Genomic DNA, 144,179 nt, shown 5'->3' on the forward strand with positions numbered 1-144,179 from the left:
TCCTAAATCCCATTTCAAAGAGATTGCTTTCTAGGCTAAATGTCACTCTACAAGTTTGCTGAGTAGACATGATTTATTTTCCATTGGCAAGTTCCACAAGCAACCTAGACGTAGATATTGTGTCTATACCTAATTTCTTGGCACACTTTGGTGACATGAACGAGTGTGTGCTTCCATAGTCAATTAGAATTTTAAAGGACTTACCTTGATATTCTGTTGGTGTTTGAATAATCGAAAACTGGAGATTTGGGCCTTTCTTATAGAGGGTGGCATGAATTGATGTCTTCTCCATATCAGCTTCCATAGTTGGGTTTTCCTCTTATTTAGGCTCTTTAAGAATTACAATAGATGCTTTCCCTTTTGCAATTGAAGCTTGGTTCTGACCTTTGTAATGTCCTTGGCGAGGAATTTGGCCAAGCTTTGGGCATTATCTTTTAAAGTGGCCTGGCTCATCACAGTGGAAACACCTAGGTACTCCCGAATTACTTCTCGTAGGTATAAAGTTTATGACTATATTTGTTTTGGCCCTTTTTCCTTGACCAAGTGGATGATGACCTTGGGTTCACTTAACATAGCCCCATGAAGTCCCTTTGTTTTGATTCCAAAGCCTATTATTCCTTGGCTTTAACTGAATCTCCTGAACAAGGAGTGCTACATGAATCAAAGCATCTTGCAGATTAGTTGGGCATATAGATTAAAGGCGTATGTTTAGAGGAGCATTCAATCCGTGACAAAACTTAGACACCCTATTGAGCAATAATCATGGAAGGCACATATTTAAGCAATGAGATAAACTTTGAGTAATATGCCTCCAAGCCCATTCCCAACTGTCTTAAGTTAAAAAACTCATTCATTTTTAGCGTGCGATAAGCTAGTGGCAAATATCGACCACACACAGATTCTTTCAGCTTTTCCCAAGTAATAGCTGTCTCAGCAAGTCCTTGGTCTTTACACCACTGTTTCCACCATAGGCATGCCTCACCGATCAATTTCAACTTGGTGATCATAGCCTGATTAGCAGGAATAGCTCCTGCAGTAGTAAAGTAGTCCTCCATGGTCTCAATCAAATCTCCGTGCCTCAGCTTCAATGTCTTTGCCCTTGCCATCGAATTCCAATGGCTTAAGTTGCTTAAGGAGATACTTCTTCTCCTAAATTTCAGTCAGACTAGCGATAGCTATATTACTCGGGATTATCATAAATTTCACGAAATAGGTTAGCGCTTAAAGTTTTTAGCTTCTTTTCCACATTAACATATCTTACTAGTTTTGTAAAACAATGATGGGTCAAATAGCACAATATTTTTACAAAAAATCTAACCATTGTTATCTTTTATTATCAATAGCCATAAGCTATGATTTTTACAAGGGATATTTACAAATGGCAAATGTTTACAAGTAGAGATACATTAGCATTGATAGGTTAGGCTAGATAATATGTACAATTTTCAAAACAAGATATCATTATATCTTTCTTTTTCAGGGATGGATATCGGTTACATTCATAAAGAAGAAAGTAGGCCAATTGTTGTCTATGTCCAAAAACCTATACTGTGGAAACGACAGATTTAGAAAACCATGGATATGATAATCTCGATACTTGCAACATCCTTGGATTATAATCCTATCGGTTGGGATTACCTTCAATACCTTGTCATAGACATAATGATCTAGATGTATATGCCAACCACTGGTAATCATAAGTGGATTCCTTCTAAATATACAAAAGATAAAGGACTCAATTACTTTTAAATTTTCCATCCATTCAAGGTGTTTCAGATTATTCTGCATGCTGAAGAATCGATCAGCCTTGATGTAACAGTAATGCTCATCCCAGAACAATCTTCTTTCGCGATTCACATGGGATGGATCATATAGGCGATCGAGTATCCTCATCATTTCTCTTCTCCACTCATCATCTGTGGAGTTTAGTGTAGATGTGTACATTGCTCGAAAAACAAGAAACTGGTTCCAAGCTTCATTATTCTGCCAAAGTTTATCCCTTAACAATTAGCATGTTGATTATTACTTAGAACAGTCGGTCTTAAAAACCATAGATATTTTTAATTTCAATTATGCTCTAATACCACGTGTCACATGCCTGCCTAACAATTCCCTGGCAGCACGTTTTAGTGGTTTATCGAGGAACTATCCTAGATGCTTGGGTAAGTTACTCATGAATATATGTATGCATCACATGGGTTCAACATAAGGTATTTTTAAAATACCATTTTAATACATTTTTTACATACAAAAGGGCATAATATAATGGGATTATTTATAGATCAAATAGAAAAGGGTTATATTTTATTCAATAAAAATTCACAGATAAGGATATTTATAAATAGACCTTGAACATGTCAAGATTGTGGGAGAGAAGGAAGGAGTCTCACTTGTAGCTTTCTCACTTGCACAATGGCGGAATACACACAAAGCTGGAGGCTGAAAACAGTTTTCCTCTTCTTAGTTGTATAAGCAAAAAGAACTCAAGTACATAGAAATAGAAGAACCCTATATATGGGTCTCAAACCAAACTCAACTAACTAAGGTGGCATACTAACTGAGCCACAAACTAGAGTAGATAAGGATAGCTGTAATCTAGCTATTATTCATGGGCGGTGTACCAACCGCATCTGCAACTAACAAGTCGGTGACATAAATGCACAACGGTCACCCTGGCATATCACGAGTGGAGCTCGATATCTCAACACTCCCCCTCGAGCTCAATCTCAATTCCTGCACACCAAGTAGGTCTCTGAACTTGCGCAGCTTCTCTGTGCCCAATGCCTTCGTGAATATGTCAGCTACCTGATCCTCTGTGCTGACATAAACTAGATTAATAAGACCTAGTAAAACTCTCTCTCGCACATAGTGATAATGCACCTCAATGTGCTTTGTTCTAGCATGATAGACTGGGTTATTTGCTAAGTGTATACTACTCATGTTGTCACAATAAATGACAACTGGCCCATCTGTAGACTGATGCATATCATAAAATAGCTTATGCAACCAAGCTACCTCACATGCAGCCATTGCTGCACCCCTGTACTCAGCCTCTGTGCTCGACAAGGCAACTGTAGGTTGTTTCTTGCTCCTCCAAGTGACTGCAGCACTCCCAAAAGAACACACATCCACTGGTAGATCGTCTATCAGAAATATTACCAGCCCAATCAGCATCAGTGTATCCATGCAATTGTATCTGAACCCCAGTCTCATAAAATAGTCCATACTGCAATGTGGACTTCACATACCTGAATATGCATCTAGCGGCATCTAAATGCAGTTTCCTTGGATCTTGCATAAAGTGACTTACCAATCCAATAGCATAGCTCAAATTTGGCCTGGTAATAGTCATATAAATCAAACTTCCTACTATGTGTCTGTACATAGTAGGGTCTTCGAGAAGCTCACTTGCATCTGCGCGCTCAGCTTCACATTCTACTCCAAAGGAACTGAAATAGGCTTACAGCCTGTCATCCCATATTTGGACAGCATGTCCAATCCATACTGCCTCTGCAAGAGCCATATCCCACTTGGTGATCTAATCACCTCAATGCCCAAGAAATAACGCAGCTCTCCCAAATCCTTCATCTCAAACTTCTGCTTCAATAGCATTTTCACATGAAAGATATCTTCATCACTATCACCTGTGATAATCAAATCATCAACATAAATGACAAGTAACATAATACCTTTCTCTGTTTTTCTCACATAAAGTGAGAAATCTGCCTTAGAAATCTGAAAGCCAATAATGACAAGATACTATCCTATCTTGTCAGACCATGCTCTAGGTGCTTGCTTCAAGCCATACAATGCTTTCTTCAACCTGCAAACAAACTCAGGATGAACAACATGCACATAACCTGGTGGCTGCTCCATATAGACCTCTTCTTGCAAATCACCATGCAAGAAGGCATTCTTTACATCCATCTGATGTAAAGACCATCCCTTTGATGCAACCATAGCAATGACTGCTCTTATGGTTGCCATCCTTGCAACCGGACTGAATGTTTCTTCATAATCAATGCCATATGTTTGTGCATACCCCTTGACTACTAATCTTTCCTTGTATCTGTTCACAGAACCATCTGCATTGTGTTTCACCTTATAAACCCACTTATAACCAATTGCATTCTTATCTTTAGGCAAAGGTACCAATTCCCATGTAGCATTTTCTTCCAAAGCATCCATTTCTTCATCCATGGCTTTCTCCCATTTTTCTTTTCCCATGGCTTGCTCAAAAGAAGTGGGTTCTGGTTCCTATATCACTTTGACTATATATGCATAGTGAATGGCTGTAAATCCATCATGTTTCAGCCTATCCACAGGATACCTAGCTCTGGTAGACCTACGCAAAGTAGGCTCACTTCCAGATGCTCTCAAAACATCCCTGGTCTTCCTTACTCTTGGTGTAACAATAGATGGAATACGCAACTCATCATCAATGCTCGGTTCTGAGCCACTGGATTCACCATCCACATAAGAGTGACCTGCATTCACATCAAACATGGGCTGATCTACCTTCTCTTTTCCTTTTTGTGATACCTGCATACCACTATCTGCATTGCTTTGAGAAGATTCTCCTGATCTCAATCTGCCTGTCCATGGCGAAGAATGTGAACCACTGCTAGAGGACACTCTAGATCCACTAATATCTTGTGACTGCTGCTGTGAATTCTGTGCAGCATTACCATTTTGTGCATCTACATTATCAATCACATTTACTGGTTTATACCAGCTACTCATCTCATAAAAAACATCTCTGCTCACTGTAAACTTACGAGTAGAAGGGTTATAGCATCTATACCCTTTTTGCTGCAGAGAGTAACCAATAAAGATGCACTCCTCAGCTTTTGGATCCAACTTGGATCTCAACTCATCTGGCACATGAACATAGGCAATGCAACCAAAAATTTTCAAATGAGAAATATTTGGTTTCCTACCAGTATACCTCTCCTCTGGAGTCATGCCATGTATTGCTGCAGTGGGAGTCCTGTTCATTATGTAGACTGCTGTAGCAACTGCCTCAGCCCAGTAAAAATCTGGTAGGTCTTTTTCATTGAGCATGGCACGAGATACCTCTCTAATATGCCTGTTTTTTCTTTATGCAATTTCATTTTACTGTGGGGTATGACTACAAGAATATTGCTGCTTTATGCCATGCTCCTGCAAGAACCTTGCAAACTCATTTGAGAGGTACTCTCCCCCTCCATTTGACCTTAGGCATTTTATTTACAGGCCTGTTTCTTTTTCAACCATAGCTTTAAGAGTTTTGAAATGCCCAAACACTTCACTTTTCTTTTTCATAAAATACACCCAAACTTTTCTGCTATAGTTATCAATAAAAGTGACAAAATAATGACAGCCTCCAATAGATGCAGCTTTAGTAGTCCACACATCAAAGTGGATTAATTCCAATGGCTTCTTACTCTCTTGAACATGTCTAGGAAATGGTTTCCTTGCCTATTTTCCAAATTGACAGGCTTCACATACCTTATGCATTTCTGCAACCTTGAATTTGGGCAATCCTGGAACAATATTTTGGGCTTGCATTGATTTAAGTCGTTGTACATTAACATGACCAATGCGTTTATGCCAGATATCAATATCTGCAACTACACCGGTCCCATGTGCAAACATGCTGCACTCAATTCAGGCATGTCTGCATCCAACGTAAACATTCTGCCCTTTTTCTTTTCTTTTGCTATCAAGCGACCTTTATTTTTCACATCCTCAACAAAGCATCCATGAGGATTAAATCTGACCTGCAAGCCCTGCTCAACCATTTGACCAACAGAAACCAGATTCTTGGTGATATTCGGGACATGAAATACATCCGACAGGTATTTCTTTTTCCCATCCTGCATAGACAAATGAATTTTTCCAATCTGCACAATAGGATGTGCAGTATCATCACCAGTCTCCACAAATCCTAGTTTTTCCATTTTCCTTGCATCCTCCATCCATTCTGCATGACCTGTCATGTGGTTTGATGCACCTGAGTCAACATACCACACATCGTTGCTCTCTTCTGCACTTGTCACAGAATTGTTCATGTTGGTGCGCAGATCGGACGCTTTATGCTCGCGTAGTGAATGCCGAAAGGTCCCCAAGAACAATGAACTTTACTTTTTGCACAAGTTACAAGGTAAAAAGCATGAACGACAAGAGCAAGAGACCAATTGGGTGCAATCTCCCCCCATGCCTTGTGTGAGCGCTCCACAAAGCATGTATTTTATGTATTATTCATCTTCAAGCTCAAATAATAGCCCAAATTACAAAAAGCAAGCTTTTAGCTTTTGAGTTTGCTTTAACACAAAATAGGAATAAAGCTAATGGACGGTGCCCAAAGAATCTGGCACGCCCAATACAATGTCCAAATAGAAATAACATAATCGTGCGCCCATACACATACAAAATAATAATAAATAATCGATGCCTCAATAAATAGGCATGACAAAATATAGGCGTGACAAAATATAGGCGTGAAGCTTATCAGAATATAATCCATAGATCGAATACTCACTATCCTCCAATGCTTTCCTCCACCACTGCTACTATCTCTACACATCAACTGAAGCATTCACAATCGTTAGTAAAATAATACAATTAAACCGACAAAAGTGAATACCTAGCAGTCTTCAGCTACATAAATAAATCAACTGGTTAGAAATAAATCCTAACCTTAATTTATTACAAGTGCGCACTCAAAACTCATAAACGCTTATTAATTTAATATGCATTTTGTGGAATCTCCCGCTATGGAATCACCCATATACACACTAAATTAATGAAACGCCCGAAAAGGACAGGCGTCCCCATCAACTTCTCACACAGAGAGAATCCACTTTGTGTATGAGCCCCGGTCATCAAAGTTTACGAAATCCACCGTAAAACCTCACGGAATCCACCGTGGCACGGAATCCACCGTGTAATATGCCTCCTGGCATCATACCCCCGGGGTGGGATAGCAATTGACCTCAATTTCTATTAGCTCAATGTAGAGGTAACAGAGTGGGGAAAGCATTTAAGTCTCTAGCGTGCATCCATTGTACTTCCTCTACAGGATGGTTCTTAAATTTAACTAGATATCTAGAATATCTTCGGCTAGTTCTAGTGGTCAAAAAGTCAGTATCTATGATAGCTTCAGGTTCAAGTATTTCAGTCTCTTCCTCTAACAAAGGTGGGTTTTCATAAACAGGGTGTACAGGTAATTGGCCTCTAAATGGTCTCAATAAACTAATGTGAAATGTGTTGTGAATTTTCCAATGAGGTGGTAATTCTAACTTGAATGCATTATCATTAATTTTATGAATGATCCTAAATGGTCCATAGAATCTAGGGGCTAATTTGACAACTGGATGTCTATCTACACTTTGCAATCTACGTTTTTCTATTCTCAGCCAAACATAATCATCAACTTTGAAATTCATTGCTTGTCTTTTCTTATTGGCTTGTTTGGTATATGATTGCTGGGCTTTGGCAATCATATCTTTAACCTCATCAAAAATAGTGTTATGCATACTAGCAATATCATCAGCACTCTGAATTCTATTTGACAAAGATGCAACATGTGTAGATAATCTATATCCATAAATCACTTCAAACGGTGCTTTCTTTGTAGATGTGTGTGGTGTATTGTTATATGCAAACTGTAATAAATGCAAATGTGTGTCCCATGTCTGTGGTTTAGAGATAGTATATGCACGTAAAAGATCTAGAATTGTGCTGTTAGTGGCTTCTGTTTGGCCATTAGTTTCAGGATGAAATGCAGATGAGAAATCAATCTTTGTGCCTAGGTTAGCAAACAGAGTAATCCAAAAGTTGTTACAAAATCTAGAATCACGGTCAGAAATAATAACTTTTGGCAATCCATGGTTAGTGAAAACAGTTTTCAAAAACAATTGTGCTGCCTGTGATGCTGTTAAAGTTTTTTTACATGGAATGAAATATGCTTGTTTACTAAACCTATCTACTACTGTCCAAATCATATCATGGTTAGATTTAGTATTAGGTAAACCAGTAATGAAATCCATAGAAATTTGTTCCCAAGGTTTAGATGGAATAAACAAAGGCATAAGTAATCCATACTGTTTTCCATGATGTCTCTTAACTCTTTGACAAATCAAACATTCAGTAACAAAGTTAGATACATCAGTGTCCATATGCGGCCAATAAAAATCTTCAGTTAATGTACGTAAGGTAGATATGATACCTCTATGACCTTGGTATGGGGGACAATGAATTTCATTCAAAACAAAAGATCGGAATGGAATTGTAACACACAATCTCTTTTCATAAAACATAAATCCATCATTATATGACAATGAATCAATAGGAATCAAGTTATTTTGAAGTAATTTATTCCAATCAGCATGAAAAGTAATATCCTGATGATAAGTATCTTTCATAGCAATCAAAGAATCAAAAGATATAATAGAAATATTATGAATGGCAGGTCTTCTACTCAATGCATCAGCCACTACATTTTCTTTTTCGGGTTGGTATTGAATGATAGGATGAAAACTTTGAATAAAGGAGGCCCATTTGATATGACGGTCAGAGATTTGAGGTTGGCTAAGTAAATGTCTAATACTTTGCTGATCGGTCTTAATCATAAATTCTGAACCCATTAAGTAGTGTTTCCACTGTCTTAATGCTTGTACAACTGCTAATAGTTCTTTGCCATATGTGGAATATTTCAGTTCAGAGGGTTTCAACTTACAACTAAAATAGGCTATAGGATGATTGTCTTGCATAAGTACAGCTCCTATTCCTGATCCACTAGCATTGGTCACTACTAGAAAGAATGGTCTATTAAAGTCAGGCAACTGTAGAACAGGGGCATGGTTTAATGCATGTTTCAGTAAGTCAAAGGATTTCTGTTGATTTTGGGTCCAATGATAAACAATTCCTTTCTTTAGAAGTTTGGTTAATGGTAAAGCAAGTAATGAAAAATTACGTACAAACTTCCTATAGAAACTAGCAAGACCAAGGAATGAGCGTAACTCATGCACGTTTTTAGGTACAGGCCAATTCAATATTGCATCAATTTTCTTAGGATCAACTTTAATTCCATCAGATGATACAATATGACCTAAATACTCAATTTCTGTTTTAAAGAATTCACTCTTTTCAGGATTTGCATACAGTTGATTTTCTTTCAATAACTGAAAAACCAATGACAAATGCTCATAATGTTCTTTCTCATTTTGACTAAACACCAAAATATCATCAAAGAAGACAATTACACAATACTGATATTTCAAAAATATACAGTTCATCATTCTACTAAACGTAGCAGGTGCATTAGTCAATCCAAATGGCATGACTAAAAATTCGTAATGACCAAACTGTGTTCTAAATGCAGTCTTGAATATGTCAAACTTATCTAGTCTCACCTGATGATAACCAGACTCAAGGTCTATTTTACTAAATATAGCAGATCCTTGCAGTTTGTTCATAAGGTCATCAACTCTAGGAATAGGATACCTATTCTTTACAATGATCTTATTTAAAGCTCGATAGTCACTGCACATACGATAGGTATTATTCTTTTTCTTGACTAACAGAACAGGTGCACCGAATGGAGAACTGCTAGGTCGAATCAATCCTCTATTTAGTAATTCCTCAACTTGACTCTGGATTTCTTTTTGCTCTATCTGGTTATGCCTATATGGTGCTTTGCAAGGTGGTTGTGTGCCAGGGATCAAATCTATCTTATGGTCTTCTGGACGTGAAGGAGGTAAACCAGGTGGTAGGTCTTCGGCAAAACAGTCCTTAAAATATGCAAGAAATTCTTTATGACTAGGATGCATATGATTATCTTTTACTTGCAATTCATTCACCCAAATGAGATAGGATTTACTACTCTTGCGTAATGCACGTTTAGCTTGAGTATGCGAAAGCAATGGAAAAACATTAGATGCATGCATACCATATAATGTAATATATTTTCTTTGAAAATTAATATTCATTGTGTGTGTGGAATAATCTATATCTGGATTATGCTGGTGACGCCAAGGCATACCTAAAATAATGTCACTCGACTGTAATGGAACAACTAGAAAATTTCTTCTTTCAGTGTATTGACCAATTTGAATCTCTAAATCTTGCACAGCCTGTGTACCATTATACCTAGTGCCTAAGAATGCTGCTTTAATGCAATAATGCGTAGGTACAGTCTGTAACTTCAATTCTTTTACTAGCTTTGCTGAAATAAAATCATGAGTACTACCGTCATCATGCAAAATAATCTTTTCCTTTCCATGCACCAAACATTTCATAGTCAATAAAGAATGTGGAGTTGGCATACCTGGTAAAGTATCCGAAGGAGTAGTGATGTCGTCCTCACCTTCCGTGAAATCAGGCATATCTTCATGTTCGTCATCTTCCATTGCTCCAAGGTAGTTGATATGGGCAGGTGGCTTCTTTGAATGACAATTTGCTGCTAGATGTCCAGGCTGGTGGCATTTATAGCATACTATTGGCTTGGCTTTGGTTACATTGTTTGCAGTGGCGGGAAGTCTAGGGACATTAGGGTTTGGCTGTGGAATAGGCTTAGGGTTTTGATTGACATTGGATGGTAATGCATGTGGTTTTGCCCAATTCTTACGGAAAGATGATGAAGAGAAACGACCTGGATTAAATCTTCTAAAATTGGAATTGAATTGCTTAGATCCATAATTACCATTGGCTTGGAATTGCTGTGGACGTCTGTCTCTACCTCGCAGCTTGTCTTCAGTGTCGTGAGCTAGTGAAATGGCGTCTTCAAGAGTAGCAGGCTTGAACATGTTAACTTCAGCGTAGTAATGCCCAAGGAGTCCAGACATATACTTGCGCTTATGTGTCGCTTCAGGTATGTCTTCAAGCATGCGTAACTGGAGTAGTGCATTCCAAAAATGCTCTGTATATTGAGGTATAGGCTCATGATCCCATTGTTGGAGAAGATCCCATTGCTTAATAACTTTCTCATGAAATTGCGATGGAAGGAAATTCTGCATGAACTTCTTCTTGAAATCTTCCCAAGTAGCAGGACAATCTATGCTTTTGCGTACTACAGTCCACCAAAGAGATGCTCTGTCTACTAAATGATTAGTGACACACTTGATTTTATCTTTTTCTGCATAGGTTTCCTCATGGAAATAGTCATCAAACTGACTAATGAATGCTAGAATAGTTTTTCCTTCTCGTATGCCATTGAAAGTACAAAATTTGAAACTTCTTTTACTTATCTTTGATTCCTTGCGAATGGTTTGAGCTTCAAGAGTTGCGTCGATGGTACGTCGAATCAGATCTTCAGCTTGAGGTTCTTCTTTGTCGGTAGACGCTCTTTGCAAATTTGCCAGTTGAGCTTGCAATGCTTGCCTAGCCCTTCGTTCTTCTTCCAATTGCATCATGATTAAGTCCAGCTTTTGCTCCATCGTAAGCTCAGGTAAGTCATCTTCAGCCATAAGATCATCCATATGTGGTTTCGTCATCCTGTAAAACTCAAAAGACCTTTCTCACTCAAAATCTAGTTAGCGGGATGAGCGTAGCTCAAGTTCGGGAATACAAGGCTTATGTGTTTTTGGGTATAGCTTTCTCAATCTTCAGAAAATTTGCATTTTATCCTTCTTCGTATGCTGAAAATGCTTCAGAAAACGTGCGTATGGATAGAGTACCTTCCAATGAACAACTTTGCAGTTCGGAGTTTCTGCGCAGGAACAATTCTTCTAGGAGTTTTGAGCACAAGTCAATTCTGACTCCAGTTGACTTGTCTGACTTGCAGAGTTGCAGAGTTGCAGAACTTAGTCGATTTATGAAACTTGTAGAACTTGATCAGAAAATACTTGTTGAACTTGATTTTTGTGGTGTGGCCTGGAGTTTGTGACTTGCAGAGATGACTTGCCTTAGATGACTTAGCTTAATTGATTAAGCTTAGGGAGGCTTAATGAAGTGAAAACGGCGCAGATCGTGGGGGGGGCGTTTTTGATGGCGCGCATGATTTTTGGAGGTCCTCAGAGGCTTCATGATTAAATTCGAAACTTTATGCTTCTCCTAAGGTCTCTAAGCTTTAAAGCTTAAAGCTTGAAAGGTGGGAAATTGATGACTTATCTCTCTGTGTAGCCACGACTTGATGAAGGAGATGAAGGAGTGGTCCTCCGCCTCTGTAGCCCGGTCCTTCGCAATCTAATGACAGAAACAGGGGTTCTTGATCGCCAGAAGTCGACATGTCTGTATTGACGGTTCGCGACAAGATTAACCGTAGAGCCCGATTGTTCCAGGAGCTCCGCCTTCGCATGAGATGGGTAGCGATTGGAAGCTCTTGATCTCAGCTCCGTTCTGATACCACTGGTGTGGAAATCGGATGCTGTATGCTCGCGTAGTGAATGCCGAAAGGTCCCCAAGAACAATGAACTCTACTTTTTGCACAAGTTACAAGGTAAAAAGCATGAACGACAAGAGCAAGAGACCAATTGGGTGTAATCTCCCCCCATGCCTTGTGTGAGCGCTCCATAAAGCATGTATTTTATGTATTATTCATCTTCAAGCTCAAATAATAGCCCGAATTACAAAATAGCAAGCTTTTAGCTTTTGAGTTTGCTTTAACACAAAATAGGAATAAAGCTAATGGACAGTGCCCAAAGAATCTGGCACGCCCAATACAATGTCCAAATAGAAATAACATAACCATACGCCCATGCACATACAAAATAATAATAAATAATCGATGCCTCAATAAATAGGCATGACAAAATATAGGCGTGGCGCCTATCAGAATATAATCCATAGATCGAATACTCGCTATCCTCCAATGCTTTCCTCCGCCACTGCTGCTATCTCTACACATCAACTGAAGCATTCACAATCGTTAGTAAAATAATACAATTAAACCGACAAAAGTGAATACCTAGCAGTCTTCAGCTACATAAATAAATCAACTGGTTAGAAATAAATCCTAACCTTAATTTATTATGAGTGCGCACTCAAAACTCATAAACGTTTATTAATTTAATATGCATTTTGCGGAATCTCCCGCTATGGAATCACCCATAATACACACTAAATTAATGAAACGCTCGAAAAGGACAGGCGTCCCCATCAACTTCTCGCACAAAGAATCCACTTTGTGTATGAGCCCCGGTCATCAAAGTTTACGGAATCCACTGTAAAACCTCACGGAATCCACCGTGGCACGGAATCCACCATGTAATATGCCTCCTGGCATCACATGTGTTGGACCATAAACAAATGCTCATTTTTGTCATCACCATGTCTACTAGAAGATGCATAATTCCCTTGTTGCAATTTTCCATTCATGATGTCATTTTGCTTTTTATAGCAGTGTTTAGCCATATGACCCATTTTACCACAGTAGTAGCATTCAATATTGTTGTTTGCATTTTGCCCTCTTTGCCATCCACCACGACCTCTTTGACTCCCCCTGTATCTAGAGTTACCACATCCTCCTCCATAGGACTAGTTTTCTTGAGTTTGCTGCATATTCTGATTTCTACCACGGCCTCCAGATCGGCCTCCTCTACCTCTGCCTCTACCTCTTCCAACATTTGAGTAGAAGACAGTTTCTTTTGAAGTTCCTCCTGAAGAAGATGCACCACCATTTCTCTACTCCTTAGAAATTAGAAGAGCAATCAACTCCTCAAAATCAGAAAATCTTTCACGGATGGAAATGGATGTTCGGAACTGTGCATAATCCTTTCCTAGACCATTCAAGGTCATGGAAACTAAATCATCATCTTCCACTGGCGACCCAATGGAAGCAAGTGCATCTGCAATCTTCTTCACCTTCATGTGGTAGTCATTGATGCTCATACTTTCTCTTTGCACATTATGCAACTCTTACTTGAGCTGCATTTTCTTGGCTTGCGTATTTGTGCTATACATTTTTGACAAAGTATCCCATGCCTCCTTTGGCGTACTTGCATCCTGAATATGCACAATCATAGAGTCTGAAATACTGATAGACAGCCAGTACATAACTTTTCTGGCTCTCTCATGCCATCCTTTAAATGCCTACATTTGCTGTTGATTGGGAACATCAGGAAGAACCGGTTATTCTTCATTTCTTGCAAAAAATTCCCAATATCCTTTTCCCATAAGGAAATTCGTCATTCTAAACTTCCATGCTTGGAAGTTATTCTTGTCAAGCTTTTCAGTGACAATCTGTGAAAGAGAATCAGACGCCATTACAGAACACTGCAAAAAATTTTGTCACTGTAAAAACACAGCTTCAGCCTCATAAGGGCAAATTTACAAAACTGACGAAAGTGGTATTTGACCACACAGTCACTTCCTAGTGACGATTTTGCATCAACAGGCAACAAGGATGATTCTGTAACTCCCAATATCTCTGTGCACAGGCATACGATGCAATTTCTATAGTAACTTTTCACCGACATGTAGAATAGTGGTCGCACAGCAAAAAATAGGGCCTTTTCCTAAGTGCGTGCAGAAAACTTCCGCCTCCAAAACAGGCCCCGAAATGGCCTCAAATCAAGAAAATAGAGCAACCAAGGGCTAAAGTCCTTTCCCATAGCATATACTACCCTCTTGCTACACAACAAAGGGCGTCTCAATCTGAGACAATGCACTCTTGCACTTTCTGGCTGTGCTACCTGCAGAGACTTGCTCCCAACTAGAAAAATGAAAGCAACACTGGTCCTCTTACCAGAACACCGCGAAGTTGGTTTGCTTTCTTGAGCTCCTTACCATGAACAAGGCTCTGATACCATGTCAAGATTGTGGGAGAGAAGGAAGGAGTCTCACTTGTAGCTTTTTCACTTGCACAATGGGAGAATACACACAAAGGTGGAGGCTGAAAACAGTTTTCCTCTTCTTAGTTGTGTAAGCCAAAAAAAAAACACTAGTACATAGAAATAGAAGAACCCTATATATGGGTCTCAAACCAAACTCAACTAACTAAGGTGACATACTAACTGAGCCACAAACTAGAGTAGATAAGGATAGCTATCATCTAGCTATTATTCATGGGCAGTGTACCAACCGCATCTGCAACTAACAAGTCGGTGACATAAATGCATAACGGTCACCCTGGCATATCATGAGTGGAGCTCGATATCTCAACAGAACACACAAGATGTAGAGGATATACATATAATAACTTCCCCAATCCTAGATGACTTTGCCCGGTACTTGCAAGAATGCACGGGGTTTATCGTCTAGGTTTCCTAGAGTCCACCACCTTGTAATAATGGAAGGTATCGACCGTCCCCACGAGGATCGACCTGCAAACTCGAGGTCCTAATTTGATAACTGAGGTCTCGATACATCAGCTAGCTCCATCGGAGATGCCCCACAAGGGCTTCTCGTCCGACTAAAGCGATCGTAGTTACCCTTGGTTCATGGAGTGCAATGCCTTTCCCAATAAACTGGTTAGGATTCAAGGAACCTTAACTGAGTTCTCACACAACCGCTGCACCTTTCCCCTACGATAATTTTTTATCAAGGTTTTAAGACCTGACCCTAGGTAAGTCAACGCTTGGCTCTACCTAATTTTTCCTAATTAATGTTTCATTCAATCTCTTGAGCAACTGATCGGGACCACCTATGCGTAGAACAGATCCTCAGGGATCTCGCCCACCCACATCCCACAAATTATCTATCACACTAAGTTATGGCATATAAAAGCAACTTTGTTAAATAACCCGTTATCATAGGTTCCTTCACATAATTTTATGGCACAACACAAAGACTGAGAAAATATTCTTTTGGCAAAATATATTTATTTATTATTTTGTAAAGTTATTTACAATGATTTTTTCCTTTTGTCTACGTAGAAGATAAACCTCCACTCACCGAAAAATCCCATCTGTCTGCTTAGAAGAAAAGAAACCCTCCAAGATTTCCGTCCCTTCACTAGTACTAGGGACTCTAGGATCCCATCTTGATTCTTATGAGGGTCAGGCAGTTCCTAGGAGCGATCGAGAGATTTATGGCCAGAGCCCCCGTGACACTCCTGCCCCCTCCTGCCTAACGGATTCCTCATTGAATGGCCTCTCACCGTCGAGGCCAGTCCAAAGCTCCTCGCAGTGGTACAAAACAATCCCCCTTGGAGTAAGATTCCGCGTCTAGTGTGGGGGATGCATAGTGTGATCTTTCCTCTTATTATCTTGATTATATATTTACAATCAGATCTAACTGCTGCAAGCACAATCAATCTTCCATGTGCAACCATCAATGTGTGCACAAATAAAAAAGAAACAACAGCAAGTGTTTTTAGCATAGGAAGCAGTCCCACACAAATCCAGGGTTTCTCTTTTAAGGTCCCACCTTATTCTTAAGGTTTCACTTCCTACTTGCAACTCTTTTTTGGGATCAGCAAGTTATTTCGCGAATATGATTAAATATGAGAAGTCTATTCTATCCTTATAAAAAAAAATTTATTTCCGCCCTAAAAGATCATATGGCCATTTATGCCTATGGCAGGCAATTCATGCGGTGCCCTACCCTAACCTGCACTTAACAGGATTTCAAATGCTTTTCCAAGTCTGTTTAGACTTTAGAATTTGTATCGATAAATTTTTATCAATGTCCAATAAGTCCTACAGACTTTCGATATTTATTTAATTTTGTGATATTGATAGTTTTAGGGTTGCCGAGTATTTCATAGTTGTTTTCAGTTTAACATTCTCGATACTTTAGGTTAGGTTTTCTCGTTGATTCATATGTGTATCACCTCATGATATTGACGCTCTCGCTAATACAATCATTAATATTAACATTACGTGTGTTTTTAGCAAGAAAATAATTTTTATTTTATTCTACTCATATTCTATGGGTTAATCAACGATGTCTAACCATTTGTTTGCCGAACTTTCAACATTATCTAGAAAGATCAATTTTCATTTAGCTATATCCTACGTGTAATGCTGATTGTTTTTCTGAATTTCTTATTCCAGGCAATGCAAAAATCATAAGTGCAATTTTTCTTTAATCTTTTGGACATCGAATTATATTTTCACGTACCTAATTTATGCAAGTCTAGTATATATTTTCATATGTAAATTTTTGTTGATTTAATGCATTGATTATTTCATGATATTATCTAAATGATTTTGTATAAATTATTATAAAATTCATATATTTCTATTTATTATTAGCAAAATAAAATAGAGATAGTCATTTTTAGGGAAAAATTATAAAATATTCACTTTCCTAACAATGTCTACCATTTTTTTGTTATTATGATCACATGCACCATTAATGAAATAACAATAAATATCACAAAATAAACCATAATTAAGATTATTTTTTAATGATAAGCATATAATCCTTTTTCAAGTGAAATAGTATTTTCATTGAATAGCTAATTACTATATTTCTTAGGTTATTTTCCTAAGCGACAATTCATATTCATTTTCATTAGAATGTGTTTATAATCGTTTAAAGCCAAATAAAGCAATAAGCTTATAAAACATTAATTTTTTCCAAAGTGATGAGATGCTACCTCTCTTAGGTTTGTTGTAACGGGGGTCTCGCCAATTCCTACCGCATCATTTTCTCCATCAGTCACATTTTTTTCTTCCCTTGCTTCAAATGTGCTTTTTAAACTTCTACGATCTCACAAAGCCATGGATGTCAAGCGAAATTGAAGTGGTAGTTTAGGGAGAGTTAGTGGTCGTCCAGAAAAATTTCGCCAGTATTTCATTTAGCGGTATGGTTGTATGGAGCGAAGGCGTAACAAGGGATAGAGAAAATGAAAATGAGGTAGAAGGGGGGTATTTTTCTCTTTCAAGGCTCAAGCTTCAATAGATAAGAGAAGTAGAGAAAATTTTCCATTAATCAGGAGGTCTTTCTTCTTGCTTTGTTTGTGAAGGAGAGGGGGTGTATTAGGCATGAGGGAAAGTATGCAATTGACTGAATCTTTTGGCTACTTGTCAAGAGCCAATTGAGATTTATTAAATATTCATTTTGATTACTTACCTGTTAGATGGTGACATGGGGATGATTATTTAATGCTTTTCCTCTCTCCTAGCATAAAAAAGTCATGTTTTTTGGCCTATTTTTTCAAAAACGTAGTTTTCTTTTCAAAACGACTTCATCTAGTAGTTTTTGGCCTAGTTACTTCATGACTTATCTAGTATATAAAGTCATGTCATACTCTTTGATACTTAACTTACTCAATATAATGCTCGTTCTTGTGTGTTCTTCGTCTACCGATTGAGGCTTTTGCGATTTGTATTACCGTTATGAAATCAATGCGATCCTTGATGCATTAAATGGAATTGGGAATGCCAAATCAAATATAATGCAGGAAAAATTATATGATCAAGCCGTCGTAATATTATTTATGAGGCGTGTTTGCTTTTGTTGGCTGGGAACATTGAGACGTCTTCTCGTGTTAGATTGTGGAATTGATTTAATGTGAGACTTGATATTTAAAAAATTATGTGTGGTCACGTATGTGACAACTTGACAAGTAAATTTTAAAATGCCTTAAGCCTGAATTTGTTTCTTGGTATGAAGTGCTATGGTGGGAATATTACAAACCCCCTCTATGTAGCATGAAGCATCCTTTTCCCCCCACTTTTTGCAAGGTGACACCATGATGGAATGCTAAAGAGTATCAAAATCTCTCTCTATCTGTCTGTCTGTCTGTCTCAGTCTCTCTCTCTCTCTCTCTCTCTCTCTCTCTCTCTCTCTCTCTCTCTCTCTCTCAAACTTGCAAGTGTTAAGCTATCTCTTTAATCAATCACTTATACGTCCCTCCCACCCCCAAACTAAGACCTTCACACATTGAAGGTTAAAGCACTATTTGAGAAGGTCTACCAAAATTCATTAAAAAATCCTTGCATGCTAAAAAAATAATTAAAAATCAAAGGTTTTCCAAGTCTGAAATAATCAATAATAAAATCCAAACAAATACAAGACCTTAGATGCCTCAAAGTAAGAAAATATTAAAATAAGAATCATTGCTCACATATAAAACCTCATACAAACAAAACTACCTCTTATAGCTTAAAAATAGGACATATTATTAAATACTTTATGGCTTGGAGAGTTCATTCAAAAATATGTAAGCATATCAAGTGAGTTCAAATGAAGGTAATTTTTAAATACATTTTTAAATGTACAGACATTAGGGGAGTTTTGAGAGCTTGAAAATGCCTTTTAGGAGATAGAGAGAGAGTGCTCTTGACAAACATGAGCAACTCTGTAAGAAAAATTCCATTTAAAAAAAGATATATACATAATAATATTACGAATTTGTATGATCAATATCTATTTTTAACCTCTTATATTCGTGATCATGACATTCTTTGCATTAATGGCATATAGTCTTGACCACTTTTATTTAATGATATGTCTAGATTAATGATAATGAAAAATTCAATCTAAATTCAAATTAGTAAAAAGATTGGTACGTATTTTTTTTCCTCCTTTCTTTTATCCCTCTCATGTTTTTTCCTCCTTTGTGGTAGCCTAGTCCTATGTGTGTGTGTGTGTGCGCGCGCGCATGAGCATGTGTGTGCCATGGATATAGAAATTTGATGTAAGAAGTTGGGAAGAATAAGGATTTAAGGTGTAAATAATAGAGATGCCATGCCACATTGACATAGGTATAAAAGGAGGGGACATGTAATTTTTCTCATATTTTGACACATTAATACATTACTGTCCTTCTTCTCTTTACCTTGATCTCAGCTTCAATGGCTTCTGTCTCTTTCCTATCTTTCTCTCACCTATGCTAGTCTTTCTCTCTTCTCATCACTCTCTTTCTCTCACTTCTACACTTCTTCTCTCTCTTCTGCAGTCTTCGCACTCCTCTCTCTCTCTCTCTAGTTCACTTCCTGAGAAGTGGTATTAGATAATTGATCTTTGATCCACTTTTTTCTCTATTTCAGTTCAAAATTTCTCCATGAAAACCAAATTTAGACAAGTACTATAGGTACTTGACCTAGACAGTGAATAGCAGAGGTTTGCAAGTCATCTATAGTTAGAAGGAGACTATATCTAGAGATCTTCAAGGGCAGATATGGCGATGGAGGGCTAAAATAGCAAGTTGTCTCATCAAAATTTCATGCAATTTGGAGGTAACTAGGTCAAATGGGAGTTAACCAAGTTTAGTTGGGAAATAAACTCTGGTTAGTTTGTAAAGAGAGGGTTTGCCAAGATTGTCATGATGACAACCCATTTGCCACAAGAGAGATCACCCATGGAGCCAGAAATAGCCTCAAAAAATGCACCACATTTTTTGGGCTGATTCCATCGTGCTTCCTATTGCTCATGATGATTCTTCAACCTCTGGCACTTCTTGAGACCATTGACAAGTGGTATCACGGTTTTTGTGGAGAAAATTTGAGCTGAAATAGAGAAAAATGGATTAAGAGACCAATGCTCTAATACCACTTGTCAAGTAGTGAAATGGAGAGAGAGAAAGAGAAGTGAGAAGACTGCAAAAGAGAGAAGAAGAAGAAGTACAAAAGTGAGAGAAAGAGAGTGACAAGGAGAGAGAAATACTAGAATAGGTGAGAGAAAGACAAGAAAGAGAAAGAAGCTAGTGAAGTTGAGAGCAAGGTAAAGAGAAGAAGGACAATAATGTATTAATGTGTCAAAAGATTAGAAAAACTACATATCCCCTCCTTTTATACCTATGTTAGTGTGACATGGCATCTCTATTATTTACACCTTAAATCTTTATTCTTCCTAGCTTCTTACAATCCATCCCATCCCAAGGGTTTTTGCCCTCAAAAACAAACTTACAAAGATTTGGAAGAAGGATGGATAGAATAGAGTACTACTTTGTTTTCCGCTTTACAAATGGGAAAATGAATGAAGGATAAGAGACATATAGACTAAAATGAAGGAATGGAACTAGGCCTCACTTATATACATGATCAAGAATGCTTCAAAGGTACTTGGAGCCTTAAAGTCTTCAAGTGATGAGCTCAACATGAAGTAGACATCTTATTGTATAAACAGACCCTGTTGAACCAAATCTACCATAACTTTTGATAGAAGTGTCCAAATGAGGTGTGCCACATGTTAAAACGTAGCTCTTGAAGAGTACTTTGATCCTATGTACATGAAATAATTTTAAAAATTAGGTAGAATAAAAAATATTCTAAAGAAGTCTACTGTCAAGTCACTATTTGCACCATAACTAGCTCCATAGTCAGGAAGCTTCAGCCATATAACTAGCTCCATAGTCAGGAAGCTTCAGCCACCACCAATGTGTACCTAAGGAAAGGAAACTCATCTAATATGGAATTAGGCCTCCAAGAAGTTTTCTTAGGTGGTAAACCTCTCCATTTGATCAAATATTCAATGATGGAATGAGATCGAAGCTTCTTCTCACACTGACCTATGACAACCTCTAGGATGTACTGAATAAGACCTTCTTCATCAATAGGTGGCAGCTCATCAACTATATCAACAGGATCACCATAGAAAGGTTTGAGCTGACTAACATAGAATACATTATGAATCTTAGTGGAAGAGGGTAGCTCCAATCTATATGCCAAGTCTCTAATGTGCTTCAGGATCCGATAGGGGCCATAAAATCTGTGAGCAAGCTTGTTATTGGATCCATCTTTCAAAGTAGAGTACCGAGACTTGGGCACCTTCAACAAAACCAATCCTCCTTCTTGGAACTCTGAAGGTTGCCTCTTCTTATATGCATACATCTTCATTTGGTCTTGAGCTTTCCTAAGATTCATCCTATACTGTTGAAGAAGGGTTTGCATTCTTTCCAATTCTTCTTTCCCATGAGGATTGATTCTTTCATTAAAGATGATTGTGGGTAAGGGCACCTTATAGCCATACATAGCCATAAAGGGAAAAACTCCAATGCTAGCATGAGTGGAGTTATTGTAGGTAAACTCAGCCAAGTGTAACCAAGAGTCCCATGAATTTTGGACATCATAACAAAAATGGTGAAGATAAGTCTACAACCACTTATTTACCCTTTCTGTCTATCCATTAGTTTATGGATGGTAGGCCGTAGAGGGAGCTTATTTAGTATTCGAGGATGTGAATACCGCTTGCCAAATTTTATTCATGAACTTTGAATCTCTGTCATGAACAATTACCTGCAGTAATCCATGTAGTCTAAAAATTTGCTCCATGAACTGAGTGGCCACTTGAGAAGCAGTAAGCTAGGTCTTGGTTGGAATGAAATGGGCTTCCTTGGTGAGTTTATCCACCACCACATATATGCTATTCGATCCCTTTTTGGTAGTAGGCAAGTTAGTAATGAAGTCCATGGTAATATGTGTCCATTTTCCTATAGGAATGGGTAATGGTAGCAACAAACCACCTGGCTTATGGGTGCTATCCTTATTCTGCTGATAAGGCATGCACTTCATGACGAAGTCTTTGCCATATTTTCATAGACCTTTCCAATAAAAGCTTTTGCTGATCCTATCACAGATTTTGAAAACTCCAAGGTGTCCAGCTAAAGGCGAAGAATGCAACTCCTCCATAAATTTTGGTATAAAAAGAGTAGAGGAAATGCCAATCTTGCAATTTAACCAAATGATGAAGCTGATAATGTGAGTTATCTTCCATGAGACCTTGCTATAATTTTTGAAAAATATGGCTGAGCTCTTCATCCAAAAGATAATCCTCCTTTAGTTCTTCAATCTAGACACTATGTAGCTCAATCATTTTGCTGAAACTTTGCAAGTCCACATACAAGAAAGAGAATTAGCCAGTACATTGTCTTTGCCCCTCATATGAGTGATGTCAAAATCACAATTTTGTAGAGTAGCTACCCACCTACGCTGCTTAGGAGTAAGATTGGATTGAGTGAGAAAATACCTAAGGACCCTGTGATCACTTTGAACTCTGAAGCAGCTACCATACAAATAATGGTGTCATTTCTTTATTGCATGCAAGATAGCCAACATCTCTTGGTCATAAATATTCATAGCTATTTCCTTATCTGTAAGCTTACAGCTTTCAAAGGAAATCACTCCATGATCCTATAACAAAATAGTCCCAATGCCTCGGCCACTGGCATCACACTGTATGGTAAACTCCTTTGAAAAATCTAGGGCATACTGGAATAGGAGCAAAAGTAAGGAGTTCCTTTAACTAGTTGAAGCTACAATATATAAGAGCATCCCAAAAGAAAGCTTCCTTCTTCAATCTTTTAGTCAAAGGAGCTACAATAGCTACATAATATTTGATGAATCGGGGATAAAATGAAGATAGACCAAGAAATACTCTAAGTGAAGTAGTGGTAGTAGGTGTTGGCCAATCCTTAATGCACTGCACCTTCTTGGGGTCAACCTAGATCCCTTTTTCATTGATAATATGTCCCAAGTATTCCACTTTAGTCTGCATAAAAGAGAATTTCTTCTCCTTAGCAAAGAGTATGTGATGCCTCAATATATCAAAAATCTTCCTCATGTTTGATAGATGGTTCTAAATGGTCTTACTGTAAATCAGAATGTCATCAAAGAAGACTAAGATAAACTGAAAGAGGAAAGGCTACAACATCTTATTCATTAGATTTTGGAAGGTAGCTGGAGCATTTGTAAGTGCAAATGGCATCACTAGGAAATAATAGAGCCCTCGATTAGTCCTAAAAGTAGTCTTGATTTCATCACCCTCTCGCATATGGATTTGATGATACCCTGACCTCAAGTCACTCTTTATAAAGAATCTAGTCCCCCTTGAGCTCATCAAGAAAATCATCAATCCTGGGTATTGGATACATGTTCTTCACTGTGATCTTGTTAAGATCTCATCTTGAAAGATCCATCTTTCTTTTTGACTAACAAGACCAGAGATGCATAGGGTGAAGAGCTAGGTTTAATAAATCCCATTTCAAGAAGCTCCTTGATTTGCTTCGCTACTTCTTCCCGCTCACACTATGAAAATATGTAGGGTGGCTTATTGATTGGCTTTGAGTTGGGCTCCAAATCAATGGGGCGATCTACTACTCTCTTGGGAGGTAATGAAGTAGGCACCTCAAACAAATCCCTGTGCTCCTCAAGAAGAGCTTTTAAGGTTGGGTGACTTACTGAATTTGTGAATTGATATTCAATCTCTTTATTAAATGCAAAACAACTATCTGTGAGCGCCTCTTGTACTCCTTTTTTAGTTGTTGAAGGTGATAAGCTGAAAATCTTATCTACTAGGAATTCCTTGTAAATGAATGAGCTGTCCATCATAGATGAACTCCATATATAGATGTGAGAAATCCATAGTGATTTTTCCTAATGTCATCAACTAATCACAACTGAGTACAATATCTATAGGCCCCATATCCAAGGTAATTAGGTTTACTTTTGTTTCATAATTTTTGGCCAACTATAAAAAAACCTGTGGGCATATTTGGGTGTTGATTTCTTCTTCACCATTGGCCACCTAAACACTTATGGGTTGCTATAAGTCAGCGGGAAGACAATTCAGCTTGTCCATAATGGACTTATTCAAAAAATTGTGTGTACTGTCACAATCTATCAAAATGAACACAGTATTTTCATGAATGTTACTCTTCATATGAAGTGTATTAGGGTTCTTAGAACTTATCCAAGTATCCACGGAAATGGAACAACTAGTGGCAGCAAGTGGCTCATCATAAGTCCCACCTGGGTCGAAAGGAACACTCCCACCTGGATCAAAAGGAAAAGAGTCATCCTGATCATAAAAGTACCCTCGCCCAACTTCTTTCTCAAGATCATCATTTTCAGTAGTAGATACAATTGCATTAGCCTCATCAATGTCATCTTCAGAATCCTCAAAAACTAACATACTATGAACCTTGACTTTTGCATTTTTGTATACCCACTTTGTGGCATGATTAGGTGTATAATTTTCTCCACATTTGAAGCATAAGCCTTTTTCCTTTCTTTCTTTGTAGAGGTCCATAGGAATAGACTTGGGATTCATATTGACTAAAATAGGTTTAGACTTGTTGTCCCCTTGTTTGAAATCAACTCTAGGACTATTTGATGTCCTAAAATTGCTTTGAGTCTTGAAGCATTGAATGGTGGATAAATCGGCACTCTTAAACCCCCACTTGGTGCATGATTCTTACCATAAACATTGCCAACTTGTCCCTGTTTGAAAACAGTCCTTGGCTGTCCATAACCAAGCTAAAATGAAGACTCCCTTCTATATTTCCTTCCATAACACTCCTCATACTCAATAGCTTTGAAAAGAGTGGTACGGTTTTGCGCCATGATATTAGCTGATAAGGATGGCTCTAAACCATACATGTACTTGTCGAGTTTAGCTTCATCACTAATGCTCTCTACATACATGGTAAGATTGAGGAATTAGTTGGTATAATCCCTTACACTTAAGTCTCTTTGCTCTAAACCATACCATCTCCGTGCCAATTTCTCTTTTTTAAGAGGAGAGACAAAGACCTCAGCCATAAGTGTTTTGAATGCTTCCCAATTCTCTACAAGTATGTTCTCCTTCTTAATGTACCTCCACCAAGTATGCACAGATACCTCCAAATGCAAGGAAGAAAAATGAATCTTCATATCATCAGTTCTAGGAAATATATCAAAGTAAGATTCCAATTTGAAAATCCATTCCTCTAGATCAGATGGTTAAGATGATTGACCATTGTACTTGGCCAAGATGATCTTATCTTTCAGCTCTCTTTTGTGGAAGGATTGTTATCCCAAAATAGACTCTACTCATGAGTATTAGGAATTGAACCCCCAAAAGAAGATGCAACTCTCCCAATAGGTGGCTGAGAACTAGTATGAAACCTTCCCATTGTGGTAAAGGCCCTCTAGAAAGTTGGATATTTAGCCCAAAAGCTTGGGAATTAGCACCATTCAAACTACCCAAATAGTCATCATGTCTTTGTGAAGTCTCACCTACTTCATATTGGCTATTTGGGATACCCCTTCACCCAATGATTCCATGACCTTGACCATTTTGGTTAGGTGGCTGAAGCGGGACTGAGGGTTCACTATTTAAATGAGCTTTCTCCTTTGCTTCTTTGGATCCCATTTGTATTTGCATCCATTGGGAGAATTGAGCCATTATTTGAGCATTAGATTCTACTAACTTGTAAATGGAAGCCTTTGTTTGGGTAGTGGAGTCCACTAACTTCTCAATGGAAGACTTCATTTGACTAGTAGACAATACCATATGCTCCACTCTTGATAGTAGCTCCATATGATGTTGGGCATGCCTATTCTCATGTTCACACATGGTATTGTTGAGTGCACTAATTTCTCCATGCAGTTGGGGCTCTTCAGGGCTCTCTTGGGATATATTATCTAGCATAGAATCTCTCATTTATTGTGCATACTCATCTTGGACCTTATTTTTGCATTTATGCCCTACCATAGTAGTGAGTCGTGCAGCAGAATGCAGGCTTGGATAGTTCATGGGAAGAATAAGGATTTAAGGTATAAATAATAGAGATACCATGTCACACTGACATAGGTATAAAAGAAGGAGACATGTAATTTTTCTCATCTTTTGACATATTAATACATTACTTTCCTATCTTTCTCTCTTGTAATGTGCCCGCCTCTCAAATTGCGGGACACGTCTTAGCAGTCCATCGAGAGATCAATCTAGAAGACGCCGCCCGGCACTCCCAAGGAATGACACGGGGTTTGCTAACTAGGGTCTCTCGAGTCTACCTCGCAACGGAACTTATCTGGCCGTTCCCACTAGGATCGACCTGAAGTCCATATTCCTAGTAGTCGAGTCTTCCTAACAGCCTTCTAGCATCGGTCAACAGCCGTGTTGAGATATCGAGCTCCACTCATGATATGTCAGGGTGACCGTTGTGCATTTATGTCACCGACTTGTTAGCTGTAGATGCGGTTGGTACACCGCCCATGAATAATAGCTAGATGACAGCTATCCTTATCGACTCTAGTTCGTGGCTCAGTTAGTATGGCACCTTAGTTAGTTGAGTTTGGTTTGAGACCCATATATAGGGTTCTTCTATTTCTTTGTACTAGAGTTCTTTTTGGCTTACACAACTAAGAAGAGGAAAACTGTTTTTCAGCCTCCACCTGTGTGTGTATTCCCCCATTGTGCAAGCAAGAAAGCTACAAGTGAGACTCCTTCCTTCTCTCCCACAATCTTGACATGGTATCAGAGCCTTGTTCGTGGTAAGGAGCTCAAGAAAGCAAGCCAAGTTCGCGGTGTTCTAGTAAGAGGACTAGTGTTGCTTTCATTTTTCTATTTTGGGAGCAAGTCTCTGGAGGTAGCACAGCCGGAAAGTGCAAGAGTACATTGTCTCAGATTGAGACGCCCTTCGCGGTGTAGGAAGAGGGCAGTATATGCTGCAGGCAAGGGCTTTAGCCCTTAGTTGCTCAGTTTTTTTGATTTGAGGCCATTTTGGGGCCTGTTTTGGAGGCGAAAGTTTTCTGCACGCACTCAGGAAAAGGCCCTATTTTATGCTGTGCGACCACCGTTCTACAGGTCGGTGAAAAGTTACCGTAGAAATTGTATCGTATGCCTGTGTGCAGAGACATTGGGAGTTACAGAATCGTCCCTGTTGCCTGTTGATGCAAAATCGTCACTAGGAAGTGACTGTGTGGTCAAATACCACTTTCATCAGTTTTGCAGATTTGCCCTTGTGAGGCTGAAGCTGTGTTTTTTACAGTGACATAATTTTTTGCAGTGTTCTGTAATGGCGTCTGATTCTCTTTCACAGATTGTCACTGAAAAGCTTGACAAGAACAACTTCCAAGCATGGAAGTTTAGAATGACGAATTTCCTTATGGGAAAAGGATATTGGGAATTTGTTGCAGGAAATGAAGAAGAACCAGTTCTTCCTGATGTTCCCAATCAACAGCAAATGTAGGCATTTAAAGGATAGCATGAGAGAGCCAGAAAAGTTATGTACTGGCTGTCTATCAATATTTCAGACTCTATGATTGTGCATATTCAGGATGCAAGTACGCCAAAGGAGGCATGGGATACTTTGTCAAAAATGTATAGCACAAATATGCAAGCCAGGAAAATGCAGCTCAAGCAAGAGTTGCACAATGTGCAAAGAGAAAGTATGAGCATCAATGACTACCACATGAAGGTGAAGAAGATTGCAGATGCACTTGCTTCCATTGGGTCGCCAGTGGAAGATGATGATTTATTTTCTGTGACCTTGAATGGTCTAGGAAAGGATTATGCACAGTTTCGAACATCCATTTTCGTCCATGAAAGATTTCTTGATTTTGAGGAGTTCATTGACCATAAGCATGAAATATCTTATGATTATTACAACTATTGTAACTAGATTCATGTCTAGGTTCTTTACCTAACATGCACAATTTCTAAGATTGTAAAAGGGACATCATTATGATTAAGAATTCTAATGTCTTAAGCAATGAAGCTTATTTTCTTAGGTATGATCATATCCTTTCTTACTGTATTCCCCATCATGCAAATTCACTATTTTCCTCCCATGTTCTAATGCATTTAAAGTATATTTATGAACTTATAATTTACCATAAAACCTAGGTCTTAGGAAAACCTGATTTTGATCCGCAGCTGTTTGAGACATTAACAGTTCCCCCTTTTGCAGCTCCCACACGCATACTTCGATCGCGTCGACCGAGCTCTCGTTCTCCTTCCTCAAGGTGCGAACCTTGCAAGGAACTCCACAGCCCTTAGAAGGTTCTAGAACCTTCCCTTTCTCTCTCGTTCTCCCTCTGCCTGGGGAGCATGTGATGGTGGTGTTGACTGTATCCGTGAGAGTGAGCCCCTTCTTTGAGAGCTTCTCTTCTCCTTCTCTCTCTCTCTTCTTCCTCTTCTTCTCTCTCTCTCCTCTTCTCCTTCCCTCTCTTCTTCTCTCTCTTCTCTCTTCTTCTCTTCTTCACCTTCTCTCTCTTCTCTCCCTCTTTTCTCTCCTCTTCTTCTTCTCTTCTTCCTCTCCTTCTCTTTCTCCTCTCCTTCTTCCTCTTCTTCTCCTTCTCTCTCTCCCTTCCTCTTCTTCTTCTTCTTCTACCCTCCTTCTCCTTCTCCTTCTCTCCCTTCTTCTCTTCTTCTCTCTCTTCTCTCTTCTCCTCCTTCTCTCCCTCCTCCTCCTCCTTCTTCTTCTCCTTCTCTTCTCCCTCCTCCCCTCCTTCTCTTCTTCTCTCCCTACTTCTCTCCTTCTCTCTCTCTCTCTCTCTTCTTCTCCCTCTTCTCCTTCCCTCTCTCCCTCTTCCTCTCCCTCTCTTCACACTGTTCACGGGGGGGATGCAACTGTCAAATGAGCGAGGAGGGGGGGTACTACTATGTCGAGACGGAGGGGGGGGAAGCTTCTGCAAAACCCAAGGGGGGTGCTCAGCCTGCGGACGCTGGAGGGGGGCTGCTACTTGTCATCGAGGGGGGAGGGGGAGGTTTATAAGGTGGAGGGGGTGGTGGTAAGGCGGTGCCTCCCGCCACCTGGGGGGGCTGCATGCCCCCTTATTATTAACTTCACTCCCTCTCTCTCTTTCTCTCTCCCCACCATGCACATGGCAGGGGGAGAGAGAGGGAGAGATAAAAATTAAAGGGGGGGAAGTTCCTATGGGCGGGAGGCACGGGGGTCACGGGGGGAATGTTACATCTCTCCTCGTCATTCTCTTTCTCTCACCTCTGTACCTCTTCTTCTCTCTCTTCTATAGTCTTCTCACTCCTATTTTTCTCTCTCTAGTTCACTTCTTGACATTCGACCTTCAATAAGGCATCCAAGCTTCCAAATCACATTCACATTAGTATTTAACTCATTCCAAATAGATGGAAGATGGATTCCTACTATCATTAGCAAAGGCAGTTGGATCACTAATGTAGCAGGCAAAATGTGAGAAAAGACAAAGACATGAGAGCTCTTTCATTTCTACTTAGAAGGCTAGAATTCGAGATTTCAAGCTTGGAGTAAATAAGAATAGCATAAAAGAGGTAGTAGTGCAATATGTGTTTATGCATAGGGAGCTATATTTGGAACTTGAAACTTTAAATCTTCCAATGCATAGACCAAATTGTAAGAATTTGATTCTTAAAGTCTTTCTTTTCTTGAACTTGGTTTAAGGTTTTCCATTATAACATTTGTTTGTCTTGTAGATATCTACCCCTCTACTCTTGAGGAACAGCAATCGGTCAAGTTTATTGTTGATGTTATTGATGTTATGCATGGTTTGATTGGAGAAGAAATATACAAAGGTAGAAAGAAGACATAATTTGCAGAGAATGGTATATTCTTTTATGACCATTCTTATATTGTCTCCATGTAGTAGTGCGGCCAATGGGGATCAATATCCCCCCTTTCTTCCTAGATTTTTCAAGCTTTGAGTGCCCTTTACCAAGTCTAGCTACTAGTGAGGGCTATAGATGTAAAATGTTTTTTTGAGATACAAAGAAGATTAAAACCTAATATCTCAAGTAAGCTAAGCAAAGTCACTTTGTTTATACCTATTGATATATTTTGTTGATTTCTTTTCTAATGTTGAGATAAGAAGATCAAAGGCCATGCTTTCAGTGAAGAGACTAATATACAATCATGTCATACAATTTTTTGATGAAGGATGGGATACTAGGACAAAATGAAAAATTATATGTAAGATAGATCCAGACTCTATAGCTTGTAAATATATGGTTGCTACTCAAAATTTCATCCTTAGTTTTTATTATAGTAGATGCCATTAAAATGTAGACTATATCAAGTGAGCATGGATTTATAGAATAAAGATATTGAACTTCCATGCTCATTTGTGTTCTAGCTTAATAACAAATGAGTAAGTTTTTATATCATATTATATCCATTTAGGTGTACATCTTATTAACAAACATTTGTAACATATTTTTTGCAGATATCAATGTGAGGAGAGAGAAGAATATACAATGTAAAGATATTGAAAAAAAGGCCTTTTTACAATTAATATAAAATACATGTACAAATTTTGTGGAAATTTTTTGTCAGTCATCTCCATGCCTTATATACACACAAGGGCTTAATATAAGCAATGAGGAAAAGTTACTTCTTTTTTTGAGGAATTTTCTTAGGAAAAGAGACATTCTTTTTAAGGAGTCATTTTTCCTTTCTTTGATGCTTTTGGTTGCCTTAGGTGTTTAAGGCATAGCTTAACCTGCTGCAATTACGTGCATCTCCTCTCCATTGTCCAAGACCCCACTGTTGTTCATTCTTGGTTGCATACAATCGACCATTATGCACTTCACGACCTTTGCTCTTACATACCAAACACGCTCACTTGTATAGCAATCCCTTGAAAACTGTCATACATTTGTAAGAAAATATTTTTAGTTCATTGTTATTTTTTACAATTGACTATATTACTATCATTAATCGACTATTTTGCAATAAACCTCTATCTTAAAGTTTAGTATCTTGCATATTACCTTTACAAGTTTATCATCATTGAGATAAATAAACTTAACCAATCTTCAGGCATTTGCAAGTACTCTTGAGCCATAAGAGTGAGTATCATCTTGATGAGGATATTGCAACCAACAATATAAAATAAAACTATGAAACTTGTTTATGGTAGCTTATAGAATAAATTTTCTTATTATGTTTCAATCATATTAATCAAGACCTTACCAAACTTGTCTATATTGCATTGTTACAAGTAAATTAGAAGAAATGGGAGGCTTTTTCTCTATCATTTCAATCAATCTTTTTACAACTTCATACCAAAAAGATAATACAATCTAGAGTAATTGTAAAAAAAGATCAAAATATTTAGAGTACTTACCAAAAAATAAACAAAATATCAATGAGAACTTAGATTATATAACTTACAACTTAGCATTTCCATAGTTTCTTTCAAAGAATTGATGAGAAAACATTGCTTTTCCACACAATCTATTCTAATAAGGCTTCAATGAGAACTGAAAATAATCATACTTTAATAATTTAGCAAAAAAAAAACTCATAAAATCTAACAGAATATCAAACTACTTACTTTTCATTATATAGAAATAGAAGAAGCTCCAAAGTTTCAAAGTCAGTTGGATTGAATCAATCATCAAATGCACTTGCATCAGGCCCACTCCTCATATAGTATAGGATAGATGGATTAAGAACCTCAATTTTTTGTTGTACATCAAAGGAGAGCTCATGCATTACACACCTAGTAAAGGAATGGAGATAGTGAGCATAAACATGAAAGCCTATTGCTAGAAAAGTATAGTAACCAAAAACAAATTTAGGTATATTATACCTCATCCCAGCAAGAAGAATAGGGTCATTTAATTCTCTTGTTTTATTCTTGAGGATCTAAACATAGTCAGAGTAAAAAAATATCATATCAAATCTTTTGTTAATATCACTAAGGAAAAAGCAATAGACATTGAATCCCTTAGGATAAGCCCTTTCCAGAAAGGTAGATAGCTCTTTTCAAAAAGACGATAGCTGCTTTGCTTATTTTTCTTCTGCCTTCTTCCTTCTATACTCCCTCTATTTATTTGTTTACTCTTCTGTGGCCTTTTCCTCTTTCTCATGTAGTCTTGTGTCTTTTTCATGGGTGACATCTTCAACTTAGAACATGGACCACCTTTCTTTTTTCTATATGGAGGCACATTTAAAATATTGAAAGTCTTCTCATTAGTAAGGGGGACTGGCTCAAGGACCTTTTAAAATTTGTATCTCAACCTCGTGAATTATCATGTCTTTGTCCATAAGTGTAAGCCTATGTGCATGAGCAGCATAGATATAGGAATCTTGAAAAAAAATCAATAAAAAAATCTTATGTAGCCTCCTGGATACAATTGAGACGTGTCCTTATCCATCTAAAACTATCAAGACTATGCTTGTCACAAATTTATCTGACAAGCCTTTGAAAGGGCAATTTTGAAATTACATTATCCAAAGCCTTCATTGCACTTCTAATCTCCTTCAAGCATCTAAGATGTTGTGAAAACTTTCTCCTTGGCTTTGATTGGATTGGAAGTGCAATGAAGGATCAACTTTTTGCTTTCTTGCAATAGCCTTAGTTCTAGCCATCTAAAATCTCAAAAAAAAAAACTCAAAATTAAGATAGCCCCAAGTCAAACAAGCAAAAGGTTGATATAGCCAGGGATCTTATGCATCCACAATTGTTAGCTTGATGTATGCCATAGTTGCTATACATCTTTACATTGTCTATGCAATGGAAGTGGCTAGCATGTATATGACAAACCTTGGCAAAAAGCATTAGAAGGCAATATAGAGTATTTCTTCAAAGTATATAACACTAGTACTTGCTTTTAAGAGCATGACAACACCCTTGTATAATATGATGTACGAAATATGAAATGAAGATCTATACACATGAGAGAGAGCCACTACCTTCACATTTCATACGTCCGAAAATAGTTTTTGGTTTTATTTGGGAGAAATTTTATGAATGGAAAATGATATAAAGCTAGCTAGGATCTCTAAAAGAAATTACATAACTATAGAGAAAATGTCTTCTTTTTAGCCCAAGATTATAGAAAATACTAAGCATTATGGGACCTTGTTTGTGACGAAATTTTACCTTGTATGCTGGGTATTGTAAATTTTTGAGTTGTGATGAAGTTGGCTTACACTGGTGAATCAGAGTAAGAAAGGAGCTTAGTGGTTCAAAAACTTGCTTATGGTTAATTTTTTTTAAAAAAAATGACATTTTCTCAAAGTATAATGAGCAATTTACTTTACACATGTGGTGAGTATACCGTTATTGCCTTGAAACTTGTACCACGTATCATTGACCTTTTTGGACATTATGGTAACTTTATGGCATTATTTTTCAAGTGAAAGGGAAGATTTTTAAGCCTTCTTTTTCTAGCTTAAATATATCATTTTTAAATTTGTGCACGATATCTTTTGAGCAAGTTCTAAGGTGATCATTTATAGATAAATACACGTTATGAAGCCAAGTCAGGTTGATTTTTACGCAAACTTTCATTCTACACATTTTTTTCTCTTTCCCACAACCACAAACCTTGTGCATCGTAAGCCAAGCATATGTGTGCTCTTAAAGAAACCAATTCATGCTCACTATGCAATACATTTCTAAGGTAACAAACTTCAATTGGTCATTTCTCTTATGCATAGGTGTTGTGATTTATTCTTAATTCCACTGAGAGCAATAGAAAAGATTGAATAATTTATTTTAAGGAGTCTGTCTTTACTTGTGTTAAGTTTTTCTATTTCTAAATAGTAAAGTTTGTCTGATGAAAAGCAATAAGACTCTAAAAGGCTCCTTTGACCTCCATAATCGTGTTTCATAAGTCACCAACTCATAAGCCATAGAAGCCTGATGAAACGTGAAAGACGATGGTACAATTTGCTGCTTGAATATAGAACTCACATTTCATAAGTCCTAAACTCATAAATCTCTATATTAAGAGCATATTACAAGTGATGCAAATTGAAAAATTCATTACTACTTTTTGTTGAGTCATTTTGAAGGCAATCAAGCCTTATAGAAATCTAAATTGCTTATTTGGATGTAAGAAAATGTGGATTGGTTCTTTGTATTCCTAAACTTATCTTGTTGTTTTAGAATTTGGTTCTGTGAATAATCAAGATGACTAAAAGGAAGATTTCTCTAGAGGGAATGGAGAAAGAGGATCTTGAGGATACGTGTGATGAGAAGCTCTTTGATTTCCTCCATGAAACTGAAAATTCATCCAGATATGTTTAATTTTCCCTTTGATTTGCAAGAGTTCTTTGGAAGGATCTTGAAGAAAAACTAAAGAATTATAGGGAGTGCTATGATAGATATGTGCAGGGCCTAGAGATTAAGGGATTTGTTCATTACAGTGATGTGGTGGAAGCTACCAATGCAGCTAGAAAAACTTTGCAAACAAGGTTTAGACTCATTGATTAGGAATTCAAGAAGTGGAAAGCAGATTGTCATTTTCATCAAAGTTAGCATCAATATCTTCTTGTCCACAAGGATGTTGGATTTCTTGTATATCTTTAGTATATGGATACTTCTTCCTTAGATACAATACAAGAGAAGAAGACAGAGGATATTGCAAGTAAGATAAAGAGGTTGAAGAGAAAGGGAAAATGTTTCAAGAGGATGTTGAGAAGCAACTAATAAGGGATTTGATGTTGCTTTGTTTAAAAGTGAGAATATAACAAAAGTAAAAGAAAAGGAGATAGAGTTGAGTGCAGAGATTGAAGAAGATTCTCTTGATTGTGTCCCAATATTTTTCACTTACCTCATCATCAATAAAAAGAGATATATATTGCTAAATGATATTCAACACCTTTTTGATCTCAGAGAAGATTACTACTTAGCAATCCTTGTAGGATGGGGCCAAAATGATAATAATTTTATAGGTTATGAACATGAATTGCTAGCAAGACTTGATGTTGAGGGAGCGATTTTCAAGACAACTCTATAGCCTTGTATTGATGTAATAATTAGATTATGGAATATGAAAGGGAGGGGCTATCTACAAAAGAAGAATTCTTATAGGTTTAGCAAAGACTTGGTATTGATGACATGGGGTATGAAGAGAAACCAAAGTCTCTATCAAAGGAGAAACAAAAAGTTAAATAAATCTTTATGATGATACTCTTCTTGAAGAAGATGAAAACCCTAAGATATGGAAGATAATTTTAAGATATCCATTGTGGTTTATATTAGAGTTTGCTATATATTATAGATAAATATTAAAGGATATTTATCTTTTGACATCTTTTACTATTGTGGTTTATTGTGCATATAAAAATTGAAGATCCATACAACTTTCTTGGAAGAGCCAAGGGCTCAAGGCCATTAAAGCTTGGCAAAAGTCAAGGCCTTGGACATTATATTGAAGGCTTAAATAATCAAATAGTTACAATTTATCATAGCAGGTTGTCAAGCTCTCCAAGCCTATCAATGATGGCTTTGAAAGCTATCTCTAAGGTGATTGGATCACAAGTTTTCATTAGAGAATCATATAATATAATTTTGGTAGACAAGTAAGAAGTTATAGGAAGAGAAAATCCAGCCAACAAAGCAGTATTTCTTCGAGGCACCAGGAAAAACTTCAGCTGGTCAGAATTTTGTTAATAATGTTCATGTGGTCTTTTCAGATGATGCCAAGGATAGTCAAATGTTACACAAGCGGACTACAATTGGAATAACTGAAAAAAACCTCAGCTCAAGGTAACAGTGGTCTTGTATCTGATGGTTTTGGATCACAGAGTACTCCGGGGTTGGCCTTTGCTTAAGGAGAAGGCTTGTCATCAAGTATAGCTGCTTCTATAGGAATTTGAAAGATGCCTCAAGGTTAGGTGCCAGAGAGAGGCCAACTGAATAACAATAATAAGTCTATGTTCAACAACACAAGCAAGTCTGAATAGGATTCCCAAGCAAGAGCTAGCAATCATGTTGGCTCATTAAATCTGCTTTAGTGGCATTTAACATTGGTGTGCATAGGCAGTGCTAGAGCTACAACTCAGGGAGGTGAAGCTTGCAGCAGAGCTGACCCATTGCTTTTGGTTACAAGCTGTTGTGCAGGCAAGTTTACACTCACAAAGGGTTCTAATATCTCCACAACATTCAAAGACTGAACCTGTGAATGCTAACCAAGGGAAAGGCAAGAAGAGGGAAAGGACAGATCAAAGTTAGGATTCTAGCATACGGGAGAAGAATTTGGTTCTATCTTTTGATCTTGGAAGTCCAACCTGATAGATAGAGCTACCAAAGATACTCGTTATTTTCTCATCAAGACTAGATTGAGGAACCTTTACAACTGGTGGCCTTTCTATGCCTGAGAATCATGCACCTAATATGACAACATCATGAAAAGTTTTGAGGCTCCCATACTCTTGAAGAAGACGTCATCTTCAAACTTTTGTCATCAGGGCTGACATACTTTCTGTAGTTAATGCAGAAAGTCTGCTGCATTGAAAGAGTGGATGCTTGAGTAGAGTTTCAAGGAATTGAATTCCCATGCCATTGAAATCAATTCAAGGAATCATATTTTGACAAGAATCAGATGGTGAGGGTGTCAACTGTTGGGGCAGGAAATTTCCAAATGTGATTAATCATTTGCCCAGGAAAGATAAAGAAGGGTGCTGATTTTTTTTTAGAGTTGACTAAATTTATGCTGATGCTTTTGCACAGAAGTCATGAAATCAATGAGTATGCTTCTCTACAACTTTAGACTACCTAAACATCCTTAATTTGTTTGGACGAGGTCAAATTGGGCCACTAAGTGCAGTTGCTGCTGCAGGAAGTTAGGCAAAAGATGCTATTGTTGTTGGGTGTAATGTAGCACACATTAAATTTGCAGGTGACATGGCTTCTTTGTGCTGCTCTCAAGTTGTTGGTTGCAAAGAAGAATAGATTCTTCTTTGAGTGCTTTCCTTGCAATAGTTAGTCTCATCATTCCTTGCAATAGTCAGTTGATTACAATACCATTTCATGTTTAAATAACTCAGAAGACCAGTTTGCAGTTCGAAGCATTTGCATGCCATGGGAAATTTTGGTGGCTGATACTAATTTTCAGGTGAATAAGCTTTACAATTAGCAAGGGATTGCATAAAACACACTTCACATATGCAATAACATAGTCCCATCATACAAAGTTTATGTTGTGTCCCTATGTGTGGCTACATCTATTAACTGTATAACATGTGCACAAATTGTCAGTGCATGCTACTGGAGCATGCTAGGAACATAAGTTCGAGCGTATCCTAAGCTTTTAATTTTTCACAACTATGTTGATGCCTCTCATGCATTGCAAATGCAGACGTCCTCTATAATTCTAGCAGATCTGAGATGTTACAAGGGCAGCAGCAGATAAGCCAGTATCCATGACACCTCTGCATTTTCTCAAGCTCAATTCTTTCAATGCTTTGCAATCCCCTCCAAACAATGACAAGTCAGCTGTACCAACATAATAGCCATCAAGCCTAATTGACTGTAGGCCTTCCAACTTCTGAATGTTCTAGATATATCCAGCATCTGTAATGACTTCCAGCCATGTTTGAGGTGTGCCAAGCCTTCAACATCAATGTTGTGGCAAGCAACCAAGCTCAGAGATTCCAAAGTGTCAGATGCTAAGCCAATGTTGCTGATCTCTGTGTAAGAAAGGTCTAGGCTCCTAAGCTCCTTGCAATTAGAGCCGAGTGCCCATTCAATGGAGCAATGGTCACTGTGGATATGCTAGCTGTAATGGTATTCCAACTTTGGGAATTTACATAGCTGAACTTCCATAGGAGAAATGGCATACTGTTGAGAATTGGGCAAAGTCTCCAAGCTTTTATTGCAACAGAAACTATGGCAACTCTATAGCAGACTATGAGACAGTTCTATTGCTATTGAGAATTGGGCAAATTGTTTAAGTTCAGTTTCCCTAAACAGGCAACAAGCTTCAATTCTACAAAGCCTAAACTTTTTTGTATTGATTTTAGGAAGAAGACTGAGAAATTGGCTGATATTTACCAGGACAGCAAGGTACAACTTTTTTGAGGACATCACTCAAGATATCTACCAGGACAGCAGTGGCAATAATTACTATTGGTTAGAGTTGCAAGTAACCATGGTAGCAAAAATTTATCAACAACCATGGTATATGATGCAATAGATGCTTTAGCAAGGGTATTGCTCACATGGTTTTGATCCTTATCATGTACCACAAGGAAATATTGACTCTCAAGTGTCTTATAGGAGGCAAGTGACATCTAGTAGCAATTTTATGAGCATCATAAGAGCATTGGAATTCAGCAAGTTAGTTGCTCACATGCTTGACATGATTGATGTATTGGCATATGCACTTGTGTATTTTTAATGCAACCATGATGGCAAATGAAGTGATAGATGTCATCCGGATAGAACGAACACTTAATATCTCACATAGACCAGTTGGTACAGCCATGTATCTTGGAAGCTCTCATCAATCTTTATGGTAATGTTGTTTTGCAAGAGGGTTTAGTGCATGTTCATGACAAGTATATGCTGGTTGTATCGATTGCCATGGCTGATGCAGTAGTTCAACAAGACTTATTGTAATCATTGCTCAATATATACGACAATGAGTATAGCCAATGACTCTCTCATGGGCACCAATATCTATATGGACAGCAATATGACCATGGACAACATTCATGTACTTCTTAGCTATATGCTTCTTATGAGTACCATGGATAGCAGTATGATTATTCTATTACTAATCTATATAGTGATATGCTGGTAACATTGGGTCTACAACCCATAAAGGTCAACAATTAACTAGTGATCAAAACAAAGATTTGCATGCTCAAGGGTTATGTTATAGATGTGTTGAACCGATGTATTTCAATCACAAAGATATGTGTAGAGTAAATAATGCAAGGATATTTGTGGTACTTGAATATTTAGATGAAGAAGATAAATACGGTCATGCTACTGAAGATAATTTTGATAATGAAAAAAAGAAAGATAAATAGTTTATAGTTGCAACCTATGAAGTTCCTAATGAGGAAGACCATGACCATGGTCTTCTATTTGATTTAGAATGCTAAAGACCATGACAATGGGCTTCTATTTGATTCAGTTGCTTATGCTTTTGTGGATTCACTTGTACATGCATACTATTTCATGAGTGATGACATCTTTGATTTGGTGGTTATGATGCATGGACATGATATTACATTTCCTTTTGACCCGAGAGGTTAAGGGATGGAGACCAACATTACTTTGGGAATGATGTCTTTACCTTCAATAATTTTGAGACAACTATCATGCTAACTATTAGGCTTGGTTTCACTGCAAAACATATCTATGTTTTGGACCATATTTAATATTGCATTAATGTTAGAGATGCAAGAGTTATATGGGCTGAAAGTCTTAAAGAGAGCTTTGTCTAGAGCTATAGCATGTTTGATTTTAGTCAACCAATCCAAAGTTATTACAGGTTTAGTACATCAAGGTCTGCAATGGACACAGCACAGAGTCTCTATCTGGGAGGAGCTCTTAATGACAACATTTTGAGACAAGATTTTTGTAACATCCCCATACGGGCCATGGGAACCCCCCTCCCCCCGGTTTTAGATTAAGGATAATGGAAAAAAAAGCCTTTTTTTTTCTCATGTCGTTGCTGACTGATAGTGGGGGGGGAAAGAAAGGGAAAAGAAACTATCGTGAAGGGGGAAAGAAGCCGTCAACGTGGAGCAAGCGACACTGACGGAGAAGATGAGGAAGAAGATGAAGTCGATGATGATATCAACGAGGGGCAGGCCATGGGCCTACCTCCCCTCCCCCCTTTGGCTAGCATGCCACCACATAGATAGGTGGTGGGTGGGTAAGGCCACCACCACACCACCTTCTCGCATTCCCCCCAAATTATAACACCCCCCCTGTGCCCCCCAAATTATAACCCCCTTATAAAGCCCCCCCAATTGCAAGGTAGAGATAGACTTAAAAAAAAAAGACTCGACACACTATTTCCCCCTTTGTTGTTGACATTGAGAAGAGGAGGGAGAGAGAGAGAGAGGAGAAGAAGAAAAAAATAAGAGAGAGAGGGGAGAAGAAGAAGAGGCCTTAGGGAGAAGACTTAGCGGCCTGAAGGGAGGGAGAGAGAGAAGAGAAGAAGAGAGAGGGAGAGAAAGAGGAGAAGAAGAAGGAGGAGAAGAAGAAGAGAAAAAGATAGAAAGAGAGAGAGGAGAAGAAGAAGAAAAGAATGAGAAAAAGATAGAGAGAGAGAGAGAGAGAGAGAGAGAGAGAGAGAGAGAGAGAGAGAGAGAGAGAGAGAGAGAGAGAGAGAGAGAGAGAGAGAGAGAGAGAGAGAGAGAGAGAGAGAGAGAGAGAGAGAGAGAGAGAGAGTCTCCCCGAAGGGATCCATTTCTCTTCCCCTCCTAGAAGGGCCTAATTCTTTCCCCCAAATTAGTCCCGCTAATTGAGCAAAAGGTGTGAAAGTCTTGTGCGACTCATGTCTAAGGGAGACGAGGTTTGAGAATGGCCCCCAAGTGGAGATTATCGCGCTTGGATGGCAATCCCTCAACAAGCAACGGAGCCTCGGGCGAGGACATCACTGCCAATCCAACTACGGTACCAGTCGTAAGTGATGTATTTTCCAAAGTAGTAGATGCTTGTTTTGATTCTCGCATGAAGTACATTAGGTGCCGCACAAGAATAGGTCATGGAAAGAGATAGGCTTCATCTCTTACATTCGAAAGATAAAGTTGCAAAGTGCGGGTATCAAGAGAAGTTAATTGTATTTGGAGGCAATGTGACAACTCGCACATAGCATAATAGTATTTCAAGGTATTGTCAACTCTCATTTTCATGAAATTAATAGATGGGTATTTCCCCCACACTGAAAGTATATTGTAGCTTGCACACTTGATGGATTGCATGATAAGTAATCTAGCCTAAGGGAAATTCAATCTCGAATCTATTAGATCATTGGGATCTTGATGATATGCATAGTTAACGCAAACAACGGTCATAAGGCCTAAGACTAAGAATGTCTTGGGTTTCGACCGATAACCTCTATGTTATCAATCCTATTTGGATTGGGCTAGATCCGAATACAAATTCGGCCCCCAAAAGCAAGTAGAGTGCTCAAGGGATTCAGAAGACCGAGTCAAAGTAAAGACCACTACTCTTTGGAAAGAGGGTTGAGTTATCAAACAATGTAAGCGACCTATAGAACATATGTCTTGTATTGTGTTTGAAACCTTAGCATATGTCTTAGTCGAAAGAAGGGTGTGTTAAATAATTTTTACATAGAATCGCTCTTGATCCCATGGGGGAGAGCGAATACACGATGAAAATGTTATCGCGACTATTCCTACAATATTTGGAAAATGATACCATTGTTTTGTTGATTGATCAAATAACATCCTAAATGCTTTTGCATTAAATTGATTATTGGAATGTGATCTGGATGATAGTTCCAAGTGCTTGTATTTAATGGTAAATGCATGGCAGGGGTCTGTAATGACAAGTTGCCATGGGAATAAGTGAATGTTATCTTGGAAGATGATAATAGGGCTGATTGCCTTGATTGTGCTTGATTCTTAATGGAATTAATTAAGGAAGGATATTTTACGTGGGTGGATCATCTCCAAGGTCATGCCGTGTTTCAACCCGAGAGGGCACTGCTCGATTCATGGGCCGAAGGTCGAGTGGTGAAAAGGCCAACCACGGAAAGTGTGTCTCACTTCTAGGTCACTTGGGGTCAGTGGAGCTTTGGACACAGAGCTCTGGATACCCTTTGTCAAACTCGGAACAGAGTTGTAGACTGCCGTGAGCCCAACATCTAGGGCGTTGGAAGATCCTATTCTAGATAATGGATAAAAATTATGGTGCCATGCGATTTGGACTGGGAACTTCTATTGGACAGAAAGGATACATAATTTCTCATGTATGGGCAGGAGACAAAGATTAACTTGAAGATAAGTTAAGAAATTTTTTTGTCAAAAGGATTGCTTGCTTTGTTCTCATGTGCATGTGCTCTAAATTACGCGAACGAACCCTGTTCCCTAAAGGCTTAATTTAGGAAGTTGATTTTAAATGTCACACATAAATGCGATAGGACTTAATTAGATAACTAAAGAATGCCTATTGAGGGAAGCGGGTGGGTGGAAACTCGACGGGTCTGTCTACGACAGGGTGGTTCCAAAGAACTGGGAGGCTTCTCACAAGGTTTTTACTGGTGTTTGAACTTTGGGTATTGTTAGATTAGAACCCGATTCATGCTGTTTTAGGGGACCGGAATGGGACTATGCCCTATGGGCAGAGAGGTTGAGCGATGCATCCCTCTCGTTTCCCATTCTCTTTGAATCAAGTGCGATATGGATCTGCTTCGGCTTGGGCATCTCTGCGTAAAGTAGGATGTCCAGGACTCAACACTAGAATGTTGATAGGAGACCTTGACTGATAGAGACCCAGATTTCACGTCGATCCTAGTGGGTTCGGCCATGAATATTTTGTTGCGAGGTGGACTCGGGAAACTCTAAGCGACAAACCTCGGAATATTCCATGGAAGTGTCGGGCAGCGATGCTTAGATTCGTTTCTCGATGGGTCACTAAAACGTGCTTGGATAGTTGATAGGTGGGCACGTTAAAATATATTTTCAAATGGTTGTCAATGCCTTGTACTTGATTCTCAATCCTCTAGTTATACTTTCATGAACCCTTGAAGATCAGGTCAATTTATTTTTAGTCCATGCAGAGTACTTTGCCCCTTTCCACCACTTGGCAATTTGTAATAAGTCGTATTTTTGTTTTTGAGGACAAAAACATCCAAGTGAGAATGGAATTTAAAGATTGAATTAGGAGCATATAAAAGAGCAAAGGCCACATGTACACGCAATCAGTTTTTTACACAATAATACAACTTTGTCCTTTTTCTCTCTAGCTTTCCCTATCCTTTCATGGCTTCCAATAATCTCTCTTCTTCTTTCCTATCTTTCTCTCTCTTATTCTAGTATTTCTCTCCTCTTCACTCCCTTTCTCTCACTTTTGCACTCCATCTCTCTCTCCTACAGTCTTCTCTCTCCTCTTTCTCTCTCTCCAGTTCACGTCTTGACACTAACAAGAAGTCTATGAGTGAAAGGAGCCAAGACTATAGTATTATGGCATACAAAAGATGCCTAATCTTGGCAATGACTTGATTAAAGAAGAGATTATGATTGATGTGATAGTAGAGTCGTCTAAGGTAGCAGTGGTAGTACAATGCAATCAAGGATACTTGAGTCACAGAAATCAAGTTCTTGGTTAAAATTTATCATCATAATACTTTCAATAGTATTCAATATTTAAAAAATAATGCAATTAAGATTTAATCTTAATACAAGCTATTAGTTATTTAAGTACTATAGTAAGTACAAAATACTATAATAATCATTATAAAAACTAGTTTAACCCTTAAAAAATAAAAAAATCCGAGATCAAATTATCAAATGACTATGGTTGTATGCCTAGAAACTCAATGTTGGAAATAAAGAATTGCTAGTATCTCAATGAAGTAAAGAGAAAACACAAACATAAATTGAAATGTTAAGACATAGAAAAAATAGGTTACATTACTTGTTGCAAGGTATCCTTGAATAGTTAAAGAGAAGTTACAAATAGAAATTGAATTTAGATGCTTGTGATAGTCAAACAAGAAGAAGCATAGAAAGTGACCATTGGAATCCCCAACCTAATGATTCATGATGATCTCAAGGTATGAAAATTGATCATTTTGTAGGATGAGATCCTCCAACTTAAGGGGTGTGAAAAAATAAGCAACTACCCAATAACCTTGTAGGGTAGAGAATCAAGTGATAGTGTGTTTGTAGAGCATCTCTATGGCTAAAAGAAAAAAGTAAAAAAGAAGTGAATGCTCAAAATGTGAGTTTGTTTTCTACTATTTGTTCAAGAGCTTACATAGTTCAATTTAGTTCACTTGACTTTTCACTTGTTCTTTACGTATTATTTTATGATGATGATGATGGATCTCTAGCTCATACTAGTGGGATAAAACTCAAGTTTGGTCAGGATTCAATAGTTGCCCATTATCTACCCTAGCTTAATCTAGAGATTGTGAAGATTTATCATACCAAGCATTTAGAGGAGCCAACCTACCAATATCTATTATTAAGACTTTGTCTAGATATTTAATGTATTCCCACATGCAAATAGAGAGAAAATCATACTCATTGAACATGATTTGTTACAACAATAATTTTTGGAAGGTACAAAGGCTCGAGAAGTGGACACTTCTTATGTTCTAGTGCTTATGCCTTAGGAGCTAATCCTTAGAAGAACCCCCCATTCAAAGGCTATAGGAGGTTAAAATACCTCTTATATAGCAAAAGGTACACTTTTGCTTGAAGACAAAGAGAAAGATGGGGAAGTAGAAAGTAGTAAAAGAAGAAGGCTTTTTATTGACCTCTGAAAAGTAATAAAAATTATCACTTGTATCCATAAAACCTTGATGATTTGTGTACAAGGTTACATGAATGACTCCTCTACAAACTAATGTGATGAAAATCATATATCTTATACAAACTCTCATTATACTAATGATAAGGCTTCATTCTAAGATAAATTTTTCTCTTGTTTGTTTTCTTTAGTCTGTTGTCTATTGTTTGATGATTTTAAACATCGAAGCCATTTTCTATAAAAAGTGTTGAACATGTTACAAAGTGATTTTGCTTTTATTTTCCCACCATCACATCTTATGGTTCTAAGTATAATATTCTTGCCCATGGTAATGGGATTTCTCCATGACTTTACACTCCACATTGACAATAGTTCATAATTCTCATTAAAGGATATCCCATACCTTAACAAAATGTGTTGTGCAAGGGAAAATGCATGAAGGCTATAAAAAGTGAGGTTACAAAAGAAAGTAAAAACATATTGTACTTACTAAATAAAATGTCATGCACTACTCTTTCCAAGGTTTTACCATTTCTTTCACAAATATTTTTACTTTTATCTTGAAGTCTAAACAATAGTTTGCATTATTTCTATTCTGCCTCAACAATCATTTCCTTATAGGATCACTAGCCACATTTATTGTACATTCACACAATTATTTCCAATTCCCCTATATTTCATTTGGCTACACTTATTGGGGGGTTTCACACCTCCCCCCCTCCCCCCCCCCAAAAGAGAGGTACATAGACATGGGAGAGGAAGAAAAGAGACACGAAGATGAAGAACAAGTGGTTGTGTTGTTATATCATTATTGTTGGATAATCAATACATATATAGGCTTAATGTGTCTTTTAGAATCTAGTTACATGATGACTTTTTACATCTTATATTTAACCTTTGGGTTATCCTTTGAGTTATCCTTCCCAACACACATGGCATGAAGAGAGGACCCAAACCCACAAAGTGAATGATCCCTTGATACATGATGAGTGTTATGGGTGCATTGCGAAAATGTTTAAACATCTCATTTTGGAAAAGGTTGAGGTAAACAACCTCAAGTGCATATAGTGCAAGTTTAGCATACGCTAAAACATGATCACTTTTCTTACTACCTTGTGCAACCAGGACTTGAATAGATAGTGCAGGCACTCCATTGGATCCACCCTTCATTTTGGATGGTGTCCCTATCACTATGCATGGTGTCATTTGATAAATCAACGACATAATTTTCTATTGTTGTTGACATCCCCATTGGTGAAAGGGTGGTGAAATAAGTTGAAATATATACCATCTCCACTTGAGAATTGTAATAAGTATGAATGTTGATGTTAATAGTATTTTGTGAAGGCTAAAGTCAAGGATATTTTTGGAGGGTCAAAGTGCAAGTGCAGAGACTATTTTTTTGACGAATTCTTATTTTTTCGAGCTTCATTAGATTATTTTGGGTACTTGTGTACTATTGTTGTACTTCGTGGACATCATATTATCATGATTGTATTATTTTGTGAGAGTTAGGCTCACAATACCTATGCACATTATATCATCACCTACAATTGTATTTGTTTTACTCACAACTATTATGTGGGTTATGCACGTGTATTTATGATTGTATTAGTGTAGATATGGCCTATTTAGGCTAAGCTGCAAGCATGCTTCAAGAAATGACAGCCTAGATCCCACAAAGTAGGTAGGACACCCAAAGGAGGATGCAAACCCTAATTCATAGTTACCCAAATCTTAAAACACAAAAGGGACGCAAACCCTAAAATACAAATAGGGCACACGGGGGATTTACTAGTAGTAATAAGGAGATGTCACTTGCGTGCAAGAAATATATGAAAATACCCCTTATCTACCCCCTATTTATGGGACCTTACCTTATAAAATGTACATTCCTTTCTTTAAATAACCCCCTCCCTTACACTCACGTGGTACCATATGGTAAACCCTAGTGGATCCGCCGGGATAGGGCACCACCCTAGAGAAGTTATCTAATTCTAATCCAAGTATTAATCTATAAGGGTGGGAGGTCTTAGTTGTATTTACCCTTTTGGTGCAGACTCTCACACTCCTATTATATGGTGGAATAGGAGGCAATCACCCATACTTTGACTTTCATACTTTCAAATAAGAGGAAAAGTTTGTCGAATTGAGATTGGAAAGATTAAATTTGTTAGACTAGACTAAAGTTCATAATTCAACTAGAAAACACAATAAAACTCAAAAACAAAAGCAAAAAACTCAAAACTCAAACTCTTCTTGCTTAAATAAATCATGTGACATTATTGTGGATTGAAGATGCATCATGATTATCATGTTGTTTAGTTGTGTGTGTATTGAAGTGGAAACAACACAAAAATGTAAGACACAAAATGTAAAATGTAAAAATGCAAAATTCAAAACTTAATACTGAAAACTCAAACATTCTTGCTAAAACAATCCATACATTAAATTTTAGATACATCTTGCTTGTTATGGGTGATTGATTATGGATACATTGAAGAACAAAATTGAGAAAAACTCAAAAAAAGAAGTACAAAACTCACAATGAAATAATAAAATTTATGGTCATTATTTTCATTGTTTGATTGGTTGTTGCTTGTTGCCAAATGTTGAGTTGGTTAATTGCTTTTGGCCCTCGTAATTTGATTTGATTACAATTGAGAGTCCTCTTGTTGCACACTATACCCTTACTCCTACACTTGAATATCACTTCCACCATGATCACTTCCATCACAAGTCACATTCACCAAGGAATTCACTTCCATCAGGAGATTACTTCCACCATAAGATCACTTACACTAAGATCACTTCCATCCGATACCTAAGATCCCTCCCTATTAGGATCCTAGAATATCACTTCCACCAAATTCACTCATGCCCAACAATATCACTTCCACTAAGGAATTCACTTCCACCATGATATCTCTTCCACAAGATCACTTACAACATTAAACCTAAGATTACTTCCCCAATAGGACCCTCGTAATTCACTTCTACTTGATTCACTAAAAGTTCACTTTGACTAAAAGATCACTTTTACCACAAATTCATATCTACCACATTCACTTTCACCAAGGAATTCATTTCCACTAGGACATCACTTTCACCACAAGATCACTTTCACTAAGATTACTCCCACATTAAAGCTTAGTTCTCTTCCTATTAGGACCCTAGAAGATCACTTCAACCACAAGTTCACTTCTACCAAGTTCACTCTGTTACAAGATCCGAGATACACACTCAACCTTCTTATATACTTAAAAGATATATTGTGAATATTATGCTGGCGTAGAGAGAGAACATATGAGAGAAAAGAAAGATATAGAGGGAAAGAGAGAGAGATAGATAGATTGACAACACACTAGGGACTGGAGGATGGGCCAGTCCCATCCCTTGTGGAGTTATATTATTGACAAGGAGCAAGCTCCTCCGTTACACATAAACTAGTTCTTAACTTGTAGATCTTGGGAACAAGATCACGATTCCTTGTATGGTATACAATCGGCTAATACTTGCATAACTTGAAAGTTGACACCGTTTGATCATTCTTGAGTCTCTCCTTCTCTCCTACACATATTGTGTAGGGATCTCCTCTTGGAGCTTGATTTTCAGCAAAGCTTCCGTAGCACTTGCACAACTCAAGGGTTGGCGATCTTGAACTTACACAGATCCTTGCACAGTATAAAACCAGTGAGCACTTGCACAACTAGGAAGTTGGCTCCTTTGATCTTCTTGATTTCTCTTCTTCTCTCCTACACAATATGTGTAGAGCTCTTTTCTTGGTGCTTGATTTCAGTAGAGATTCCACAACACTTGTACCTTCTCTCCTTCTCTTGCATGCATACAAAGTGATGCTTCCTTCCCCTCTTCCACACCCAAGGAGAGCCTCCCTTTTATAGGCTCCAAGAGCTTCTCTTCTTGGAGAGAGACTTGAGTGCCAAGATTGGAAAGGTTGATCTTCATGCAAGTTGTGGCTGTTCCAGGACCTACGCTGCAGCACCAATTTTGGAATATCTCTCTGTGTGTTGCTCGGATGGAAAAATGTCCAACACAAAAGTTTTAGATCTCATCGTTTTTGATAACCTTTAGAGGGCCGTTTTTAGAGATCAACTTTCTATCACGAGATATTTTAAAAATGGATTCACCATGTCTATTTTAAGAAAAACGGCTTTTTAAATTCTATTCTTAACTTATGGTCCATGCAACCACCTTGAGCCACAGATAAGGAGCGTTCATTAGATTGCCTTGGGCCTCAACCTTAAGATTGACTTCCACACAAAAACTTGTGTCATCTTTAGACCTTAGAAAGAGAAAATCACTTCTCTCCTCACTTCCAGAGGATCACGTCTCTTGTCTTTCTTAGTGAGAGAATTACCTCTCTCATTTTTCTTAGTGAAAGAATTACTTTTATCCTTAATTAATTAAGAGAGAAAAGACCTTAAACCTTGACTCGTAAGGGAGAGGATGACCCCAAATGAATGCAATGCTCATTACACACAAGTAACTGTTCATAGGTGTCCCCGGATGCACACATAAATACATATACACAATGCTAATGCACTTTTCTTAGAAATCAATCCATATTCATTCATGTGTAACTCCTTGGTTCTTGTGTACACTCTTACACTTGGTAGACACTTCCTTCCCTCTTTATAGCTTGTACTGCCTGTACCAGAAATCCTCGTCACATTGCTTTGATCACCCCATTAAGTGATGCACTAGGAATATTGGTCTCTAAATGGTCTCATGGCCATGCTAGATCATCATCAACGCTTAAAGAAAAGTGAGTCATTAATTTATTGACATAAATTTACTAAATAGAGAATGCATAATAAGCAATCAATTTAGTAACACACTCATGCCCAACAAGATCACCTCCACTAAGTATTTCACTTCCACCATGAGATCACTTCAACCACAAGTTCACTTCTACCAAGTTCACTCATGCCCTACAAGATCACTTCCACTAAGGATTTCACTTCCACCACAAGATCACTTCCACTACAAGATCACTAGACCTATACCCACTCGTACTCTCATACACTCTTTAGGTGCACTTATCACATACACAATACCCTTGCTATAATAAACTTTTTTATGTACCCCTTAAGGGAATTTTCTTAATTGGGGCTAAAGTATAAAATACAAGGGTGTGCCATTGTAATTATATGTAGCACATTTGTAAAGCTCTCCATTTTCTTGGAGCTTGAGGGTTCTTGCCTTTCCCACCAACATTGAGGGTCAATACTCAACACCCACCATAGCAAGAGGTGGATTTCTTATGGTAACCTCTCATCCATGATTCTCATTGTACTTTTGATTTCCTCTAGCTATGGCTTCATTGTGTTGTAGAATTAATACATTTTTGCCTAGGCTAATTGATTGCATTATTGTTTCTTTATTTTCTTGTCATTTTAATTCAATCTAGTCTAAGTTCATTTCAATGGTATCAAAGCTTTGAATTTGATTCTTAGCGAGGTCACTTTCAACCCTAGATTTGGTTACCAACACCCTCTAGGGTAATTGGAGTTCAAGATGACTTGGTATAGTTCAAATTGTGACTAGTTGGGGTTTCCTACAATTAGTATTCAATATTTTGGAGCTATTGGAGAAGATTTGAAGAAGAAAATGGTAGGATCTTGGATATTTTGGTAGCTCATGGTGGATAAGAAGAAGCCCATTTTGAAGATTCTAGGACTAACTAGATTACTTTTTACTAATTAACGATTTCCTTCTTCTCTCTTAGTTAGTCCCAAGCTTCCATGACTAAAATCTTGCTCAGATCTCTTCTCCATGCCAAGATCTTCTTCCATTGAGTGCATTACTTCATTCCCCTCATCATTTAGAGCATTTAGAGTAACAGATTGACCAGTTACGGAGCAGATCAACCTTGTGTTTGAAGCAACCAAATTAGTGCAAATTTCATTGCATTTTTTGGGTTGAACCTTGGCCATCATCTCTAGTTGAAATCTCCTCCTTGATGCATCAAGTGTGATCCCTAACACTCCTTGAAGGGTTCTCCAACAAGCTGATGACATTCTTTCAAGGTTGCATCAAGATTCAAGTGCAGCCATGGATTCTTTCTCCTACCTTGCTAAATATTCAAGAGAGTAGTGAATCTTCATAAAATTTTTAAAGATTTCATAGGGCTTTCACTTCTTTAAGCTCCTAGAAATATTCTCTTACCTTGTTCTTCAAACATTAAGCCATTTTATTCTCTTGAAGCTTCTCCCAAACCCTAGCAATGGAGTTTATGGATAACAAGCTAAATCTTTCTTAATTCTTGTAATTTTCATGGGGCTTTTACTCAAATACCTTGTGAATACCAGTCTAAACCTTTAACATATAATGAGAAAGCAAGACTGAAGCATTCGGACAAGATTTAGAGAAGTCTTGGTCTCCAATTTGGGAAAAATAGGGCATCCAAAAAGTTCTTCAAAAATTTGGTCAAATTGTGGTCTAATCATGGGGATCATAAAGTGTTTTACTTTAGAGTATCAAGTGCAAGACCATTTTATCAAGATTGGTCAAATATTGAAGCAATAGACTTTGGTTCAAAGCATTTTCTTCTTCTTGAATGTTTGGACAGTTTGTAGATCTGAAATCTAATGGATTCTTGTTTGTAATCAAGAATTGAAGCATCTTTTGGATTGATATTTAGTCTAAGATATTAGTTCAGATTTATGGATATGTGTTCTTTCTTTAGTCATTGCAAGCAACAATGGTTTAAGATTGGCATTATCAAAGCTATTTGAAGGCTTCAAGAGGAGTCTTAATCAATGGAATGCTTATATGGAGTTTTGATCAACTATTGTGAAGGCATTTGATCCATTTCAACATGCTACAACAATCTCAAACATTAAACAAGATATCATCTACTCTTTTCTAATCTCTCCAATTCCAATTGTTGATACTTAGCCAATTGTTGAAGGAGGGTTTGAATTGTGTTTATTCTCTTTGTTTGATTGATAAATTCAGTCCACTTGTGTTGAAATTTAATGCCCATTCATTGTTGATTGAATCTCTATCATGAAATAATGGATAATTCAGTCCTTTAGCTTGATTTTTATCATCAATATCTTTCATGATTGAAATATGCATGATTGTACATTCCAATGTAAAAATTTTAGTGGATTCTTGCTTATGTGATTGCCTAATCTCTGAATATTGATCTCTTGAGAAAGCTTTATTTTAGCCATGCAAAGCAATATTTTTTCTAGAACATTAGCTCTACCATGTACACATACTGATCGAGGAAAAAGGTCGAAGCCAGATGATATAGCAAGACAAAAGAGAGATGACCCTCCCTTGCTATTTAGGACTCCATAGGGGTGCACAATCTGGCCTGCAAGAAACTTTGCATACCTTCTGGAGTTTAAGAGCCCATTTAGGTGCCCCCTTCACAATTTTATCCCTCACCATAGGTGGTGGACTATGAAAGACCACTGAGGGTAGAGTGGAAGAGGATTGAAGATTATTAGGAAATAGGACACTAAAACAGGGTAGTGAACACTAAAAAATTACAGATTATTATAGGTATACAGATCATTTGCAGGTGGCTTATGGTATTTGAAGATACACATATTGTACTTCAATGGACATAGGAATATGATATATATCCATGATCAAATTTGACAAAATAGGGTAAATACAAGGTCAAATAGGTCAATATCACAATTTGGACTATAACAAAAAAGTGAATTCAAAATTATATATTTTTATTTTGGCATAAAACATTCATACTCCATGCGTAGAACACACAGAAGGATTTGATTCTAACAAATGTTTTTGGTAATCAGAGTTGTGGAGCAAAAGTTACGCCCATTTTTTGGATGGGTGGTCGCTAAAAATAGCTCTTGGACATTTAGGCAGGGTACATTGTTTTGGAACTACCCCTTATCCAATTGCAAATGATAATTTTAGAAAATATGCCCTACCCATACATAGTAATCTTCATTTTCAGCCTAGAAACACAAGGATTGGAGAGGCGTAGCTCTTAATATAGCCCATTTATTGACATACAATCTTCCTTTATTGCAACCATTCCAAGGTGAAAAATAAGAAGAAAGAGAAAATGTTGGAGAGTATAAATGCTAAGTAGAGATAAATTAATCTATTTTAGAGAAATAAATCATGGACAAAATGATAGGAATAATGGCAACATACATGAAGAATCACAATGGCCAAGAGACCCTATTGATGTGGCACATATGTTTGAAGTGAACGTATTATATGATTCAAATGAGTTCCAAAAAATTTCTCACAAGATTAAATGCATATTGAGGGTATCATTCAATTGAACCAAACAATTGATGATAAGTTAGGACAAATGGTCAATCACTTTGAGTAGTTTGGGTAGCGCACAATCAATTGTTGGACACTAAGGTTGATTAGATGATCGCCATTCTCAATAAATTAGATAATAAGTGACAAAGCACTTTACCTTTCAATGATAATGGGGTGTCAATTCCAAATGACAAATTATTTGAAGTCAAGGGTAGCCAATCTGTTTATACACTCAACCTTGTTACAATATAGGCATGGTAATTCACCTTAAGCAAGGGTATATGAGGGCTGATGGATGTAAATGGACTTAAGGGTAGGGGAAACCCTAACCCTAGCTAGGTAGAGGCTATATAAATAGCCTATGGGTCACTATCAAGCGTACTTTGAGCTCCTATCTCCCTCTTGTGTACACTTTTTCTTGTTGAAACTCTAATCTTTCACATGGTATCAGAGCCTCCCTCGATCCTTTCACCTTCCTCAAACCTCAGCCTCACTAAGTGCATAAGAAAATCTTCATTTCTCTTATCGTGGACCTCCAAACTCCATAGCTAGCTTGACCCCCTGACCTTGGAGGACCTGGGGAAGCCAAAGGAGAGCATTTCAGCTCCTGGCTTCAACTAAGAACTTCCCTCACACAAGGCGACCAATCCTGGCACATCAAAGGGTAACATTGGGCAGTGTGGAAGACATCATTGAAAAAATTGTCAAAATGGCATAGATATGCAGACGTCGACTTTTAGAGATCAGCGCGGCCTGAAGATGCATCAATCCCTCCAACAATCATAAGGCTTACAAAGCCCCCTTAGTGGGGTATCTCCCTCTAAGAGGGTTTGCTGAAACTCTTTTGTATTGGCTACAATGAACCAAACCCTAACTGTCAGTTTCCTGGCAGCCATAGCCAAGAAGCTTCAAGGTTTTTCATCCTTCAAAATTTTCAATGTTTGAGCACTAATAGTGATTCTAATCACTAAATAATCCTCTCCAAAGTTAGTTGAAGACTTGAAAGCTTCATTTCAATGCTCTTACACTTGGTGGGTCCCTTTAATCCAACAAACACTTCACATCTTACATCTCAAGTGGCATAAAACTTGAGATGAGTGCTTGTAAGCACTAAAGCACATTGCTCAATCATTTTGCTACTGGTATTTACTCAATTTGAATTTTTTCATCAGAAAATTAAAATCATTAAGTGCTCTACTTCATTTTGTAAGGCTATGTGTACAACTATAAACGCATAGACCATCCTATCCTAAACTTGTGTTGCTTGCTATCATGTGTGGTTTCTTTCAAATATCTTGGTCAATGAAATCAGAGAGATGAGTGTCATTGTACTTTCCTCAGAGTCATCAGCAACAACAAGAGATGAAATCATAGATCGTCTTGGTCCAAATCATTAGCCAAACCATACCACAAGGAGGAGACAGAAGTCCAGTCTAGGTTCACATCGTTGAAGCCTAAAAAGATCATTAAACCTCGGAATAATATTGCACATAAGAAAGGACCACCAAAGTTATATTTTGAAGTACTACATATGTCTAATTTTCAGCCTTTCTCTTCTTTGTAAATTTGAATATCAATTGTTTGTAAGGGTGTCCTTGATTTGCTTCCGCATTCATTGGCAAGTTTGTAAGGGACTAGATACTACCCTTGTCTTAGCAAGTGGTAAGACCTTCCCAATGGCCACAACATATGCTGATGTCCGCCCTCAAATTTGTAAATTTGATGGAAAAGATTTCCACCCATGGCAGGTACTTATCAAGTACAAGATGATGGAGAGAGGGTATTGGCCTCTCATTCAAGGCACTAGAGTTGTAAACTCTACAAATCTAGTTGATGTAGAGGATTACCAATGTGCCCAAGCAATCATCATGTTACACTTAGATGAGTCCTTAATTCATCATGATGATCAACTAAATACTGCTAAAGAAAAATGGGATGAGCTTGAAAAGCTCCGGTAAAAATACTAAAATCTTCCTTAAAATTGAGTTCTTTATACCTCATACATGCCAATCTGACATGTCTATCCACATTTATGGGCCATTTTCTATAGCTATCTTGTTCAAGATAGAAATTCAAAAATTTACTATTTGATCTTGATGATGCTTCTACATGGCTACTTCAACATTGGGTCTTATCTATTTATTGCTACCATTCATTTACCTTTTTTGTTTTCAAGTTTTGAGGACAAAACTTTCGGGTAGGGATGGATTGTAATAAAACAAATTTTGTATCCTTTAGTTTAGGGGAATTGACTTAATCAGGGCTAGAGTATAAAAGGCAAGGGTATGCCATTATAATCATCTTTTAGCACATTTGTAAACTTCTCCATTTTCTTGGAGCTTGAGGGTTCTTGCCTTTCTCACCAACATTGAGGGTGAATACTCAATGCCCACCATAGCAAGAGGTGGTTTTTGTTGTAGCAGCCTCTCATCCATGATTCTCATTGTACTTTTGATTTCATCTAGCTATAGCTTCATTGTGCTATTGATTTAATACATTTTCACCTATGGCATGGCTATGGCCAGATGATTTAACTGTTGTTTCTTGGTTTTCTTGTCATTTTAATTTAGTCTAGGCTAAGTTCATTTCGTTTCCACTCACTTTTGTGTAGTCTTACACTCACTCATTTATGCATTTTTGCATGTAGACATAACACTCATGACACAACTTTAAAAAATTCACCCTTAGACTAGGCATTAGAATTCACTCTCATGTTAGAGTGAGTCATGTATTAGGACTTCACTCTAGCATTGGAGGTTCACTTTTCAACCCATTCTTGCACCCCTACTCCCACATTACTCTTATAACTCTCATTGCAATTCATTTCTCTTTGTTCATTCATGGATAGCTCCCTTTACACATTCAATCACTCACATTAAACTCATTCACACCTAGGGTTAGAGTTCATTTACACCTAAGTTTAGCATTCCTTCACACTAAGAGTTCCTTTGTACCTAGGTTGGGATAAGCTCCCTTGCATCAAAGATCATTCATATAAGTTCATTAGCACTTAGCTTATCAAGTGCATTCACACCTCTCAAAGTTCATTTGCATCTATGCCGTTGCACTTAGCTTCATCCCTCACAACATTGTCACCCACATTGTTTTCCTTCGCACGGGTACCTTGATTTTTAAAAGAAAAAAGCTTGATTTTGCACATCTCACTCTTGTATGTTCAAAGTGTCTCGAATATCTTAAAGACTGCATGTTTTGGAATCAACTGTTGGAACAAACATTAAAATGCCTTTGAGAATTCACTAAAAAGATTGCACAAACTATGGTCAAGAGGCCTAGGAAACACTCTATTACATCACAAGGACCTGACACACAACACCTAGGCAATATACATTAGGCTAACATCACCTAGAGATATTTAAGATCATTGTGTAGCACAACCATAACAATCATTCTCACATCTAGGAATATGATACACTACAAGTTAAGGGGGGAAATCATTCAAGCTACTACCATGTTCTCAATTCAAATCAGTGTACAAGCTCAATGAGTAAGAGGCTATTGACCAAGCTAGTGAGAATCCTAAGATAAATTTGAATCCTTTCAAGTCTTAGAGTACACCAAGATTGAAGTGGATGCTTACTAATGGACTAGAGTGTGAAGTCTACAAGTCCTCAACCCCTAGGAGTCAACTAAGAGTGTACATTCCCATCCAACTATCCATTGACAAGATGATTGACCTAACAACTCAAGAGCCAATGTGATAGTTTATTAAATGGTGATAAATAACTTGCCAATGATTGACCTTAGATGCATTGAGTGTGAAATCACTCATATATCTCATGATTTTCTAGCAGACAAGGTATTTAGAAGCATCCTAACTAGATCTATTGAGCCTAACATTTGAAAGGTTAACACCACCAACATTGACCCAAAAGACAAACAAATAGTACCTCCTATGTATCTTAGGGTCAGACTAGCTGCTATGTAAGAGCTCATCATTGATACTCTCATTAATGAAGGTTTTAATTACAACATCTTGACTTATGATGTATGGTTTGAGATTGGACAACTTGAACTAGTGCCTACAAATGCAACTATCAAACCTTATGGAGGATCATCTTATCCTCTCCTAGGACAATGCAACATTCTTTTAACTATGATTATTGAGAGCCTACCCATCATTTTGTATGTGCTTCCAAATTGAGAAGATATGGGCAATGATATCCTGCTTAGAAAATCTTTCAAGTGTGCAACCAAATGTGGTGTGGATTATGAAGCACACAAAATACACTTGAGCAATAAGATTATGAAGCACTACTTTCAGTCGAGGTAATCTTATTGCTTCTCCTAGGAAGAATAAGAAGCATGTCTTTGAGTTAGACCAAAATCCTAGTGAGGATGACTAGAGAGTTCTAAAGGAACTTCTCAAGGCACACTCTAACAAGAGAGAGCCACTAAGTAAGACGACTCCTAGAACCAAGGGAATGATCAAAGCTACTAGAATGACTACACCTACTTCTTTAGTTGATGGGATTCATAGAAATTCATCCAAAAGAAAGATTATACCTAGGGCATACAATCGAAGGAAGCATCAATGGAGCACTAGCACAAAGCCGCAATGGGTTTCCGAAGTGTTGCTACATGCTCGAGGCAAGAAATTTTTAGAAATAGTTGTCAAAATCACCTCCACAAGAACCTCCATTAACTATGACCCAAGTGTTAATAAAATCAAAGTGAAAGCAAAATAGACCTAAATGTAAACCTAGATCAATGACCAAGATGCATAAGGAGACAATAATAGACAAGTCAATAAAATTGAAAAGTTAGTTCTTCTCACACTACAGTCTACAATTCCAAAAGAGCAACCACTTGAGGCAGTTGTTAATCCATAAGAGGATCCCATGATATTTGTTAAATTTGTGAGTCAAGAGGAGGAGATTGTGCAAACATTCCGCATTGATGCTACTTATATTGAAATAGAAAGTCTACAAAAGGAGAAGATAGAGTCCTCAGCTCTTAACAAGCAATAGCCCATCATTTGTTGTGGTTCCATCCTCCTAGTTGACATGTCCCAAACAAAAGAACCTTTTCCATCTAAACCCAAACAAAAAATCCAATAATAATTGTCTAGTGTACTATCTTAATCCACAAAAATAGGTCCATAAGGGACAACTCAAAAACATCTCAAGAATGTGACCTCCCTTTGAGAGTGTTGTCAAGAACATAGCTAGAAATTCCTAGACTGAGTCTATTTCCAAGTAGTCCAAGGATCCAACTACATAGTCTTCTTGACTATCAAATGATTGACCAATCCATTGACTAGGACCCACACTATCACTCCAGTTAACAAGCCTCAATAACTTAATCTCACAATAACATACGAATGCAAGCCCAAAGAGCACAATGTATTGGATGGTTCACAAAATCTATTCTTATCATCCAGAATCTCCTCATACTTGAAGCCTTAGTTATCTCTTTGGGAGGTGGTGGGAAAGTTAGGGAAGCAAGTAGATCAATGTCCGCATATGTTGAGCTTGCCATCTCAACACTCCCCTTCAAGCTCAACTATATCTTTACAACTTCAAGTAAGCCTAAAAAATTTCAAAGCTTCTCTACACCCAATGCCTTTGTGAAAATGTTAACTATCTGATCCTATGTGCTAATATATACCAAGTCAATCTCTCGTACAAGTATATTCTCTCTTACAAAATGGTAATGCACCTAAATGTGTTTTATCTTAGCATGGAACACTAGGTTCCTAGCTAATTGTATGGTTCTCATGTCATCACAATAAATGACAACCATACCATCTTCTTGCACATTCAAATCACCGAATAACTTTTGTAGACATACCACCTCACATGCTACCATAACAGTATCTCTATATTGAGCCTTTGAGAGTAGGATTTGCAACCCAATGGAAGCTAGAAATGTGCCAAATTCTGTCAATTTAAGGCAAAATATAAAGCTCTATGGAAGCAGGGGATGCGGATTCGACAATTTTAAGCAGTTGTGGAAGGCACGATTTACAATCACTTCCAAAGATGGACTTCGAAGTGATCGTGTATTTTTCATCATTTTTCCAGGTACAGGAATGAAGTGGAACAAGTTCCAAGTAGTGCGGGACACCGAGACGACTGATTAGAAATTTTCAGATCAAAGATTGGATGTTGAAAGTCAGAGTTGTGAGAGGCCGGGAACAAAAGACCAAATGGAAGTGTGAAGAGGACTTTAGAGGGGAAGGGGTATGACCCTTAGGGACCCCCAACCCCCAAAATTTCACGTGATGGGGGGGAAGCTTTTTTTTTTTACAAAAAGAAAGAAGTCTCTCTTCCGGACAATGTGATGAAATGGGGAGAGGGGGATATGGAGGCCAAAAACAAGCCTATACTCTGATCATAGCAGCTTGATCCTCGAATATTATGCTCTATTTCACCGGTCTTAGAATTGCAATTGATGGCCTAAGCATGGAGATGCAATTTCAATATTTCTCTCTCCTCTCTTGAGGGCAAATCATGTGAGAATTATTTGGGAAAGATCAAGATGGAGATTGATCGTTTGGCTTGAAGCGGATTGATATGAGATCGTGCCAACGTTGAGCAGTGATGCTCAATGTTGTTTGGAGACCATTGGCATGTCCAGTGGCTATTTGAAAAATTAATTCTTGAGACCTGGAACTTGAAAAATGGCAATAAGCCTCTTTTAAATCAAAATTCAAAATCTTTTTGACATTTCATGGTGCACATCTTGTTCATATGTAATAAAAAATATGTTTGAAGCTTAGTTGTAATGTATTTGAGGATTATGAAGCATAAAATATAGAATGTGTGTCCATGCGCGTGAGTTATTAGTATTTTAAAATCTATATCCATATTTTAAGTGAAAAAAAGATGTTTTCCTTGGTTTCAGGGAATCAAATCATGTTCACATGGGATTAAATTAAATGTGATGATGGATCAAAGTGTGACTCAATTTCTTGAATGAAAAAACTAAAAAAATATAGCATTTTATATAAAGATAATAAGAAAAAATGCTTTTAAAAAATACAATTTTGAGCTAAAGAAAATAGAACAGCCCTATTTATATGGTTTAGTGCATGTTTATTACTTTCTACATAAAGAAAATTTACATGAAATACCCTTGTAACCTACCCATCGAATCTAAAATGTTAAATGGTAGGGAGAAAGAGATTGTAGGAGTTAAGTACCATTTAAATTTTGATTTTATGCATATTTTAGGATATAGGATTTGTGTGATTTAATTCTTAAAAAGGGTAGTAGCACGGGTTATTTCGGAGCTTCCTTTAGCAACAAAGAAATACACTAGAGTGAAATCATGACCGCATTTGAGATGAATACTTGATAACATACATACAATTTATAATAGACAAGGCAAATATTTTTTATGTGATGCATAGATATTTAAGACTCAAGTTTACTTTATGTAATCCTATATAATGTAATTTTTAAAATTATTTTGGGATAAAATACTATAAAATTCTTTGATTAAAAAATTCTATGAAGATGAAAGCAAAGTACACTAAATATATAATATCTTACAAGGTTTCTTAAACTCAATGCTTAATGTACTACACCAAGAACAATGTAGAAACTAAGTAAACATATTTAAGTGTAATATATCTAGTGACATGCATAGAATTATCATTCTTCATACTAGGTCATGCTAAGTGTATTTGTTTGGTCATAGATACCAAGTTCAATGTAAACATTTTATTGATCACATCAAATATTTCTATCACATTGTACCAAACATCCCAAGTGAATTACCATTCACAATAGACTTTTGAGTGTTTTCTATTGAAAAAAAAGATATTTTTCATATAATTGTCTAGATGTATTAAAACATAACTAGATATTCAAGAAGTGCAACTAAGAGAAATCAAAATAAATTTCTAGATACATAAACTATCAAATCTCCTTGCCATCCCAAAACAAACAACCTTATGAATGCCTCAACAAAAACATCACAAAAATACTAGTGATGTATGTGGATCCTTACATCAAACTAAGAACATAATTTCTCCATGCATTACAAATGCTCATAAAAGTATATCTATGCATGCTTTGATCCACATCAATCCATTCCAAACTCTATATGGCCATGATTCAATGTTTTCACAAAACATCACCATGCACAATTTAAAAATGGTTGGAATACATTAATATATACAACTTCTCTTGCAAATATCCCACAATGAAATATGAAACTAGCTCAAAACATGATAAAGTGAAGCCTAACACATAAGAAGAAATAGAACAATCTAGGATCATGGATCATAGCTACATAGGCCAAAACAAAGCCTGTGCATATCCACACTAATTGATTTATAAGGTTTCTCATTTGAGCACATATGTCATTCTCCTTGCATTGGCATTTTCATATATGGTATCAAGAGAACTATCTCCTGGATGGATAGCACTTGATTTCAAATGATTGACTCATGTTGAGTGTGAGGTGGATCCCTTGAACTGTAGGTCTAGTGTTATTATTTCCTTGGGGGACAGATTTGGTGAGGAATACACTATCTCCTAGAATGAATATTATGAAGAGTAGACTTTGTTTGTATGCTTTATGTTGAGACGACACATTCTAGGGCTAATCCCTGGGGTGTAGAAGAGTTGTAGTGAGGCCATAGAAATAAGATGGGGAGTGCTCCCTTTATTTGTGCTATGAGATACTACCCATCGATATATTTGGGTAATACTTCTGCTTGCAGACAAGACGGGCATCACGCTGGACTACAATCTAGTGATAGTGCCTACGAATGTGTTCTTTGAATAAATCGGTTCATACTATTTATATGCTTCTGGCCGTGAGGCTTGACATTGTGTATGAGTATAAGAGGCTCGGCTTGAGCCCTATAGCCAGTGTCAGGCTCATTTTTGGTCCCAATAGCCTCTGTACTTGATAAAGCAATTGTAGGTTGCTTTTTGCTGCTCCTTCCACGTAATTGCTGCACTACCAAGGGAAAACATGAATCCATTGGTAGATCTTTTATCCAGCCCAATATGCATATGTGTATCCAAACACTTATATATATTTACCTATCTCATAAAAAAGTCCATAATGAAAAGTTAACTTCATATACCTCAATATGTATCTAATTGCATCCAAATGAGACTTTCTAGGTAGCTACATAAACTCATTGACAAGGCCAATAGCACAGTGAAAGTTTGGCCTTGTGATACTCAAGTAAATCAAACTTCCTACTATCCTCCTGAACATGGTAGGGTTGTCTATCTCATCCCCAACATCAACACTCAACTTTACATTTTCTCCAATGGCATTGAAAGAGGATTACAAGCTATCATACCATACTTGGAAAACATATCTAAACAATACTGCCTTTGGGATAGCCATATGCCATCATCACCTTAGATCACCTCAATAACAAGAAAGTATCTTAGCTCACCCAAATCCTTTATCTCAAACTCTTTCTTGAAAGGTCCTTGACTTCAGCAATCCCATTATCATTATTGCTTGTAATAATCAAATCATCCACATAGATGACTATGATGAACAAACCTATGTCTCCCTTTCTCACATAAAGTGAGTGATCATCAACATTGGAAATATCAAAGGCAATGTTGACGAGATACTCTCCAATCTTGTTAGACCATGCTCCAAGTGCTTACTTTAGCCCATAGAGTACCTTCTTTAACCTGCACAAACATGCGGGATGTTCTAAATCCTCATAACCTACTAGCTACTCCATATACACATCTTCTTACAATTCACCATGCAAGAAGGCATTCTTTACATCCATTTGTTGCAAACTCCAATCTTTGGCTATCACCAAAGAAATCACACATCTAAGAGTTGCCATCCTAGCAACTAGAATGAATGTCTCTTCATAATCTATGCCATATGTTTGAGCATAGCCTTTCCAACCAGCCTATCCTTATGCCTACTAATAGAGCCATCTATGTTATGCTTGATTTTGTGGGCCCATTTACAACCAATAGATTTATTCCCCTTAGATCTCAAGTCTTATTGGCTTCTAATGCAACTATCTCCTCATCCAGTGTTGCATCCTAATGAGCATGACCAATAGCATCCTCAAAACAAGCGGGCTCAACATCCTCAACCACCTCTACCATGTGTAATATTCCTGTTGAAAATATTACGAGGCCGTGTGAAGTCTCGGGCAAATGATAATGCCAGCATTATGTTCACGGACGGTGCAATTGTATACGATGTTGGAAAAAACGAGACTAACGGTTTAAAGAAACCTGCATATCCTCGTATGAACTTCCTCTTGGGAGGAGGTCAAGAGGATAATTTTGGATTTAGTGCAAATTTTTTTTCCCTCTTTTCCCCAGCCGAAGCGTGGCTGAGGGAAGAGGATGGGGGCTATGTTGGGAAATAGGAGAGGTGGAGGAAGAGGAGCCATGCAGGCACCACGTGGGGAAGGGAGACCTTACCCCCTTCCTATAAATACCCCCTCTAAGGGGTGAGAAAAGGGGGGGTCGAGAAGCTGATACATTGATACTATTGTTGATGAGTGAGGGGAGGAATGGAGAACTCTGGACGCTGCTGTAATTGGTCGTTGCTGTAAAGAAGAGGGTTGATGCTGGCCGTCAAGAGGGAGGGCCAAGACGCTGTACTGCCCTGAGTTGGGAGAAGCCCACATCACCATCAACTAAGAAGGGGAGTGTTGCCGCTGGAGAGGAGAACGCATCGTGTTCACTGCAATAGAGCCATGGTGAAGGTGTGAGAAGAGAGAGAGGCTGCATAATCACGCTGAAGACATTGTAGCCGAGTGCTATGTGGGAGGAGAAAGAAGGGCCACCATCTGCGACTAGAGGCCACCGCAGCCATCGCCGAAACGCTGCTAGCTTCCAGCTGAAGTCGCTGTCGCCATCCCACCTAACGGTCCCCATCAAGGCCTTCCAAATCCTCATAATCCATGTAGCCATTAATCTCCCTCTTTCCATGTCTGCGTTTCAGAAGCTTCATAGAAGCTTCTTTAGGAAGCTTCTAAGGGCTTCTCTAAGCCCCCTTCCCATTGAATTCTCCAAAAGCCCAAATTTCCATACCCTGCTTTGAAGAGAAGCCTATAAGGCCCTTCTTACCAAATCACTCAATAAGCCCATCCCGGGACTTTGAAGGAGAGGAAGCTATAAAGCTCCTTCCCACCAATCGTCCCTACTTCGAGATTTGAAAAGAAGAGGTGGAAGCCTATAAAACCCCTTCTCACTAGATTCCCAATAAGCCCATCCTTAACCCTCGGGTCTTTGTGGAAAAGAAGAGGGCTTCCTTAGACCCCCTCCCCACTGGATTCCACATAAGTCCATTCCTACCCCTTTTCCCTCGAAATTTTAGGGGAGGAAGATGAAGTTCATAGGCATCCGTTTCCGCAAGGCCTTCACAAGATCCCTTCACAAAATCCCTCTTTTCCCGAAAGAAAGAAGGCCCAAGCTCCGAACCCTACGGCCTTCAAAAACCAAACTCCGCAAGTCAGTACTTCTCTCAAGGAGCCGTAATTCAAAGGGAATCTCCACGTACGAGGGAGACGGCCAAAGATGATAAGGCTCCGAACCAAGGCAAGCAATTTGAATCTCTGAAGGCAAACCAGAGGTCGAAATCATGATGGCCCTAAAAAGTTGCAAGGTGCACTTGTAGGAGGATCATCTCCTAATATTCATGTGGATATTTAACCGAGAGCACAAGTCCAGGTTTTCTTCCTATTTTTGATTTACCTAGAAGTATTGAATTAGTCACGATAACTTCATGGATTAGGAAGCACCCATGCATGTTCAAATTCACCTAGTCAAGTTAAATGCAATTGAAAAATGAATTGGCTATTTGAACATTTACTAGAATTAGCTCAAGATATAAAAATTGGTCATTGGTACGTTCAATGGAATGAATGAAAAGAACATAAGGTGTCTATGCATTTTTAGGACCTTACCAGCAAGTTTCCTTTTGTGCATTCAAAAGTGACGAGCCTAGGTCAACTGTTGCCTCATTACAAGGTTGAAATTATTGAGGTACACCTTTTTTTTACTGGGCATGGAAAGATTAATGGCATGTCACATTTTTAGATAAATCTTCTTGGTAATGATTCATTAAGGAAGTCGTTATCACTCGTAGGAAATAGCAAAGCATGGGAATAATTCTAAGGGCTGCATTAAATAGGTTAACTCTAGCTTCAATTGGCATAAATCTCATTTAACTACGTGTAGTTAGGAAAGGATTGCATGTTGCACCCTCATCGCACGTAAGAACTTCATTCATTCACTGTACGAATATTTCTTTCAGAAATGTAGTTAGGGAAAGGCTGCACGGTTCATTTTAACATAAAACCCTAAAAGCTTAGTAGCATGAATCGTGAATCTAGGTCCTAGTAGGATCAATGGAAGTTATGTGAATTTTAGCAGGTGCTTGGTCTTAACAAGAGTAATTAGGGATTGTGAATCTAGAGGAAATGAATCGCGTGCTTACGTGAGTTATGACGTAATGCAACTAGTTTTTCCCCTCTTAGATCAAGACAATATCTTTAGGAATGGCTCGTCCTTGTCATAAGACAAGTAAATGGGTTTACCCATAACACCTAAACCGCAAATGACTCATTTAGGATGGTTAAATCGATACAATATATTCCAAGTGCTAGCTAGGGTTTAGCACATTAGGGACTTGACCTAGTTTCACGCACCTGTTACCAAGACGAACCCCTAAACCAAAGGTCCTACCCACATTCACAGAATGTAGGGCACAATTGGACGCTCATGCATAATACGATCTAAGGTTTCTACCCTAAGGACCACTCGTTCAAATGATGAAACTTGGATTGAGTTGGAATTCCTAGGACCGAACGTTGTTGACCTAGTGTAATTAGGAATGGGTTGGGTAAGAAGACACCCTAAACCCTGCTTCTCGTCTGGAGATAATTCCGTGACCAGAAAACGCCATTCAATGGGTGAAATGATCCCATGGAATAGATGCGACACTTGTGCAAAAAGTTGCAACGTCGCATAGACTTGTGATTTGTTCACAAGAGAGTTTTGCCATTTCTTGAAATGAGGTTGGCAAGTTCTTGCGCAAGTTTAACTTGCAAGAGGATGAGTAATCATCTTATTACATCACCTTTCTTGGGGAATAATTGCCAAGTAAAGGGAAGTTAGGTATTTGCTTGGAAGCAAATGATCAATCAATAAATTGGAGCGACATGGTTGCCAGGATTTACTGTTAATAAAACCTAAGGTATTGGTTAAGTTGGGTTAATAGGGTATGGCCCTAACCCAAGGACAATAGGGTGAACAAACAAACCCTTGGGGATCTTGCCAAGTCGCAATTGATCCCGGATCGAATGCTGGATGCATTCGGAGAGAAGGATTCACTCCTTAACAATTTGCCAAATAAACGACCACTGGAATTGATTGTGCTTGTAACAGTTTAGAAAGCACTGTTTGCATTGTTTGCTCAAAGAACTAAAGGATGAAATGATATCTAATGCTTCAGGTTGAAGGCTTGAAGGGAGAGGTAGCTTCAGTTACCCCCGACTGCCTGCCTGACCCTAACCAAGGGGGTTGTTGACCGCGCCGGGAATGTGGACCGAACCTGCCGCAAGAGGTCTTTCCGTTGAGTTCTACTTGGAGCAGGAGGACGCTTGGGTGCCAGGGGGGGCTCTGGCCGTAAATATCTCGCCTTCCGGGTCCTGCACAAGAGGCTAACGTGAATCGGGATTGGATCTCAAGGCCCGCATACTAGTCTACGGGTGAAAGCTTGGAATAGTGATCCCTGGCAGATTACTGGATAGCCTTCGGGCGGATTATGGACAAGCCTACGGGCGGAACTCCTTGTATTTCAAAGATAAAATGATGAAATGATAATAAAGAATTTGTCTGATATTGTTTTTCTATGTCACGTGATAAGATTACGTGAAGGAACCAGTGCTTAACAGGAGTAATTAAAGAAGCTGGTTGTTATATGTCAAATTAATGTGTTAGATAATTACATAACTAAAACAAACCGAGGAAAGTGCGGAGGATGGGCCATGGGTCCGTCCTACGGTTGGGTGGTCCTGGTTAGCCGGGAACTTTTCTCAAAAATCTCGAAGAACAGCGGGAGGATCATCGAAAGCAATGACCTAGAATTATGTTTTACCCGATTTACACTGTTTTAGGGGAACGGAATGGGACTATGCCTTATGGCAGAGAGGTTGAGTTTTGCATCCCTCTCATTTCCCATTCTCCTTGAACCAAGTGCAGCGTGAATCCGCTTCGGACCTGGCATTTCTGTGTAAAGTAGTTCGCTCGGGTCTGACGCTAGTTGCTGTTAGCTAATGACCAAACAGGAAAACCCAAATTCAGGTCGATCCTAAGTGGGAACGGCCAGGATACTTCCGCTACGTGGCAGATGCGGGAAGACCTAGATCGCAAGTCCCATAACATTCCATGGGAATGCCGGTCGGAGCTTTCTAGACATCCTTTCCGATGGACTGCTAAGACGTGTCCTGGATGATTCTAGTGGACACGTTACAGTTGAGAGACAGACTGCTAGCGTTGCCTGGATGATTCTAGTGGACACGTTACACCATGTAAGCATAATGGTGAGTTACATAACCTTCAAAACCAAATCTTTTATTAGGGTATCTAACCTTGCTAGACCTGCATACCACTGGATCACTCAATGGAGCCTTACATTACCATGTGCTCTCTGTACACCTAGTGTCTGGACTGAAGGAATACCAAGTTCAACATCCAATTTCTTTGAACCACTAGAATCTCCATCAAATCCCAAATGACTAGTAGATGCATCGTTACCATTTGATACTTTTTTATTCCCTTTACCTACATCACTTGTAGATGCACTTAAAGATGTGGTGCTGATCCTTAGTGTTCCAAACCAAGGGTTAACTGTAGATGTAGGATGATGTTTCTAGTCTACTAAGGCTCCATGATTATTTCTTTTCTGTCTACACATAACTATCATGATCATCATCATCATCCAATGCATCACCACTAGATGCATACCAATTCCTCATCTCATAAAAAATAACATTCTTGCATACTCTGAACTCACCTATGCTAGGGTTATAGCAATGATAACCTTTGTGCTCTATAGAGTATCTAATAAAAATACATTTTTTAGCCTTTGGATTAAGCTTCTTTTGTAACTCATTTGGCACATGAATATATGTAATACAACCAAACACTTTCAAGTGTAACCCATCGGGCTTCTTACTTATAAAGTATTCTTCGGGGGTCATTCCATGAATTGCCACCACTGTGGTTGTTCTATTCATATTTTTTTTAGCCATCAATACCTGTGCAAGTTTTACAATATGTCTATTTTTTATTTTTGCAATCCGGCTTTGCTATGGGATATACATGCAAGTAAACTGTCTATTTATCCCATGATACCTCAAGAAGTCACTAAACTCATTAGAGAGCTACTCTTCTGTCCATCTAATCTCAAGAAGTTAACTTTCAAGTATGTTTCTATTTCAAAAGTAGCCTTGAAAGTTTTAATGTATTCAAATACATCACAATTTTCTTTCATGAGATACACCCATAACTTTCTTAAACAATTATCAATAAATGTGAATAAAATATCTACTACCACCAAGAGATATATATTTTTTAGACCCCCAAACATCTATCTGCACAATATCAAGTATATTTTTTCTCACATCTCTATCATGTGAAAAAAGTTGTTTTGCATGCTTACCAAACTCACATGCTTAATATACTTTATGAAATTTGCAACTCTAAAAGAAGGAAACCTTGTAACCAACCCTTTGGACTACATTAACTTCAGCCTTTGTACATTTGCATGTCCAATACATTAGTGCCATCTGTAGATGTCTACAACCACACTTTTGCCTTTAGTATATATAGTGGCATTCATAGTAGGAATTCTAGTATCTAAAGTGAACTGCATATGCAGCTAACTCTACTTCCTTTTGTGACCAACCTGCACTCATCATTAAAGCCTTTCGTAAAACAACATTTTGCATTAAGTCAAACTTGTAGCCCCTGCTCTACCATTTGACCAATAGATAGTAAATTATTTGTGATGGATGGCACACATGATACATCTAATAGACTCTTTGTTTGTGACCATCCTACAAGGACATGAGAAGGTAATCATTGCATAGAAAAGAGAATGTGGTCTATACCATAATACAATCTTGGTTAATAGATGGAGAACTCATATCTAGTTTCGTAATGCCCAATGTTAATGAATAATGTTGGAGAAATGCTTTTAAAGCCAATATTTGCTGGAAGATTGAAGAAATCTGGTTTGTAATTTGATAAGTTTTCCCTTAAAAGATTTTTTGAACATGAAGATGATTGAAAATGCCAAGATCAAGAAGGAATATGCCTAAGATATTTGCAAAGACACCACAAATGATGCAAAATGATACCATTGTTAAGACCTTCTAGAGAATCAATTGTTAAAATGAAGACTACATGTTGTTGAAAACAACATTAACTACACTTATCCCATAGGTTGAATGGGTATTGTGTACTCCATAAGATGTCACATGCTTTGCCAATGGGAGTTGCTAAAGTAGCATAAGATGCTTGGTTAAAGATTGGAGTTGATATTTTAGAACCTAAACTGAGAACTTGTTACCCATAAATTTGGTCATAACCTTATTTGAAATACATCTATGCAACATTAAATCTAAGCTAAAAGCCTTTGTGATGTCAGTATAGATATACAATGCAAGGATAATCATGCTAATATATTTGTACACATCTATCAATGAGAATGATCTTTCTAAAGCAAAGCTCAAGGAATGCAAAACAACCAACTTACATTCCCTAGTTAAGGAGAAGGTTGTTAGTCTCTAAAACATATTAGATTGCATCAGCTTGATCCCAAAATCCCCTCAAAGATGTCCAAGATTATCTTTGTAACAGTGGTATTGAATGAGCTTTGCCACATCAGTCATGCCTTCTCAATATCTTGTCTTCTCCATTTGGATGCAACTCAAGTTTTTGCGGCTACTCAAATGCAACAGCTTCATGAAAAAACTATAACTACCCAAATTGAAGCACTTCCATGATAACATTAGTAAATGTGGTGAAGGGAATGATTAGCTACCTCACTAGAAGCATTCACAAACTCTTTTGTAGGGATTTCCACTTGATCTTTCATTGCTTCTTCCTCTACCATTGCCTTCTTATCATCCTCTTTGTCTTGAGCACCCTACTTCCCTCTTTCTATCAAGAAACTTCCAATTACATGAGCTAGAATTTAGAAGTTCTATCCCTCTTTTGTTGATTTTGAATCATCCATGAGTGAACCAAACATCTAATAGATGCCATTTGCCACTTCCTCATAACATATTGGCCTAAAATAGAGATATTAGAGGTTCATGCTTGTATGTGTATAACTCATTGCCTATGGGACAACAAGCAATATTGAATCTGTGATGGGGTATGTGGCTTTATCCCAATTCTACTCAATGGTAGTGGAATAAGCTTAGCATCAGATTACCATATCTTTACTTTCAGAAGATCGGCCTTCTTAGTGCTTTTGCTACACTGAGGCATGTAGTCCACCATAGAGAACATTAGATGTTAATGTTAATGAGCTATCACAAGTGGTGGCTCTATGGATCAACAACTTCATTCATTGTATGCAAAGAATGAGGTTCTAAGGAAGGCTATGGAGGATGTGAAGTCCTAATTTGAATAGCATGGGAATGAAAAGTCTTGGAAACTTGTGGAAGAACCTAGCAAAGTCATTGGTGAGCAAGGCATATTTGTTATGGTGACAAATCTTTAACCAAGAAGAAGCTTGGTCTTGAGTCCTTTTGTGCTTTTGAGGGAGAAAATGAGTACTTGTGGCCTTTATACAAATGGGAATAATCTCCTCACATCAATTATGAAAGGGGTTACACCTAGCAAAATTAAAAATGAGCTAGGGCCCTTTTCACACACATAAGTAGAGGTAATGATGGTGATTATATAGGAAGAGAAAGGGAAAGAATGTATAGCACATTGTAAAGTAAATAATTGAAGATTCTAATATTTATAATTAAAAATAATGTATCCCAATCCAAGAAGCTTGATCCAAAGGTTGAAAAAGATATTTCTATTGGATACTCTTTAGAGTAGAAATGGTATCATGGTTATAACCCCATCATAGGTGAGTCCAGAGTAAGTAGGGATGTTGTTTTTTATAAGATGAGCAATTGCTATGCATCTACTGGTGATGCATCGCATAATGATGATGATGATGATAGTTATGTGTAGAAAGAAAAGCAAGAATCACGGAGTCTTAGTGCACCAAAAAAATCATGTGGTACTATATCTATAGTTAGCCCTTTGTTACCCTTGGTCTAGAAAACTAAGGAGCTTCCCTTTGGTGCTATATCTATACTACCCTTGGTTTGAAAGGCTAAAGAGCTATCCCACATCTTAAGATACATTTACTAGTATTGCAGATAGAGACAAAGGGAAGAAAAAAGTGTCAGATAGTAATGATGCATTTGCTAGTCATTTGGGGTTTGGTGGAGATTCTAATGGTTCAAAGATTTGGTTGATGAGCTTAGTATTCCTTTAGTCAAGACACCAAGTGTACAAAGAGCACATGGTAATGTTAAGGCTCCATTGAATGATCTAGTGGTACACAGGACTAGTAGGGTCAAATACCCTGTTAAAATATTTAGTTTTGAAGGTTATGTAACTCACAATTATGCTTATATGGTAAAGGTGGTTGAGGATATTGAGTCCACTTGTTTTGAGGATGCTGTTGGTCATGCTCTTTCAGATTCAGCAATGGATGAGGAGATGCCTGCATTGGAGGCCAATAAGACTTGGCATTGAGTACCATTTTCTAAGGGAAAGAAAGCTATTAGCTGTAAGTGGGTCTACAAAATTAAGTATAATGTAGATGGTTCTATTAGTAGGTATAAGGCTAGGTTGGTTACAAAAGGCTATGCTCAAATATATGGCATAGATTATGAAGATATATTCACTCTAGTTGTTAGGATAACAATCGCTAGATGTGTGATTGCTCTGGCAATAGAGCCAAAGGTTGGAGTTGAAGAAAATGGATGTAACGAATGCCTTCTTGCATGGTGAATTGCAAGAATAGGTGTATATGGAGTAGTCAACAAGTTATGACGATATAGAGCATCCCACTTATGTGTGCAAGTTAAAGAAGGCACTTCATGGGATAAAGCAAGTACTAGAGCATGGTTTAACAAGATCAGAGAGTATCTTGTCAACATTGGATTTTATGTTTTTGAGGCTGGTCACTCACTTTATGTGAGAAAGGAGGAAGATGTAGGTTTGGTTATCATAGTTATCTATGTGGATGGCTTGATTATTACATATGATAGTGACAGTGGGATCACAGAAGTTAAGAATCATTTTGTGAAATACGCAGGATCTAGAGCATGGTAGATGCGGAAGCTATGTCATGAAGACATTGACCCTGACTAGGACAAATTGTTACACAAGTGAATTAGGTTCCAAGATTGAGACTTGGACTCATAAACACAATCTTGTGTATTGACAGTGACATGACACTTTACTGGAAAGAAAAGAGTACTATCATTGCGTTAGAAAAAGAGTGCAAGTACAATGCTTTATAGGAATTGAGTGGTGGTACTTTCTCCTACTGTGCATATGGGATTCTGGTCTTGAGCCCTCACTACTTCTCACAAAGGGACTAAAGTAGGTGTGATTGCAAATATCTCAACACCCCTCCTCAATCACAACCAAAAGTACAAAGTGTGTAGAGGCTTTAGTGAAAGCAACACCTGCAAAGTGTGGGCATACCATAAACATGGCAAAAACACCAGAGGCTGTCACAGAAAAGGCTAAGCGTGGGTACCACAAACATGATGGACATCCAGATGCTGTAGCAGGGATCTCACAAAGTGTACAGAGGCTATAGTACAAGGATAACTGAGGAGTTTACAAGTTTATGTTTGAGGCATTAGGGCTAGGAAATACAAAACTAAAAAAGTCTATCTGAATAGAAGGATTGATGAGGTTTGTCCTTCTCCTGGTGGTCTTCTTCTTCTTCTTCTTCTTCCTTTGCTCCATTTTCTTCTTCTTCTTTGATTGCAACTAGATAGGCCTTTTGGGACCTCTTTCTAGTGTGGCAGAACTTCTCGGTGTGTCCGGTCCTTTTGCAGAAGTCACAGAAGAGCTGATCCTTCTTGCCTTTGTACTTGTTGCCAACATATAATGCATGCTCATCTCTAGAGGTACTTGGTTCTTCCTTAGTTTTTAGCTTCTTTTCCTCCTCTAACAGTGATGCCTGGATATCAACAAGTTCATGATTTGGCATGTTGATTAAAGTTGTTGATACATTATTATATTCAGGAGGCAAACTCTTAAGTAGAACACCGATGCAAACATCTTCTTTCATTTTAATGTTGATTCCTGCAAGTTGGGTTAGAAGTACTTCCATGTAATTTAGATGTGTGGCAAGTGATGTGCTGAACTTCATTTCAAGCCTAAAAAACTCAATTAGGAGATGATACTTTGATGATTTAGATTGTGCATCGAACAAGGTGTCAAGTCTCTTCCATGTATCCTGTGAGGTCTTACAGTTATCCACATGGTGGATATAGCTGTCATCTAGCTCCAGTTTGATAATGGCCTGAGCCTTATCATCGTTCTTTTGCCAAGTGACAATAAGATCCGCATCACGAGGCTTCTTTTCTTTTCTAGTGGTAATGGCCTAGAGGCCCTTCTTCATCAGGATCAATTTGATGCGGGTCTGCCAAGTATGAAACCCGACTCCTTTGAAACGGGCAGTTGGAGAATCTTTGCCCATGTTCAAACAGCGACCACTTTGAAGGCTTAGATCTCTCAACTCGAGCATAATGAGTACAAACCCTCTTAGGGGGAGTTAGATCCATTAGTGAGGGTCCTCTATTTCAAAGGGTTTGAGCAGATTCAACCTGTGGAGCACGTGGGAGCTCATTTACCAGTTGTTGCTGGTCCCTGTTTTGATAGGACAACCATAGCCACTTACCTTTAAGCTCATTTTCCCTTCATTTTCTCTCTCCTGCCACTTAAACCAAGCCAAGGCCACTCTAATCTGAATTTTTCAGCAAGTATTCAACCATCAAATCAGCAAGGAGGGAAAGCTATGAAGAGTTTTTGAAGATCATCAAGTCAAACTCAAGCAACAAACATCAAATTTCAAACTAGTATCTTTTGATACTTCACTGCCATTGCTTGTGTCTTTTGACACATAAAAAGCCCAGATTTGGGAAAATGCAAATGCCGAGCATGGTGTGCATCAATCTCCTTGATTTTTGTGCCAAGAAGTTGCGCTTGACCTGAAGAAAAACTGTCGAGAAGAAAGCTTGAAGAGATATGGCCTGGTTGATGAGATATGGCTGCTCCAACAGAGGTAGGTAGGTGCTGTCCACAGATACAGTTATGGCAACAACTTTGAAAAGAGGCAATGTTGAAGCTATAGTTGCCCAATCTCAATGATTGAGGTGCCAAAAAGAAGCTTTGGAAGTAGAGAAACACTTCTCTAGAAGGAAGTTTAGAGAGATTTGGCATGTGGAGAGAGATATGAAAGCTTCAAACTGACAGGTGCTACTGTCTATGGCTGCCATGGAAGCTTCATTGAAGGTAGAAATGCAAATGAAGTTGGAGATAGGGTCCAGTACTCAAACTAAGTTGAGAAGAGATGGAAAGGAGCTGAGAGGAGTGAAAGGAGAGTTGGGACATGCTTAACTAAGCTCTAATACCATGTGAAATACGCGAGATCTAGAGCATGGCAGATGCGAAAGCTATGGAGGTTGAAAGAGGAAAAAGAAACTCATGAAGATATTGATCTTGACTAGGAAAAATTGGTACACAAGTGAATTAGGTTCCAAGATTGAGACTTGGACTCATAAACACGATCTTGTGTATTGACAGTGACATGACACTTTACTGGAAAGAAAAGAGTACTATCATTGCGTTAGAAAAAGAGTGCAAGTACAATGCTTTATAGGAATTGAGTGGTGGTACTTTCTCCTACTATGCATATGGGATTCTGGTCCTGAGCCCTCACTGCTTCTCACAAAGGGACTAAAGTAGGCGTGATTGCAAATATCTCAACAATTTGAAGCAGAAGTTTGAGATGAAGGATTTGGGTGAGCTAAGGCACTTTCTTAGTATTGAGGTGATTAGATGTGATGATGATATATGGCTATCCCAAAGGAAATATGGCTTGGATATATTATCCAAGTATGGTATGACAACATGTAAGCCTTTTTCAGTGTCGTTGGAGCAAAATGTAAAGTTGAGTGCTATTGGAAATGCGATAGAAGATCCTACTATGTTGAGGAGGATAGTAGGGAGTCTAATTTACATGACTATCACAAGGCAAAACTTGAGTTATGTTGTTGGCCTTATGAGTCAGTTTATCTAGATGTCTAAAAAGACTCATTTGAATGCAATTCAATGCATATTGAGGTATATGAAGTCCACTTTGCATTAGGGGTTTTTTTATGAGGGAGGTAAGGATATATAGGTATTTGGATACACAAATACAGATTTGGATATATAGGTATTTGGATACACAAATACAGATTTGGCTGGTAGCATGTTTGACAGAAGGTCTACTAGTGGATTCATGTTTTTCCTTGGTAGTGCAGCAGTTACATAGAATAGCAAAAAGCAACCTATAGTTGCTTTAGTGTGTATAGAGGTGCTACTATGACAGTATGTGAGGTCGTATGGCTACAAAGTTATTGTGTGGTTTGGATGTGTAGGAAGATGGTCCAGTTGTCATTCATTATGATAACATGAGTAGCATACAACTAGCTAGAAACCTAGTGGTCCATGCTAGGATAAAACATGAAACACAATATTAGTGAGTTTGGAAATCTCCCAATTCCCATTTTTTGAATACTAAAAAGGTGGCACCCGGATAATACGCCCATAACTTTCTCAAAACCATATGATGTGACCTATCATTGGAAAGCGCTTGAAAAATGGAATCTATTGAGCTATAGAGTGCTCGATTTGGAGTTATAGTGTTCAAGTTATGACAAATCCAAAGATTTGACCACGTGTCCCAAACTTATGGGAAATTTTCATATTCCCCAATATGGTGTAATGAGGTGCATTACCACCTTATGAGAGAGAATGTACTTGCAAGAGAGATTGACTTAGTATATCTCAACACATAGGATCAGATAGTTGATATTTTTACAAAGGCATTGGGTGTAGAGAAGCTTCGAAAATTTTGAATCTTACTTGGAGTTGCAGAGATATAGCTGAGCTTGAGGGGGGGTGTTGAGACAATAAGCTCAACATGTGTAGACATTGATGATGGAACATCTAGTTAGATGGGTCTGCACATCTACACTTAGCACATCAATGGTCAGTATGACTCTTGTATGGCCACTAACTTATCATTTATTATATTTTAATTTATTACACCCACCTACAATTGGGATAGTTATCATGTCATCGATTCAGTATAGCAAGTTATACACTCTTTGACTTAGTAGGCCACTTTTCTTTATCTTGTATCTTATCTATACTTTGTGTACATTGTATTGCATGTAAAGAAAAAGAAGAAACCATCAAGAAAACATTTTGGTCTCCATCTCCCTCATCTTGTGTTCTTGAGTGAGCTTCCTCTTATGTGTATGATGTGTATTTGGTATAGCAGTTCAAGAAAATCCTCCCACCGTGCAATTCATGACATCTCATAACATCTTTCATTTTGTAATGTGCCCGTCTATTGGCTATTTAAGCACATTTTAGCGGTCCATCAAGAAATGAATCTAAGTGTCGCCGCCTGGCACTCCCATAGAATGTTCCAGGGTTTGTCGCCTAGGGTTTCCTGAGTCCGCCTCACAATGGAACGTTCGCGGCCGAACCTAGTAGGACCGACCTGAAATCTAGGTTCCTAGTCCTCAAGGTCTCCTAACAACATTCTAGCATCGGATTTTGGACATCCTACTTTACACAGAGATACCCAATCCGAAGCAGATCCATACCGCACTTGGTTCAAAGAGAATGGGAAGCGAGCGGGATGCGCCACTCAACCTCTCTGTTTGTAGGGCATGGTCCCATTTAGATCCCCTAAAATGGCATGAATCAGGTTCTAACTTAACAATATCTAAAGTCAACCCGGCGATAAATCCTTGTGAGAAGCCTCCCAATTCTCTGGGACCACCTTGCCATAGGACGGACCCCTCGGGGATTCTGTCCACCCGCTTTCCTTGATAACTTTAGTTTTCTAATTAGGTCCTACCATATTTATGTGCGACATTTAAAATCAGATTCATTAATTAAGCCTTTTAGGGCACATGGCTCATTCACGTAATTTATAGCACATATAGGAAAACAAAACAAGTAGTTCTTTTGACAAAGAAGTTCCTTAACTTATCTTCAAGTTAATCTTTGTCTCCTGCCCATATAGGAGAATTATGTATCCCTTCTGTCCAGCAGAAGTACTTGGTCCAAATCACATGGTACCAAAATTTCCATCCTTTATTTAGAATAGGATCTTCCAACGCCTCCAGATGTTGGGCTCACAGGGATCTCCAACTCCATTCTGGACAAGCAAGGGGTGTCCAGAGCTCCACCTCACCCACAAGCGGTCTAGGAGTGAGATGCCATTTCTGTGGTTGGCCTTTTCACCACTCGACCATCAGCCTATGAATCGAGTAGTGCCCTCTCGGGGTAATATAGGGTGCAATCTTGGAGATGATCCACTCGTGTAAAATATCCTTCCTTAATTAATCCATTTAGGAGTCAAGCACGATCAAGGCAATCAACCTAATAACATCCTCTAGGAAAACATTCCTTTATTCCCATAGCAACTTGTCATTACAGACCCTTGCCATGCATTTGCCATCAACACAAGCCTTGGAATATTTATAAAATCATAATGCAACAATCAATTGATTGAAAGAAAAACATTTAGGGTGTTGTCCAATCAACCAACAAAACTAATTGTATTTTTCCCAAACAATACAAGAATAGACGCGATAATAATTCCATTGCACATTCACTCTCCCCCTTGGGACCAAGGGGTAAAATTTACTTAACAATCCCTCCTTTAGCCTAAGGCATATGCTAAAGGTTTCAATGCTATACATGACGTAGGTCCTATCATTTCAATGCAAATTAATCAATCTAGCAAGAGCATTTATGCCTCTTCTCTAAGTGACAATTATCTTTTAGCCTTTCCCTACTATGCAATATTTTATCTTGGCTTTATCTTCCTTTCTCCTAGGGAAAGGAGTCACATGTGATTGATGTAAAGTTCACATAATTGCTTCCATGTATGTACCGTTTATATGCATTTGCTAACCTTTAACAATATTTACCTAGGTAAAGATTAATCAAAGACTCATCGATGCTCAATACTTTAGTGTCCCATATGTTGCTTATGCTATGCATGGATTCATCACATAGCAACTAGGTGCAATTTAACTCCCTTTGATATAAGCATTTCACAAACTTCATCTTTGAATATTTGTGATGCGATTTATCCTTTTCAATGACCTATTCTAGCACCACAAGATACCGAGCCTAACGTATCTCTTGCGAGCATTAAAACAAGCATCTATCAATTTGAAAATACATTACTTACGACCGGTGCCACAATTGGATTGACAGTGATGCCTTCGTCCGAAGCTTTGTTGCTGGTTGTAGGATTGCGATCCGCACACGACATTCTTTGCTTGGAGGCCATCATCCGCAAGTACAGTCGAGAGATTAAGAAGGTAGAATAGATTCGAGATGGGAGAGGGTAAGAGAAGATGGCTAAGTCGAGGATTGAGGTAGAGGGAATTGTGCAGCCTTTTGGGTTAACTCCTCACACACACACACACAATCTCTTGGAGGGGTATCCTTCTCTCTACCTCTCTCTTGCAACCTCTCAAGGTCTCCTTATTCTCCCTTGTGCCTCCCCATGCCTCATATTTATAATGAATTAGAGAGGAGGGGATAAGGCTGAGAATAAGAGTGGAGGGGCTCTTGGAAGACTTAGTGATTTGATGCTCAGATCATAAATCTGATGGTTGCATTGGCTCCAAAAGGAGGGGGTAAAACCCCAAGACACTAGACACTTGGTTAGAAAGCTCTCAGTTCACTCCTTCTTATTTTCTCTGTTCGAAGTTCTATCTACTGCCTGTAGACTGCGATCGCGGCACGCGCGATTTTGCCAGTCACTTTTCTTTATTTTTCTTTTTATAAAATCTCCAAAACTAACTAAAACATAACTTGCCTTTTCTTTTAAATGACTTTCAATTCTATCTTTTTAGGATAATATCTAAAATATACTAGTTTTTTTTGCCCAAAAATCTATTATTTTTGGACCATCCAAACTATACACATTAATACTAGTGATTAATATGACTCATAAGTCTCGTTCACGTTGTAACTTTCGTGAAGGGTGGCTACGGTCCTTGTCAATCTGAGAAAAATATCGAATTTATGACTATTAATTTTTAAATATATTTTTAATTAAATAAAAATTATTAGCTATTAACATTAGTTAGTTTTTACCTTAGTTAGTCTTTAGTTAGTAATCTTACTAACTTATTAACTAACTAACTAACTTTCGAACTAGCTGACTAACTTTTATTGTGTGGAAATATGACACATTCACTAGAGAAAACCATTCTCTTTTTCTTCAATGGTAGCTTGCAAAACCTATTGGATATGTAAATAATATGCTTTGCCCCTGAATATATATTAAACAATGTTTTTAATAGCAATGTCATTAAGCAAGAACAAATTGTTAACTATGTTTGTATATATACACTTATGTTCCAAAACTTACAATGGTGAAAGTAAACAACATATACAAGAGAAAATATCATTCATCAACCCTTTTTTTAATTTTTATACCATTCACTTTGAATTATATCTAGGATTTATGTTGTTTAGAAACTCTAAGGTATCTTTTACTTTGTTAAGACTCCTGGAAAGTTACAAAGTTCTTGTATAGCAAGCCATAAAGACATGTAAGGGCACAAATCTTGATAAATATGTTCTTCTAAGATCCTTCCATGAGTCATGGCATTTTGAATGTCTTGGGATACTTGCAATTCTTTGATATTTTGAGTTTAAGGTTTTTTATCATTGCTTCGTTTGCCAATTCAAATATTAGAGCCTTGGCACTAGCAAGTCTTTGATGTTCCCATGCATATTTGCTCTTGAGAGAACAACATATAGTGTATAATACACAAAGATCTTGCCTTTAGTAAAAAATTTCCACATTCTAATTGACATAGATAATCTTTGTAATTTCTTTATAAATGGCATGTAAACCACCACTTAGGCTCTCCACTTACTACTAGTTAAAACTTGTTGATGAAAAGATATCCATAGCCAATAATTCATTGTTTCTTACTTCCCTCAATGAAACAAAAAATAAATTCGCATATATTTTTTGACACAAAACTTAGAATGTGTTTTTAGAAAAATATGTTCCTTTGGAGGCAAGCACATATCCTTGGCCATGAAAACATGCTAAACCTAAGCAAACAGCCCTTAAGATGTAGTTTTAAAAGCAAGGATATATCCCTTTCGATGATATTTTACATCCGATCATTTTGTTTTTTCCACTTTATGGGAGCTCTTACGAGATAGCATCACAGTAAATCAATAATTTAAGATAAAGGTTTTAGGCTTCCATGTTGGATTTTTACTTTTGTTATAAATAATGCAATAGTTTATGTAATGCCAATTATGCCATGTAAAAGAAAAAAAGGAAGCATGTGTAGAGAAAGAAATTGAAATGGAAAGATCATTGAACTAATGCAATTGGGCAAGATTACTATGGATTTCTCACAGCTATATATGAAGTTTATTTGTGATGTATATCTCGGCCATATTCTAGATCATCCTCATTAAAGTCTCCCTCACCCTATCATACAGCTATCACAAGCTTGACTTTTCATGAAAATACAATGGGTACCAAAATGTCATTTAAAAATCTACTAATTTCCAAAACAATCACTTTACTAAATTCATCCATCTTTATCACATTTTTTGTTAGATTTTGTTACTTAATAGGGCCTTTCGAATTACAAAAACATATTAGGATGTGGACATTTAGATAAAAAGGGGGAAGAGTCTCACGAAATAAACTCTTAGTATCACCAAAATAGAGGAGGCAAAAATACTATTACCTTGTGTACATGTCAAACCCTCTTTCGTCCTTTCTTAATTTAGGGATTAACAAAAGTGTATTTTTTGGAAATTTTTACCCAAATGATATCTCAATCAACATATCTCATGGCCATGCACTCAATACAAGTGGGAAATGCATAATCAAAAGTGTTGTTTATTCATAGAGCATGTGCAAAGGTATGAATAGTTTTAACAATAGATTATTGATCAAGCAATCATAGACTGGGAGTTAGCAATGAATAAAACATATATGTTTTGTGTACAATATTGTACCAACGTATTCTCTATATTTATAAATTTATGTAAGGTGATGATGATACATTACAACTATTAGATCTATTATATCCAGTGTGAGAAGATTTCAAAGGCTTACCATGCAAAAAGCACCTAAGTAGTCCAACCTCGTGAGAGGCACTTTCTCTAGTGTGTCTTCCACTTCACACTAAGAACATGTCAAGCTTGACAATATGACATGTACAAAAGAGTTGCAAGGATGGTATCCATTGTATACTTGTAGGCCTAGTGCCATGAAGGGAGCTCTCTAGCTCAACCCGCGAGACCTACGGACTGCTTATTGGTCAAGCGTTTCAAGCCGAGCGGCCATAGCTACCTCTCACATAGCCAATGCACCATCCCTATCCATGGGGTGTAGTGAGCTTACCTTGATGCTCGATCGAGTACCTTCCTTTCTCTTGCACACCGGTAGCTCCACGATCCTTGAGGCAAGCTCAAGCAACCTCAATCCCTCTCCATCAAGCTCCATCCTCCATAGCTGCGCGAGACAAGAGAAGAGAAGTGAAGAGGAGAAGATGAAGAGGAGAAGATGAAGAGCTTCTTCTCCTCAATCCCTCACTCTCATACCCTCACTCCCTCACTCAAGCGCTCACAAGAAGACAAGAGAAGAGAAGAAGAAGAAGCTTTTTACCACACACCCAAGAATGAGCTCTCATTCATCTTTTGAACTTTATATACAAAGCCCTAAATCCCATTTGGGCAGTCATCCCCTTTTCACATGGCCGGCCATAGCCTAGGCCCTTTTTCCCATTGTCCTTCTATCTTCCTAGCTTCCTTCCTACCATCCATCTACCTTTACAATTTGCATGGGTGAGAGCCTGGCACTCTTAAAATAAATCATGGTGCACATTGCATTCTTTTACCAAAACATTGACTTGCGCTTTTTCTTGTGCGCCTTTCTCCTTGATTCAGGACGTCTTTGCACTTCTTGTGTTTCCATATTTCTCTTGTCGTGCCTTCGTCTCTCATTTCACTTTTGCCTTGACCTTGTCTTCTGCTTTAGATTTTCCCAAATTTTCACCTTTTTTGTCTGAGGGTTAACATGACACATTGACTCAGTGTTTCAAGAATCTATAAAAAAGGAAAGGAATCTAAGGTTTACTCTTTCTATGGATGGCGTGAATCCATTTCAACTCTTACAGTGTACGTATACTAGGCCTTGTAAACTACAATATTTGATTATGGCTTTTTACAAAAAAAGGACACCCAATCGTTAGCTTGCTTATTTGTATATGCTATAAGTTTAAGAATATGAAAGTCTATCTCCATACACTAATTGATGAGTTCAAAGTTTTGTGAAGAGAAATTATAGTTAATGACAAGAGAGGCATGCTTAGAGGTGGTATGCTAATATAAGAGCTATTCTCAAGTAGATTATGCATGAGTTTTTTAAATACAAAGAGTGCTCAAGTAAAATTTTATCTACTTTATGTGTTTTCTCCAACATATGCTTTCATGATAAAGTTAAATGCATGCAATGGTTTTTGTACTACTAGTCACTTCAAATTATAATGTCTGGCATGCATGCCAAGGCCAACTGACTCTCATAGGTTAGGCATGATCAAGAAGGTAGTTTATAAGAGACATGTCAGTAAATTGATTGCTTATTACACATTATCTATTTAATAAATTTATATCAATAAATTAGTGACTCACTTTTCTTTAAGTGTTGATGATGATCTAGCATGGCCATGAGACCATTTAGAGACCAGCATTCCTAGTGTATCACTTAATGGGGTGATTAGAGCACTGTGATGGGGATATCTAGTACAGGGCAGTACAAGTTATGAATGGTGAAAGAAGTATCTGCCAAGTGTAAGAGTGTACACAAGAACCAAGGAGTTACACATAAATGAAGATGGATTGAGTTCTAAGAAGAGGAAGTACATTAGCATTATGCATATGTATTTATGTGTGCATCAGGGGACGCTTGGGAACATTTACTTGTGTGTAATGAGCATTGCATTCATTTGGGATCATCCTCTCCCTTACAAGTCAAGATTTAAGGTCTTTTCTTTCATTAAGAAAGACGAGAGATGTAATTCTCTCACTAAGAAAGACAAGAGAAGAAATCCTTTGGAAGTGAGGAGAGAAGTGATTTTCTCTTTCTAAGGTCTAAAATGACACAAGCTTTTGTGTGGAATTCAATCTTAAGGTTGAGGCCCAATGCAATCTAATGAACTCTCCTTATCTATGGATCAAGGTGGTTGCATGGACCACAAGTTAAGAGTACAGTTTAGAAAGCTGCTTTTTAAAAAATAGACATGGTGAATCCATTTTTAAAAATATCTCACAATAGAAAGCTGTCTAAAAATAGACCACGAGGGTTATCGAAAACAACGAGATCTATAACTTTTGTGTTGGACGTTTTCTCATCCGAGCAATGCACAGAGAGATATCTCGAAATTGGTACTGTAGAGTAGGTCCTGGAACAACCACATGTTGCGTGAAGATCAACCTTTCCAATCTTGGTACTTAAGTCCTTCTCCAAGAAGAGAAGCTCTTGAAAGCCTATAAAAAAGGAGGCTCTCCTTGGGTGTGGGAGAGGTGAAGGAACCATCACTTTTCATGCATCCAAGAGGAGAAGAGAAGGAGCAAGTGCTACGGAAGCTCTACTAAAATCAAGTTCCAAGAGGAGATCCCTACACATATTGTGTAGGAGAGAAGGTGCAAGTGCTGCGGAAGCTCTACTGAAATCAAGCTTTGAGAGGAGATCCCTACACATATTGTGTAGGAGAGAAGGAGAGACTCAAGAAGGATCAAAAGGTGCCAACTTCCAAGTTGTGCAAGTGTTAGTCGGTTTTATACCGTGCAAGGAACCGTGATCTTGTTCCCAAGATCTACAAGTAAGAATTGTTTATGTGTAATGGAGGAGCTTGCTCCTTGTCACTAATATAACTCCACAAGGGGGGGACTGGCCCATCTTCCAGTCCCTAGTGTGTTTTCAATCTCTCAAACTCTCTCTCTACATCTTTCTTCTCTCATATGTTCTCTATCTGTGTCAGCATAATATTTACCATATATCTTTTAACTATATAAGAAAGTCGAGTGTGTATTTCAGATATTATAACAGTGGTATCAAAGTAAGTCTCTTTGCTTTTCTCAAAGTAAAGGCCATCCTTGCAAGAAGAAGCTAAAGATGGCAACTGATGAAGCACCTATAAGTGAGCAATTACAGGCTCAATTGATAGAGTATCATAGCTTGTTGGAGATTCCCGAAGTACATCAATTGATTGACAACTTAAGGGCAAGGGAAGAAGCTACTTATGAAGGACCAAATCCTCCAAAAGATGGTGATATTGGATGAGACAACATTGCACCAATTGATGGTGAAGGTGCGAAGCATCCAATTGCTGAGAAGCTTCCTAGAAGGAAGAAGGACTCTCGGGTCAAGAAGAGTAAAAAGACCTCACCTCGAGTGTGGCAGATAAGGAGGGAGTCATCTCCCTTAGCAACTAGCTACTCCCCTAATTACTCAAGTTCCTCCTCCTCCTCATCAACTTCTAGTTCCTACTCTCTTGGTTCTAAGTCTTGTGCAATCGACAAACTGACAAAGAGGGACCATAAGAGGAGCAAGCCTAAGAAGACTAGGACTTTCAAGTCTGGGGATAAGGACATAAAGTTTGAATCTTACTCCGGTAAGAGAGATCCTACCAAGGCGTTAGTCTTTGTCAAGCAATTTGAAGTTGCTTTTTCTAATGGTAATTTCTCAGAAAAGTCCAAGCTCAAGCATGTAGACATGCACTTGAAAGACACCGCTAGCAATTGATGGTTGACTCTCATTTTGGAGAGAAGGAAACCTATGACTTGGGAAAGTTCAAGAAGAAGTTTTACGCTCAGTACTTGCCTCTTGATTTTGAGAATGATGTCAAGGAGTGGGATTGGCTAGGCTAGAAAGAGCATGAAAAGGTCACTAGTTATATGGAAAAGTTTTGGTCTACTCTTCTCAAGGTTACTCCTTTCATGGAGATCAATGATGAAGAGAAAAAAAGGAAGTTTGAAGTTGTCCTACTCCCTCATTTACACAGAACCATAAAGGTGTATCTACATGAAACTTATCTTGCATGATGGAGTCTGCCATCATAAGTTGAAAGTTTGCATACACCTGGTACATCTCGAAAGTTGGAGATGAGTTCTTATAGAGCTATAAAAGAGTAGCTCTATGATCAACCAAGAGACATGACAAATCGAAGAAGACCTACCTCTACCCATGACCAATATTCAAAGCTAGAGGGTAACAAGAAGAAGCGCAAGTATCTCTCACCCTCTGAGATACAAAAGTACAAAGAGGAAGGAAGGTGCTTCCTTTGTGGTGAGTTGGGGCATATGAAGCTTGATTGTCCTCACAAAAGGAAGGAAGAACATGTGGTTTAAAAATCCTTCTCCTCTATCCTCAAATTCTATTCCGGATGTGCAAGCTAACACGAGTCATACAAATGAGAAGAAAAGGAAACTCTTAAAGGGTTGAGGGATACTCAACAATCAACGAGTTTTGATACTCTTTGATCCAGGGTCCACAGATAATTTTTTGTGAGCAGATACTGTTGAAAGGCTACAAATTCCACCGGATCTATTGGGAAGACCAATTGGATTAGGTTCGGCATTTGAAGGACTTACAACCAATTCTACTCCTATCCAAGGGAAGTTGAATCTTAGAATTGGGGATTACCGCGACCAAGAATCTTTTCTACTTGCACCCATTGGTAACTATGATGTTATCTTAGGCATGCCTTGGCATTACAAGATTATACCTCTTCTCGATTTTGTTAAGAAGACCCTTGCATTTCAATTCAAGGGTCACAACATAGTATGCATTGCTGATGCTAGAGATTGGCATGTGCCAATGGTTAGTCATGTTAGCATTTCTAAAGAAATGAAGAAAGCTATTTCTGCCTACCAACTAATGCTTCTAAGTCTCAAACTTTAAAAGAACCCCTGTCTCTAATTGATCAAGCCAGACATGATTTTGTTAAACAATATGAAGATTGTTTTAGTGATTCACTCCCAAGAGAGTTACCTCCTAAGCGCCCAGAAGATCACACCATTGATCTTATCCTAGGTAGTTCACCACCTAACCAACTGCCTTACTGAGTAAGTGCAAGTCAGCAAGAGGAGATCCTAAGACAAGTAAATGAAGTGTTGGAAAAAGGGTTAGTTCAACTTAGCTCTTCTCCATACTGCTCTCCAGTCTTACTTGTTCAAAAGAAAGATGGCTCTTTCCGTATGTGCATAGACTACAAATCTTTGAACAAGATCACAATCAATAATCATTTTCCTATCCCAAGGATAGATGATAACTTGGAGAAGTTGCAAGGGGCTAGTATTTTTAGTCTCATTGATCTCAAGAGCGGCTATCACCAGATGATACGGATAGCACCTGAAGATGTTCATAAGACAACTTTTCGTACAATGTTTGGACTATACAAGTTTTTAGTTATACCATTTGGTTTGACTAATGCACCCGCTACATTCAATCGAATGATAGAGAGAATTTTTAGACCTCACTTAAAGTTCAAAAGTGTCTTCTTTCATGATATTCTAATATTTTCATGGTTTGAAGAAGAGCATAGAAAACATATATCTTTTGTTTTTCAAGAGATTCACAAGCATAGACTACAGGTCAATGCTAAGAAGAGTGAATTTTTCCTTTTGAAAATTCATTACTTGGGCCATATTGTTTCTCACAATTTGGTGAGAATGGATCATGAGAAAACTCGAGCCATTGTTGAATGGCCTACACCTGCTTTTGTACATGAAGTTAGAAGTTTATTGGGCCTATGCTCATACTATAGGAGGTTCATACAAGGTTTTGGGTATGTTACATCTCCTCTACATGACCTTACTAAGAAGCGAATGCCTTTTTGCTAGGGATCAAGGCAACTACGAGCCTTTGAAAGAATTAAGTTTATTGTGACTCAAGAACCAATTCTCATAGTTTCGGATCTTCAAAAGCCTTTTGAAGTTCATTGCGATGTTTCTGGGGACTGCACTGAAGCTGTGCTTAACCAAGAACATCATGCAGTTGCATTTGAGACCCGACACCTCAAGGACCATGAGCTACATGGTCCAGTATATAAGAAACAGCTTATGGCGGTGGTACATACTCTTCAAGTATGGAAACACTATTTACTTGGTGCAGATTTTGTTATTAAAACAGATCACCAAAGTCTAAGATACTTCCTCACTCAGAAGAAACTCTCAAAAAAATAGATGCATTGGGAAAATTTCTTATCCATGTTTCATTTTCAAATCCTTCACACATCTGGAACTAAGAATATGGTAGCAGAGGCTCTATCCCGACTACCTCAAGTGAATGCAATCACAACTGTTTACCATAATGAGTTCATGGATTTACCCAAAATATATGCAACTGATCCCAACTTCTCAACCATATGGGATCAGCTTAACTCAAGTCAGTCAATTACACCTTACTCAATTTGAGATGGTTATTTATATCATCATCAAGAAATTTGTATAGCATTACCATTGTGACACAAGGAAATGGATGGAACACATGCATCTCCATATGCTAGACATAGGGGTATTCTACGCATTGCTCAAGCATTGGAAATATATTTCTTTTGGCCCACTCTTAGAGCTGACATTGAAAGATATGTCTGCAAGTGTAAGATATGCCAAAAAGTAAAGTATGACAGGCATAAACCACTTGGTCTACTGAAGACATTACCTATTCCCAATGAGCCTTGGAAAACTATAGCCATGGACTTTATCATGGAGCTTCCTCGCACACAAGTAGGCAACGATACAATCTGGACTATCATTGTTAGATTAAGTAAGCAAGCTCACTTTATACCTGTGCGAAAGACAATCAAAGCCGATCATATGGCTAAGCTATTCATTGCTCATATTTTCAAGCATCATGGCATGCCTAAGTCCATTATAAGTGATCGAGATCCCCATGTGACCAGCCTCTTTTGGAAAGCTCTCTTCGAGAACCTCGGGACTCAGTTGAAGTTTTCATCGTCTTATCATCCTCAAATGGATGGGCAGAGTGAAAGTGCTTGATGCCAAGAGGCATATTCCATGGTGGATTCCATGAGACCACGGTGGATTCCATGAGTTTTTGTTCCACAGTGGATTTCGTGAGGTTTTGCGGTGGATATGATGCCAAGAGGCATATTCCACGGTGGATTCCGTGAGTTTTTATTCCATGGTAGATTCCGTGAGGCTTTGCAGTGGATTTCGTAAAACTATATTTATTTGCCGCGGCTCGTACACAAGGTGGATTCCTTGTGCAAGAAGTTGATGGGGACATCTGTTCTTTTTAGGTGTCATGTTAATTTAATGTGCACGTGGGTGACTCCACAACGGGTGATTCCGCAAAATACATATTTAAATTAATGGACGTTTATGAGTTTAGAGTGCACTCGTATTAAATTAAGGTTAGGACAGAGTTCCAACCTATTTATTTATTTTGTAGCTGAAGACTGCTAGGTATTCACTTTTGTCAGTTTTATTTTATTATTTTCTAACAATTGTGAATGCTTCAGTTGATGTGTAGAGCAGGCGGTGGTGGCATTGGGAAGCACTGGTGGTAAGATCTTTGTAGTAGATGAGTTTGTTAGAGACATTAATACAACTTTCACTCAAGTAAAAGCTGGTATCCAAAGGACACAAGATAAGCATAAACGCGAAGCTGATAAGCATCATCGTAAGTTAGATCTCAAGTTGGGACAATATGTTCTTCTTAAGTTTGAGAAGGCTTGCTTGAAGAAGCAGAAAGGTCAAAAGGATAAAGTGGTTAAGCTTTCTAATCACTATTATGGCCCTTTCAAGATCACAGATAAGATAAACGATGTGACTTTTTACTTGGATCTACCAAGTCATTGGAACATTCATAATGATTTCCATATAAGTTTGCTACGTCCCTATATTGGAGAACCTCCAATGGAACCAATCAAGGAAGATTTACCTGACATAGAAGAAACAGAAGAGTTCCTTGTGCTTGAAAGCATTTTACACCATCAAGACAATACTGTAAGGTCAAGTGAGGTATTATGGAAGTATCTGGTTAAGTTTAAGAATTATCCCCCATTGGACGCTCAGTTTATGACTGAGAGAGGACTACAAGACTTTCTAGATCTTCTTAAGGACTATGTATCACCTCTACAATGTCAAGGTCAACTGTTTTGAAGCCAGAGGGATGTCACTAAATTGATTGCTTATTATGCATTCTCCATTTAACAAATTAATATATTAATATATTAATGACTTGCTTTTCTTTAAGTGTTGATGATGATCTAGCATGGCCATGAGACCATTTAGAGACCAGTATTCCTAGTGCATCACTTAATGGGGTGATTAGAGCATTGTGACGAGGATATCTGGTATAGGCAGTTCAAGTTATGAAGGGGGAAAGAAGTGTCTGCCAAGTGTAAGAGTGTACACAAGAACCAAGGAGTTACACATAAATAAAGATTGATTGAGTTTTAAGAAGAGGAAGTGCATTAGCATTATGCATATGTATTTATGTGTGCATTCGGGGACACTTGAGAACATTTACTTGAGTGTAGTGAGCATTGCATTCATTTGGGGTCATCCTCTCCCTTACAAGTCAAGGTTGCATGGACCACGAGTTAAGAGTACAGTTTAAAACAGCGATAGAAAGACGATCTCTAAAAACGGCCCGTGAAAGTTATCAAAAACAATGAGATCTACAACTTTCGTGTTGGACGTTTTTTCATCCAAGCAATGCGCAGAGAGATATCTCGAAATTGATGCTATAGAGTAGGTCCTGGAACAACCACATCTTGCATGAAGATCAACCTTTCCAATCTTGGCACTCAAGTCTCTCTCCAAGAAGAGAAGGTCTTGAAATCCTATAAAAGAGGAGACTTTCCTTGGGTGTGGGAGAGGTGAAGGAAGCATCACTTTGCATGCATCCAAGAGGAGAAGAGAAGGGGCAAGTGTTGCGGAAACTCTGCTAAAATCAAGTTCCAAGAGGAGATCCCTACACATATTGTGTAGGAGAGAATGTGCAAGTGTTGTGGAAGCTCTGTTGAAATTAAGCTCCAAGAGAAGATCCCTACACATATTGTGTAGGAGAGAAGGAGAGACTCAAGAAGGATCAAAAAGTGCCAACTTCCAAGTTGTGCAAGTGTTAGCTAGTTGTATACCGTGCAAGAAACCCTGATCTCCTAAGATCTACAAGTAAGAACTGGTTTATGTGTAACGGAGGAGCTTGCTCCTTGTCAATAATATAACTCCACAAGGGGGTGGACTGGCCCATCTTCTAGTCCCTAGTGTGTTGTCAATCTCTCAATCTCTCTCTCTCTCTACATCTTTCTTTTCTCTCATATGTTCTCTCTCTATGCCAGAAAAATATTTACCATATATCTTTTAAGTATATAAGAAAGTTGAGCGTGTATCTCAGATCTTATAACACTATATGTGACATTCTTGCTAGAGAATCATGAGGATGATAAAAAGTATTCCTTGGAAAATCTCCTACATAGATTAATGTATTAAGTTGCTATGTGGAAAATGGCCCATGAAGAGTCACTCACATGAGGAATGAGATGTCTGTCCATCTTCTATGATTTACTATGTTGGACATAGTCCTAGTGATTAGTCTTCTTTTAGATCCCATGCACATCTTTAAGAATATTAGTAAAGTATCGTCGAACTACATCATCATAGGAAAGAGAGACACTCTGGGTGCAAGGATGGATTTGAAAGGGATAAGTTACATAGGCATATATTGGTTGTTGTAATACTCATATGGTCTTGTATGACTACTTGCACTATAATTTTATCCACCACCAAAGAGGAGTATAGGGTGAAGCAAATCATCATCTCCATCCATGTTTACTCATAAGGATATGAACAACTAACATGACTCAAATCCCAAGATTGGTACAATATGTAAACCAAGATAACTTGAGAAAGTGCTCCTTGTATTTTCTTTTTTTCATTTATGTTATATGTAGTGTGCCTAAATTCTGATAGTTTATATTATCAATTGCAATCATAGTTTCCCTCACTTTGGAAATGTGTTCAGCCATTTATAAGGTGTCACACTTAGTATAGTGGATCTTACAAAAGGAGAAAGGGATATTTACAAGTTGTTGGACTTGCTATAGTGGATCTCAGAGAAGGAGGTAGGCCATTGACAGGTTGCTATACTTGGTGCAATGGATCTCACAAAAGGAGATAAGGGCATCCTCAATTAAATCCACAAGTCATGGGAAGGTGGAGACAAGTTGTCTTTTAAAGAAGCACTTATCCACAAGCATGCTCACAATACAAACCCACCTCTTAGTGCATATTGTTGATGAAGTCAAGATTCTAGTGCCAATAAATAGCTAATGGATATTCTTTTTGGAGTGGTTCATGAAGATCTTAAAGGAATTTATGTGACATCAAGCTTTTTAGAAGGCACCATGGCTAAGGCTAGCTAGTATTAGAGGCATTTATATGCATTTTTGAGTGCCTCATGGGAATAGCTATAGAAAACAAATTGCTATATATTCTCAAAGAAGATGATTAAAAAAAGCGGTGACATGGTAGTTGGAAATGGGATAGAGAAGAGCATGGATGATATCTAGGAGAAAAATGTAAAATTCTTTTGCATGGTGCATCATGAATCCATGGATAAGTGGCTTGCTAGATACAAGGCTTTTGAAATTGAATAGAAAACTATGATGTTAGAGTTTCAACATAATACACATCAACAATCTATTTGGTACCTTGAGGACCTAGAGGGAACTATCACATTACCTTTGAGGTGGTTGTATGAAGCATTGACAAAAGCATCACATAAAGGTGAGTCATACAAAAGAGGACTGGGAGTTTTCTAAGGGATGTAACCAAAAGGTAAACATACGCTTTTATTATCATTGTCTTCACTAATGAGTGATGATTGAATTTATCTTGAATCCATTGTAAAAGTTTCAAAGTGTGGTGTGGTTGTATGGATGATATTAATTTTTTGAATAGAACGCATCAATAGATTGTACGATGATGGATTGTGGCATTATGGAAAAGTTTTAGGAAAGTCAATGCGGATTTGAGAGAGGGAGAAATATGTAAGAGAGAGAGGGTAAGAGAGAGGAAGGGAGAGAGATGGAGGGAGGGAGAGAGAGATGGAACAATAATAAAGGAGTGGATTTAAAGATCTTTAGGAAGGTTTTACAATTTTATTAATCTTTATAAAGACTCATCTTCTTCTACTAGATATGACCCGAGATCGTCAATGATGAGGTGATTACACAAGGAAACAATTGTAATTGCTTCGCACTTTGAGTATTTGGGATTCACTTGAATAATAATCCTAAATATTGATATATTTTTCATTCATAACTATAATTATCATTATCAAGTTCTTACACTTGAGGGAGTAAGAAGGTAAGGATGAGAAAGAGAGTAAATAAGAGGGATAGGCAGTATAGGTGAGAGGGTAAGGAGAGAGACACACACAAAGAGATGGGGTCTTAAGGGTATGATGACGTACTAATGGTTGTTTCCAATGTAAATTGGTGATGTCACTAAGATTTCCACAAAAACACACCACAAAAAGTGTCACTATTTGGGTCACTATTAGCATTGCAATTTGCAACACTAAGCTTTTGTAATGATTTTTGCAATGCTCTTTATGACATAGATAGAGATGCCAAATGCGATAGTGTTCTGAGAAAACAAAGACATGGCAAAAATTCGAGTGCAGCATTCTTAGTGTAACAAAATGAAAATGAGTGAAAGAGAGAGGTTGAGAGGTCAAAGTTGTGTGTGTGTGTGTGATCTAAATATCAGTGTTTTTGCCATCACCACCATTCGCAAGGTAGGAGGAGAGGAGTGGAAAGAAGAAAAGGAAGAGAAGTCATGAAAGCAAAGGGTTCTTCTTTGGGCCCCTGAGGCAGGTGCATTATTTCTCCTCTCTTTGTTTTTGTGTTTTCTTATCTTCTCTTTATCTTCTTGTTTGTGAAGAGATGCATTGAGAGAGAGGGAGAGAGATAGAGAAATAGAGACAGTAAGGGAGGGAGAGAAAGAAAGAAAAAGGGAGAGAGAAAGAGGGGAAGAGAGGGGAAGAGAGAAGTATTGAGAGAGGGAGAGAAATAAAGAGAGGGGAGGGAGAGGAGAGAAAGTGGGAGAGAAGCAAAGAGGGAGATAAATAGAAACACACACACACACACACACACACACACACACACACACACACACACACACACACACACACACACACACACACACACACACACACACACACACAGAAGAGAGATCAAGATAAAGGGAGGAAGGGAGAGAGAAATGAAGAGAGGAGAGAGGGGGTGAGAGAAATAAAGAGATGAAGGGAGGGAGAGAGACAAAGAGAGAGAGGAAGGGAGGAAGAGAGAGGAGAAATAGAAAAAAATAGAGAGAGAGGATTGAGAGAGAGGGGGGGAGGAGAGAAGCCAAGAGAAAGGGATGAGGGTTTAGACGACAAACAAAGAGGTAGAGAGAGGGGAAGGAGAGAAATAGAAATATATAAGAGAGAGAAAAATAAAGAAATAGAGGAATAAAGGAAAATAAATAGAGAGGGGAAGAGAGAAATATAGAGAAAGGGACGGAAAGAAAGACAGGGAGGGAAGAAAAGAAATGGAGAAAATCAAAGAGGGAGAGAGAGAAAAAATAGAGAGGGAGGGGGGAGAGAAAAACAAAGAGAGGGGAGGGAGATAGAGAGAACAAGGGGGGGAGAGAGAGAGAGAGAGAGAGAGAGAGAGAGAGAGAGAGAGAGAGAGAGAGAGAGAGAGAGAGAGAGAGAGAGAGAGAGAGAGAGAGAGAGAGAGAGAGAGAGAGAGAGAGAGAGAGAAGCCAAGAGAAAGGAATTCAGAGAAGGTACTAGAGTCATGTCTTGAGATTAAACTTCTTGAAGCTTGTACTTATGTGTGTTAGATGCATAGTTGGAAAATTTGTTTTTTCCTTGGAAAAGTACCTTCATAGGATAAAGGTATCACCCTTAGAGATAAGAACTAAGGGTGTATGCAACTTATAATCTTTCTTTTTTTTCCACTTATTTCTTTTCTTAAGCTTGCTAAGGTAGCTCAAAGAATACCATTTGGGGGGGTGCTAGGGGGGGGGGGGGGGGGGGGGAGGGATGTGTTCATGTGCATGTGAACGTGCACATGTATGTGTGTTCCAAACCTTACAACAGTGGACATGAGGGATTCAATTCATGGAGCTTGTACATGCTTAAACGATATTTATAAAACCCACCACATATACATTTCTTAGGATGAAATAGAGCCTTTGTGTACCCATGTCTAGAATAGAACATTGGTTTGGTATAAACTTATTGTTTCAAATTAATAGAGCCTTATATACATAGAGTTTTCAAAGTATAAAATAGTAAATTATACCTTCTGTTGAATTGACATACTATAATACATAATGTTTGCAGACCCCTTTAAGCCTGGTGTCCTAGCAAACTTAGTGAAAATATTGCATCCCTAGATGTGAAACCCTTGGAGCTCTAGTAGTGAGAACATTTTCCTCCTTATGAATATCTTATCAAGGATATTGACAAAGTTCAAACCTCAAGGGGTACATGATCCAGTCGCACTCACTTTCATGAATGTTTCTTATCCCATTAAATGGCCAATGTGACCAATGTTTTTCTTTTAGGCTAATTTTTACTTTTTTGGCTAGAACTATGGGTTCCTAGATGAATCACATAAAAAGTAGGCTCATTTTTTAGCCCTTAGAATCATAATGATCACCTATATTTGAAAATTTGGGATAAAAATTTAAGTTTTGATTGTCCAAAGTTGCTAATTTTATAGAGAAAATGTAGGAATGTTTGTAGACATCCATATAAAGATATATAACCATATGTGATAAGTTACCTTGCAAGTTGAGGACTCGGGGGAGGGGGTGTGCATGTGCACATGCACACACATGTGTGCATGCATGCATGTGTGCACATGTTTGTGTGTTCCAAACCTTACAATAGTGGACATGAGGGCTTCAATTCATGGAGCTTCTATATGCTTAAATTGTATTTATAAAACCCACCACATATACATTTCTTAGGATGAAATAGAGCCTCAATGTACCCATGTCTAGAATAGAAAATTAGTTTGGTACAAACTTCTTATTTCAAATTAATAGACACTTATATGCATAGAGTTTTCAAAGGATAAAATAGTAAAGTATACCTTGTGTTGAATTAGCATCCTAAAATAAATACATAATGTTTGCAGACCCCTTTGAGCTTGGTGTCCTGGTAGACTTAGTGAAAATATTGCATCCCTAGATGTGAAACCGTTGGAGCCTTAGTAGTGAGAACATTTTCCTCTTATGAATCCCTTATCAAGGATATTGACAAAGTTCAAACCTCAAGGGGTACATGGTCCTATGGCACTCACTCCTATCCCATGAAATGACCAATGTGACCAATGTTTTTCTTTTAGACTAATTTTCACTTATTTGGCTAGAACTATGGGTTCTTAGATGAATCACATAAAAAGTAGGCTCATTTTTTAGCCCTCAAAATCATAATGATCACCTAGATTTGAAATTTTGGCACAAAATTTAAGTTTTGATTGTCCAAAAGTACTACTTTTATAAATAAAAATTAAGAATGTTTATAGACATCCATATAAAGATGTATAATTGTATGTGATAAGTTACCTTTCAAGTTGAGGATTTTGTTGCAAAATCATGGCCAAGTTTTTAAAGAGAGATGCTTGAAAAAGAAAAGTTTTAAACTTTGGAATACATAATGCATGCATTTATACCCATCCTTCTACATGTTAAGTTTTAAAAGGATGACAATGTGCATTGTGCATATAACTACCTCATAAAATCAACATTTGCATTAGGGGATTACAAGCTATAAAGGCATCCAATAAGGACTTAACATATGTAATATCAGTAGTTTCTTAATAGTTACTATTTCAAGACACTGATATAAATAGTAGAGTATAAATCATTGTTTCAATGATAAAATGATCATAGTGATGTTGTGCATTGGCTTAATATGCTCCTATTTATGAGCAAAGTGACCTAAATCATCATTTAGTTGCTTAGTGTGTGCTATAGACTGGGAAGACCTCTAAATGGTAATGAAACTTATGATTGACTGACACTAGGCTAGGAATATTGAGTGCTCATATGTGGGACAAGTTTCTATGCCATAGAATACAGACTCATTGGACAATTGAGTGAGGAGAAGGATTGGATACATGATACTAATGATAGTAAATGCCCATCTAACACATAAGCAACATATATATTTTACAAAAGTGTGCATGCCCCATGTGCACCTACTTGTGTGTGCAAACATACATTATGAAAAGACAATCCATACTCAAAGTTCACATAATTGGATGATAACTTGCTTAATATCTAAAGTGGTATTAGAGGTATTTTCAAGCCTTTGCTTACATCCCTTTATTTTCCTACTACTATTAATGTATACCCAAAGTAAAACGAAAGAGACAACAATTGCAATGAGGGGAATGTACATCGAGTAGAATATAACTCACGTATATCAAGTTTACAATAATGGGTGGGTTGATTGGACGGTCACTACCAACTCAAGCCACTAACTTCTTGGAATCACAATAAAAACAAGTGATTCCACTAGTTTTAGATGTCTTCATGCTAGTTATGCTGGGTTTCAAAGAGATTTAGCCTTTGTGACAAGGCAACCATAGACCGAGGTGATAGTATTTTTGGGCGGTAATTCTTCTCTCTTGTGAGAGATGTCAAGTGGTAGGGGACACTTTGACGTGATAGGTTTTCTTACTCTTGATAAGGGAATGACGTTTTCTTGAGGGAGATAGACACCGTCCTCCCTTACTCTCTTTTTCCCATAAAAGTAGAGAGAGAGAGAGAGAGAGAGAGAGAGAGTGTGTGTGTGTGTGTGTGTGTGTGTGTGTATGGAGGGGCAAGCTGTGGGAATCTATGGAGCTCGAGCCCTACACGATTGTATAAAGGATGTAAAAGGTGAAGGAGAATAATTAGAAGGTAAGGTAAAAGACAAAATGTTGGACGTGCAATAGCCTTGTATAAAAGGCATTTGAGCCTAGAAGACATTGTGGGACTAAGATGTGACCTTGGACGCACGTGTGGTTGTATATGTATGTTAGATTGTTATAGACATATCTACCCTTCTTCTTCTTCCTCCTCCTTTTTCCTCTTCTTGAGTTTTGAGTGTCATGCATTCATGCCATGCTTCCTCCTTCTTCCTCGTCTTCGTGTATAAGCTATGACCTTGGCCCCTTGCTTGAGGAGGAACTCATCTTAACTCCCACCCACACCCCCTCTCAATCTTTTGACTTCATCGTGTGGGATAAGGCCTACTTAGATAGTATTCCTAGTATGAGAGCCCCCTCAAATCACAGCATAATCAGATGTGATCATGTGAAAGGGGGTGATAATCAAAATAGTGGTGGTGGAGCAGATTTTCCAAAGAAAAATGGTGAAGAGTCCTGTATCCACAAGGATGCTTCGGATGTGTGTGATGGCCGCAGCGATCAGATGCAGGAAGTACTGCAGAAAGAGCAGGAACCAGCTGACGTGAGAAGCCATTGGAGGCTGATGCAGTGCTGCAGGACTGACATGGATCTTCCCTGTTTCCTGCAGTACTGCAGGAGAAACAAGGAAGAGAATAATAATATGATGTTGCAGGGCCAGAGGGTGCAGGCAAAGCATGGGACGTCCAGCTTGCAGGAGGCAGTGATGAGATTATACGATGCAGGCCATTATCAAGAGTGTTATAATGACCATAATGAAGATGATCAGATCATAATCAATCATGATTATGGTTATAAGGATCCTGATGAAGATTACATTGATTATGATGATCATGCTGAGAGTATGAGGCCACCTTGTAATTACTGCTGCGGGTATGGAATATGCCCTCCGTCTAATATGTCGAGTAGTGCAGCTGCGCGGGCGACTATATTGAAGGGATCAGATGGTTCAGATGACAATATTCCAGCTCGTGATGATGAGGAGCATCGCCTTGGGGCGGGCAGTCGAATCAGTGAGGTGAAAATTGTCAGCGTGTCTTTCAGGAGGTCATTCTCTCAGCCAGCCGCCCAGCGAAATGACAATCACACGAGACTAATACCAGGATTAGCTGCGGGTACTAATCACGGTACTAATGATAGTAATAATCATCATCTTTACTATGGCCGCTACTATCGACATAATGATGACGATACAGTCGCACAGATCCAGCATATGAAGGTCTGCTTCCCGGCCCATAAGCTCTTTGGTAGCCCAGGTCGGCGCACGCAGCAGGGCCATGGCCATGGGCCTGATCATGGCGCGTGTCCCCACACGTGTAGCCTGCCCGCCGGCTCGGGCACAAGAGCGCCTTGGCCCCCACGGAGCGTCCACTCCATGGGCGCCACCCATTTCTTTGGCCACCACCGCTCTTATCATGGACCGTCACCGAGGGCCTTTACATCCCATGCTTTTCACACCACCACGAGGTCTCCACCGCACCACACTTCTTGGCACCGCCTCCGACATCTCAAGTCCCTATGGAAAAAGCTCTGGAGCCAACCCTAGACGATAAGTATCCACCACTATAGGTAAAAAAAAAAACTCTAAAGCCAACCCTAGCCAATAAGCATGTGTACCACTACCTGCGCTCCCCAATAGTCCTCTTACAATGACACTCTTGATGATGCAAGCTAATACCCATCTTTGCTTGAAACGACGTATATCACAATCTCAAGCTAGTGGGTCAAGATTCAACATCTCTCCATATGCATATGTATCACACCTTTGGGCATTGTAAAGGACTTGCAAACTTTTCTTGTGCCAATCTTATTGGCAATACTATTCAAATAACCTATATATTCACTATCGATTATTGTTGTTTACAAAAGGGTGAAAACCATTGTAATACTATAACCTTGAAATAAAGGATTAGCCCATGGCATCTAATGTGGGCTGACCGAAGGGGCCCAATGCCATTCTAGATAAACCACCAACCAATGAAGTACCTTGTCTTTTGCTACATGCCTATCAGGGTCACAATGGTAAGACTAAGGTAGACCAAGTTTCTCATGCCACACCCATGATGAAAGCCTTGCCCAATGTAGCAAAAAAGTAGTGCATGACTTCTCTTTTCATTGAATTGTGCTCAGCATGTTATTTGTCCTCCTTATCTTTGACTATCCATCCTACTAAGCCAACGTGTATCACTATGTGTGTTGAGAGCTTCTAATGGCACCATATTCTTAGTTTGGCTTTCCTTTCTTACCTAAGTGTTATGTTTTTTTTGTGGCAACTTCATGTCATAATACTAGTCAATTAAAGAAAAATGGTGCGCTTTACTTCTTCCACTTTTAGTTTCCTCTCCTTTCTCCTCTCCCTCTTTAGTTTGCCATGCACTTAAAAAATATTCTCTAGAAAACTTCAATTTCCAATGTTTTGCACCTTGCCTACTTTAGGACTACTTAAACTGATCAATCTCATTCATCAAATATTCCCTCAACTTATGTCTTGCTTGTCCCTTGTGCACTTAAGGGAAGTGTCACTTATAATAATAGTATAAAGAGCATACTAAAGTTGAAAGGAAAGAGGCTAATCAATTATAAACAACTAAGCTTGACAAATATAAAATAGAAAACAAGGAGGAGAATAATGTCACATCCTTGCTATCTCAAGTCAATGTTGCCTGCCTTCATCCATGTATTTCATTTTAGTGGAAAAGTGATTGATAATTGAGACATGACATGTTCACGAGACTAAAGAATGCATGTAAATGTTTTAAGGATGCAAGTTTGAAAACTTCTCAATAGTCACTCCTATTGACCTAGTACAAGGAAACAAAGTAGTTGCTATCAAATTGGCCTATTATTGGCACATGAACTTGAGGGGATCGCTCATAAATATATGTATGTATCATGTGAGTTCAAAATAAGGGATTTTTAAAACACCATTTTTATACATTTTTTACATATAGAAGGGTGTCATATAAAGGGGTTACTTATAAATTGAAATTAAAAAAGTTATATTTTATTTAATAAAAACTCACAAATAGATATTTATAAATAGGCTTTGAACGCATGTGATATAGAGGATATATATAGAGTGAAACCCTCGAGCACATGAATTATAAAAAAATTACCATATGCAAGAGTAAAGTATACAAGGGTACTATCAAAACTTTAATGCTCATCAACTACTAACCAAATATAGCTACGATAACCTAGTTAGAATGTCAATGCTAGAATTTATGTTTTCCTTTCTCAATTTAGAAACTTCCTATTGTTCTATCCATCACTTATTAGTACCTATAAGAAGCATGATGGCAATGTTAAACCAATTTGTGAACGTAAATTGGGATGCACATTGAAATTTCATACAACATTCAAAATTGGAAGTTGGATATTTGTCTATGTAACATGTTCATTTTCTACCCCTTCCATTTGAGTCTTCATATTGTCATGTCATGGTAGGTTGCAAAGTTTTCTACACTTTGCAAGGTTATGATTCATCAAATTTTTTCCTTTAGTATACTTATATAGGCTATTGTACATGAAGTCAATAAGACCTTAGCTTAGTCTTTTTAAGTTTTCGATCGAGTAAAAGAAAAGCCAAAGGGCTACATCCAATTGTTTTAAGCATGTGTCTTAAACATCTTAAAACATGATTTGATCTTGTATATTATACATGGAAGGAAATGAAATACATTTGCCTTTAGATTGTTGGTATGGGTAATAGATTATCATCTTTATATGTTGCTAAAATTTTCTTGCTCATTAATTTTTATTATCAATTGTATAATGTGTAAGTATGTGCATGAGTCCACAAGTGGAGTTTTCATCCACATGTAATGGGTCTGTTCACCAATGGTGGCGAGAAAGAGATAGAAGAGGGGGAGAAATGACTTTAATCATGTGATCACGTTGTCCTTAATGAGGTAATTAGGTTAATTGAATGCCACGTCAAAAGAGCCCGAATTAGACCATTAGGTAGCTACTTGCTTGACAAATGGCGAATCTAGTATATATGTCACCACCTTGCCATGGACACTATCATTCACCTATTGGAACATTCCCACGTGGTATACCAATTTTTCAAGTGAAGAGTGTATTTTAATTTTGAATGTCAAATGAAGAGTTTTATTTACCTTATAATACTTATGATTTCCCTAATTGTTGGCATTTAGTTGCCTTTATGTAGTAGTATTTATGATTGTCTTTACCTAATAGTGCTTGCAATTGGATTGGCTATTAGTATTGAGTTTCTTTTTTAGGTGAATATATAATCAATTAAGTCTTTCACATGTATTTGATATGAGCATTGAGATATCTAGTGTGAAAGGCATACGTTTTGATTGAGCTATCACATACCAAGAGCTTTATGGGATTAATTATTTAAGACTAGGGTAATAAGCATTGATATTTTACATCAAGTTACTTTTGTGGAATCTTTATATGTCAATACTCATGAATATTCTCATTGATTTGGGCGTGTTTTTTTTTCTTAAGATAGTATTCCATTTTAATTATTAGAGCTTCATATATGTATTGAGTCTAGATAAATAAGCAAGAAAGCCAACTACATCAAAGTAATGGGTTTTTGGCATGTAACATGAATTGAGACTCTATTTTTATATTTGCAATTTGATATCAATTACTTTGGCCTAATTTATCATATACTAGTACTCATTGGTCTTTCTTCCATTCTTATCTTAAGTAACTTAAGTGTTGACATTGGGTCTGTATTTTTAGGTTTAAAAATCTCATTGTGTAATTTACCTATCTAAATGATTAACTTAAGGTCAATGGCACTTACTACTAATTAGTATCATATTGATACTTTCTTCTACTGTACATAGATTACTCATAGTACATGTCATTGCCTTAGTGTTAAGTGATTCATACATATCATAGTATACATCATTATGGGGCAATTCCTTCCCTTTATCCAAAGTCAAAATGTTAATGTCATTACAAAGATGAGTAATTTGATCAATACTGAACATCATTACGAACTCATTGTAACAAGAAACTTCATGTTACACATCTAGAAATGTAACTAAAAAACAATTGTGATTATGTATTGAGATATTATTTTGTTAGTTAAGCAATTCTTTCTCATGTTTTTGTATTCTGTCTTTAAGCTCTTAGTTCATAAGTCATGCAACATTGACTTTCATATTGGTAAGTTCAAGTTGTATTCTATTATGGACTTTAGAAGCTTGCAAGGGTGGTAAAATCTTGTAAACTTAGCTATTTAGAAAGAAATGATGTATGATCAGATTGAAAGCATACACAAATTACTCATGGACATGATCAAATATTTAAATGCAAGTGATATGGTTTAAGTTAGCATGTGACTAAAGCTAGAAGCATTTTCTTGGAGAATCAATAGCAAGAATGTCCAGTACCATAGAAAGTCCCCTAGTATCGTGATCCATATAGTATCAAATATAGGGTTGGAAATAATATCACTAGTTGGATCGCTTCCAACACGATGTAATGTGGCACATGGAGTGACATGAAAAATGCCACTTTGTTCCATAAATAGATTTTGCTAAACCAGATGCTTTGCAACACATTGGAAATAAACATGTTAGTTTACTACAAGTTGAACACAATCCTACATTGTTGAGATGCTAAGCTCTACATGAGTTGGCATTCACTACATAGCTTGGGATTCACCAAGCTCTACATAGCCTGGTGATGTGGTAAGACATTGTCTACTGGTATGTTAGGTGACTGACATGAGGAGGTGCTAGTGATTCTACAGCTAGACTACACTCACATAGTCCATCCTTGGTGATGACACATTCATTGTGTCATCTCTTCTTTTCTTAGTGGGTTCATACTTACTGACTACATATACATGTGTTGTGGTACTTTCATATTAGTCTTTTATTATGTTGTAGGCTTAGTCCTTTTGTGTAGAAGAATAAGAAAGAAGAATATTTTATCTCTATCTTTGTTTGTGCTCAAGACTACATTTCTTTTGTGTGTATGCTCTTGGTTTCTTCACCTCTGTTTCCTCTCATTTGTTTCCATGGTATCAGAGCTATTCCATAGCTATGTGGAGCTTAAGTGAAGGCTGAGGTGAAGGCGTTAGAGCACTAAAGCAAGCAAGCAAGCAACACGTAAGAAGCTCTTTCACCTTGCTTGATATGCCTTGAATTATAGTTATAAGAGATTGTAGGCTAGTAGGAATATAGTCTCCTATTGTAATGAAACTAAGTGAGCAAGAATAATAGTGTATACAATATAGATAAGACCTTTAGGAGTTTTTCCATTGTGATTTTCAACATTTAAGGTCATTTCGGTCTCCATTTTGGACTTGCAAGTAGACCCCATAATAGCTTTTGGATATACTCTAGTTTTGGTTGTGTTGGCTATTTATAAATGTACATGTTATAGATTTTGAATATGAAAGATTTCAAACGTTTTCCAGATTTCTCATCTACATCGTGATAAAAAATTATAGTTATTGTTGCGCAGTTTGTGAGAAAGGTTATGCATTTAGTTGTGGTACACGTGGTATCAGCTTGCTTGCAGATTGTAGTTTTTTGCAAGGTTTTTGGTTTTGTCAACATGTTTGATAACTTTAGCTAGATTGTCAGTGAGAAGCTTGATAAAAACAATTTCATATATGGAAGTTAAAGTTAAAGATTTTATTGAAGGGAAAAGGTGTCTGGAATTACATTGAAGGAGACGTGGCAGTAGCATGCAAAGGTCTTGCACATAATGCTACTACATAATAGGTAAAGGCTAGGAAAGATTAGGAGCAAACACAGAGTAAAGTCATGCATTACATGTCTATCAATATCATAGATAGCATGATGGGATATTTATAGGAATTTGATATCGCCACTATTACATGGAAGAATCTAGCAAGGGTGTTTGAAGTAAACACAAAGGCTAGAAAGCTACAACTCAAGTTTGAGAGCTCAACCAAGTGAAAAGAGAGAACCTGTCCATTAATGATTATGCCTTGAAGATCAAGAGTATTGTGGAAGCTCTTAGGTCTATCCATATGGTAGTTGATAATGATGATGTTATGCATGTATACTTAGATGGACATGGAGTTAAATACAATAGCTTCAAGTCATCTATGAATTTGAGAGATGATATCCCTAATTTGATATACTTGATTTCTATGTTGATACTTGAGGAGAAGAACCTTAGCTTAGGTTCATCTTCTTCTCAAAGAAAGAATAAGTTTGAATAGGTGTTTTACTCTACTAGCAGAGGTAGAGTTTGTAGAGGCCAAGATGATGGTTGTGATCAAAGTTATGATGCATAGTAAAATATAGGAGGATAGTCTCGAGAAAGGGAGATTCAAAGAGGCCAAGATTTAGATTCTTATAGGCAATAAAATTTCGGTGATAATAGGGAGTATTGGCATTGTGGTAAAAAAGACCACATTTTCAAAAACTACATGAAAAAAGAAGGCCGAAACTAAACATGGGAAAAAGTAGCAAGGTAATTATGCATCTAGTAGCAGAAACAATGATGACAGAAGTAAACAATTGTTTGTTATACAACAATATTTATGGTTCATTAAAGAATGATGTATGGTATGTAGTCTTAGGTACCTCTAACCACACGAATTCTTACAGAGAGTGGTTAAGAGAGATGCACAGTCCACAGTCTCTAGGCTATGTGGAGACAGAAGATCATATAGCACACTCCATTACTCATATTGGAATTGTTCCTTTGAGTATACAAGATGATTAAACTAAAGTAATTGATTGACGTGTTGCATGTACCTAATAATACAAAAAATTTGGTTTTTATTGGTCAGATGGTGGAACAAGGATTGCAAGCTCGGTTCATGTCAGATGGTTGTTATGTAGAAGATCAATGGAATGATTGTATATTGATTGCATAAGAATAAAATGTTGGCATATTATTTACTCTTGATATAAGTCTACCTGAAATGGATAGTGCCATGTTTGTGCAAGGTTCAAGTGTTATGGTTGACATTGAAATTTGGCATAAGAGAATCAGTCATGTGAATGTGCAGCGGTTGAAAGACATGTAGTCAACATAGATTGTGGATGGTTTGGTCAAATTTAAAGTTGATGGGATGCATAAATTATGTAAAGCATGTCAATTTGGAAAGCAAGAAAGACATGAATTTCCACATGAAAAGCATGTATGCAATTAGAAGCCACTTGAATTGATACATTCTAATGTGGAGGGTCTCACAAAGACTTTAATTTTGAGTGGATGCAAGTATTATGTTCTCTTCATTGATAATCATACTTGTAAAATATGGATTTACTTTATGTGTGAGAAAAGTGAGGTATTCACTCACTTTAAAAGCTATAAAGCTTTGAGAATGAGAGAGGGTTGCATATTAATTATTTAAGGTCAAATGGAGAGAGAAAATATATCTCCAATGACTTTTTTGAGTTTTTGCAAAAAAATGGTATACAAAGATAATATACATATAGATATACTCTGTAACAAAATGGAGTTGCTGAGGAAAACAACAAGCATATTGTAGAGGTGGCTCGTGCATTGATATCAAAAAAGAAACTTACCTTATTACTATTGGGTTGAAGCAGTTGCTACTACTGTATACATTATGAATAAGACACCCACTGATGTTGTACATGGTATGACACCCGAAGAGAAGTTTACATGTAGAAAGCAAAAAAATTTATCATCTAAAAGTATTTATATGTATTGCTTATGAGCATATTTCTAATAAGTTGCATAGTAAATTGAATCCCATAGCAGAACAATGTGCATTTTTGATATACTCTCTTGAGCATAAGGGATATAGATGTTATAACTGTGTTACATGTGAGCTAAGAGTTAGTAAGGATATTGTTTTGGATGAAAGAAGTAGCTAGTATAGTTATGTATAGAATGCAATTGGGACTAATGAGCATGAGAGTGTAGCTGTACAAAATATAGGTCAACAATTACAAAAATTGAATGGACCACAAGAGTCTCCTAGTCATGGTTCTATTGATAGACCTTAGAGTAATAGATTGAGGTCACGGGTTATTCCACCAAGTATATCACATATGTCAAGAAAAGATAAAGAGAAAGTTGAAGACTCACCTATTATAATAGATGTGTCATTAGGTTTCTCTCATGTTTATGATGATTCAAATGGCTTTGAGTAGAGCTTAGATGAGGAATATATGATTCAATCGATTAAAACACACCCATTATGTGAAAGGCACAAGAAGATGCTTATAAAGCACATGGTAGTGATCCACATCCACATAGGTCAAGTAGAGTAAGAAAGCCAAATGAGCAATTGACATATGATAGCTATGTAGCTCATCACTATGCATATATAGCTAAGGGCACGATGTGGAACCCACTTGTTTTGAGGATGCAATGGGAATCATGAGTATTGGGATCATGCCATGGATGAAGAAATTGCTACACTTAAGGATAATGACACATGGGAGTTGATGCATTTACCTAAAGGTAAGAAAGATATTTGCTACAAATGGACTTTTGCTCCAATGGATAAAATGGCCACTATAAGAAATGGCCACTATAAGGGCCATCATAGTAGTAGCTGCATCAAAGGACTGGATCATGCATCAAATGGATGTTAATGATGCCTTCTTGCAAGGGGAGTTGCAAGAGAAATTTTATGTCTAGCAATTACATGATTATGTGGATGAGAATCATTGAGATTATGTATGCAGGATTCGTAAGGCCTTGTATAGGCTGAAGAAAACACCTTGTGCATGGCCTAACAGGATTGGAGAATACCTTGTCAATAGTGGATTTTATAGAGCACAAGTTGATCACTCACTCTATGTATATGAGAATGATAGAGGTATTGTTGTCATTACTATATATGTGGATGATTTGATCATTGTGAATAATAGTAAGATAGAGATTGAAAATGTGAGGGTGCCCTCCAATTTGAATTTGAGATGAAGGATTTGGGAGAGCTACACTATTTTCTTAGCATAGAAATAATCAAGAATCTAAAGGATATATGATTGTCCACTGAGACAATATGCTTTGGATATATTGAAGAAGTATAGTATGGCTAATTACAAACCTATTTCTATACCTTTGGATATTAATGCTAAGCTTAATGCACATGAGGGTGACTTGATTGAGGATGTCACTATGTATCAGAAGATTGTGGTGGGCAACTTATCTATATGACAATCACTAGGCTATACCTAAACTATACACTTGGTTTGGAGAGTTACTTTATGCAGCTTCCATGGAAGCCACATTTGGATGTAGTGCGATGCATTGCACTATGTCAAGTCCACATTGGATTATGTCTTATTCTATGGTCCTGGCATACCATTGAACTCACATAGTAACACAGATGCTGATTGGGCTAGTAGTATTTTAGATAGGAGGTCTATTAGTGATTTGTTTTTTCCTTTGGCACTACTAATATTACTTGGAGTAGCAAAAAATACCCGACAACTACCTTGTCTAGTACTACAAAGGCAGAGTACAAGAGTTGCTGCAATTGTAGTATGTAAGGTAGCTTGGTTACAAAAGCTACTTGGTGATTTGGGGATGCTTGTGGACAAGAAGGTTATCATCTATTGTGATAACCTTAGTAGCATTCAATTAGCTAGGAACCCAGTATATCATAGCAAGGATCACAATTTTATTTGGGAGTGGATTTTGATAGATGTTATTGTCTTGGTTTATAACCGTAGCATAAAGGATCAAGTTATTGACATTGTCACCAAGCCCTTAGAAGCTAAAAAGGTTCAATGCTTCAAGTCTATACTTGCAGTTCATAGGCTCATGTTGAGCTTGAGTCAAAGTGTTGAGATATAAACATCTACATGAGTTGGCATCCACTACACACCTTGGTGATATTCAATCAATGACATGTTATGTGATGATCGACATGAGGATACATTAGTGATTTTATAGTTAGAGTACATCCACATAGTCTATCCTTTTTTATGGCACATTCATTGTGTCACCTCTTCTTTCCTTAGTGGGTTCATACTTAGTACATATATATACATATATCATGATACTTTCATATTAGTCTTTTAGTATATTTTATACTTAGTTCTTTTGTGTGGAAGAACAAGAAAGAAGAATAAGAAGATTTTAGTCCTATCTCTCTATATGCTCAAGTCTCCATTGTTTTTATGTGTGAGCCCTTGTTTTCTTCAACTCTCTTCCCTCTTGTCTATTTTCATACAAATTTTGAAGTTCACACCCCCCACACTGATGCCAGGAGGCATATTTCACGGTGGATTCCGTGCCACGGTGGATTCCGTGAGGCGGTGGATTCCGTAAACTTTGATGACCGGGGCTCATACACAAAGTGGATTCTTTGTGTGAGAAGTTGATGGGACGCCTATCCTTTTCGGGCGTTTCATTAATTTAGTGTGTATATAGGTGATTCCATAGCGGGTGATTCCGCAAAATGCATATTAAATTAATAAACGTTTATGAGTTTAGAGTGCGCACTCGTAATAAATTAAGGTTAGGATTGATTTCTAACCAGTTGATTTATTTATGTAGCTGAATACTACTAGGTATTGACTTTTGTCGGTTTAATTGTATTATTTTACTAACGATTGTGAATTCTTCAATTGATGTGTAGAGATAGCAGCAGTGGCGGAGGAAAGCATTGGAGGATAGCGAGTATTCGATTTATTGATTATATTTTGATGGGCGCATACCTTAGGCATGGCACCTATATTTTGTCGCGCCTATTTATTGAGGCGTTGGATATTTATTATTATTTTGTATGCGCATGGGCGCACGATTATGGATATTTATTATTATTTTGTATGCACATGGGCGCACGATTATGTTATTGGTACTTGGACATTGTATTGGGCATGCCAGACTCTTTGGGCACCGCCCATTAGCTTTATCCCTATTTTGTGTTAAAGCAAACTCAAAAGCTAAAAGCTTGCTATTTTGTAATTTGGGCTATTATTTGAGCTTGAAGATGAATAATACATAAAATACATGCTTTGTAGAGCGCTCACACAAGGCATGGGGAGAGATTATACCCAATTGGTCTCTTGTTCATGTCGTTCATGCTTTTTACATTGAATTTTGTGCAAAAAGTAGAGTTCTATTGTTCTTGGGGACCTTCCAGCATTCACTACGCGAGCGTACAACGTCCGATCTGCGCACCAGTGGTATCAGAGCGAAGATGAGATCAAGAGCTTCCGATCGCTACCCATCTTGTGCAAAGGCGGAGCTCCTGGAACGATCGAGCTCTACGGTCAATCTCGTCGCGAACGGTCGATATGGGTGGATTCCTGGCGATCAAGAACCTTTGTTTCCATCATCAGACTGCAAAGGACCAGCCTGCAGAGGCGAAGGACCACTCCTATCTCTTCTTCATCAAGTCGTCTTCATATATAGAGATAAGCCTCCATAGCTTACAAGCCTAAAAGCTTTTATTCTTATTAAGCTTAGTATTAAAGTTTAGAAAGCTTAAAAGAAGCTTTAAGCTTCTCAAATTCATCGTGAGGTACAAGAATATGCCTGCGATTTTTCCACCGGCTGAAAAAACGCCCCCCCCCCCCACGAATCACCATTTTCAGTAAGATTAAGCCTAAAGCTTAATCACCTAAGCTCCAATCACCTTAGTTCTCTCAATCCTACAAGTCACAAACAACCAATCAAATTCTCCAAGTTCTTTCAAGTCAAGTTCTGCAAGTCACATAAAGCAATCAAGTTCTGCAAGTCTACAAACTCTGCAAGTCACATAAGTCTGGTACTCTGCAAGTCAGACAAGTCAACTGGAGTCAAAACTGACTTATGTTCAAAACTCATAGAAGGGATATTCCTGCGCAGAAACTCCGAACTGCAAAGTTGTTCATTGGAAGGTACTCTATGCATATGCAGGTTTGTTGAAGCATTTTCAGCATACGGAGAAGGATAAAACGTAGATTTTTCAAAGATTGTGAAAGCCACACCCAAAAATATATAAGCCTTGTATTCCCGAACTTGAGCTAAGCTCATACCACTAACTTGATTTTGAGAGTGAGAGGTCTTTTGAGTTTTACAGGATGACGGAACCACATATGGATGATTTAATGACTGAAGGCGACCTACCTGAACCTACGATGGAGCAAAAGCTGGACTTAATTATGATGCAATTGGATGAAGAACGACGAGCTAGGCAAGCATTGCAAGTTCAATTGGCTAATTTACAAAGATCGTCTACCGACAAAGAAGAACCTCAATCTGAAGACCTTATCCGACGTACTATTGACGCGACTCTCGAAGCTCAAACCATCCGCAAGGAATCAAAGATAAGTAAAAGGAATTTCAAATTCCGTACTTTCAATGGCACTCGAGAGGGAAAAACTGTTCTTGCATTCATTAGTTAGTTTGATGACTACTTTCATGAGGAAACCTATGCAGAAAAAGATAAAATCAAGTGTGTCACTAATCATTTAGTGGATAGAGCATCTCTTTGGTGGACTGTGGTACGCAAGAGTATAGTTTGTCCCGCTACCTGGGAGAATTTCAAGAAGAAGTTTATGCAGAATTTCCTTCCTCCACAATTTCATGAGAAAGCTATAAAGCAATGGGACCTTCTTCAACAATGGGATCGTGAGCCTATTCCTCAGTACTACACAGAGCGTTTTTGGAATGCATTACTCCAGTTATGCATGCTTGAAGACATACCTGAAGCGACACACAAGCGTAAGTATATATCCGGACTCCTTGGGCATTACTACGCTGAAGTTAATATGTTCAAGCCTGCTACTCTTGAAGACGCAATTTCATTAGCTCATGACACTGAAGACAAGCTGCGAGGTAGAGACAGACGTCCACAGCAATTCCAAGCCAATGGTAACTATGGATCTAAGCAATTCAACTCAAATTTTAGAAGATTTAATCAAGGTCGTTTTACTTCATCATCTTTCCGTAAAAATTGGGCAAAACCACCTGCTTTACCATCCAATGTCAATCAAAACCCTAAGCCTATTCCACAGCCAAATCCTAATGTACCTAGACTTCCCGCCATTGCAAACAATGTAACCAAAGCCAAGCCTATAGTATGCTATAAATTCCACCAGCTCGGACATCTAGCAGCAAATTGCCATTCGAAGAAGCCACCTGTCCATATCAACTACCTTGGAGCAATGGAAGATGACGAACATGAAGATATGCCTGATTTCACAGAAGATGAGGACGACACCACTACTCCTTCAGATACTTTACCAGGTATGCCAACTCCACATTCTTTATTGACTATGAAATGTTTAGTACATGAAAAGGAAAAGATTATTTTGCATGATGATGGTAGTACTCATGATTTTATTTCAGCAAAGCTAGTAAAAGAATTGAAATTACAGACTGTACCTACGCATTATCGCATTAAAGCAGCATTCTTAGGCACTAGGTATAATGGTACACAGGAAGTGCATGACTTAGAAATTCAAATTGGTCAATACACTGAAAGAAGAAAATTTCTAGTTGTTCCACTACAGTCTAGTGATATTATTTTAGGTATGCCTTGGTGTCATCAGCATAACCCAGATATAGATTATTCCACACATTCAATTAATATTAAATTTCAAGGAAAACATATTACATTGTATGGTATGCATGCATCTAATACTTTTCCACTGCTTTCGCATGCTCAAGCTAAACATGCATTATGCAAAAGTAGTAAATCCTATCTCATTTAGGTGAATGAACTGCAAGTTAAAGAAAATCATATGCATCCTAGGCATAAAGAATTTCTTGCACATTTTAAAGACTGTTTTGTCGAAGATCTACCACCTGGTTTACCTCCTTCACGTCCAGAAGACCATAAAATAGATTTGATTCTTGGTACCCAACCACCTTGCAAAGCACCATATAGGCATAACCAGATAGAGCAAAAAGAAATTCAAAGTCAAGTTGAGGAATTACAAAATAGAGGATTGATTAGGCCTAGTAGTTCTCCATTTGGTGCACCTGTTCTGTTAGTCAAGAAAAAGAATAATACCTATCGTATGTGCATTAACTATCGAGCTTTAAATAAGATCACTGTAAAGAATAGGTATCCAATTCCTAGAGTCGATGACCTTATGGATAAACTGCAAGGTTCTTCCATATTTAGTAAATAGACCTTAAGTCTGGTTATCATCAGGTGAAACTAGATAAGTCTGACATATTTAAGACTGCAATTAGGACACAGTTTGGTCATTATGAATTTTTAGTGATGCCTTTCGGATTGACTAATGCACCTGCTACATTTAGTAGAATGATGAATCATATATTTTTGAAATATCAGTATTGTGTAATTGTCTTCTTTGATGATATTTTGGTGTTTAGTCAAAATGAGAAGGAACATTATGAGCATTTGTCATTGGTTTTCCAGTTATTAAAAGATAATCAATTGTATGCAAATCCGGAAAAGAGTGAATTCTTTAAAACAAAAATTGAGTATTTAGGTCATATTGTATCATCTGATGGAATTAAAGTTGACCCTAAGAAAATAGATGCAATATTGAATTGGCCTGTACCTAAAAATGTGCATGAGTTACGATCATTCCTAGGTCTTGCTAGTTTCTATAGGAAGTTTGTGCGTAATTTTTCATTACTTGCTTTACCATTGACTAAACTTCTGAAGAAAGGAATTGTTTATCATTGGTCCGATAATCAACAGAAATCCTTTGACTTATTGAAACATGCATTAACCCATGCTCCTGTACTACAGTTGCCTGATTTTAATAGGCCATTCTTTTTAGTAGTGATTGATGCTAGCGGATCAAGAATAGGAGCCGTACTTATGCATGATAATCATCCCATAGCCTATTCTAGTTGTAAGCTGAAACCCTGCGAATTGAAATATTCCACATATGACAAAGAATTATTAGCTGTGGTACAAGCCTTAAGACAATGGAAACACTACTTAATGGGTTCAGAATTTATGATTAAGACCGATCAGCAAAGTATTAGACATTTACTTAGCCAACCCCAGATATCTGACTGACATATCAAATGGGCATCCTTTATTCAAAGTTTTCATCCTATCATTCAATATCAACCCGGTAAAGAAAATGTAGTATCTGATGCATTAAGTAGAAGACTTGCCATTCATAATATTTCTGTTATATCTTTTGACTCTTTGATTGCTATGAAATATACTTATCATCATGATATTACTTTTCATGCTGATTGGAATAAATTAGTTCAAAATAACTTGATTCCTATTGATTCACTTTCTTATAATGATGGATTTATGTTTTATGAAAAGAGATTATGTGTTACAGTTCCATTCAGATCTTTTGTTTTGAATGAGATTCATTGTCCTCCATATCAAGGTCATAGAGGTATAATATCTACTTTACGTACATTAACTGAAGATTTTTATTGGCCGCATATGGACACTGATGTATCTAACTTTGTTTCTGAATGTTTGATTTGTCAAAGAGTTAAGAGACATCATGGTAAACAGTATGGATTACTTATGCCTTTGTCTATTCCATCTAGACCATGGGAACAATTTTCTATGGATTTTATTACTGGTTTACCTAATACTAAATCTAATCATGATATGATTTGGACAGTAGTAGATAGATTTAGTAAACAAGCATATTTCATTCCATGTAAGAAAACTTTAACAGCATCACAGACAGCACAATTGTTTTTGAAAACTATTTTCACTAACCATGGATTACCAAAAGTTATTATTTCTGATCGTGATTCTAGATTTTGTAACAACTTTTAGATTACTCTGTTTGCTAACCTAGGCACAAAAATTGATTTCTCATCTGCATTTCATCCTGAAATTAATGGACAAACAGAAGCCACTAATAGCACTATTCTAGATCTTTTACATGCTTATACTATCTCTAAACCACAGACATGGGATACACATTTGCATTTATTACAGTTTGCATATAACAATACGCCACACACATCTACAAAGAAAACACCGTTTGAAGTGATTTATGGTTATAGATTGTCTACACCTGTTGCATCTTTGTCAAATAGAATTCAGAGTGCTGATGATATTGCTAGTATGCATAATACTATTTTTGATGAGGTTAAAGACATGATTGCCAAAGCCCAGCAATCATATACCAAATAAGCCAATAAGAAAAGACAAGCAATGAATTTCAAAGTTGATGACTATGTTTGGTTGAGAATAGAAAAACGTAGACTACAAAGTGTAGATAGACACCCAGTTGTGAAATTAGCCCCTAGATTCTATGGACCATTTAGGATCATTCATAAAATTAATGACAATGCATTCAAGTTAGAATTACCACCTCACTGGAAAATTCACAACACATTTCACATTAGTTTATTAAGACCATTTAGAGGCCAATTACATGTATACCTTGTTTGTGAAAACCCTCCTTTGTTAGAGGAAGAGACTGAAATACTTGAACCTGAAGCTATCATAGATACTGATTTTATGACCACTAGAACTGGCCGAAGATATTCTAGATATCTAGTCAAATTTAAGAATCATCCTGTAGAGAAAGCACAATGAATGTACGCTAGAGACTTAAATGCTTTCCCCACTCTGTTAGCTCCACATTGAGCTAATAGCAATTGAGGTCAATTGCTATCCCACCCCGAGGGTATGATGCCAGGAGGCATATTTCATGGTGGATTCCGTGCCACGGTGGATTTCGTGAGGTTTTACGGTGGATTCCGTAAACTTTGATGACCGGGGCTCATACACAAAGTGGATTCTTTGTGCGAGAAGTTGATGGGGACGCCTATCCTTTTCAGGTGTTTCATTAATTTAGTGTGTATATGGGTGATTCCATAGCGGGTGATTCCGTAAAATGCATATTAAATTAATAAATGTTTATGAGTTTAGAGTGCACACTCGTAATAAATTAAGGTTAGGATTGATTTCTAACCAGTTGATTTATTTATGTAGCTGAAGACTGCTAGGTATTCACTTTTGTCGGTTTAATTGTATTATTTTACTAACGATTGTGAATGCTTCAGTTGATGTGTAGAGATAGCAACAGTGGCGGAGGAAAGCATTGGAGGACAGTGAGTATTCGATTTATTGATTATATTTTGATGGGCGCATACCTTAGGTATGGCGCCTATATTTTGTCGTGCCTATTTATTGAGGTGTTGGATATTTATTATTATTTTGTATGCGCATGGGCGCACGATTATGTTATTGGTACTTGGACATTGTATTGGGCATGCCAGACTCTTTGGGCACCGCCCATTAGCTTTATCCCTATTTTGTGTTAAAGCAAACTCAAAAGCTAAAAGCTTGTTATTTTGTAATTTGTGCTATTATTTGAGCTTGAAGATAAATAATACATAAAATACATGCTTTGTGGAGCGCTCACACAAGGCATGGGGAGAGATTGCACCCAATTGGTCTCTTGTTCATGTCGTTCATGCTTTTTACATTGAATTTTGTGCAAAAAGTAGAGTTCTATTGTTCTTGGGGACCTTTCGGCATTCACTATGCGAGCGTACAGTGTCCGATCTATGCCCCAAAAAATTAGGCACATGATTTTGTAAGATTCTTCGATCCAAAAAAAACTTTTCAACATGAAAGTTGTAGCGCGTGAGTTGAAGTTTTGGTTGGTACTTTTTTATAATTTTTTGGAGCTACGAGTCAAGAGATATGACCAAAATGGTGGACGCCAACTTTTTCCAACTGCGGTGGAGACCACCTCCCAATTTTATACACACCCACACTTTCTTCCCCACACTTAACACTTCCATAAAATATCATTCATTAGACTCCCAACCCTTTCCCCTCTCTTCTCCTCTCTCTCAAGCTAATAAACCATTAGAATTCCCCTCCTAAATCACCCTCAAATCATCCTTAATTGTAGTAGTAATGTATGAATTCTCACTACTCTCTCTCCATCATTGCTAGATATGATCTGATTTTATGAAGATTCTCTATATTTTTTTATAGGAGAGCTCTTGGACTCAAGCTATGGGGGGGAGAATGGAGACAACTCACCTATGATGGAGCTTGATTAAGTACCAATTGGTCAACAAAACATCTAGATGGAGCTTCCACATTGGTGGAACTGCCTTAATGCAACTTTGGTGGTGTTAATTCCTATTCTATCTTAACCTCCTCCCTAAACACCCTCAAGGCCTATATAAAGAGGCCTTCTCCTTTGTAATTTGCAAGAAGAAAAGAGAGCCAAGAGGCTTCTTCAGCCCTATTGAGCCTTTCCCATTCTCTCTCATGAGCTTATGCAGTTCATTTCGTTACTATAGCTCATGCATGCTCTACAGTGTAATAAGCCCGTGCTTTTGGTGTCCATATTGTGTATATTGGTTATGTCTTGAGGGTTCTCAATCTCTTGTGCCCTCTTAAGTTTTATTGATTCATCTATCTTTTGTAGTTATCATCTCTCTCTCTCTCTCTCTCTCTCTCTCTCTCTCTCTCTCTCTCTCTCTCTCTCTCTCTCTCTCTGTTTTCCTCTCTTCTCCCTCTTGCATAGCATCCTAGTCCGCTCTTCCATGACTAGGTGGTGCCCTTACCTCATTCACTTTGTGGCAAAAGGGAGTTTGGCATAGTATAGAGGCTGCCATACTGAATTTCCTTCGTCATAAATTGGTGCCCCCCACTGAGGAACATTCTCATCCACAATTCTCTACCTCCTTATGCAGGACGATACACCACATGGTGATGCATCCTCTACAACAAGTGCTCCAAGTGGCTCTTCTCCAATACCTTCACCAACTCTTTTTGAAGCTGGTCGAAGTCCAAGACTCTCACATTCATCTCCCAAGGAAGCCCAAGAAAGGAAGTATGCCTATCGGATGACGGCACGTATGTGGGTAAAAGGTGTTCAACTTAGAAATTTCATTCTCTCACAACGGAAAAAATCATGTTGCCATCAATTTCTAGGTTCTCATAATTGTGGTGAGTATTTTGCAAACAAAGTGAAGGCCCCTCTGGGAGGTCCTCGTCTCCAAATCATCAAATCCCTCTCTCTCTTTGGCCTAATCCACATCAAAAGAGGACAACTATGTATGAACGGTGTGGAGTTTTGTAGAGGTGCAAAAAATGGAGACTACCTTCAACTGTTGCTAGCTCGAAGGTTGGGTGTGGTTGAAAAGGTGGCCATCACACCTTATGAAATATATGTTACCGAGGATGGACACACTAAGGCAAGAACAATTACTAGTGAGCAAATTTTCTGTATAGCAAAGTTGGTGGGTTCTAGAAAGAAACACTCTGGGAAAAATCCTTTATAATTTAAGAAAGTGCATTACCTCTACTCCCTTAAGTAGTCTCCACTTATGAATAATAATAATGGCCCGAATTTCTACACCTTCCACTTTGAATAAAACATCCGAGTTAATGTATGCATCAGTGGGAAGATTTTCTTCCAGCAGCTTCTTGTCATGTACTTTGGGACTGAAAGATTAAGGGAGATTCTTGTATCACCAGAACTTATAATCTTCCCAATGCTAGACTACAATGCATCCTTCAATGTACACGTCTTTATTTTATTATAATATTTTCTCATGAATCACCGCGAGTTGTATGGACCAATCCAACCTCTTGCTATGCAAACTATGCATATTGTAGCCAGCATAAAGCTTTGATTCCAAGGCATTATTAGAAGCATACTGGGGCCTAGACATCTTGTTGAAATCAATGCATCTGTGAGCCTATTCATCCTTCCCCTCATAAAATACAACTTAATTCTAGACGTGTTCATCTTTGTACTCTACTAAGGCAACATGACATTTTCAAGCTTCTTTGGGTGCAATGGGGAAAATGCAGTGGATTTTTTGGACAACCTTGAGTTGGCCTTCCTTGTCTCTAGGAGGGATGATGAAGCATTAAAGTTGAGGGCTTTTCCTTTGGTGCTCAAGGAAGAAGCTAGAATGTGGTTCCAAACTCTAAATCCGGCCCAAAGAGCTAAATGGGAGGGATTGAAGGCAGCTTTCTTGCAGAGATTTCAACAAACTAACTCAGCCGAAGAGTTATGGCAACGGCTTTTGGCCCTCCATCAAAGTGATCCTTATGGTTATGCAACTTATGAGGAAGGGTTTTTGAAGCTTTAGGGGCAATGTTCAGACTCACTAAATCCTGGTGAGAGAGCTCCAAACTGCCTTCAAAAGGATCGATTAATTTCAAGTTTGTACCCCTTGCTCAGGGAGAAGGTAAATGTGAAATTTCCAAATACTTTTGAAGATGCTTTGAGAATCACTAGGGAAAAGAATCGAAAGATTCTCTACCAAGCCCAAACTAGCCAAGCAGTTTTGAGAAACAACATCACAACTATGGAGGCCTCTCAAGTTCCCCCAGATGTATCTAATGTACCAGGCCTTATTAGAGGTCAAGAAGACATGATCCAACAAATAAACAATCTTACTAATCAATTAGAGGGTTTGAGAGTGAATCTTTTGCAAGGTGCAAGAAGACCTATTGAGGGGAATGGTGGGAATCGGCCACAAATGCAGTGACAAGCAAGGGAGATGTTGTGTTACAACTATGGAGAAAATGAACATGGCATGTACAATTGTCCTCACCCTAGAAGATATGATCACCCTGCTAGAGGTCCTCGACAACAAGTAAGCCCTCCTCGTGCTAGGAGTCAAGAGCAAGAGCAGTCACGACCTGCACTTTTACAACCACCTTATGTTCAAGCTGAAACCCCTGCTGTTCAACCAAATGTTAATGTCATAAAAATAGAGGAGATGGTCAGGAATAGACGGCTCCAAGAAGAAATAGCGAGAGGTAAGATGAAGGTAGATGTAGTAGAGACCATGCCTATCAAGCGGGTACGTGTCCAAACTGAGGCAAGCAAGGAAGCAATCAATGAGGCAAGTACATCACGCGTACCTAGAGATGAAGGGAAGAAGAGAAAGACTTGAACTAGGTCTAAAATTGATATCTTTGACTTCCCTTTGGGTTCTCGGACACAACCTTATGATCTGATAGAAGATGTGAGCTCTCAAGGGCTAAAAATTACTTGGCCACAACTACTTCATGCCTCTCCAAAGCTACGATGACAATGGTAAAAAATGGTAAGCACAAGGGCAAGGCAAGGTAAAATGGTTAATGCAATCAAGGCATATGGCCTCAAAGATATAGTGCCTTTAGTGGAGGCTCAAATCAAAGGTCAACGGATTCAAAAAACATACATCGATAGTGGAGCAGAGGTTTGTGTCATGACAGAAAAGCTTATGCATCAATTAGGCTTAAAAGTAATGGAATCCTCAACCTTTAGGGCAAAGATGGCCAACAATGATGCGGTCACATGTGTGGGTGTAGTGAAAGCTTTGAGAGTTTCTGTTTTTGGAATCACTGCAGCAGTGGATGTTTATGTGATGCCGGTAAAGGGAGAAGGATATCCCCTCATCCTAGGGAGACCTTGGCTTATGGGCATCGGAGCTAGGCAAGATTGGGCAACATGAGATCTGGAGTTGAGGCCATGTAAGGTGGGTGGCCACGATCAAAAGGTGGTTTACAACTTGAAGAGTGGGCATCAAGAGAACCTTGAACTAGAAATGTTTGCTGATGAGTGGAGCTCAAGTGGATGTTCCTCATCGGTAGAAGAGGAAGAGAGTTCAAGTGGAGAGAGTGATAGCACTCTCAAAGTTATGGGCGTCACCTTAAAGGAACCTACCTCATCAGAAGACAATCCAAGAATCCAAGGAGAATATGTGTGGGATGCTAGCCTAGAGAAGATGATATCCAAGGATATAAAAGATGAAGAAAGGGAGGGTTATGTGAATGTTCTCAAGAAGCATGGATCATTGTTTATTTCCGATTATACTCACATTACAGGTGTCATAGCAGTGAAGCATCACATCCAACTCAAAGAAGGAAGCAAACCTATAGTACAAAGGTTGAGAAGACTGGGAGTTGTGCAACAGGATGTACTGTTGACGAAGATGAAGAGACTCTTGAATGCAGGATTCATATCTTGTACCTATTGCCAACATATAATGCATGCTCATCTCTAGAGGTACTTGGTTTTTCCTTAGTTTTTAGCTTATTTTCCTCCTCTAACAGTGATGCCTGGATATCAACAAGTCAAGATTTGGCATGTTGATTAAAGTTGTTGATACATTATTATATTCAGGAGGCAAACTCTTAAGTAGAACACCGATGCAAATATCTTCTTCCATTTTAATGTTGATTCCTGCAAGTTGGGTTAGAAGTCCTTCCATGTAATTTTGATGTGTGGCAAGTGATGTGCTGGACTTCATTTCAAGCCTGAAAAACTCAATTAGAAGACCATACTTTGATGATTTAGACTGTGCACCGAACAAGGTGTCAAGTCTCTTCCATGTATCCAGTGAGGTCTCACAGTTGTCCACATGGTGGATATAGCTGTCATCTAGCTCCAGTTTGATAATGGCCTGAGCCTTATCATCGTTCTTTTGCCAAGTGACAGCAAGATCTACATCACGAGGCTTCTTTTCTTTTCTAGTGGTAATGGCTGAGAGGCCCTTCTTCATTAGGATTAATTTGATGCGGGTCTGGCAGGTATGAAACTCAACTCCTTTGAAACGGGAAGTTGGAGAATCTTTGCCCATGTTTGACTTGAGAGACCAACAGCAAATTAGCTTCAAATGACTGACAATAACCAGGAATGAGTTGATCTTTGTATGTGTCAAAAGACACAAGCAATGGCAGTGAAGTATCAAAAGATACTAGTTTGAAATTTGATGTTTGTTGTTTGAGTTTGACTTGATGATCTTCAAAAACTCTTCATAGCTTTCTCTCCTTGCTAATTTGATGGCTGAATACTTGCTGAAAACTTCATATTAGAGTGGGCTTGGCTTGGTTCAAGTGGCAGGAGAGAAAAAATGAAGGAAAAATGAGCCTAAAGGTAAGTGGATATGGCTGTCCTGTCAAAATAGGGACCAGCAACAACTGGTAAATGAGCTCCCACATGCTCCATAGGCAAATCTGCTCAAACCCTTTGAGATCAAGGACCCTCACTAATGGGTCTAACCCCCCCTAAGAGGGTTTGTACTCATTGTGCTCCAGTTGAGAGATCTAAGCCTTCAAAAAGGTCGCTGTTAAAACTACACCCAGATTTAGGAAAATGCAAATTCCGGGCATGGTGTGCATCAATCTCGATTTTTGTGCCAATAAGTTGCTTCTTGATCTGAAGAACAACTCTCAAGAAGAAATATAGAAGAGACATGGCCTGGTTGATGAGATATGGCTGCTCCAACAGAGGTAGGTAGGTGCTGTCCACAGACACAGTTATGGCAGCAACTCTAAAAAGAGGCAATGCTGAAGCTATAGTTGCCCAATCTCAATGATTGAGGTACCAAGAAGGAACTTTGGAAGTAGAATAACACTTTTCCAGAAGGAAGTTTAGAGAGATTTGGCTTGTGGAGAGAGATATGAAAGCTTCAAATTGATAGGGTACTGCTATCTATGGCTGCCATGGAAGCTTCATTGAAGGTAGGAATGCAAATGAAGTTGGAGATAGGGTCCAGTACTCAAACTGAGCTGAGAAGAGATGGAAAGGAGCTGAGAGGAGTGAAAGGAGAGTTGGGCCATGCTCAACTCATCTCTGATACCATGTGAAATACGCGAGATCTAGAGCATGGCAGATGTAGAAGCTATGGAGATTGAAAGAGGAAAAAGAAACTCATGAAGACATTGACCTTGACTAGGACAAATTGTTACACAAGTGAATTAGGTTCCAAGATTGAGGCTTGGACTCATAAACACAATCTTGTGTATTGACAGTGACATGACACTTTACTGGAAAGAAAAGAGTACTATCATTGCATTAGAAAAAGAGTGCAAGTACAATGCTTTATAGGAATTGAGTGGTGGTACTTTCTCCTACTGTGCATATGGGATTTTGGTCCTGAGCCCTCACTGCTTCTGACAAAGGAACTAAAGTAGATGTGATTGCAAATATCTTAACAAATCTATGGTGAAGGAATCATCTTGGAAGGTGTCCACTCTAACAATGAGGTAGAATATCAAGCTTTAATTCATGGTCTTTGTTAGTGTCTTAGTAATTCAATTGAGAGGTTGAATGCTTTTGGAGACTCCATGCTATTAGTAAGGCAGATGCAAGGTACATGGGCATATAAAAATACAAACCTCTCTAGTAAAATGAGAGAGGCCAAATCTCTTATGAGAAGATTTAGGGAGGCACAAGTACATCATGTGCCAAGAGACTAGAACAAAGATGCCTACCATCTAGCATCATCAAAGCTGAATGAGTCAATGGTGGGAGCAGTGGCTATCAAACCCCCACTTCGGCAAGGCAAGGAAAACTTAGAAGATATTCTACATCTCTTAGAGCAAGGAGAAGCTCCCAAACACCTGACTAAGGGAGAAAGACAGTGGCTAGCTCGGAAGGCTACAAGATATCACATGGTAAATGATAGTTTGTATTGTCTTGGTAAGGATGGTGTGCTTAGGAAAGTGCCTTCAAAATGGAAAATTGAAGAAATCTTAAAAGCTTGCCATGATTATGTGTGTGGAGGCCACTTTGCACACGACATCACAAGTAGAAAGGTTCTACAAGCCAGCTTTACTTGGCCTAGTCTACACTGAGATGTCAAATATTGGTGTCAAACATGTGAAGAATGTCAGAAATCAAGACCATGACGGCTCATAGTAGAATCCCAAACCCCAATCAAGGTCTATGGACCCTTTGAGAAGTGGGAAATTGATGTTATAGAGCCTCTACCACACACTCCATCAGGAAAAGAGTATATTATCATGGGGGTAGATTACATGACTAGATGGGCTGAGGCTATGCCAACTAGAAGAATTAGTGCTAAGGAAGTGAGTAAATTCATATTTGACCACATTTGTTGTAGGTTTGGTACCCCTCTTGAAATACTATCAGATAGAGGACCAGGGTTTAGAGCTAAACTGGTGGGTGAACTCATGCAAAAGCTAAATATTCAATGATGACACTCTACCCCTTACTACCCTCAATGAAATGGATTGGTGGAAAAGGTAAATGGAATGATTTGTAAAATCATCAGCAAACCGGTACATTCAAGGCCCCGGGATTGAGACAAGCACCTTAGTGGAGCTCTATGGGCTTACAGAACCTCCTTCAAAACCATGTTAGGGTTCACACCTTTTCATCTAGTTTATGGACAAGAGGCTCTTTTGCCTATTGAGGTGAAATTAGCTAGCCTTCGGGTATTAGGTGGTACAGTAAGCTCTCAAAAGGAGAAGTTACATCAAAGATTACTAGGCCTAGAGAGGCTACAATTGGATCGTGAAGAAGCCATCAACCACTACTCCTAGGAAGCTGAGAAGCGTAGAGAAAAGTTCAACAAGAAGGTAACAGATAAAAACATCAAGGAGGGATCTTTAGTGCTTCGATATGACAATCGCTTTGATAAAAGAAAGGATGGTAAGTTTCTCTATCGGTGGGAGAGACCGTTTTGGGTCACAAAAAAATTCAATAATGGCTCCTACAAACTTCAATACATTGAGGGAAAAGTGCACAAGACCAGGGTAAATGGATGGAGCTTAAAACCCTATCACATCAGGGTGGGGTCAGCTCAAGATACCAAAGAGTGTCTAGAGGCATAAATACCTCTAGCCAGGTTGGGGGGGGCTATATGATCCGAGAAAATCACAAAAAAATATTTCTCTAACACTTTGTTGATTTTTTGTACATTTGGAGCTTTGAAATAAAGAAGAGGGTGGGAATAACCTCTTGGGAAATCCAAGAAATCATTGGATGGAAATATTTCATGGACCGGTTTACCAAGGGGGTGAAGAGTAAAGATCAATGGAGGAAGGTGAAGGGAAAATTTATAATGTGAAAAAAAAAGACATGAAATAGATTTGGAACCATCCAAAGGGCATGTGAGGCTCATAATATCATGACTTTGGAGCCTTATGATAATTCAACCAAATGGGACCCTTCTTGGAAGTATTAGTGGAAGAAAAATCAAGCACATGATTTTGTAAGATTTTTTAAAAATACTTCCACTCTGATCCAAAAAAAACTTTTCAATATGAAAGTTGTAGCGCGTGAGTTGAAGTTTTGGCTGGTATGTTTTTATAATTTGTTGGAGCTACGAGTCAGGAGATATGACCAAAATGGTGGATGCCAACTTTTTCCAACTACGGTGGAGACCACCTCCCAATTTTATACACACCCATACTTTCTTCCCCACACTTAACACTTCCATAAAATATAATTCATTAGACTCCCAACCCTTTCCCCTCTCTTCTCCTCTCTCTCAACCTAATAAACCATTAGAATTCCCGTCCTAAATCACCCTCAAACCATCCTTAATTGTAGTAGTAATGTATGAATTCTCACTACTCTCTCTCCATCATTGCTAGATATGATCTTATTTTATGAAGATTCTCTATGTTTTTTTATAGGAGAGCTCTTGGGCTCAAGTTATGGGGGCGAGAATGGAGACAACTGTACCTACTTTGACATGCAATCTCATGTCAGCTGGATAGCTTGATGACACAGGTTATCATGTATCTTTTGGAGACTCTACATGGAAGATCACTCATGGCGGCAGACTTGTGATTGTGAGAGGTGCCAAGGATGGCAGCCTCTATCCCTTGATTGTATTCGCTTCTTTCCTTGATCATGTTTTGTCTGTGGGTTCTATCCCACATGTATCTCTTTGGCATGCCCGTTTGGGCCATATGTCTTTGAAGGGAATGAAAATGCTTTCTGGTTTGCAGTACTTACCGCCCCTTGATTATGCATGTTTTGATTCATGTGAGCATTGTCTTTATGGCTGGCAGACTAGGTCTATGCATAAGAAGTCTAGTAGGCCATGCATGAGTGAGCCCTTGGCATTGGTACATTTGGATGTCTGTGGGCCCATGCCTTGTCAGTCTATGGGTGGTGCAAAGTATTTTGTTACTTTCATTAATGATTTTTCACGGAAAGTTTGGGTTTATCCCATTAAGCTGAAATCCGATGTCTTGGTTGTGTTTCAGAGATGGCTTGCATTGGTTGAGAACTAGTTTGGGTATAGGCTCAAATGCCTAAGGACAGATAATAGGGGCGAGTATGTCTCACGTGCTTTTGAGCAGTTATGTGATTAGAGTAGTATTAAGCGTTAGTTGACCGCCCCCTACATCCCCCTCTAGAATGGTTTGGCTGAGCGGATGAATAGAACCATCCAAGAGCATGTATGCATTATGCTTAGCCATACAGGCCTACCACAGAGCTTTTGGACTGAGGAAGTTAGTACAGCTGTGCATGTCATAAACAGATCACCTTCTAGTGGTTTGGATTTCCAAGTTGCAGAGGTGGTATGGGCTGGAAAACCTCCCTCTTATGCGCATCTCCATGTCTTTGGATGTGAGGCATTTTTCCATGTGCCCAGGGACAAGAGAAGTAAGCTGGATCCTAAGAGTGTCAAATGCATTTTCCTTGGTTATGGGGATGCAGGCGAGATAAGCTACCATCTCTAGGATGATGAGGCTATGCGCAGGGGTGATAGTCACTCTTGGGAGAGGGCTATGCAGTCTGAGATAGACTCCTTGCATAAGAATGAGACTTGGGATTTGGTTTCCTTGCTTGAGGGCAAGAAGGCTTTGCCATGCAAGTGGGTGTACAAGCTGAAAAGTACCCTTGGACACCCCAAGCTAGCAAACAAGGCTAGAACAAGCAGCATCATGGTGTGGACTTTGATGAGGTCTTTTCTCCAATGGTTAAGTTGACCACCCTACGCTTAGTCTTAGCTTTGGTTGCTCAACTTGACTTGGATTTATGCCAGATGGATGTCAAGATGGCTTTTTTACATGGGGACTTGCATGATGAGATTTATATGGAGCAGCCTAAGGGCTTTGCAGAACCTAGTAGGGAGCACCTAGTGTGCAAATTGAAGAAAAGCCTTTATGGCTTAAAGCAGGCACCTAGGGAGTGGTATTATATGTTTGATGCCTTTATGTAGTCACAGGGCTACAACAGGAGTGCTATGGATCCGTGTCTATACACGAAGAAAGCCCATGATGGTTCTTTATTGATTTTGGTACTCGATGTGGATGATATGCTGATAGCAGGGAAAGCTCATGATGAGCTAGATGCTCTTAAGGCTCTGCTCAAGAGAAGAGCTTTGAGATGAAATATCTAGGGCAAGCCTCTCACATACTTGGTATGCGTATTAGACGCGACAGGTATCAAGGACTCCTCTACTTGTCACAGAGGGAGTACATTTATAAAGTCCTTGAGCGCTTCCGCATGCAAGACATAAATCCTATTGGATATCCAATGCCTTCTTATGTGAAGGTATCATAGGCTGATTGTCTGCAAATAGATGAGCAAAGGGCCGAGATGGCCAAGATTCCCTATGCATCCGTACTGGGTAGTCTTATGTATGCCATGATAGCCACTCGTCCAGATATTGCCTTTGTAGTTGGTGTTGTGGCACGCTATATGGTTACACCTGGCAAGAAGCATTGTGATGCCGTGTATCATGAGGTACTGATGAAGGAAATTTGGTATGGCAGCCTCTATACTATGCCAAACTCCCTTCTGCCACAAAGTGAATGAGGTAAGGGCACCACCTAGTCATGGAAGAGTGGACTAGGATGCTATGCAAGAGGGAGAGGAGCTTGTGAGGGAGAAGAGAGAAAAACTAAGAGAGAGAGAGAGAGAGAGACACAGAGAGAGAGAGAGAGAGAGAGAGAGAGAGAGAGCTACAAAAGATAGATGAATCAATAAAACTTAAGAGGGCACAAGAGATGAAGAACCCTCAAGACATAACCAATATACACAATATGGACACCAAAAGCATGGGCTTATTACACTGTAGAGCATGCATGAGCTATAGTAAGGGAATGAACTGCATAAGCTCATGAGAGAGAATGGGGAAGGCTCGATAGGGCTGAAGAAGGCCTCTTGGCTCTCTCTTCTTCTTGCAAATTACAAAGGAGAAGGCCTCTTTATATAGGCCTTGAGGGTGTTTAGGAAGGAGGTTAAGATAGAATAGGAATTAACACCACCAAAGCTGCATTAAGGCGGTTCCACCAATGTGGAAGCTCCATCTAGATGTTTTGTTGACCAATTTGTACTTAATCAAGCTCCATCCTGCATAACAAAACTAATGCCAGAAGGAAACTGCAGCCTAACATCACCAATGCCCATAATGTCAAGAGAGCTGTCATTACCCAAGCGCACAGAACCTGAAACAGTATGGTATGAATGAAACTACTCTCAGCAAGGTGTCACATGAAAGGACACACCTGAGTCCAAGAGCCAACATTGTGCATACATAGAGTGTATCTATGTCATCTACAAAGCACTAGAAGAAGCTGCAAGGATATAATCATCATCATCAACATCCTCAGGTTGCATAACATTGATCTCTTCAATTTTAACACTGGACTTTGCAGGCACTATGCTCCGATTAGAAGACTTTGCACTTTGTCTTTCCCCTTATCTTTGCACCTTTCATTGCGCAGTTCATGGCATTGTGGCCTAGTATGGCCCTTTTTCCCATAATGGTGACAAGTAACATCTGCATTCCTGCCACGGGATTTGCTACGTGACTTCCCACGAGACTTGGACCGAGATTTCTGAGAATCCCGTCCACGGCCACTACCACCGCCATACTTTCCATATCCATCATTCCTGCCTCTAACTGTCATAGCATGCGACACACGAGAGGTATCTAAATTCTTACGGTTAACCTCTTCCTACAAAAGAGCACTCTCAACATTAAATAATTTCAAGGTAGCAGCAGAGGCACATAATGCAATGAGAAATACATCCCATGACTCATTAAGAGTACCAAGCAAGAAAAGAGGAGTGATATCCCCTCTGCAAAAGTGATGTCCTGCGAAGTCAAGTTCTTGAGTATAGCATGGAACTGGCTCAAGTGAGCAGACATGGTCACATTCTCCTTCATGCGCAGATCCATAAGCTGCTTCAGCCAAATACATCTGACTCGCTGGACTTTTCTTGTCATAGAGATTCTTGATTTTATCCCACAACTGCCATGCACTCTATTCTTCCTCAAATACATTGTAATGAACCTGTTCTGTGAGAGATAATACAATAGTGGATTGGCATAACTCATCAAGCTCAAACCATTCCTCATTTGGCATAGTTGCAGGTGGCTGCCCGTTGAACCTCAATGGTTTGATCTGCGATTTCTGCACCAATACCTGCCAAATATGGCTCTTCCAATAAGAGTAATTCGTACCATCAAGCTTAATGATGTTGAAAATAGCATGATCAATGGACGAACTTGCCATAATGCAGGCTGGAAGACTGCAGACAGTTCAAAACTGCTTGCTATTTATTGCAGAAAATGACCAAAAAATCACCAAAATTGAGAGAAAATGGTGAGAAAAGTGTAATCAAAGCTGCTACCCACCGATTACTAGTGAAAGTATATCATTTCAAAATATTTCAGCATGAAAAATCCATGTCAATCCTCTGAAGTTATATGCTTGTTGTAATAAATGACAGCAGGGTACTGTGAGAGTCAATTACTAACCAAATCACTGCACCAAGTCAATAAATGATAGCCAAGACATGACCAGCCATAAATGGGTATAAATCAATACCAAATATTCATCATGACCCTGAGAAAACACCCAAACATGTCACCAAAGCATCCGTCAATGAGTAGGCATACCCCCTGGATAGTAGGGCAAAGTATACATAACACTGACCAGACCTGACACTAGTAGGTGTATGCTCACAAGGGTGCAAAGCCCAAGCTCAGTCAAAAGAAACTCCAAGATATCAGTGCATGAACCATGCAACATTTAAGTGTAAGAGATCCCAAAGTCTCAAGTATCTGCAAAATGCTCAAAATAGCATAAACCTCATGCTCAATGTTGGTCAAGCATACAAGATGCTCCCACTGGCACAAGAGGCAGATAAACGAGCTCAATAGCTCAATCAAACCAAGTCAAAGTGCCACAGATAGGTAACCAAGACAATGTCTCAATAGCATCCCAAGAGCATGACGGCTACAAGGCAACTGTAGGTAGCATCCATGAGCAAGACATACATCCCAATAAATATCTCTGACAACCAAAAAGACATGCAATACAAAATTCTGGAATAGCAAATGAGAATCCAAGCCAAGTCTTCAGAGAGCACTAAATATCAACATGTACGTGGTACACTGTGCCAAGACAAATGCATCAAGCCATAGGCGTCGGGTAAGCATGTTCCCAAATAGCATATAATTGTCAAAGCATCGACCACTATCAAGCATAGACCAATGTCAATAAGTGCAGGCTAAAATAAGCTCAAGCTTCCAAAAGCATTCGGATCCAATGACAAGCTCAAAGTCGTCCATCGATGATCAATACATCATAGCATAACCCAAGACATACACCCGGAACCAATAGGCATATATCAAAGCATGAAAGATAGCTTCAGTCCAAGAGTATTCAGCATGCATTTGTTCTATAAATTGAGTATTTCCAGCCCAACAATCAGGCCAAAATCATAGCATTACATGTAGCTTCAATCCCCAAATCAATCGGGATGCAATAGACATCAAACCAGTTATGAAGTCATGCCGAAACAAGCATAGGCATAAATTGTGAATGTAGCACTAGCATCAAATGTTTGTGGACTGTTTATAAGAGTCTTGAAACACTGTTTTCAGCCACCAACCAATGCCTAATCTCAAAGGATTAGTGCCAAGTATAAATACATGTGCAAGAAGCCCGAAATGGAGCCCGAACAAGTGATCAATGCCAAGCTGGAGCTGGAGCTGAAGTGGCTGACTGTGTGGCTACCCAAAAAATAGGTGCAGATTGTGTGATGTTGCTGCTGCTCCTGCTGGTCCACATGGCAACTCTGGAGTGGTTGGAGGGCTCAAACATGAGCCAAAGGGGCATGGGAACAAGCCTCTAGCAGGCCACAACCGGTAGCAAAGAGATATGAAGGTTGGAAGCTTCACTGGTGGCTGCCTTGTTTGCCTAGACCTATGGACTGAAATAAATCTCTGAAATAATGAAGCAATACCTCACTGTCAATGCCCTGATGGTGCCTCAATAGGCCAGGAAGAAGCTCGGGAAGCCGGGGAGTGAGGGGGAGCTCAAGAGAATGAGTTAACGCTGCCGAGAAGGAGACCCAATACGAGTGGGGAGTCAATGGGAAGCTGAGAATGCCATGAGCCAAGCTCAAGAGTCAGGAATCAAAGCTCTGATACCAGTTGAAAGGAGAGCCACTTTCTTGCTTGGGCTCTAGACTCCAGGCATGCATTTTTTTTTCCAAAATGGCTCCAGACTCCAGTCTAGCGAATAAGTCTCGAGATGCCCGCCTTCTGAATGATGAGATCAAAAGAGCATTGATACCTCATAATTTCTCCCAGGGCCACTATACCTGGCTTCCACTTGCGTTTCTTGTGGGGATGTTGAGGAGAACCCTTATGAGGGCAGCTTGAGGAAGCTGGGTTAGGTTGGTGCATCTGAGCTATTAGATGCTCCAAGGGGTTGAACACAATATGGGGCTCTGAGCAGAAGCTTATTTGCAACTACCTTAGACCTAGCCATCTTTCCTGCACAAGAGATGTGAGAACTCAATGAATAAGATAGAAAGTGAAACCCTCTTTTATATAACCCTAAACTGTAAGACTCATTCACATAGATGCACACTCTCTCTTTCTCTCTTAAACTGTGAATTCCATTCACACTGAACACATTGTTCATCTTACTATCATAGCTCAATTCAAACCCATTTGCTGCCTTGTCGATGCCTTGTTTCTAGCCACTTGGCATGGTTTTCTTTGGCACTTGAGGCTTCATAACACACTCTTTTAGTAACACAACATGATTCCATCATGTCTATAGCTAATTCATCAGCACTTTCATTTGCTCTCTTTTATAAGATTTTAGCTTCATCCGCTACTATAATCCTATACCACCAAGATAGCAATTGGATCATTTGATTGCTACCATTCACCCCTCCATCATGATTGGTTTTTCTTTGGTATGCACCACGCGCTATCCAATTTGAAATTTCCATCCCTTGTATGGACCAAATTTCAATGCTTCCCTTTTCTACAAAGTATGGCCCATGTGCCTCAAGGATATGCTACAAAGACACATATCACACATGAGTAAAACTATGCTCAATAATTTATACAATTTTAAAATATTAACTTAGTACGCACCATGTAATGTGTGATAGAGCTTTTGCCCCATGCTTCCACCATGTTTTCGTAGAAGCTATGCATAGCATCAATAAATTCTTGCTTATCTTCATTGTTAAACACCATCTTGCAAAGTAAGGGAGCCAATTTGTTAAGACTTATCCAAACCTTAGCTTTGGCCAACCTTTTTTTTTCCCTCCATTACTTCGATCAGGAACTGCAAAATGTAACTTTTTCCACCCATCGTAGTCCTGCGGCCTACGAACCATGACATTCCCTTCCTCATTGATGGGTGCTGAGAGAAACTTCCTAGCCTTTGCTCCTCCAAAGCAAGGATTTTTTGGCAAGTTACTAGATTTTCTTGATCTCTTCTCATCTTTTTCAATCGTCACTTGATGCTTGTGTAGCCCAATTTTTGATAGCACTCGCTCCACATTCCTACACGTTGCAATGGCTCTTTTTCTGGTTGCATCCTATAAGCAAAGAAAATGTATTCATATACAAGTTTCTCCATGATTCTGACAAAGGAATGCAATGAACAAATGTGAATATGATCCAATGGAATGTTGAAGATGGGCTTCCAAGTGGGATCTTCTCTATTGTGCATCGGTGCAGCACTTGTCACCCTTTGCCAGTTCTTCTTTCTGTCCTTTCCTTTCACCCTCTCTGTCAAGCAATATAGGCATGGATTCTTTGTATTTGCACCATTGGAGATTCCACACATGCATTTTAAAGATTTCAAGTCTCCTGCAAGATGCCATTCAACCAAGTATTGACCATACCCTTCAACCGAGAGCATCTCACCATGTTTCTGATGATTGTTGATGCTTGAAATGCTTGTGTGCATAAAGAACAGCTATAGCACCTCAAATGTTTCCTTAGGAACTTCAAATGTAGCGAGCCACCACCACATGGCACTTGGATTGAACACTAAAGTCCCCTGGGTTGTTCTTGTTGAATTGTGAAGCTCTATTCATCAGAGTTACACTAACTCTTTCAAGCTTTACTCCTTTGACGACCTCACTTTCATCTAATTTCATAACAAACTGCAATTTAGCATTATATTCCTCAACAGACATATTGTAGTAAATTACCATTGTCGACTGCACTTATACAAATCTAAATAGTAATTGTTGAGTTCAGTGAACTTCACCTCATATGCATTTTTTGTCCCAATCTTTGGTGTTTCCACGCATTGAACATGCATGGGATCTCCTATCGGCTCCAAAACCTTTGTATTAAGTTGACGTCGGGCCTCTATTAACTTTGAAGGTTGAAGAGGAGGCACATTCTATTTCTCTTCAGCACATGACCAAACCTAGCCTTCACACCTTTGAATATCTTTGTGTAAGTCATTGTGCTAATACCAGCCCTGTCACAAATGGATTGTGCATCCACAACTGAGAACTCATTTGACACATCTTTTAATGTGCACTCAATCACCTTTTTCTTCACAACCTTAAACTTAGGATTACTCAAAGTCTTTTCCAAAGTACTTGCCTTCAGCAATCTACCAATACATGATCCAACCTCACCCTCACCTAGGTTCTCATTCTGAGCTACCTCACATGCTTTGATACATCACTTCCACTAGCTGTTTTGTTCACAATTAACTCATTGATTAGCTTCTTCATTCGTTTGTGCTCTTGTGTTAGCTTGCTATTGATCTTTCTCAGGTTGTCCAATTGTGCCTTTGCCTCCTCATATGAGATACCAATGTCATGGATAGTGTCTTGCATTGAAATAATTTGATTTTTTTGTTGAATTATAGTGTCATTCAGCTATACCACTTGTCCTATGAGCTGTTGTATATGAAGTTGATGTGCAGCGATCACATCATGACTATTCTTATGGTTGCTTGGCAAGATGTAAATACTTTGAATGCTTGATCATTGCGCCGCCTAGTGTAACCGAGTAACCCATTTTCACCCTCGCACACATACTTCAAAAAAGTTATGATTCTTGAGAAAGTTGGAAGTCTATTATTTAAGGGGTCAATTGGGTAGATTCCCCCATCAACCCACAAGTCCACATGTTTCAATCCCATTTGCTTTTAACTCTACAAAATCTAAGGTTTGACACTGGTATGCTGGGTTCTTTTGAATAATGGGGCGTATTCAATCTCTACCTCAATATGCAGCTCCTTCTTTCCTGTATTCATTTTACCATTAATAGAAATGGGGAACCTACTTGGTTGTCACAGGAGGTAGAGTGGAGATGCACAAAGAGGCACACAAAGGTGCCAAGGGAAAGGAGGGTGTAAGTAATTCACTCTATTAATGAAGGTTGCATAAACAGAATCACTCTATTAATGAAGGTTGTATAAACAGAGAAGAGGTCACAATAGAGCCGTGAGATAGTATAGATATGGGGGAAAATAGCTCACACGGTAGGGATGTCCAAGACTTTTCTTATTTTAGACATTTCTATCTTACCTCCAAAAACATTTCCAAAAAACACGAAATTTTACCAATTGATTTGTCTTTTGACCAAAAGATAGAATATAAAAGATCCCGAAAATATCTTAAAAGGAACTTCAAAATTTCATTTTCCTTGTTCTTGATTAAAAAATCAATTATCTTGTATCTACTACTAATCATTTTTCATTGAAAATGAAGCACCACACTACCATAACTAACTCCTTTTTTAATATAAAATTTGGTTCAAAAAGACTTCTTGAATGAGAAGAGAAAAGGAATCTGAGTATATTTTTGTAGATAATATAAAAAATTCAAAATGAGATTGCAAAAGTGGAGAGAGAAGAGGATTATTTTACTATTCTTCTCTCATCTTTTCCTTGTTTTAAGGAGGAGAGAGGGGGGGCTAAAAGCACGCTAAAAGGCCCATTTGTGAGTTCATTTTTTTCCTAATGGTACTATTTGTAGCACTTTTCGATATTCCCATAAGGCTTTAGCTATAGGCTCATTCCCAATGTCTAGTAACCGCTCAACAAACGCACTGAAAAAAATGTATATCTTAACTATCCTTAGTTATTTAGCCAATTGAATCCTCCATAGCTCGTAATGAAGAAGGATGTTATGCCCATAATATATCCCCATATGTGACCTATTCCTTGGCCAGAAATATCTCATTGACCATGAGTTAGAATAAGGTTGCAATACAATTGGAGGAATAAATATCATTTCCATTATCTCAAATATAGCCTTGCAGCATGAGAATTTATTCGACCCTAAGGCTACTTGATACATAATGGGAAAAATATCTCGCAAACATGTAGCTTCCTCATCGCTAAGTTCCAATGGGCACAATTTGTATGCTAGTGTTAGTGCAAGATAATCAACAACAACTTTCTTCAAACAAGTGTGATTATTTTATTAATTCCTTTTAGCCATTGACTACTTAACCTTACACTAAAGCCCTTTTTAAACCTAGGCTTTGATACCACGTGTGAGGTGCCTCCTCCAATAGACCTGAAGGAGTCCTCTTAGTAGTCGACCAAAATTCATATCCATGCACATCACCATCTAGTCTCCCCATGGGAAACTTAGGACTCAGTTGAATATGGGAATCTCAGTTCTACTTCACAAGGGAAGCATGGACAAGTCACCCCTAATAGCAATCTAATGCCCACCTAAGAAAGAACACTTTGTAATCAATCAAAGGCAGGAGTGAGGTTAACATTACACTTGGTTCAAAGAGAGTGAGAGATAGGGAAGAGTGTAACTCAATCTCCCTACCCATAAGGTAAAATCTTAGCTCCGCCCTCCTAAAACGGTGTTAAACCTGGTAACTAATCCTATCAATATTGGGAGGGTCACAATTTAATCAGCTCTATCTAGTATTGAAAGTTACCCGACTTATCAAGTCCACCCAACCTTAGGTGTTTAATCATGACAATCGAAACCTCTCACTTTCCTTGATTCAATTTGCTTTAGTTTTCTAATTAGAAAAGCATACTACCATGCTATCTGGACATATTAAAAACAACATCCTTTTATTATTCAATTAAATTGGGTTCGTTAAACTCAATCTTTAGCACATAACAAACAATTCAAAAATCAGATACTTTATTTCGTAATAACAAGCAAAACCATCACTCCGCAGAGTGGTACAAAACTTTCTTTCCGCAAAAAGACATTGTTCATCCTAGGGTAGGACCTTCTAATCCATCGGGATTGCGCTGTATGTGATCGCACTCCATCTGTGGTCAACAAGGAATTTACTAGCTCAAATCCCCTCTAAGCTTGCATGAGCATCAAGAGCCATCCTACATAGTAGGGGCACTTATCACTCGGCCCTTTGCCCTCTTAGGTGCTCGAGTGATCAAAAACCAAAAACACCTACCTCTCTCAGGAGCATAGGACCCCCACCCACAAATGAGTTTTTTCACACTCTGTAGAGTGTTAGGGAGCATAAGGTTGGGGACCCCAACATCCCGAACCACCATAATCCACAACTCATCCAACTGTTACAAGCACGGAATTATAAGAGACATAATTCATCATTCACAAATCCAAAAGCAGCCATAACCATAAAACATTTTTAACACACTTGTCAATGTATGGGATGCATAGAATCTATCCCCCTCATCAATTCCTGTGTTCTTTCCTAAAAAGAAATTGATACTACTAACATGTTTTTTAAAGTTTAAGTACCTTCTAACTAATCGTAATCTATGCAATAGACTTATCATATGGGATTTTCTAACATTACTAACTTATCCCTCATTTTATCGTGAGATGCAAAAAAAGTAATAACATAAAATAGAAAAAGTAGGAAGTTGTAAAGTTAATAGCTTAAAATTAATATTTTTCTTATGCACTAAACTTGATTATCTCTGTTTGGCCATCGATCATGATTACGGTTTATGATCACAACCTTGATTTGTTGTGGAATAACCGGTCCTTCGGGTTGAATGGATTCGGGGGTAACTTTCGCTTGTGCTTCAATAGAAAGCGACTACTTCCTCACATTGTGGGGAGCTCTCTGAGCATGACCTCACTTAGCATCTCAATGTCTCTTGGGAGCCATGGAAGAAGCTTGATGGATTTGAGCAGCACTTTCGTGTAGATGTGAAGAGAGAGGCTCGGTTGATTGCAGCAAAGATTTGTCGAATCAATAGCAGAGAGACTTCTGCGTGGATTGTTGTTCTGATGTGACACTCTATCCTTGTCTATATAGTAACCGGGGGGTAAAGAGAGAATGCTTGCTTTTTAGTGTTTTTGATGACATCATTGATGATGTCAAAGAGGGGCTTTTTTTTGGAACATAATGTGGAGATAAAGATACGGCAAGCACCGCATGTCGTGTCATCGGGCAAGCGTCACTCCAAGGCAATGACCAAGGTGGCGATCAAGGCATAGACCTTGGCATACTTGGCAACGGTCTATGAAGGCTTTGTTGTTTGGTGTTGTTGGCTATGCGCGAGAATCTCCCACTAGCGTGTAGGAAAAGCTTCTCAGGAGGTCACCCATCCCGATATTGTCATCACCCAAGTGCATTAACTACCAAGTGACTATCCACTAGGCTAGTTCTTTTTGTTTTTCTATACTACAAACATAGTTTTAATAAGCTTGACAGGGTTTCCCATACCTTCTTTCCATGAACTAGCATATAATACCTCATCAATTATCTTCATAGTTAGAGCTAGTTTTAAAAATGTGCAATCTTTACCATTTTGTTTTCAACATAAATCAAATTTTAAAGTGTATATGCACATTGTTTATTAAAATAAATTAAGTAATGGGGACATTACACCACCCACTAGCCCTAGGAAGGTTCACAGCTTTGTTTTGTCTATGGGCTATTATCGTTAGTTCATTAATGCATTGGTCGAGTACTCATTACCTTTGATGAATCTATCAGCACATAGCCATGTTTTTGAATGGACTGAACCATGTGTAGTGGAATTTTGGGATGTTAAGATGGAATTATCCAAAACATCGCTGTTAAAAGCTCCAAAAAGGGGTGGGGTTTTCTATATCTTTATAGCTGCAACAAGGCGTAGTATCAGTTGTTTCCTATCACATATTCGGGAGGTGTAGCTTTATCATCTGATCACTTTTGCAAGCCAGAAATTAGGCATTTTGGAGCTTTATTATAGTTATTTAGAAAAAGTGTATTTGGCTATGGTATTTGCTACCAAGAAGTTTGGACATTACATTATTTATGAGAAGGTCAGATCCATATCATCCAACACAAAGAAATCACTCACCACATCAAAATAGTCGATCGAGAATTATGTGCTTCATGTAAACCTTGTACAATACTTGCATGTACAAAAAAATACATGCATGAATTCCTTTTAACAAAAATACTTGCATGAATCCATTTTAACAAAAAATATCTAGATAATTGCATGAATAGAAGCAATACAAAATAGGGCCAATTTACTTATAAGCATATCTATTGAAGATTGGATTGAATTATTGCTGATCAATTCAAATGATGGACATAAGAAAACATCAATCCCATCAAATATAAAAGTCACTAATTAAATGAATAAATTTTGACACCACAAAATATGGCAAATTACCCATAAATTGAGCTACAGAATCTCTGCTCTACCTTGTGTTAAATGTTGCAACAACAATTGATCTTTAAGTTAGAACTAGTATCAAACCCTATTGTAAAGATAGTAGAAAAGGGATAATGCAAAGAGGAAGAAAGAGAGAGTGTGTGTGAGTACGCATGAGAGAGACAAAAATGAGCACCTATCCAATCTTGCCCAAATTGATATCTGTAAAAGACAATAGCAAGAGTTAGTATTTATATGAAGGTATATTGAAAACACAATAAAAAAGAGGAAACATAGAGGGAGAGAGAGAGAGAGAGAGAGAGAGAGAGAGAGAGAGAGAGAGATGAGCACTTATGCAATGTCACCCAAAATGATATCTGCAATGAAACAAAAACAAGGGTTAGAACTAGCATCATGTTGTATTGAAAAGTTAGCAGAAAAAATAAAACAAACAGAGAGAGAGATTAACACGTTTGTCTCTTGCTCCAAATAAACTCTACAAGAAAACAATAACTAGAACCAACATCAAATTCTATTGAAAACACAACGTAAAAGAGATACAACACATAGAGAGAGGGGGGAAAGAAAGGAGAGAGAGAGAGACAGAGAGAGAGAGATGAGCACCTCTGCCTCCTACCCAAAACAACCTTTGCAATAAAACAATAATAACAGTAATAAACAACATCAAACCTTATTGAAAAAATAGCAAACAAGAGAAAATGCAAAGAGAGATGGGCACGTGTGTTTTTCCCAAAATCTGGAGCTGCATGGAGAAGAAAGTGCAGAGATAAGCAGAATGCTCAAAACCCTAATTACTCTCAGCGGGGAGCTTCAATGGAGATGAAAACTCACGATTATAGAGAACAGAAGGAAAGTGGTAAGTTGCTCAACTTTTGGGTCAAACTGATTTCGTGAGAGGGAAAAAACCAAAATTGAAAATTCTCCAAAAAATGGGGGGGAAGTACGAGGTGAGAGAAACTCAAATTTTGTGCACTATTCATTCTCCATTTTTTAAATCTCCCACTACCCCTTTTTTTAATAGAAAACCCAAGATTTGGAGAGAGAAGATTCACCCTCCATGGATGTCAACATCTAGCCTTCCTATTGGACAATTCAAAAGACCCACATCTTAAAATATATTATTTTTAAGGGCCCATTTGTGAGTTCATTTTTTTCCTAATGCACATGAGAGAGTTGTTGTAGTGCCAAGAAGGCCTTATTTTGGCACATGATACTTTGGTTACCCCCAAGAGCCACCATATTATGTTGTTTGCCATGTACATGAGAATCCACCAAGATATGAGAGTATAGACCCTGATACTTTTCATGAGGAAAGAATCCATGAGATGGTGTATTGGTAAATCATAGTATGATCAATATATCTTTGAAAATACTTTTCATATATATAAAGTCTCATTATTATTTTTTAAGAGCGTGAGTTTTGAGCTTATGATGATATTGAGTTGCGATTAAATTTTGAGATCATGTATTCCACTGCTTGTTAGTCAAACATATTGGAATTAAGAGAGAGTGCAATGGCTATCTTAGAGAAGACTCATCTATGGAGTTGTTTAAACTTACGAAGGGGGGGCTACAACTAGAGCCCAACCTAGGGACGGGACGACCCTTACCTTTACTTAGACTCAACTATGTATGAAGATGTGAAAGTCCATCTCAAGTTTTTGAAATGGTTTGAAGAACTAAAACTAGTTCAATGTTTCCTATTTGAAGGGCAGAGGGTTAATGATACTATGACAATTAATGGGGAGACAATGACCCTACATCGTTGGGAGTATGAACAAGTCATCTAGATTATACCTCTTGACTGTGTAGTAGTCCACGGGAGACATGCCCGAAATGGCTACTCTATCAAAGGATACCCTCCTTTACCCTTAGTTTATAGAGCCTTAGAGATAGATAAGAAACCCCCTTACTTTGTAAGTGTACCATTGCACGAAGTCCATCCATTGTATTTCTTCTTTTGATAAATAAAGATTACCTTATTTTCTAAAGTTGACTAAGAGAGCGTAGGTACTTCATTTCTTGGAAAATCAAATCTAATATCCAGCTTGTGTGGTAATCAGAATCGCCAAGTAGTGCAAATTGATGAAACATACAAGGAACTCCAAGAGAAGAAGTTTCTTCTCAAGCAGACACCACCACCTAGGTTTAGCGGTGAAGGACCCAAGGTGGAGCAAGATGCAGAAGCTTGGATTGAGGTTATGGATGACTATTTCCTGGCCCATTGAAACTACTGCTGCAAATTAGTCTATGACTACTCATCTTCATCTTACTTGCGAAGCTAAGCTTTGGTGGAAACAATTTTGCTGAGATAAAGAGGCAACAGATGCTTCCCAAACTTGGGAGAAGATCAAAGAAGTTGTGAAAGTGTTAAAATATGCGGATCTAGAGCATGGTTATGGCACCTTGTAAGCTAGACTAAACTCATGATGACATTGACTGAAGAGCACAACTGTAACACAAGTGAATTAAGTTCCAAGATAAAAGCTTGGACTCATAAACACAATCTTATGTAGGACTGACAAAGACAAGACACTTAACTAAAAGTACAAAGCATCATGACATTGTATTCATTCTATATGAAAAGTGGTAGCCAAGTACAATGCTTTATAGTTGTTTGTTAACCCCAACATGAAGAAAGCAAAAGAAAGCAGAAAAGACGCAGGGGAAAGGCGAGAAAAAAGGTAGCCCGACTGACGGAAGAAGAGGAAAAAAGACCGAAAGCGCAAGGGCAACCTTAAAAGTCCAAGGCAAATGCCGAAGGGGAAAGGCGCATTTTAAAATGGAAAAGGCGCACCCTGAAATATTGTAAAAGAGCACCGGGCTCTCACCCGTGCAATTTGTAAATGCAAACAGGCAGTGGAAAGGAAGCTAGGAGGATAGACAGACAATGAGAAAAGGGGCCTAGGCCAATGGCGGGCCATGTAAAAAAAAGGGGGACGACCGCCCATGGAAATTAGGGCATGTATATAAAGTTAAAAAATGAATGAGAAGAGCATTCTCGTGTGTGGCAGACAGCGTCTTCTTCTTCTCCTCTTGTTTCTTGCCTTCTTGCCTCCTTGCTTGTGCTTGAGAGAGGGACTGAGAGAGTGTGAGGGAGTGAGGGAGTGATTGTGTGAGGGCGAGGGAGCTTGGAGAAGAAGCTCTCCATCTTCTCTCTTCATCTTCTCCTCCTCTCTTCTCTTCTCTTGTCTCGAATGTAGCTATGGAGAATGAAGCTCATGGGAGAGGGATTGAGGTTGCTTGAGCTTGCCTCAAGGATCTGGAGCTGCAGGGGTGCAAGAGAGAGGAAGGTACTCGATCGAGCATCAAGGTAAGCTCACTGCACCCATAAGGTAGGTATTGCGCAACGGCTATGTGAGAGGTAGCCATGGTTGCTCAGTTCGAAACACTTGAGCAATAAGTGGTCCGTAGCAAGCATGGAAGTAGGGTTTGCAGCCTGAACCAATGCTCGAGATAACTAGGAGACTTGGGAGGTTTTAATCTGAGGAATAGGTAAGTATATGGGTTTGTTGGAAGCATTAGATTAGGACTATTGTTTTGCATTTCTGTTTTTCATATTGGCTGCACTAGATTGAGGTTAGATTAGGGTAAAACCAGAGAAAACAGAGGTTCTGGATGCTGCTGGAAACAGGAAAACAGGGGACCAGACTCAAGCTTCTGGGTGAAACAGGGACAGGGAACTGGCTGTCAGGCATTGCAGTACTGGGAAAGAGCCTTAAGAGGCCTGGAAGGCCAGGACAGACCTCGTTTTCTTAGTTGGCTTTGTTTGTGAGAGAGAGAGAGAGAGAGAGAGTTTCTAGTTCACAGGACGAGGAAACGCAACCCCGATTCTAGGCGCATTCGATTCGTGCTACTTCAGGTGAGTCCAGTGAGTTCCAGTAGCGCTCTGATCAGTTATGGGATGTTTTGTGATGATTGAGTGCAGCAGATAGTAATGAGGATTCAAACGCGCCGGAATCACACTCGCTGCCGACGCAGTCGGACCAACCTACAGTGGTCCGATTCCCAGAATCGGACCACCCGAGTTTTGGAGTCGGACCGTCCGACTTCCAAAACTGGACCATCCGACTGAGAGTGAGTCGGACCAGTCTGGTCTGATTACCAGAATCGGACCAGCCTGATCGGACGTGCCACGTGGCACTCGGACTACCCCTTATAATCGGACACTCAACTGTCCGATTGGACCATCCTGTCCGATCGAACCACTCAGACCAGCCGGTCCGATCAGACACCTTGCCCGATCGAAGAAATTGGACCCACCCCCGTCCGATTGATAGAGTCGGACCATACTGGTCCGATTGCCAGAATCGGACTGTCCGACTCCCAAAGTCGGACCATCCCAGTCTGATTCCCAGAATCGGACCATCTTGCCAGAACACAAAGATAAGGATCTTTTGCTAACCTGACCACAGACCTGACCCCAGGACGCAATCCTGAACACCCCCAGAACCCAATTTGGCCATTAGAACCTCAGAGATTTATCAAACTCAGGGTGCGGAAGGACATAGAATAGCCGGGAACTGAGTTGAAAACTCAAATTAGGCTCAGAACATGGGTAGAAACAAGGTGGAGTTTGCATTAAACTCTTTTTACATTGGCATTTCACTTTTGTGCTCCACTAAACCTGCACAGTAAGAAAAGAGAAAAGCCTGTTTTTGCACCAAGCACCACGAAAGCACTAAGCACAACGTGTGAGTAAGGATCAATGCTGCTTTCAAATAACAAGGAACACATCTAGATATCTAATAACATTAAGGAACCCACTAGTAGGAGGAGACCTCAAGACTTAGACAGGTGCCTGAGCGCCCTACTAGTAGTACCTGGGGAAAACACAAAGACACGGGAGGCAACAAGATAGAGGAGTGGAAGCTACCGGAGCTGATCAGATTCATCGACAACCTCGTGGAGCTGGAAGCAGAAACAATGTCGGGATCAAGAGGCGATCAAGGGGAAGACCAATTAGATTTAGGAGAATTTCCAACTTCGGTGCAGGAACTGGTACACGACTACGATCTACTCACCAGGACTGAGATCCAAGGTAGACCTGTAGAGGAAGTGGTGGCTAACCTGGAAGAAGAGAGAAGAGCTATCAAGAGAGCATTGGAAGGCATAATTTCCTACAAGCATGAGCAGAGGGCTAGAAGGCTGCAGTAGGACATGGATATGTATGAGGCTAGACGAGTACTAGACCTAGCTGGGGCAGCCAAGTCCGGACCGAATGTAGAGAGGGAACGGGCAGCAGAGGCTGGCATGATGTTGAGTGAACTGGTGGCAAAGCGACTCATGGACAATACACTCGTGGAGCAAAGTGCTACTGCCCTAGCCACCGCGCTACTGTCAAGATTGGGAGTCATGCAAGGAGCTAAAGGGTAGGCTCGAATCCCCATAGTAGCGAAACAACTAGCTCGATACGAACCTAGCAGTGACCCGTATAGTTTCACGGAGCAGTTCGAGCAAGTATATGAGGCAAACGGTCTTACTGACCCTGCGCAGCGAGCTCAAGCTTTCGGTCTGTGCTTAGGCGACAAGGGGAGGACGTGGTACTCTAGTTTGGATGATGTGGAACGTACAAACTTCGCTCGTCTTAAGGGCCTCTTCATCAAGAGGTTTTCAGAGGCAGGGTACTCGGACATCCTCATTGTTAGGTTGATGAATATCAGTCAAAGGGAGAAGGAGGATGTTAGGGATTACGTTACCCAGGTGCGCAGTCTCTATAAGAGAATCCCTGCCAATAAGCGACCCACCGAGAGGGCAGTGTCTACAGTGTTCATCAACGGGATTCGAAGCGAGGAGCTCTACAAGGCTTTGGCCAGTAACTCCACCTTACAACGAGACATGCTAGCTCGAGTCTTCGAGGAGGCAATACGTGTAGATGATCAACTCAGGGAACGTAGCATGAGGATTACCAACCGAGATAGTGTGAGCCAGAGAGACCCTGAGAGATCAGCCAGCTTAGGGAAAAAAGTAACTGCTAGCGCGCAGGACAAGGGAAAGAGTGTAGACCACGACCAAGGGATGGTAGAGATGAGACTGGAGATTGCGCGATTGCAAGAGCTTGTTAGAAATCCTGTGAGATCGCATGTACAATATGTGTACTGCAGTGGAAATTACCTCCCAGTGGAGTGCCAAGATCCTAGATCTCGACCGTGCTCAAATTGCGGTAGATTCAGACATGATGCAGCGCACTGTAGAATGCCGAGGAGACTCCCGTATACGCAACAGTACAACCCTCCATACTTAGGCAATAGGCCACTTAATTTCCTTGGCAGGGGAACCCAGTTAGCTCTTCTAGCACCAAATGACCCAAGACCTGTCGTGCCTAGGCTGGAGATGAACCCAACTAGCATACCTAGGCCACCAGGGC

The sequence above is a fragment of the Lygodium microphyllum genome, chromosome 5 (genome assembly GCF_053477565.2).
Source record: "Lygodium microphyllum isolate KBCC chromosome 5, Lygodium_microphyllum_v1.1.10, whole genome shotgun sequence".
In the NCBI taxonomy this organism is placed as follows: Eukaryota; Viridiplantae; Streptophyta; class Polypodiopsida; order Schizaeales; family Lygodiaceae; genus Lygodium; species Lygodium microphyllum.